This window comes from Podarcis tiliguerta (assembly GCF_965153285.1).
Source record: "Podarcis tiliguerta genome assembly, chromosome: 1".
Classification (NCBI taxonomy): Eukaryota; Metazoa; Chordata; class Lepidosauria; order Squamata; family Lacertidae; genus Podarcis; species Podarcis tiliguerta.
The window spans coordinates 130222139-130365851 of NC_139534.1; the positions used below are offsets into that span (position 1 = coordinate 130222139).

General features: G+C 47.1%; 2 protein-coding genes across 8 annotated transcripts in view; both read left to right on the top strand.

Annotated features, from left to right (window-relative positions):
* The first annotated feature begins 10910 nt into the window (after window positions 1-10910).
* On the top strand, window positions 10911-101203 carry LOC310674347 (maestro heat-like repeat-containing protein family member 2B). 6 transcript variants are annotated; one of them, XR_014509543.1, is made up of 44 exons: window positions 10911-11138; window positions 14353-14480; window positions 20299-20464; window positions 21785-21883; window positions 23380-23531; window positions 25477-25617; window positions 27980-28072; window positions 28803-28913; window positions 31438-31507; window positions 32706-32822; window positions 34541-34614; window positions 35236-35358; window positions 36027-36134; window positions 38590-38728; window positions 39287-39327; window positions 41236-41389; window positions 42782-42828; window positions 44914-45021; window positions 48387-48506; window positions 50360-50485; window positions 54058-54210; window positions 55234-55260; window positions 56331-56453; window positions 57416-57495; window positions 57833-57959; window positions 60709-60804; window positions 62442-62543; window positions 65098-65221; window positions 68548-68657; window positions 69518-69670; window positions 71459-71613; window positions 71762-71924; window positions 74431-74621; window positions 75045-75182; window positions 75876-75987; window positions 77390-77536; window positions 85900-86073; window positions 88765-88920; window positions 91058-91189; window positions 92096-92198; window positions 94556-94621; window positions 97163-97384; window positions 100288-100346; window positions 101059-101203. XR_014509543.1 is itself a non-coding variant. In XM_083433501.1 (43 exons), exons 1-42 carry the CDS (start codon window positions 11105-11107, stop codon window positions 97372-97374), a joined length of 4995 nt encoding a protein of 1664 aa, XP_083289627.1. In that variant the 5' UTR covers window positions 10911-11104; the 3' UTR covers window positions 97375-97384; window positions 101059-101203. The 6 variants fall into 6 exon arrangements, 3 of the variants coding, with proteins under 3 accessions (XP_083289627.1, XP_083289626.1, XP_083289628.1); XR_014509544.1 differs by having other exon boundaries at window positions 97163-97375; XR_014509545.1 differs by lacking the exon at window positions 62442-62543.
* A 40508-nt stretch (window positions 101204-141711) lies between these two features.
* The window catches only part of FRMD6 (FERM domain containing 6), a 148304-nt gene continuing 146302 nt past the window's right edge, over window positions 141712-143713 (top strand). For both annotated transcript variants that reach the window (XM_083436730.1, XM_083436731.1), the window contains exon 1: window positions 141712-141973. The gene's annotated coding sequence lies outside the window, so the exon portion shown is untranslated. The remainder of the gene's footprint in view (window positions 141974-143713) is intronic.

Genomic DNA, 143713 nt, shown 5'->3' on the forward strand with positions numbered 1-143713 from the left:
AAGAAGGAGACTCCACCACACTCCTTGGCAGCAAATTCCACTGTCGAACAGCTCTTACTGTCAGGAAGTTCTTCCTAATGTTTAGGTGGAATCTTCTTTCTTGTAGTTTGGATCCATTGCTCCGTGTCCGCTTCTCTGGAGCAGCAGAAAACAACCTTTCTCCCTCCTCCATATGACATCCCTTCATATATTTGAACATGGCTATCATATCACCCCTTAACCTCCTCTTCTCCAGGCTAAACATGCCCAGCTCCCTTAGCCGTTCCTCATAAGGCATCGTTTCCAGGCCTTTGACCACTTTGGTTGCCCTCCTCTGGACACGTTCCAGTTTGTCAGTGTCCTTCTTGAACTGTGGTGCCCAGAACTGGACACAGTACTCCAGGTGAGGTCTGACCAGAGCAGAATACAGTGGCACTATTACTTCCCTTGATCTAGATGCTATACTCCTATTGATGCAGCCCAGAATTGGATTGGCTTTTTTAGCTGCCGCGTCACACTTCACAATTTAACACAGTGTTTCTCAAACTCGGGTCTCCAGCTGTTTTGGGACTACAACTCCCATCATCCCTAGCTAGCAGGTCAGGGATGATAGGAATTGTAGTCCCAAAACAGCTGGATACCCAAGTCTGGGAAAACCCATGCAATTTCGATGTAATGCATCCATTCTTCCTCCTCTCCAGAGTAGACCCATTCAAATTGATGGCCAACTTAGGTCCACTAATTTCAGTGTTGATGCTTTTGAATTCTGGTGCTGGAGGAGACTCTTGAGAGTCCCATGGACTGCAAGAAGATCAAACGCATCCATTCTTAAGGAAATCAGCCCTGAGTGCTCACTGGAAGGACAGATCCTGAAGCTGAGGCTCCAAGACTTTGGCCACCTCATGAGAAGAGACAACTCCCTGGAAAAGACCCTGATGTTGGGAAAGATGGAGGGCACAAGGAGAAGGGGACGACAGAGGACAACATGGTTGGACAGTATTCTCGAAGCTACGAACATGAGTTTGACCAAACTGCAGGAGGCAGTAGAAGACAGGGGTGCCTCGCATGCTCTGGTCCATGGGGTCACAAAGAGCTGGACATGACTAAATGACTAAAAAACAACAATTTCAGTGGGTCTACCTTAAGGACAAACATAGTAGTCTGAATAAGGTAAAGGTAAAGGGACGCAGGTGGCGCTGTGGGTAAAACCGCAGCGCCTAGGACTTGCAGATCGCATGGTCGGCGGTTCGAATCCCCGCGGCGGGGTGCGCTCCCGTCATTCGGTCCCAGCGCTTGCCAACCTAGCAGTTCGAAAGCACCCCCGGGTGCAAGTAGATAAATAGGGACCGCTTACCAGCGGGAAGGTAAACGGCGTTCCGTGTGCTGTGCTGGCTCGCCAGATGCAGCTTGTCACACTGGCCACGTGACCCGGAAGTGTCTGCGGACAGCGCTGGCTCCCGGCCTATAGAGTGAGATGAGTGCACAACCCTAGAGTCTGGCAAGACTGGCCCGTACGGACAGGGGTACCTTTACCTTTACCTTTAAAGGGACCCCTGACCATTAGGTCCAGTCGTGACCGACTCTGGGGTTGCGGCGCTCATCTTGCTTTATTGCCCGAGGGAGCCGGCGTACAGCTTCTGGGTCATGTGGCCAGCATGACTAAGCTGCTTCTGGCGAACCAGAGCAGCGCACGGATACTCCGTTTACCTTCTCGCTGGAGTGGTACCTATTTATTTACTATCTACTTGCACTTTGTGCTTTCGAACTGCTAGGTTGGCAGGAGCAGGGACCAAGCAACGGGAACTGACCCTGTCGTGGGGATTCGAACCGGCAACCTTCTGATCACCACAGAGCCCTAGGCTCTTTGGTTTAACCCACAGTGCCACCCGCGTCCCTTAGTACTCTGAATACAACCCATTAAATATACATTGACATTGGCATTTTTCGTGGAGGGCACTGACTGGGACAAAATGTGTGGCTACAGAGAAAAATGGTTGTCTGATTGCTCCTCAGTGATAAACATTTGAATTTGGCCTGCAAAAGGGTGCCTTCCAATAAGTTCAAGTCTCCTGCCTCTTTTTGAAATTCTACATATTGGCATAAACCCTAAGAAATTGTCTTCTGTTTCTGATGCCTTTGCAAAAGACAATAGAATTCCTCCACTCCCCCCCCCCCCGCCCAAGAAAAGGTTTGTTATAAATCTGTTAAATAAAGAAAATAAAAGCACACAGAGGTGGGTCCCGTTCAATCAGGAATCACATGGTGACTGGTATGATGTCACAATGTGACATGCTGATGTCACAGGAGGTCAGAGAATAGAAGCGTGCGAGTCAACACAAGTGATCAGATACTGGACAGCTACACTAGTGAAGAAAAAGCGTTTTATATGAGTTATAACAATGAGACACCAGAGGGCGCTGTGGAGTTCCATCTTTTGCCAGCGGCTATTAAAGGCTTAAGGGATTAGCGGATTAGCTGCTAAAAGGCTATTAGCGGCTTAGATCAGCTGATAAGCGTCTTAGATCAGCTGCTAAGCGGCTTAGCGATCAGCTGTTAAGCGGCTTAGCGAACAGCTGTTAAGCGGCTTAGGGGCTTGGGGAAAAGTGGGGGGGGGGGGAGGAAAAAAAACCCCAGGAATCGCAAGGCAAATTCGTCCTGCGAAGCACCTCCAAAACGGAAAACCCTTTCGTCTAGCGGGTTTTCCGTCTTGCGAGGCATTCGTCTTGCGGGGCACCACTGTAATAATAATAATAATTTATTTATACCCCGCCCATCTGGCTGGGTTTCCCCAGCCACTCTGGGCGGCTTCCAACAGAATATTAAAATACAATAATCTATTAAACATTAAAAGCTTCCCTAAACAGGGCTGCCTTCAGATGTCGTCTAAAAGTCTGGTAGCTGTTTTTCTCTTTGACATCTGTAGCTTAGGGCCCCACTCTCTTGCCCCCCCCCCAAAAAATATAAAGGCGAAAAAAACCTGGATGTACATTTCCAAAATATAAGATAAAAAACAAATAAAATAAAACCTACATACAGCAACGTTTTGTGTTGTGTAGGCTCCTGTGATGTAAGTCATGGGCCCCGCCTGCTAGCCTGCTCCCTAAAATATCACTGGTTTGCTCCTTTCTATATATAGGGTGCCTACATTCTGCATGGACTGGTCTCATGGCAACATGTGCAAATGGCTTGAGATACCTATGAGGTCCATAAATTACCATATAGCATATATTCAACACAAAGAACAGTGACAATTTGTTGTTGACAGCTGGCATATAAAGGGCCCCATGACCTTCAGGAGCTTAGGGCCTCATCAAACCTAAATCTGGCCCTGGCTCTCTTCCCTCCTCGCACCCTTACTTAGCCTACGACACACCTCATGCCGCCATGACAGAGGCAGTGGCTTTGGTGGCATAGCTGTCAACTTTCAGATTTGAAAATAAGGGATCAGCAACCTCACCTGTCCCGGGGACAATCTATGGGATATCTAACAATCCGGGATAGCAGCGGGAAGCAGCGGGAAATGGCGCAGGAATAAGGGAATTTCCCACAAAAAAAGGGAAGGTTGGCACCTATGTTTGGTGGCGGCTAAGGGGGCGGCAAGAGCGTTACTCATGTCCGCTGCCCCTGCTCCAGCAGGGAAATGTCTTCCCTGCGCACAAGAGTTCCACTTTGCGCAAGCGCTGGCTTGTGCTCTTCCCGTGTCTGGTGGCAGCGGCGCTGGAGGGGGAGAACGGGACATTGCCGGATGAAATCAGAAGCTGGGGAAAGCTTGTCTCGCAGTTTGTATGTCAATTTCGCCAATTCTGCAGAGTCCAACAATTTCTCTTGCCACTGTTCTTTTGTCGGGGGTTTCCTCATTCTTCCATCCTTGTGCCATTAAGACTCTTGCCGCCATTGTTGCATACATAAATAGATTCTTTATTTTCCTTGGCAGGTCTTTTCCTATGATCCCTAACAAAAATGCTTCTGGTTTTTTTTACAAATGTTAATTTAAACATTTTCTTCAACTCATTATATATCATTTCCCCAAAATTTTTATTTCTCTACATTTCTCTACATTCCCACCATATATATATCCCTTCTTTTTCTTTACACTTCCAGCATACATGTGACCCACTTTTGTACATTCTTGCAATCTGTACTGGTGTTATATACCATCTATACATCATTTTAGACTCCCTGGAAAAGACCCTGATGCTGGGAAAGATAGAAGGCACAAGGAGAAGGGGACGACAGAGGACGAGATGGTTGGATAGTGTTATCAAAGCTACAAACATGAGTCTGACCAAACTGCGGGAGGCAGTGGAAGACAGGAGTGCCTGGCATGCTCTGGTCCATGGGGTCACGAAGAGTCCGACACGACTAAATGACTAAACAACAAATACATCATTTTCATATAATTTTCTTTTAAAAGAGAACAGTCTGTAAATTTTAAATCTATTCTCCACAATTTTCCCCAATCTTCAAATTGTATATTATGTCCTGAATTGGACTCCTTGGCAGGTTTTGAATAAACATACACCAATTTATTGATTGTTAACATAATAGGCAGATAATTTAAGGATCTTTACAATTTTACAATATGCAGAGAATAACATGTGTTGGAAAACCAGAGAGAGGAGCTGAGGGAAGTCTTGGGGGAGGGAGGGAGGGATGGTTCTTCTTGGGGAGGGGGGAGGGGAAATGGGGGGGGGATGAAGATGACAGTTTTTGATAATTTGTTATGTTGAAATTCTTAATGTTGTTGTTTAGTCGTTTAGTCGTGTCTGACTCTTCGTGACCCCATGGACCAGAGCACGCCAGGCACTCCTGTCTTCCACTGCCTCCCACAGTTTGGTCAAACTCATGCTGGTAGCTTCGAGAACACTATCCAACCATCTCGTCCTCTGTCGTCCCCTTCTCCTTGTGCCCTCCATCTTTCCCAACATCAGGGTCTTTTCCAAGGAGTCTTCTCTTCTCATGAGGTGGCCAAAGTCTTGGAGCCACAGCTTCAGGATCTGTCCTTCTAGGGAGCACTCAGGGCTGATTTCCTTCAGAATGGAGAGGTTGGATCTTCTTGCAGTCCATGGGACTCTCATTCTTAATAAAATAATTCTTAATAAAAACTATTTTTTTTAAAAAAAAGAAGAAGCCAGGGAAAGCTTCTGTAATTCCACGAATGTCCCGGGAAAACAGGGACACTTGACGGCTATGCACTGCCTCCTGGAAGAGCAAGGTGTTTTTAGGCCCTGTCAGAAAAGCTCACAGGAGTCATCCCATTAATTCCACACCCCCTCCTGGCGCTTAAGAGAACTCCCTACCCTGAAGATGCAACCAACCTCTGCGTCTTATTTGCGTCTCTCCATCTGCTTTCTCTCTCTTTGTGTGTGAGCGCACGTTCAGCGGCCCCCCCAACTGTGCTCTTGAACCTTGGCGACCGGCCAGCGCAGGCCCCCCCGCCCACTTTTTCACGTCTCGCTTCCAATTTCCATCTTATTAAAGACATGTCCTAACTTCAATGTGTGTAACATAAACAGTATCGCAAAGAGGAAGAATTAAAGCAGGCTGTCCCTGAGTGTTGCTGCGAGGGCTGGCGGAGGACGGGAGAGAGAGAGGAATTTCACCGCATGCTTATTTCATCTTGAGGGGGCGAGGGAAGGGGGGGCTGCTTGATGCTCAAGCCCAAGACGAACCCCATGTTGCTTTTTCCACAACGCATTTCGGACCCCTTGTCCTGAGCCCCTCAGGAGTTTCCGCCCGTGTTGTTCTTCTCGGTGATACTGTGATACCGTACCCCACTCCCGCCTATCTCCCGTAACCCCCTCTGTCAAGCCCGCCGCGTCCATCACGAGAGAAATTTGGAGCGCTGCTGTGGCGGACATCTGGAGAAGGTTCGTTTGCTTGAAACCGCGAGCCTCTCTCTCCTTAATGCACCCCTGAGAAAGGGCCTGACGGGCCGCATACTTCTGCAAACCGTTCCCAGAAAGACCTAATTTCCTGGCGTCCCATGTGGTGTCAATAACAGAGCCCTGAGATGGAGCAGGCACTTATGAAATATTAAATCTCCGTTCGGGCTTTGCCCAAATTCAGACCACCTGTGAGCAAGTGGCTCGCTGCAAGGAGGACTCCAAACGTCGGAAACTTGGGGCATATGTGGCCGATAAGGTATAATCAATATCTTTTGGAGAGTTTGGCACAAGGAAGGTCTTGACAGTAGTGTGTCAGGAATCTGGGGTAGGGGAGTGGCTGTGGAGCATACGAATTGGTAGGGGGAGGTTTCAGACACATTGCTCCATTATTATAAATCTTTTAAGGATTCAAACAGTATCGGGTCACAGAGATTATTAAATTTACTGTCCTTGGCTGAGAAGAGGTCTTTATTATTCATCCATCCGTCGAGGAGGGGACCAGGCATGGCTGACGTTTCGTGACATTTGAATTAGATCATGTTGGCCCACGCCAATGAAAACAGCCTCTCGGTGTTTTAATGTCATGATTTAATTCCTTCATTGATACTGGGAGGCAAAGGCGAGGAACCCAGCGGAAAGGCTTCAGTCAGGGCTGGGGGGGGTACCTTAAATCACTCAGCTCCACACCCACCCGCACCCCGTCGGAGGGCAATATTACAGGACCGTCACGTCTCAAGTAGGGGGTGTGTGTTCTATATGCAGCAATGCTTTTACGTTGCCAGATCTCCCGTTTTTCTTTCTTTCTTTTAATGAAGTACAATAAATTTGGGAGCCTGCCTAAGCAAACAGAGAAACATCTGGGATCTTTTCTGCCGGCAAATGCGGGTGGACGTTTGACCTCAGAGTGGATTCCAAGATCCGAGTGTTAATTAGCAGCGCTGTTTTACGGCTTGCCAATGTTTGGACATCTGGGGAAGGGCACGTCCTGGAAGGTGGAGGAGTTGATGCCGCAGTTGGGGAAAAGCTTAAGTACCTGAGAAACGCTACAGTAGAACTCTGCTTAGCTGCAAAGTTCACAAACGATTAAGAGACGTTGTTTCCCAGCCAGCTTTGCAACGAAAGGGATCAGGCCAAGCTCAGATTAGCGTTCTGTCTCTGCCAGCATTCCGTTGTGCCTTTCTTTTAATATGCCGTATTTTTTGCTCCATAAGAAGCACTTTTTTCCTCCTAAAAAGTAAGGGGAAATGTCTGTGCGTCTTATGGAGTGCGTGGTGAGTGCGTGGTCCCTGGAGCAAAAAGCGTCTTATTTCCCAGGGGCAAAAAGCGGATTGTGCTTTTTTCTTTTTTTTTAGAAAGAGGGAAGGGGATCAGCAAGCGATCAGGAGGGAGATAAGGGATGCTAACGATAAAGGAGGCTGCCTGGGAGGGGGGAGGTAAAGACAGCAAACTTGCAAGGAGAGGAGACTGGAATACTAAAACAAGCAATGAGGAGAGAAATTAAAAGAAAAGGAGCAAAAAAACTGCTCCAGCAAAGGAAAAGACGCTACTTTTGCAAACATGTTCCCCAACCTAATGCATTTTTCATGTTGTGTTCATGCTGTTGTTGTTTAGTCATTTAGTCGTGTCCAACTCTTCGTGACCCCCTGGACCAGAGCACGCCAGGCACTCCTGTCTTCCACTGCCTCCCACAGTTTGGTCAAACTCATGCTGGTAGCTTCGAGAACACTGTCCAACCATCTCGTCCTCTGTCGTCCCCTTCTCCTTCCGCCCTCCATCTTTCCCAACATCAGGGTCTTTTCCAGGGAGTCTTCTCTTCTCATGAGGTGGCCAAAGTATTGGAGCCTCAGCTTCAGGATCTGTCCTTCCAGTGAGCACTCAGGGCTGATTTCCTTCAGAATGGAGAGGTTGGATCTTCTTGCAGTCCATGGGACTCTCAAGAGTCTCCTCCAGCACCAGAATTCAAAAGCATCAATTCTTCGGCGATCAGTGTTCAGGCTAGTGGCGTAGCATGGGGGTGGGTACAGGGGCGGTTGTTCCGGGCACAATTTTCTTAGAGGTGCAAAATTTCAGCAGCTGGTGCTGCCTCCATACAGCTGGGTGCTTCTGTCACTGGGCTTCACTGAAAACAGCTTCTCCATGTGAACCAGAAAGTGACCTCTCTGGGCAATGGAATGGCTCTTCTTTATCTTATCTCTGCTGCTGAGATCTCCTGGGTGTTGTGGATGCCATTAGGCAGTTGAATGCTCATGTGTACTCTGTTTGTTTCCGTCCGTCCCTCTCCCCTCTGTGCAGCCCTGGGTGCTGGCAACCCACACTATGCCACTGGTTCATGCTGCAAAATTACTTTATACAGTGGTTCCCCGCAAGACGAATTTAATTCGTTCTGCGACTTTTTTCTTTCTATGAGTTTTTCGTCTTGCGAAGCACCAATGTGTATTGACGGTTTCCCACAGGAATGCATTGGCAGTTTAAAAAAAAAGGCGCAAGACGTTTTCGTCTTGCGAAGCAAGCCCATAGGGAAATTCGTCTTGCGAAGCAACTCAAAAAATGAAAAACCCTTTCGTCTAGCGAGTTTTTCGTCTTGCGAGGCATTCGTCTTGCGGGGCACCACTGTACTTGTTTTTGCACACATTTTTGGGTTGGAGGAAATATCGTTAAATCTGGGAATGATGTTCCCGCTGTCAATGTGGGGCAAATTTGCATCAAGCCCACCCTGAACCACTCCACCAACCCCACTTGAACTGGGAAGACACTCAAGGGACCCCTGCTTTTCATAATCCCAAATATTCCTGGTTTTGTTTATGCACAGCTTTGTTGCACTGTAGTGCTGGAGTTCCCCTCCAGGTGGCAGTAACATGATGGTTTTCGGGAAGAACAGCATCCCCAACATCACCATGCAGCAGAACAACATGTGTGGACTCTCCAGTAGCAATCCATCACCTGCTCACTATTACAGTGGTACCTCGGGTTACATACGCTTCAGGTTACAGACTCCACTAACCCAGAAATAGTACCTCGGGTTAAGAACTTTGCTTCAGGATGAGAACAGAAATCATGCTCCGCGGCACGGCAGCAGCGGGAGGCCCCATTAGCTAAAGTGGTGCTTCAGGTTAAGAACAGTTTCAGGTTAAGAACGGACCTCCAGAACGAATTAAGTACTTAACCCGAGGTACCACTGTATTGCAAGGACGCGGGTGGCGCTGTGGTCTAAACCACAGAGCCTAGGGCTTGCCGATCAGAAGGTCGGCGATTCGAATCCCCACGACGGGGTGAGCTCCCGTTGCTCGGTCCCAGCTCCTGCCAACCTAGCAGTTCGAAAGCACGTCAAAGTGCAAGTAGATAAATAGGTACCGCTCCAGTGGGAAGGTAAACAGCGTTTCTGTGCGCTGCTCTGGTTCGCCAGAAGCGGCTTAGTCATGCTGGCCACATGACCTGGAAGCTGTACGCCGGCTCCCTCGGCCAATAAAGCGAGATGAGCGCCGCAACCCCAAAGTCATCCGTGACTGGACCTAATGGTCAGGGTCCCTTTACCTTTACCTTTACCACTGTATTGCACTCAGTGACATGTTGCAGAAGATACCTGCAGAAAAAAACACCCATCTGAAAGCTTTTCCTATTATTCAATTAACACCATATAATTAACAAATTGTCAGCAAAACAATGACAATCTATAAAACCCTGTTAATAAGCCAGCGACAAGAAACAACAACAACCACAGACTAAACATCACAGTTGCAGCATAAGGCATGATTAACAAATCATCAATAAAACATTTATAATCTAGAAAACCTTATGAACAGAATAGCAAATGAAAAATAAGCTGAACACTGTTTTGGTGTTCATATTCTCTCTCTCTCCTCCCTTTTTGTAAAGGGAAATGTGTGGGCGTTGGTATAAGCCATGAATCAGTTTCCTTCCGGGTGCTGGTAAACTACAACTCCCACCATCCCTGACCATCGAGAATGCTAGCTGGGTCTAATGGGGTTCAAGATATGGAGTGTCAGAACTAATAAATAATAATAATAATAATAATAATAATAATAATAATAATAATTTATTATTTATACCCCGCCCATCTGGCTGGGCTTCCCCAGCCACTCTGGGCGGTTTCCAACAGAATATTAAAACACAGTAATGCATCAGTCATTAACAACTTCCCTAAACAGGGCCACCTTCAGATGTCTTCTAAAAGTCTGGTAGTTGTTGTTCTCTTTGACATCTGGTGGGAGGGCGTTCCACAGGGCAGGTACCACTACCGAGAAGGCCCTCTGCCTGGTTCCCTGTAACTTGGCTTCTCGCAGGGAGGGAGCCGCCAGAAGGCCCTCAGAGCTGGACATCAGTGTCCGAGCAGAATGATGGGGGTGGAGACGCTCCTTCAGGTATACTGGACCGAGGCCATTTAGGGCTTTAAAGGTCAGCACCAACACTTTGAATTGTGCTCGGAAACGTACTGGGAGCCAATGTAGGTCTTTCAAGACCGGTGTTATACGGTCTCGGCGGCCGCTCCCAGTCACCAGTCTGGCTGCCGCATTCTGGATTAGTTGTAGTTTCCGGGCCACCTTCTAAGGTAGCCCCACGTAGAGCGCATTGCAGTAGTCCAAGCGGGAGATAACCAGAGCATGCACCACTCTGGTGAGACAGTCCGCGGGCTGCCTGGACACGGATTTGACCTGCACCTCCATGGACAGCTGTGAGTCCAGAATGACTCCCAGGCTGCGCACGTGGTCATTCAGGGGCACAGTTGCCCCATTCAGGACCAAGGAGTCCTCCGCACCTGCCCACCTCCTTTCCCCCCAAAACAGTACTTCTGTCTTGTCAGGATTCAACCTCAATCTGTTAGCTGCCAAACTTCGCCAAAACGTTCCTGCTAGAGGCATTGGTGTGTATATCCAAGTACACAGGGCTGATGTGCAGGTCTGAGGCAATAATCTCCAGGTCTTAATGGTGTCAACAATCCCCCGTCGATTCCAGGGCCGTCATTGGTCAGGTTGCTTTAGTAAAGTATGACACCATCACCACCCATATCACAATGGAAGCCCCGGCTCTGTTTGCTTTCCACTCGGGCTGCAGTCCTGTGCACGTTTACTTGGGAGTAAGCCCCCTTCAACTCAGTGGGACTTACTTCCGAGTAAACATGCACGGGCTTGCCCTGTTACTTGGCTCCGAGTTCCTGGCAAGGCTGTGAGGCAGCCCTTTGGCCTGCGAACTGGTGTGATAGTTGACTGACGGCGTCCGTCATGGATGTATCTGGTGACTTAAAGACAATGAGAGGTAGGTGAGGCAGTCATTCTGAATTAGCCTCCCCTGAGCTGTTTTGGCCTATAATTCCCATCATTCCTACTTAGCACATCTTGATCCTTGAGGAATAACAACGTCTACTTTGACAATCAGGAATTATTTTATTTTTTTAAAAAAACACACCCATGCTTTACTTACCGTATTTTTCGCTCCATAGGGCGCACCGGACTATAGGGTGCACCTAGTTTTTAGGGGGGGAAATAAAGAAAAAAAATTATTTCTCCCCCCCCCCCCCAGCCCCAAAGAGCAAAGAAGCGAAGACAGCGAGCGGGATCCATCCCGCTGGCTGTCTTGGCTTCCTCTTTAGCCATGCGCAACCTCTCCAGCCGGGAGAGGCTGCACATGGCTTTGGCAGAAGCCAAGACAGAAGAAGAAGAAGAAGAGTTTGGACTTGATATCCCACCTTTCACTCCCCTTAAGGAGTCTAAAAGCGGCTAACAATCTCCTTTCCCTTCCTCCCCCACAACAAACACTCTGTGAGGTGAGTGGGGCTGAGAGACTTCAAAGAAGTGTGACTGGCCCAAGGTCACCCAGCAGCTGCATGTGGAGGAGCAGGGAATCGAACCCGGTTCACCAGATTACGAGTCCACTGCTCTTAACCACTACACCACACTGGCTCTCATGGATGGATCCCGCTCGCTGTCTTGGCTTTGTTTTTAGCTGCGGGGCTGGGTCAGGGGAAGCCCGAGCTTCCCCCAACCCCAGCCCCCAGAATAGGTCCAGGAGCAGCGGCAAGGTTGTGCGCAGCCTTGCCGCCGCTCTCGGAGCTTGCGGCGCTGGGGGCGCACTCCAAAGGCTTGCGGATAGCTGCCTGAAACCTGGGGAGCGCAGCGGGAGTTGGCACTGTGCTCCCCAGGCTTCAGGCTGCAGGCTGCTATCCGCAAGCCTTCAGAGTGCGGGGAGAACTCCTGTTGCACTCTGAAGGCTTGTGGATAGCTGTCTGAAGCCTGGAGAGCGAGAGGGGTCGGTGCGCACCGACGCCTCTCGCTCTCCAGGCTTCAGCAAAAGCAACGCGAAGCCTCTGGAGTGCGGAGGGAGCGCTCCCTCTGTGCTTCGGAGGCTTCCCGTTGCTATCGCTCAAGCCAAGGAGCCCGCATTCGCTCCATAGGACGCACACACATTTCCCCTTCATTTTTGGAGAGGAAAAAGTGTGTCCTATAGAGCGAAAAATACAGTGGTGCCCCGCAAGACGAATGCCTCGCAAGACGAAAAACTCGCTAGATGAAAGCGTTTTCCGTTTTTTGAGTCGTTCCGCAAGACGAATTTCCCTATGGGCTTGCTTCGCAAGATGAAACGTCTTGCGAGTTCTTGTGAGTTTGTTTCCTTTTTCTTAAAGCCGCTAAGCCGTTAATAGCCGCTAAGCCACTAAGCCGCTAATAGCTGCTAAGCCGCTAAGCCGCTAATAGCCGTGCTTCACAAGACGGAAAAACCGCAAGACGAAGAGACTCGCGGAACGGATTAATTTCGTCTTGCAAGGCACCACTGTATGGTAATTCTTGCAAGAACAAAACAAGCAAGAACTCGTTATCACTGTAGAGCTTTCACCTGCAGAATGGCCCAGATTGTTACCTACTCAGCATTTTACAAACATTCCCCGACAAGAACTTTTAAAGCTACAAGTATCTGAGAAGGAAGGAGACATGTGAGGAGAGAGGAGGAATGAGCGAAACTGTCCATTTCAATTTCACTCAGTTCCTCATTTTCTCTGTCTTCAGTTCTCTGCATTGCCGTATCAGTTTGCAATTTATAAAGTCCTTGTGAAACTGAATAGCTCAGCTGGTTAGAGTGAGGCGCTGATAATGACAAGGTTGCAAGTTTGACAGCTGCATATTCCTGCATTGCTGGTGGTTGAATGATATGATCCTGAGTGTCCCTTCAAATCCTACAATTCTATGAGTCTATGAAAGCTCATCGTTTTTTCTTGTTGTTGCAAATTTCTCCTAACATGCTCATTTTGCCTGCAATTTTGCAAAGCAATTTCCCCTCATAGAATGCAATTTTTGATGTTCTTTTAAGTCATACTTCTGCGGAGACACTTAGAATAATATTAAAATACACGTTTCTTGTTTGGAAAACTCCACTGCAGATTTCGGAGAAGTGCAAATTCTGCAGAACGGTTGTGCATTGGTTCACATACAGTTTTGAACAAGTGAAAATTCGGTAGCTTCGTCTTTAAATGCAAAATAAATAGAACATTTCCCCCACTCCCAGGAGAGGACTGAAGACTGGGTGTGCAGCGTGATGTCAAACTGCATGTTACACTTGCAAACAGCTAGGTAAAGGTAAAGGTACCCCTGCCCGTACGGGCCAGTCTTGACAGACTCTAGGGTTGTGCGCTCATCTCACTCTAGAGGCCGGGAGCCAGCGCTGTCCGCAGACACTTCCGGGTCACGTGGCCAGCATGACAAGCTGCATCTGGCGAGCCAGCGCAGCACACAGAACGCCGTTTACCTTCCCGCTAGTAAGCGGTCCCTATTTATCTACTTGCACCCAGGGGTGCTTTCGAACTGCTAGGTTGGCAGGCGCTGGGACCGAGCGACGGGAGCGCACCCCGCCGCGGGGATTCAAACCGCTGACCTTTCAATCGGCAAGTCCTAGGCGCTGAGACTTTTACCCACAGAGCCACCCGCGTCCCTTGCAAACAGCTACATATATATAAAGAAGATGAATAAATGAGCAAATTAAGTTCAAGGGGGCAGTGGTGTAGCAAGGTTAGGTGGTACCCGATGCGGAAAATTTCTTGTCGTCCCCCCCCCCCGCCCCATTGAATATTTTTATTTTTGCCTGCAAAAATGGTTTGACTTTATTTCATATTTTGGGGGAGAGCCAGAGTTGCTGAGCCTTTTTGAGCTTATTTTGCAGAGATTGCATGCCTTGCGACAAGGAGTCTGCCTGCTGCCCTACAGCTGAGGTTGAGCCGGCAGGTGGACTATTTTGGAAGCCTGCGCATTGCAACACCAAAGCGTCTCTCACAGGTGTTGAGTGCCACACAGCATTATGTCTCCCCCCTCGGAGGTGACACGTGTGGTGAACCACACCCACCGCACCCACCTTGCTCCGCCCCTGCAAAGGGGGAGGCCTGTGGCCGTTTGAGGCACTTGTTGCATTCGTGGTTCTTCAAAACCAGCAGATCAGATACGCACACCCATCAGTGACAACCAGTACAATGACCCGTGTTGCCTTTCAGAAATTTACAACTACATCTGCTGCAGTGCTGAGCAAAATGCCGACCTGGCTGCCCAAAGTCTCATCCAGTGGGCCGGACCACTGAACATTGATGCGGCCATTCATGTGTTGGTGGAGATGCTGAAGGAGGTAGGAACAGAATTGACATCATGTGGGTTCAAGTGCTTTGGGTGGTATCAAAGCCCTACTCAGAGCAGATGGGCCAAAGGGAGCAGGGCATGTCAAATTTTTAAACTTTCAAATTCCAAAAATGAGTGGTACTTATAATGTGACATTGGAATTCAAAATATATTTTGGTTACATTAATATAATTTAGTTTTGCTTGGTAAGTAAAACATGGGTAAAATTGCATAGCATCATTTAAATGATTGCCAAGTACTTGCAGATGGTTGGACAGTGTTCTCGAAGCTACCAGCATGAGTTTGACCCAACTGCGGGAGGCAGTGGAAGACAGGAGTGCCTGGCGTGCTCTGGTCCAGGGGCTCACGAAGAGTCGGACACGACTAAACGACTAAACAACAACAACTTGCAGTTATTATTGATATTATTATTTAGCATAACCTGACATTATTATTCAGCATATTATTATTTAGCATAACTTTTCAGTAGGCAAAATTAAAATTCTTTGGTTTTCCGAAAGCAGTTTTTGTGCTTCTTCATCAAACATAGACTCACCAAGCTAAATATTGTCCAGTCAAAAAAATAATAGCAGATTTGAATTCCTCACGCACACAAAATTATTTTTAAGACCCCTCACTTAAGAAATTTGCAAAAATTATGTTTTGCCGCCTTAAAGGACATGCTCTACTAAGGCAGTCAATTCCATTAATGTCAATGAGAACATTCGGAATAGGATGAATGTTGACCGTAACTCTTTAATCTGAATATCCCCACAAGAATTTTCAGGGACCTTTCTGGTTAGTTAAGAGTGACTGTTGTACAAAATCCTATTTCTTAGAGTAGGACTGCACATCTCAAAGAAGAGAGAGTTTCCCTTGAAAATGGCAGCCGTGTGTCTGACTCCCTATCCCATCTAGTTAGGGCTACATTTGAGACCTTTTAGTTTCTTCTTCTTCTTCTTTGGCGATCCCTCGTAGCCGAGTAAGATTGTCTTCCATGAACACGGTCTTAGCAGTGTGTCCGTAAGTGAATGTGGAGGCCAATTCTGGATCCGCACATCCTTCCACAGTGGGGACATTGGTTCCTGGGTGGGAGATGATCACGGTGTGGATTTGCCAGGCGTGCCTTCCTCTTACCACATTTCTCCCTTGCGTCCTGAGTTTGAGTGTCTTCAAAGCCCATGACACCTTTGGTAAAGGCTGTTCTCCAACTGGAGCACTTGCAGGCCAGTGTTTCCCAATTGTCAGTGTTTATACTACATTTTTTTAGATTTGCCATGAGAAAGTCTTTAGACCTCTATTATCTTGCTGCTTGCTGCCTGCTGCCCAGGAGGACTCTCCTGAGTGAGTGCCTGAGGGCCCTGCTCCTTTCTGCCACTTACCACCTGGCCCAGGGCGGGGCCTGACGGGCCTCACAAGGACTGTTCCTGCCACCTACTATCTGGCCCAGGGTGGGGCCTCACAAGGACAGTTGTTGCCTCTGATGCTGCTACTGCCCAGGAGGACCCGGAGGGGTCCAGAGTTCTTTTTAACATGTTTTTAAATCTCCCTTTCCTTTTAGTTTTTTTATATGGGGGTGGGATGGATGTTTGGGTGGGCTTGGGAATTTGTTACGTTTTTGACGAATCTGTAATTTTGGCAGTTTTTATTTGTATTGTTTTATTGTTTCTGGGCTGTTTTTGTTTTTTGTACTTATTGTTTTAAGGTTTTATTGTGTTAGGCTGCGGAAGAATAACATTAATTGCCATCAATGGAGGCCACTATGAGGCTTGGGATTCCTACCGTGGAGGGGCGAGGGAGGTATGGCGGTGGGGGCAGATATTATAGGCGAAGGGGATCGAGATATGGATATGCTCGTACCCCTTCCAATCTGCGCCTCATCCCGAGGGACGAGGGTAGGGTGAGCAAGGATTACTCACCTCCGTCACTGGTGTTGTGCAATGCCAGGTCTATAGGCAACAAAACCGCCACCCTGCGAGATTTCTTTATCTCGCAGGGGGTCGACCTGGCTTGTGTGACGGAGACCTGGGTGCGCGAAGGGGCAACAGTTACCTTGCGAGAGATGGCGCCCCCGGGTTTCTCTGTCCTCCACCAGTCGCGGACTGTGGGCCGGGGGGGAGGGGTGGCATTATTAATCCGGGAAGATTGTCCTTTCAGGGCTCTACCATCGCCATCGATCCCTGGCATTGAATGTGTTGGCCTAGTGTGGGGCTCCGAGGAGAGCTTGGCTGTCTGGCTGGTGTACCGGCCACCTAGCGCACCAGCAGCCACCCTGTCAGGCCTATTGGAGGCGGTGGCCGGCTGGGCCTTGGAGTTCCCTAACCTATTGGTATTGGGGGACTTCAACACCCATGCTGATGCCACTCCCTCCTCACAGGCTCCGGACCTGGTGTCTTCCATGGCGACACTAGGGCTCTCCCAGTTTGTTTCGGGCCCCACACATCAAGCAGGTCACACGCTGGATTTGATCTTTGGCGTAGGTATAGATGTGATCATGTCTCCTTCGATGAAGGTACCATGGTCTGATCACTACGCTCTGAAAGCCAGGATTGACTTTCCACCCCCACCCTGCTTAGGTGGCGAGCCAATTTGGGCTCGCCCGCAGAGGCTGATGGACCCTGATAGATTCCGCCAAGCCTTGCGGGACCTTGCCCCCCCTGGCGACTCATTGACTGAGCTTGTTGAGGGCTGGAATATCCAGCTCCTGGCAGCCATCGATGAGATCGCACCTAAGCGCCCTCTGCGACCCCGCAGAAACCGGGCTCCCTGGTTTACCGAGGAGCTCCGGAAAATGAAGCGGGACCTCAGACGGCTAGAGCGAGTATGGCGGGGTGCCCGTGACGGAGCCTCAAGAACATCTTATAGGGCTTTTATGAAAACCTACGAGATGGCGGTGAAGGCTGCTAAGAAGTCTTACTTCTCGGCCTCCATTGCATCCGCTAGCTCTCGCCCGGCGCAATTATTTAGGATAATCAGGTCTTTAACGTCCCTTGAGGGGCAGCCAAATTTAAATAACAATTTGACACATAGCTGTGAGGCATTTGCGAGCTTTTTTGCGGAGAAGGTCTTGTTGCTCCGCCATGACCTCCCTGCCAATTTGGATACAATAAAGGAACTGGAGGCCCCTCGACTGTCCTCGGGTCCAGTATTGGACCACTTCAACCGGATATCCCCAGCCGATGTGGACAGACTCCTCCGAGCTGGAAAGCCCACCACCTGTCCTCTCGACCCGTGCCCGTCTTGGCTGATTAGAGCGTGTCCAGATGAGGTGCGGGCCCTCCTGGGGGATATCATCAATTTGTCCCTTGGCACGGGGACATTCCCAGGAGAATTGAAAGAGGCAGTGGTGCGCCCGCTCTTAAAGAAAACATCATTAGATCCTTTAGATCTATCCAATTACCGCCCAGTTTCGAATCTTCCGTTCCTGGGTAAGGTGATTGAGAGAGCGGTTGCTGAACAGCTTGGTGGGTTTCTGGATGAAACATCGGCTCTCGACCCATTCCAGTCCGGCTTCCGCGCTGGTCATGGGACCGAGACGGCTCTGGTTGCCCTAACAGATGATCTTCGTAGACAGCTGGATCGAGGTGGGTCGGGGCTGCTGATTCTTCTAGATCTGTCAGCAGCTTTTGACATGGTTGACCACGAACTTCTGGACCACCGCCTTGCCGACGTGGGGATTCAGGGCACAGCCCTTCAATGGCTGCGCTCGTTTCTCTCTGGTCGGGGACAGAGGGTGGCGCTTAGGGGGGAATTGTCATCGCGCCACTCCTTGGTGTGTGGAGTACCTCAGGGTGCGATACTCTCCCCGATGCTTTTCAACATCTTTATGCGCCCCCTCGCCCAGCTTGTCCGGAGTTTTGGGCTGGGTTGCCATCAGTATGCTGATGACACCCAACTCTATCTGTTGATGGATGGCCATCCTGACTCGGCCCCAGACACACTGACCAGATGTCTGGAAGCTGTGGCTGGATGGCTACGTGGGAGCCGGTTGAAGTTAAATCCTTCGAAGACAGAGGTCCTGTGGCTGGGACGGGACGATATGGGATTGAGGGGGCAACTCCCATCTCTTGCGGGGGTGCAATTAGTGCCAGCACCGTCCGTTAAGAGTTTGGGTGTAATCTTCGACACCTCCCTTTCAATGGAGGCGCAGATTGCAGCTACAACAAAGGCGGCATTTTTCCATCTCCGCCAAGCTAAGCAGTTGGCTCCTTACCTCTCTCGCCCTGACCTAGCCACTGTGATCCACGCGACGGTCACCTCCAGACTGGATTATTGTAACTCGCTCTACGTGGGGCTGCCCTTGAGACTGACCCAGAAACTCCAGCGGGTGCAGAATGCTGCAGCGAGACTCCTTACGGGGTCTTCGCTGCGAGATCACATTCACCCGGTGCTATACCAGCTGCACTGGCTCCCGGTGGAGTACAGGATCAGGTTTAAGGTGCTGGTTTTAACCTTTAAAGCCCTATACGGCCTAGGACCCTCGTACCTACGGGACCGCCTCTCCTGGTATGCCCCACAGAGAAACTTACGGTCTTCAAATAAAAACATCTTGAAGGTCCCAGGCCACAGAGAAGTTAGGCTGGCCTCAACTAGAGCCAGGGCTTTTTCGGCCGTGGCTCCGATCTGGTGGAACACTCTGTCACAAGAGACCAGGGCCCTGCGGGACTTAACATCTTTCCGCAGGGCCTGCAAGACAGAACTGTTCCACCAGGCCTTTGGCCAGGGCACAGCCTGACTCCCTCCATTGGCAATCTTCGCAGAGCTCTGGCCCAAGGGTTGCCAGTGGCTTGAATTAATTAATTTTATAATGAATGATTTTAAAGTGTTGTTTGTGCTGTTTTACTGTTGTTAGCCGCCCTGAGCCCGGCTTCGGCTGGGGAGGGCGGGATATAAATAAAATTTATTATTATTATTATTATTATTATTATTGTCCACCAGCATTACGCGTTCCATTTTTAAGTTCGGAATAGAGTAGTTGCTTTGGAAGACGATCATCAGGCATCCGCAAAACATGACCAGTCCAACGAAGTTGATGTTGAAGAATCCTTGCTTCAGCACTGGTGATCTTTGCTTCACCCAGTACACTGGCATTAGTTCACCTGTCTTCCCAAGTGATGTGTAAAAATTTTCAGAGACACCGTTGATGGAATCTTTCGAGAAAAGGTGACTAAGGCGGGGGAGGAAAGGCCAGCCATGACTTAGTTGTAGTTCTTCCAACCTAGATCATTCTTTGGGGATGCTGAAGAAAAAAATTAAGTGGCCAGCTCAGGTCATTGTCTTACACAGAAGCTTGTCTGAGAAGTTCAACAAGCTCCCCCATTAGTGTTACGATATAGAAGCAATGCTTCTGCGAGCTGATTGCTTGAAAACGTCACATGATGTTGGGACTGTCCGTGGGAAACAGAGGGCACCGGAATTAGCTCAGAGTGTAATATGAGCTGTACAGGAAGTGTTTGCTCTCTCGACTGCTGGAGTTTGAAGAGAGCAGTCATGTTTTCTGTAACGCTGCAAAGACAGAAATAAAGGCATGTAAATACGTTTCTGTCTATCTCTTTCCCCTGCGGGGGGGGGGGGGGCAGGAAAGAGGGGGGGGGTGTTCTTCTCATGCTGAGAAGGATCGCCTATCACGACCTCTGCCTGGATCCTGCCGGGAAAGCAGACAGGGAGGTCAACAGGAGACCAAGCCGGGTGCCTGGGAGAGTTGCTCCTGATAAAGGCTTGATTTTCAACAATTAGATCCCAACCCTCACTGGGCACAGAAGGCCAAGAACTGGGCAGCATAATCCAGACTGACCGCCACAAAACCACAAGACTTTCTGCTTCCTTAGAAAGATGCGTCTGGGAGAATTGTCCAGCAAGCCAATGATGTCCTCCTATCTCTGGCAAGCTCTCTTTTCAATGACGTGATGTACAGACTTCAAAAGAATGTCAAGACTGGAATCCTCCCTCACCACATGGTCTTCAGGACCCTGGGGAACCTGGCCTCTCGCTACGGTAGGGCTCCCTCCAGTTCTTCATGTTCTCCCATTGAAGGGGAAAACGGTTTGATTTCCATCTCAGATAGGATGCAATTTACATATGGGTTGTGGGGGGGGAAACACTGAGGACTAGTAATTTTTTTTGTAATAATATGTTATTTTTCTTTCCGTATAGAAAGTTGCATTTGTTACTCAACAATTATATTCCAATTCAACAAAACTAGTGACTTCCCACCCGCCCGTCATCGCTGTTTATAACTCAAAATAAATACAATTGCATCTTAGGGTTCCGTCTTAATTTTCTCCTGCTGTTTTCTTACACTTTAAACCCTCCTGTGGTCTTTGCATATGGGAAATAACTTTTTATATAGAGAAGAAAAGTTTCCAGTCTTCTTTAAAAGATTCTAAATTTGATAATACAAAACCCAAAAAATATAATCCAGAAACAATGGAAATGTTTAAATGATTATTTATGTAGACAAAGGTTAAATGTAAGGCATTGGTTGTGCTTAGAATAGATTTATGAAAGATTTAGAAAACTTATTGATTAGAATATTTGTGTGAGATAGTATGGGGAAAATACAGAATAACAGATACAATCTTGCTTAAAATGTATATAGGAAGTCAATGAGTGAAATTTTATTATTATTTTCATATTGAGATATTTGTAGAATAAATTTGGAAGAAATTCTTCCAACTTTTCATCTTCTTTTTTCCCTCTTTATTTTTTCTTCTTTTTTCTTTTCTTCTTTTTTATCATTTGTTCTTTTGTTCTTTTATATATATGTGTGTGTGCTTATCTGAAATATGTATGTATGTATGTATGTATGTATGTATGTATTTGCAATATTTTGCTTATATTTTGTAATAATTATGTTAAATAAATCAAATAAATAAATAATAAATAAATAAATTTGTATCTTCTATCAGCGCCGTCAATTTCACCCTCTCTGCATCTTCCAAGATTTCCATCAACCATTCTTCCTTTGGAAAGAATGCTTCCCAGCACGAAGGATTTTGGCCTCTTGGGAAAAGTCACTTTAAATATTTTCTAAATTTTCTAAATTGTCAAAAAGATTTTTATTTTATTTTACTGAGGACTAGTGACTTGACAAAGCTGGCTCTGTTTAATTTCACCCAGGGCACGCTAGGGGATTTAACCTCAGGAAGGGCCACACTGCAACAGAAAATTGTGTGTTAGCATATCAAAACCATCTGAAGTTCAGTCCCATATAGAAGCATCTCCAACAGAATGGCTGCCCAGAGTTCGTGATCCTAAATTGTAATAAATCGTTACCACCCTCTAACGAGAGGCTGCTTGTGTCTCTTCACACAGCACTCAGGTGTATCCCGTTTTTGTCTCTGACATGTGTGTATTTAAGGGTGATGATTAAATGGCCCATGACTAGCCACATGAAAGAAGCAATATGTTACGGTGAGTGATTCTTTTTCTTTTTTGGGAGGCGGGAGGGGGGACTGGAATATCATAACCTTCCTTCCATTCCAGTATAGCCCCTACAACTGCTAACTGTTCCTTAAAGACCATCATCTGTGCCATTCTCTGTGCGCCCCTTCCAAGAGAGGTTTGGAAGGCAATGAGACAATGGGGCCTATTTGGTGGTGGCCCCCTGAATGTAGAATGCTCTTTACAGGGCGGTTCGCCTGGCACCATTGTGGTCCTCCTTCCAGTGCCAGACTGTGGGGAAAATTCCCCTTCGTTCAAGACAGAAGCACTGTTTTTTGGGGAAAGGAGGCGGGCCGGTGTGGAGGACTTCTTGGTCCTGAATGGGGCAACTGTGCCCCTGAAGGACCAGGTGCGCAGCCTGGGGGTCATTTTGGACTCACAGCTGTCCATGGAGGCGCAGGTCAATTCTGTGTCCAGGGCAGCTGTTTACCAGCTCCATCTGGTACGCAGGATGAGACCCTATCGGCCCACAGATTGTCTCGCCAGCGTGGTGCATGCTCTGGTTATCTCCCACTTGGACTACTACAATGCGCTCTATGTGGGGCTCCCTTTGAAGGAGACCCGGAAACTGCAATTAATCGAGAATGCGGCAGCTAGACTGGTGGCTGGCTCCCTACATTGGCTCCCAGTATGTTTCCGAGCACAATTCAAAGTGTTGGTGCTGACCTTTAAAGCCCTAAACGGTCTCGGTCCAGTATATCTGAAGGAGCGTCTCCACCCCCATCGTTCTGCCCAGACACTGAGGTCCAGTTCCAAGGGCCTTCTGGCGGTTCCCTCCCTGTGAGAAGCCAAGTTACAAGGAACCAGGCAGAGGGCCTTCTCGGTGGTGGCACCCACCCTGTGGAACGCCCTCCCACCAGATGTCAAAGAGAACAACTACCAGACTTTTGGAAGACATCTGAAGGCAGCCCTGTTTAGGGAAGCTTTTAATGTTTGCTGCATTATAGTATTTTAATATTTTCTTCTAAGCCGCCCAGAGTGACAGGGGAAACCCAGCCAGATGGGTGGGGTATGGATAATAAATTATTGTTGTCATTGTTTTGTTGTTTGCCCTTTCCCCAACCACCTTTGGCCAGCCCAGCATGTCACCATTTTTCATCCAACTACAGCCCATGAAATACAACTGACTTAACCTATTTTTCTTTTTGCTGTACATGTCAGAACCCTCCTTGAGTTGCTTTTCACTTTAACAGTCAGCCATTAGTTTCCCATTTAACTGGTTCTTGCCAATCTTGTGATCACGTCCCATTGTTGTGCCCGCGACACTGGTCTGAGTAATAACAGGTCTAACAGTATTTCCACCTCAAGACGAATATTTTTTTAACCCCCTCCTAGGAATTGGGACAGAGCGAAGGGTCAGTCTTCCATTGTGGCCAAGTGTGGACCCACAACCCCCGACCTTCGATTGCTTCAGTGCCAAGCGATTGCTTCTCAGATGCTTTCTTTCTCTTTTTCAACTCATTCAGTTATGGAACATTTCTGTGCGGCAATAAACTATTACTACAAAAACTGGAGAGCGTGTTCGTTCCCAAGAGAGACAGAAGCTCAGCTTTGCAGCCCCGTCGTTCCCATCTATCAACGGTTGGCTGGCGATTGGCTGAACGACGAGGAACCGAAGGTGAGAACCAGGAAAGTTTCATCTTATCACATCTGCTCCCAAAGCAGGGAGTAGCTCCCCTTCTGGGGCCGATGGGATTAGCTGGGGAGTGGGGGTGCTAAGTGGCTAGGGGGCAGCAGGGGGCGCTGGAGGTATAAATGAACTGTCAGACTTTGCAAAGCTGGTACAGTGGTGCCTCGCAAGACGAAAAGAATCCGTTCCGTGAGTCTCTTCGTCTAGCGGTTTTTTCGTCTTGCGAAGCAAGCCCATTAGCGGATTAGCGCTATTAGCGGTTTAGCGGCTATTAGCGGCTATTAAAGGCTTAAGGGATTAGCGGATTAGCTGCTAAAAGGCTATTAGCAGCTTAGTGCCTTTGACAAAGGGGGTGGGGAGAGGGGAAAAAATACCAGGAATCGCAAGACATTTTCGTCTTGCAAAGCAAGCCCATAGCAAATTTGTCCTGCAAAGTACCTCCAAAACGGAAAACCCTTTCGTCTAGCGGGTTTTCCGTCTTGCGAGGCATTCATCTTGCGGGGCACCACTGTACCTTCGGGTCAAGTTCATCAATTCTGTTGAATTCATTGTTTTTAATACTCAATTGGGAGCCGCCCAGAGTGGCTGGGGATACTCAGCCAGATGGGCAGAGTATAAATAATAAAAAAGGTAAAGGTAAAGGGACCCCTGACCATTAGGTCCAGTCGTGACTGACTCTCGGGTTGCGGTGCTCATCTTGCTTTATTGGCCGAGGGAGCCGGCGTACAGCTTGCAGATCATGTGGCCAGCATGACTAAGCCACTTCTGGCGAACCAGAGCAGCGCACAGAAACGTCGTTTACCTTCCTGTCGGAGCGGTACCTATTTATCTACTTGCACCTGACGTGCTTTTGAACTGCTAGGTTGGCAGGAGCTGGGACCGAGCAATGGGAGCTCACCCTGTCATGGGGATTCGAACCGCCAACCTTCTGATCGGCAAGCCCTAGGGTCTGTGGTTTAACCCACAGCGCCACCTGTGTCCCGCATAAATAATTTTTATTATTATTAATTAAACTAAATCACCGCCATTGGGTTTTGAAGAAATGTGTACATCGCCCTTCATGCATGAATCTCAGGGCGGTTCGCAACATTGCAGTACAAGACAGCTGCTCCAAACAGCCCCTGTGGTCGATGGTTATCGAAAGCCACTGAGAAGTCGAGGAGAATTAACAGGGGCCCAAATCCCATATGATATGTGTCAGGGAACTGCCATCAGTGCCGGAGGGAGAGAGCAAAATCCAGAGGGATTCCAGAGAGCGTCCCGGGATTGGGAGAGGCAGCCCATCTTCCGGGGAAGAGAATCAGCATAGCACCAGTGGAGAAGGGGGGCAGATGGGGGAAGCAGCGAGGCAGTCCCATGACTCCTTGCCAGGGACCAGTGGGGAGAGTAGGGGTCTTCCGTTGCCCATGCCCTCCTTGCGCAGAAGGCTTTCGCGCAGAGAGGGTAGGAGGAGACTAGGCGTCAAAGAGCTTCTTTGCTGGAAGAAGTTCAAGAAACGCCCACTGACGGATTCTGCCAGCTACTGAGTCAGCCACGGGCGAGTGGCATCCGGACAGATAAAGTTCACTTTGGCAACCCAGCCAGGTGTTTGCACCCAGCCAGTTGCCTGCTTGCACACAAGCAACCCCTTAGAAACCATAACAATATGGATCTAGAAAATCAGTTTCCTCCAAGAGCACCTCGATCTGGTCTGTGACCACCCACTGGAGAACCTTTGCAGTGGTTTGAAAGCAGCACTCAGCTCCACGGAAAATCTTTCCATGTGTGCAGTGGCGTAGCGTGGGGGGTGCAGGGGGGGCCGGCTGCACCGGGCGCAACATCTGGGGGTTAGGGTTAGGGGGCGCAAATCCACGGGTTAGGGGGCACAAATTACTTGCCTTGCCCCGGGTGCTGACAACCCATGCTACGTCACTGCATGTGTGTCCTTTTGCAGGTGAAGGAGGCCTTGATGAAAGCTCAGTGGCCCATGCTAGGAGCTCTGGTCCGCTGCAGAGCGAAGCAAGATGAGATCATCAGGAAGATCCCGCAAGTCCTCCGAGACAGCAAGATTCTGGATTCTTTCCTCATTGCCAAAGTAAAGGGATATTTTTTTTAAAAAAACAACAACCAATTTTATAAATTATGTGTCCTTGCTTTTCAATTTGTGTTATTTTCTGCACTGTGACTTGCTGTTATTTTTATCAATTACATAAGAGTGAATTTCTGTTTAAGTATTATTATTTGCTAATGTTTAATTTTATTGCGCACTATTGTATCCTAATGGATTATTGAGTAATACATTATTTGATATAAGTCGTTGTGTTTTTATTATGACATGTTCATATTGGATCAGATTATTATAAGGTGTGTGATCTTTTTTGTATCTTCAGCTTGTATTTTTTTTAAATAAGTTTTTTTCCCGGTTTTACATAAAGGTTGTACACAACAAACATAACAATTCCAAAAATAAATAAGGTTCCTTCGAACCTTCAGACCTCCTTCCTTCCCTCCATGGATTCCATTTCTTAAAAAAAAATAAAATCTGCATCTTATACGGTAATCTATCTATTATATAATCATAGTATCCAAAATTCATGTTAAATTACAAGTGTCCTTGTATTCCTGCCAATGATTTCAACAGTGGTCTCTCAAATATGTTAAAAAGTTATTCCAAAATACTTTTTAAATATAAAAATACTTGGTCTTCCTGGTTTCTGATCTTTCCCGTCAGTCTCGCCATTTCTGCATATTCCGTCACTGGGTCTGATTCATACTTCTTCTTTTTCCCATCTCTGGGCTAGAAGCATCCTTGCTGTTGTCATTGCATACATAAACAGTCTTTTGTTTTCTTTTGGTAGTTCAGTGCCTATAGGTAAAGGTAAAGGGACCCCTGACCATCAGGTCCAGTCGTGGCCGACTCTGGGGTTGCGGCACTCATCTCGCTTTATTGGCCGAGGGAGCCGGTGGTCATGTGGCCAGCATGACTAAGCCGCTTCTGGCGAACCAGAGCACCGCCGTTTACCTTTCCGCCGGAGCGGATCCTATTTATCTACTTGCACTTTCACGTGCTCTCGAACTCCTAGGTGGGCAGGAGCTGGGACCGAGCAATGGGAGCTCACCCCGTCGCGGGGATTCGAACTGCCGACCTTCTGATCGGCAAGTCCTAGGCTCTGTGGTTTAACCCACAGCGCCTAACAAAAAAGCGCTGTTTTTTTAAATGAAAGCTATCTTAAACATTTAATAATAATAATAATAATAATAATAATAATAATAATAATAATAATAATAATTTATTTATACCCCGCCCTCCCCGGCCACAGCCGGGCTCAGGGCAGCTAACAATAGTAAAATTACAATAAAAACATAATGGGGGGGGGGACAAATTTAGAACACAGGTTAAAATGCCATTTAAAATGCAGCCTCATTTTAATAGTAGCCCATAGATCAGAACCATAAGGGGAGGGAAACAGAAGGGTCAGACTGAGTCCAAACCAAAGGCCAGGCGGAACAGCTCTGTCTTGCAGGCCCTGCAGAAAGATGTCAAGTCCCGCTGGGCCCTGGTCTCTTGTGACAGAGCGTTCCACCAAGTCGGGGCCAGTACTCAAAAGGCCCTGGCCGTAGTTGAGATCAATCTAACCACCTTAAGACTTGCATTTTAACCTGTATTTTAAATTAGGGTTGGTTTTTTCCCTATTATGTTTTTACTGTAATTTTACTGGTGTTAGCTGCGCTGAGCCTGGCTCTAGCCCGGGAGGGGGGGGGTATAAATTATTATTATTATTATTATTATTATTATTATTATTATTATTATTTATTTTGAGAGAAAGATGGCTGCGTGACTTGGCTCTTTTATGGAGTGAGCCAGAGTCACGCCCATCTCCCTGGTCACACGCAGGGGGAGGACGCACTAGACCAGTGGAACAGGAAATTATACTGGCTGGAGTAACATCTCCCTGCCTGTGTCCAATTTAGGGAAACAAGGAATGTTGTATTTGACTGTGCCAATGGCTAGGTAAAGGTAAAGGGATCCCTGACCATTAGGTCCAGTCGTAACCGACTCTGGGGTTGCAGCGCTCATCTCGCTTTATTGGCCGAGGGAGCCGGCGTACAGGTTCCGGGTCATGTGGCCAGCATGACTAAGCCGCTTCTGGTGAACCAGAGCAGCGCACAGAAACACCGTTTACCTTCCCACCGCAGTAGTACCTATTTATCTGCTTGCACTTTGACATGCTTTCGAACTGCTAGGTTGGCAGGAGCTGGGACTGAACAACGGGAGCTCACCCTGTTGCAGGGATTCGAATCGCCAACCTTCTGATCGGCAAGTCCTAGGCTCTGTGGTTTAACCCACAGCACCACCCGCGTCCGCGCCAATGGATAACATCCCACAATTACAAATGTGGCCATGTCACAGATGTTTATAAAGCCATGAACCAATTTTTTTCTTTTTCTTTTTTTAGAGGCTTAATATTTTTTTGGATGTCTGCGAGGAATACAAACCCCCAATCCCAAAGAAGATATCCCAGGCAGTTTGTGACTTTGTATTCAAGCAGGTAAGACATCAGGGAAGCTGGTGATTTTTCTGACCCAAGGGACCTCTGTAAACTTTAGCACCACGGGCCCAAGTCAAGCGAGACGTCGTCAATCGCGTCACCTTTGGAAATGACCTGGGTGCGCTGTACACTTGTCGTTTGTGCAAAGGGCAGCTCCTGGGTGGTTTGGGCCAATTTTATCCCTACCAGAGAGACCTCAGAAGAGTCAACACGGCCTCCAGTTCCATGGTTGACAGCCCAAGAGCTGCCTCTACTGGGAACCTCTCAGCCAACATGGTAAAATTAGCACCAGAGTCCGTGCCGCAGAGGGACGCGTGTGACGCTGTGGTCTAAACCACAGAGCCTAGGACTTGCCGATTGGAAGGTCGGCGGTTCGAATCCCCACGACGGGGTGAGCTCCCGTTGCTTGGTCCCTGCTCCTGCCAACCTAGCAGTTCGAAAGCACGTCAAAGTGCAAGTAGATAAAGAGGTACCACCCCGGTGGGAAGGTAAACGGCGTTTCCATGCGCTGCTCTGGTTCGCCAGAAGTGGCTTAGTCCTGCTGGCCACATGACCCGGAAGCTGAACGCCGGCTCCCTCGGCCAGTAAAGCGAGATGAGCTCTGCAACCCCAGAGTCGGTCACGACTGGACCTAATGGTCAGGGGTCCCTTTACCTTTACCGTGCCAGCAATGCGAGCTGGGGATAGTTTCAAAGCAACCTAGGTACCGACGTTCCTTGATCTCTTCCAGGTGGTCCCACGCAGTACTTCAGGGCAACAGAAGATAATGGAAAGGTTCAAGCACCAACGGTTCACAGTGGAAAAACAGAGCCAAGAAGGAGAATCGTTCCCTTGTCATCTGGTAGCTTTCATAAGAATCTGCCTTATCCTTGAGTCAGCTCACTGGTCCATAGCTCAGTATTAGCTGATGGCAGGTCTCCAGGGTTTCAGATAGGGCTTCCCCAATTTGTCTTTACTTTCTTTGCTTTTCCCCAATTCTACTTGGAGGTGTTGAGAAGTGAAGTGGAGCTGTCCTTGAAACTGACCCACAAACTCTAGTGGGTGCAGAATGCCGCAGTGAGACTCCTTACGGGGTCCTTGCCATGGGATCAGATTCACCCAGTGCTTTACCAGCTGCCCTGGCTCCCGGTGGAGTACAGGGACAGGTTTAAGATGCTGGTTTTGACCTTTAAAGCCCAATGCGGCCTAGGACCCAGGTACCTATGGGACCGTCTCTCCTGATGTGTCCTATGGAGGACCTTATGGTCTTCAAATACAAACATCTTGGAGGTCCCAGGCCACAGGGAAGTTAGGCTGACCTCAACCAGAGCCAGGGCTTTTTCAGCTGTGGCCCCGATCTGGTGGAGCGCTCTGTCACAAGAGACTAGGGCCCTGCGGGACTTGACATCTTTCCGCAGGGCCTGCAAGACGGAGCTGTTCCCCCAGGCCTTTGGCCAGGGCACAGTCTGACCCCCTCCTTTAGTAATCCTCACAGAACTCTAGCCCAATGGTTGCCATTAATTTGACTCTGAATTGATTTTAGAATGAATTGATTTTAGACTGTATTTCAATTAATTGATTGTGATTTTATGTAAATTGTGTTATTTTTACTCTTGTTAGCCGCTCTGTGCTCGGCTTCAGCTGGGAGGGCAGGATATAAATAAAAAATTATTATTATTATTATTATTATTATTATTATTATTATTATTATTTGGGGTCCTTCCTTTGTATGCACAGGCGATGCCCTGCCACTGAATTTTGGCCCTCCCCCTATTTTGTTCCTATTTTTTTATTTTATTATTTAATGGGCTTTTAGACCTTTCTTTTCTAAAGTCATGCGTATTGAAAGGAGCTTTTTCAGGAGATACAAAAGCGATTCAACATTATAAGAACACACACAACACATTTAAATAAAACAGCAGCAACACAGTAACCAAAGGTAACAGGAACTAACGCTAGTGATCAGCTTGAATGATAAGTTTTTAGAAGCACCCCATTGTTGGTGCCTGTCTGATTTCAACATCCCACCTGGCAGGTGCCACAGCCGAGAAGGCCCTGCTCCATATCTCCACCAAACAGAGCTCTGTACAAATTCTTATTATTTTTATATTCCGCCCATCTGGATGGCTTGCCCAGCTACTCTGGGCAGCTTACAGCACATTTAAAAACATAGTAAAAGGTCAAACATTAAAAAAAACTTCCCGATACAGGGCTGCCTTCCGATGTCTTCTAGATAATGATAGTAACAATAACAACAATAGCTGCAGCTGCCAAACCAAACCTAAGGGCATGGGTAGGCAAACTAAGGCCCGGGGGCCGGATCCAGCCCAATTGCCTTCTAAATCCAGCCTGCAGATGGTCCGGGAATAAGCACATTTTTACATGAGTAGAATGTAATAATAATAATAATAATAATAATAATAATAATAATAATAATAATAATAATAATTTATTATTTACACCGTGCCCATCTGGCTGGGTTTCCTCAGCCACTCTGGGTGGCTTACAACAGAACACTAAAATACAATAACCTATTAATCATTAAAAGCTTCCCTAAACAGGGCTGTCTTCGGATGTCTTCTAAAAGTCTGGTAGTTGTTGTTCTCTTTGACATCTGGTGGGAGGGAGTTCCACAGGCTGGGCGCTACTACTGAGAAGGCCCTCTGCCTGGTTCCCTGTAACATGGCTTCTCTCAGTGAGGTAACCGCCAGAAGGCCCTCAGCGCTGGACCTCAGTGTCCGGGCAGAACGATGGGGGTGGAGACGCTCCTTCAGGTATACTGGGCCAAGGCCGTTTAGGACTTTCAAGGTCAGCACCAACACTTTGAATTGTGCTCGGAAACGTACTGGGAGCCAGTGTAGGTCTTTCAAGATCGGTGTTATATGGCCTCGCCGGCTGCTCCCACTCACCAGTCTAGCTGCCGCATTCTGGATTAGTTGTAGTTGTAGTTTCCGGGTCACCTTCAAAGGTAGCACCACATAGAGCGCATTGCAGTAGTCCAAGCGGGAGATAAGCAGAGCATGCACCACTCTGGTGAGACAGTCTGCGGGCCGGGAGGGTCTCATCCTGCATCCCAGATGGAGCTGGTAGACAGCTCCCCTGGACACAGAATGGACCTGCGACTCAATGGACAGCTGTGAGTCCAAAATGACCCCCAGGCTGCGCACCTCGTCCTTCAGGGGCACAGTTACCTCATTCAGGACCTGCGAGTCCTCCATACCCGCCCGCCCCCTGTCCCCCCAAAACAGTACTTCTATGTTGTCAGGATTCAACCTCAATCCATTAGCCGCCATCCATCCTCCAACCAAGCTAGATGGCCTTCTTCCATGACTGGCCCTTTCCTGATCTGAAAAGATGGTTTCTTCAAGCCCTCTTTCTTCTTACAGTCCTCTTCTGAACACCGGGAGCTCTGCATGGATCACCGGAATGTCCTTATGGAAGCCTTTGCACACCTGGGTAAGAGCCAGAGCAGGAATAGAGAACCTGTGCCCACCCCCCACAAATGCACCCACCAAGTGTTGCCTGACTCCAGATCCCATCATCCCTAAATATCCTTCCTTCCATCCATCCATCCACCCATCCATCCTTTCATTTGTATGCCACCATTCCACAGTTGAAGCCATGCTCAAGGAAACTTGCAGCATGAAAAAAAACAAAACATTGCAACAAAACAATAAATAAAACATTAAAAAAAATACACAACCAAACTGAGCAATTTCCACACGAAGCACACAAGGTCTAAAATAAAGATACAAAAAGACAACAACAAACCCAGGTATTCACTAGGCCATGTTGGGCTGATGGGAGTTGGAGACTTACAGCAAGAGATGGCTGCTCCATCTCCAGACCAGAGACCTGCAAATATCATTTCCTTCTTGGTTTTCCTCAGAAATGTCAGGTCTTAGGTCTTGGATGAATCTGTCAGTTGTAGTTTCTGTCAGTTTCTCATTTTCCAATCTTTATTTCTCCACATTTCCACATCAGACCTATCTATCTATCTATCTATCTATCTATCTATCTATCTATCTATCCATCCATCTATCCATCTATCCATCTATCCATCTATCCATCTATCCATCTATCCATCTATCCATCTATCCATCTATCCATCTATCCATCTATCCATCTATTCTAGTGCTCACAAAAATTCACCATTTTAGTTCAAATTTCTCCTAAAGGACACATTTTTGCATTCACAATTTGACCTAATAACACACCTTGACAAAGCTATGTCCCCAAATACATTTGTGTATCTACTTTTCATCATCATCATCATCATCATCATCATATATTTATACCCCGCCCATGTGGCTGGGTTTCCCCAGCCACTCTGGGCGGCTTCCAACAAAATATTAAAATGCACAAATGTGTGCATTTTGAAGCGTACTTCCCTGCGGTAGATGAATTTTTGTGCACACTGCTTGGCCAGAGAACTACATTGCAAAATTCAGAGAAGGGCGAAGGGCCAAAGATGGCTACGTGTTGGTATTCTCATCTTGTTTCGGAAATGGTGAATTAGGTTGGCTAGCGTTTAAACATGAGCTGAATCAAAACCACACATACACACTTGCAAAATAATGATAATGATGGTCTGTAAGATGATGGGATGATGGGAAGTCTGACTTGCCCAAATTTGCCATTCCTTTCCTTGCAGCCGGCTGCTGTCCCGTCGATGCTTTGGACTTTTTGCAGGCTCAGATGAAGGAAGACTCCGAATATATCCGTGTGGGGTTCTTAATGCATCTGAAAATGATTGTTGGCAATGATGGCCGTAAGTAGCAGCGTCCATGATCCATATAACCGGCTTAGGTGCATAGAAGAGTAACATTAGCATTTACAGAGCATTTTCAGGTAGGGTTGGTCAGGCTTCAGTTTTGCATGATTTGCTTTGTATTTTTTTAACGCCACCTACCAGGGATACTGTAAGTAGCCCATGGCCTGAACCAGGAAGAGGTTGGGTACCCCTTGAGATGCCTTCAAACTTGATGATCCAATGCTCCTAGCTCCAGTTCAGCATGCGGTTTGGGACCATTGGGATGGGCAGATAGAGCTGGCAATGGGCTGGGTGGGTTTTGCAAGGAAGGGCGCATCATTTTTTGCAAGGAAGGGCACATCTTGAAAGACCTACATTGGCTCCCAGTATGTTTCCGAGCACAATTCAAAGTGTTGGTGCTGACCTTGAAAGCCCTAAACGGCCTCGGCCCAGGATACCTGAAGGAGCATCTCCACCCCCATCGTTCTGCCCGGACACTCAGGTCCAGCGCCAAGGGCCTTCTGGAGGTTCCCTCACTGCAAGAAGCAAAGCTACAGGGAACCAGGCAGAGGGCCTTCTCGGTAGTGGCTCCTGCCCTGTTGAACACCCTCCCATCAGATGTCAAAGAGATAAACAACTATCTGACATTTAGAAGACATCTGAAGGCAGGGAAGTTTTAAATGTGTGACATTTTAATGTATTTTTAATCTTTGTTGGAAGCTGCCCCGATTGTCTGGGGAAACCCAGCCAGATGGGTGGGGTACAAATAAATTAGTTTTCAGGTAGGGTTGGTCAGGCTTCAGTTTTGCGTGATTTGCTTTGTGCTTTTTTTAACCAGAACCCCGAAAGTCCCCCTGTCAGCGCAAAAACATGGCTGAGAAAGGCACATATAGCTCATATTCATCCACAACTTAACACTTTCACTAGGCATTTTCTAGGCAGAACCCACAACCCCACCTAGCAAGTTTACTGTAAGTAGTCCATAGCCTGAACCAGGAAGAGGTCGGGTACCCCTTGAGATGCCTTCAAACTTGATGATCCAATGCTCCTAAGCTCCAGGTCAGCATGCGGCTTGGGACCATTGGGATGGGCAGATAGAGCTGGGAATGGGCTGGGCGGGTTTTGCAAGGAAGGGCGCATCATTTTTTACAACATTTTTTGCAAGGAAGGGCGCATCTTGAAAGACCTACATTGGCTCCCAGTACGTTTCCGAGCACAACTCAAAGTGTTGGTGCTGACTTTGAAAGCCATAAAGGGCCTCAAAGGTCCAGTATATCTGAAGGAGCATCTCCACCCCCATCGTTCAGCGCAGACATTGAGGTCCAGCGCAGAGGGCCTTCTGGCGGTTCCCTCACTGCGAGAAGCCAAGTTACAGGGAAGCAGGCAGAGGGCCTTCTCGGTAGTGGCACCCACCCTGTGGAACACCCTCCCACCAGATGTCAAAGAGAACAACTACCAGACTTTTAGAAGACATCTGAAGGCAGCCCTGTTTAGGGAAGCTTTTAATGTTTGCCGCATTACTATATTTTAATATTTTGTTGAAAACAAGCCAGAGTGGCTGAGGAAGCCTAGCCAGATGGGCGGGGTATAAATAATAAATAATTTATTATTATTATTATTATTATTATTATTATTATTATTATTATTATTTCACGGATGCTTGTATGAGATGCAGCTGACAAATGTCCATGTTGGAGCCCCACTGAAATCTGCTCTTCATCTCCTGCCTCTTCTAGCGTGTGAGAGCAGAAATAAGAAACAGCCAATTGTGGAAGCCGTGAAATGTCTTCTGGACGACCACCGTGAAGGGGTAAGACCAGGGAAGGGGCTTTTTTTGAGTTGTTGAAATGCTGGAATATTTGGGACAGATAAATGTTACAGCTTTCTTCTCCCTTCACTGTTTGAGGTAGAATTCAAAAGCATCAATTCTTCGGCAATCAGCCTTCTTTATGGTCCAGCTCTCACATCCATACATCACTACTGGGGAAACCAGAGCTTTAACTATACGGACCTTTGTTGGCGAGTGTTAGGGGCAGGAAGCCCGCAACACCACTGCCTCCCGAAGTCGGAAGTGGCTTTCTATTCCCTTTCCTGAATCTCCCAGCATTCCATTTCATTGCATGTCCACAAGTGTTATGAGAGGGGAAGAAAAACTTTCCTCTACCCTCATTCTCCATGCATAATCTTACAAACTTCCCTCATGTCTCCTTTTACATGCCTTTTCACTAAAACGTCCCAAACACTGCAATCTTTCGTCCCCTTGATCATTTTGGCGGCCGCTTTCTTAACCTTTTCCAACTCCTTTGGGAGCTCAGGAGACCAGAACCACACACACAGGATTCCAAATGCCATCGCGCCCGAGATTTGTAGAATGGTATTGGGGTATCACCTTTTGAAAGGTGAGATGACTTTGCCTTCTCCACTGCCACAGGTGAGAAAAGCACTCCTGCATTTCATCAAAGAGCTTCTTTGCTCTCAAAATGTCGAGGGCTGTCCCGTGTGGGAGATGGTTGTCTACATCTTCAGCCAGTTCACTGTACACATCAGCCATCAAGTAAGTCATTAAACATGCCGCTAAGATGCTCTGACAATATAGGAGACTAAGGAAGTCAGATTATCCTCCGCCAGGGCCAGGGCCTTTTCAGTGATGGCTCCAACCTGGTGGAATGCTCTGTCCCAGGAGACCAGGGTCCTGCAGGATTTAACCTCCTTCCGTCGGGCCTGTAAGACAGAGCTATTCCGCCTGGCTTTCAATTTGAACTTAACCTGATCTTTTATTCCCCTTCCTTCCCTTCCACTCCCCTTTTTATGAAGATTACCCGCTCTGGGATCCCACAGCTAATTCTCCCCTGGTTTCCTCGCTGGCCCAAGTACTTTAGCCAGCTAGCCCTGGTGATCATCTAATGTTTATTGGATGGATTTCCCTCCTAAATTGATTTTTTAATTCTGAATTTATTGTTATTCACGTTTTATACTGTATTTTATGCTGTTTTTTGTTGCATCAATAAAGTGTTTTAAATTTGTTGCTAGCCGCCCTGAGCCCGGTTTTCTGAACGGGGAAGGGCGGGGTATAATTAAAAAATTATTATGTTATTATTCCAAGGCAAAGTTCACAAACCAAAACACCTCCTTCCAGGTTTGCAGCTTTCTTAATCCAAGTTGTTCATAAACTAAGCTGTTCTTAAACCAAGGTGCCACTGTATTTGCCTCTCTTGCCCAAAGCACGGGAAAGACCCCGCAGTCGAGCAGAAGGAGAAAGAAGAACGGATTCAGGAACTCTGCATCGACGTCTTGGAGAATTTGAACACCTCTGCGGAAGGGATGAGTAAAGTGAGTGATTCGTATGAGTTTTTTATGAGAGAAGACCCCTCCTGGGTCACAGCACAGGTCTGTGAGAGCTCCTTGCCACATACCGCAGAGGAGACGTTCAGTTTGGCTTGCATGTAAATGCTAACCCATGGGTAGGCAACCTAAGGCCCGGGGGCCGGATCCGGTCCAATTGCCTTCTCAATCCAGCCCACGGACAGTCTGGGAATCAGCGTGTTTTTACATGAGTAGCATGTGTCCTTTTATTTAAAATGCATCTCTGGGTTATTTGTGGGGCCTGCCTGGTGTATTTACATGAGTAGAATGTGCGTTTTTATTTAAAATGCATCTCTGGGTTGTTTGTGGGGCATAGGAATTCGTTCATTTTTTTCTCTCCAAAATATAGTCCGGCCCCCCACAAGGTCTGGGGGACAGTGGACCAGCCCCCTGCTTTAAGAGTTTGCTGGCCCCTGGGCTAACCAATCAAATTAGCTCTTTCTGATGCCACGTGCAAACCGAAACTCACATATCCTTTGAAAACGCTCGTGTTAGGTGGAAGTTTGCCAAAGGACAGTTAGGTGTTAGTGAAAATAACATTTTAAAATGCATTGTGTTTGGGGAAATTGCTTGCAAAGATGAGCACGTTTGTCAAAACTGCATACGAAATGTATTCATTAGGAGAAATTCGCACCCAAACGCTGATGAATTTTCATGAGGTCTTTAAAAGAAATTGCAAAATGTGGAGAACTGAATTTGAGACTGGGAAAAATGACAAACCGCTTCTGTGTTTCTATTTAGATTAGCTTATTTTATCTTTGATTTATAAAAAGGTATTGGATACTTAAGATCAACCTTTGCATACTTTCTTTCAAACTTTAATAAAATCTATTGAAAAAAGAAAGGAACAATGCGAAATGGAAAAAAGCAAAATTGACAGATCCAGCCTGAGAGCCAGATTCCCTTACGAGGATCCTACTGGGGGCCGCACGTCAATGGTGGGTGGGGCCCAAGGCATAAGTGGGTGGAGCATTGCACAGAGGCGTCTACGAACCCCCAACATCTCTCCATCCTATTTCGGGGCAATCGAGAGGCGAAAATCACTCCAGGAGGCTGTGGCTTCTGGGAAGGGGTAAGATTTGAGCCCCAAGGCCTGAGCTTCTCAACCCCAACAGAAGCAGACTTTGGTATTTATTTATTTTTTAAATAATTTTTATTAACAGGCCAATCAAATCACATTAATTCCAAATTACACAGCCAAATTTTAAAATTTTTGTTGGGGGTACCCATACTTCGAGCTCCGAAAGGGATCCAAACATCTCTCTTGCTGCTGCTTTAGTATACACAGTTCTGTCCAAATAATATTCACAGTTCAATTCCATCTTCTCTTTGTTGTTTTCCTCATCTTCTTGTTTTCTTTATGATCTCTGATAGTCTCCACAAGCGGCTTGAAAACAAACGTTGTTATATCCTGTGTGAATTTTACACTCATCCAAGAGCCATATCAAAATAGACAGACATCATTTCAACACCTCCGTACAAAACGTTTCCCACAGTCTGTCCTGGTTTCCACAAGCCTGCCACTCTCATAAATTTTCTCAGGGGGCCCTGCCAGGCAATCTCACATTCCGATATAGTAACGAGCCATAGTCCTCCTCCCCCTCAATCCTCCTGCAGGCAGGCCTACCATAACAATCTCTTTTTATGATTGCGTCACAGAGAACTTTCTTTCCTTTCTCAATGTTCCCACATGCCATATAGTAATTAATTTCCACACAGTTCTTACTCCTCCTGCTTGTGATCAGTAATCACGATGATTCTTTCTTAGGGGGAAGGGTTATTGGGTACTCACATAAGACAAAAAAAGAATGGAGAGGTTGGATCTTCTTGCAGTCTATGGGACTCTCCAGAGTCTCCTCCAGCACCAGAATTCAAAAGCATCAATTCTTCGGCGATCAGCCTTCTTTATGGTCCAGCTCTCACTTCCATACATCACTACTGGGAAAACCATAGCTTGAACTGGACGGACCTTTGTTGGCAAGGTGATGTCTCTGCTTTTTAAGATGATCCCTTCATGGATCACTGCCTTGCCATGGCGAAGTGGCTTGAATAACTCAGAGAAGCTATGAGCTATGCCATGCAGGGCCACCCAAGTTGGACAGGTCGTAGTGGAGAGTTTTGACCAAACGTGATCCACCTGGAGCAGGAACCGGCAAGCCGCTCCAGTATCCCTGCCAAGAAAACTCCATGGACATAGACAACAGGCATATTATTATTATTATTATTATTATTATTATTATTATTATGTGCCTCCTCTACTTGGCACCCTGTGTAGGGGAACCACCCGAAATCTGCCGTTGACCCCAGCTGCTGAATATTGATCTCAGCCCTAGCTAAGCCTATCATCACAGTGGTTCCAGTAAAACAGAACCCAGCGCCAATCGGAGCAAAAAATCAAATTGCATCTCCCTCCTCTTTGCAGGCTCTGTGGCCACGGCTCCTATTCTTCGTTGTACCAGCTCCATACACCCCGACGCTGACCCCGCTCTGTAGATGCCTGAAAGAAATGGCCCTCGGCCGAGAGGACGACGCGACACTATTCCTTGGCTCTTGCAAAGGAGGTTTGTGGAAGGAGGTTGTCAATGTTAGGATATTTCCATTCTACCTTAAAAGGGAACAGGCTGCTGTGTGTCACATGCCTGTTTACTTCCTTCTCACTGGAAGTTTCCATTTTGTATATAGCTTTTGTTCTGGCTTCTGTTTTCCTGGACACGGAGGCAAGCAGTCATGTTTTTCCTTTGTTCTGATCTACGTTGAATAAAGCTGTAAATATGCTCTCCTGGCTGAATCTTCCGTTGTGGAAACTCCTCAGAAAGGGTGTGCACGAGTCTCGGAATGTGTCTGAGGCTCGTGTCGCTAATTGACTGATGCTGTTCTACGGGAGACTGGAGATTGTCCGGAGACGTGGAGGTCTGCCTGATGCCTCCGTCTCCCTGGCAGCATCCCAACAGTCAAAGGCTGGTCCATGTGCTTGAATGAGAGCAATGCGCTGAGACGCACCCTCCACTCTCTTCCCACCAGTGGGCCAGTGTGGGAGCTATATATGATGCCAACGGCAGAAAACCACGCCGTCCTTCCAAGCCCGGCATACTGAATTTTCTTCTTGTTTTTCTTTTTAGTAGGCCTTCCAAGCGCCCACGGATTGGTAGCGAGGCTTCTGGTAAGGAATGAGTAAAAAAAGCAAGGTTTTTTTCCCCTTGAAAAATGAAATAAGCAAGTGTGATGCATTTCAATATATCAGATCCCCTTCCCCTGTGTATTTACTGATCATCAATATAGGAACTTCAATTGAAGCGTACTGCCAAGGCCGGATTTAGGTTTGTTGAGGCCCTAAGCTACTGAAGGTAATGGGGCCCTTGATATGTCCAGCTGTCCTTTGTCAACAACAAATTGTCGCTGTTTTTTGTGTGTTGAATATATGCCATATGGTAATTGATGGACCTAATAGGTATCTAAAGCCATTTGCCCATGTTGCCCTGCAACCAGTCCATGCAGAATGTAGGCACCCTATATATTGAAAGGAGCAAATATTTGAGGGAGCAGGCGAGTATGTAGGTTTTATTTTGTTTTTTGATCTTATATTTTGGAAATGTACATTTTATATTTTGGAAATGTACAGTTAAGAAGAAGTATATTGATAGTGAAATACAATTAAAAAGAAGTATATTTTTAGGAGGCCCAAAGAAAGTGGGGCCCTAAGCTATAGCTTGTTTTGCTTGTACGTAAATCTGGCACTGTGTACTGCACAAACTTGTTAGGTCTAGTGCCGGATAGTGACATTGGAGCCCCAAACTCCTAAATTGAAGCTTCCATGAATTTTGCAACCTTAGCTGTGATTCCTGCACTGTGCAGGGTTGGTCTAGATGACTCTTGGGGTCCCATCAAACTGTACGGTTCTAGGAGTCTGTGATTCTATGAACTGTTTGCTGTGAGTCATAGATGGAGGGGCGAGTTCTCAGATCCTGGTTCCAGAGCCCTTCCTTGCGCTTCCTCTCTGTAAGATGTAAGAAGTGGCTCCGGCGTAAAACCCTTAATCCCCCTCCTTCAAATACAATCCAAACAAAATTGGCAAAGCAGCAAAGAGTTTATTGAATACAATACGTTCCTGCAAGAGCGGGTGTCCAAACTAGTTTACATTTCCTTAACCTGGCCACATTATTCCTCCCTCTTTTCTGGCTGGATACTCAGAAGTTTACAACCTATCCTGAATTATCTTACTAAGGTCCCTGCCCCTGTTAATGTTGTTCCATTAAACTTGATTTTGAGGGCCCCTGCCCCCCTTGTTTACCCTATTCCTTATTTGGTGTATGTTCCTATGCATCAACATACAGTGTTACAGACGCTTCAGGTTACAGACTCGCTAACCCAGAAATAGTACCTCGGGTTAAGAACTTTGCTTCAGGATAAGAACAGAAATCATCCTCTTGCTGCATGGAGGCAGTGGGAGGCCCCATTAGCTAAAGTGGTGCTTCAGGTTAAGAACAGTTTCAGGTTAAGAACTGACCTCCGGAACGAATTAAGTTCTTAACCCGAGGTACCACTGTACTGGTGCAAGCGACAGCCACATCATGACCACCAGTTACAGATGTAAGTGAGTTCTATACCTGCTGAAGCCTACAAATAAACCAGGGGTAGGCATCCTAAGGCCCATGGGCCACAAGCGGCTCACAGGGGTCATTTAACCGACCCATGAGCCGCCCCCGAATCAAGCCGCCCACTCAGCAAGTCCCCATGCACGCTGCGCTAAACAAGCACGGCACGGCATGGGAACTCGATTCTGCGGTGCCAGAAATCGCATCTGCACAGACGCAGATACTGGAAATTGTGGCCCACAATCCAGCCCACAGAGGGATCTCTGCTGGAGTGAACTGGCCCAGGTGAGGTAAACCTTGCCGGCCCTGAAATAAACCATATTCCAGCCCCCAGAGCTGCCTTATTTACACACATTCTAACCGCAAGCTTGTTCTAGCCAGGAGCGCAAGCAAGTCTGGGCTGCCTGGGGTTGTCTAGCAGTTGCAGCATTGTGGAGAAAACAACATCCTCATTCCTCCCGCTCTCCTGCCGACAGGTCTTGGCGTCCAATCCAAACCAAAGAGGGAGCTGGGCGCTGCAACTCTTACATGCCCTGCACTGCAACATCCACACAGCCATCACCAAGTTGTGGGCCAAACAAATCCCATTCCTTTGGGAATCCTTCCTAAGCAAGGCGATGATGCAAACAGGTAGGCCTCCTTTGCGCATGGCCACCCAGAAACACTTTCGCCTTGGCCAGATAGACAGAACCACAACCATCAGTGGTAGAGCTTCATGCTCCGGCACCGGCGGGGGCAGAGGGCAGTTGGGGGCAGTGCTGGCACATGTCCTGGGGGCGTGGGCAGGGGACCAGCCATGGCGGCACCCCACCAGGATCGCGCTGCCGGGACGGTGCGCTTCCCCTGCACTCCTCTTCCTCCGTCCGCCAGTGACAAGTACCCTTTTCTTTTTTACCTGGAAGTAAAGTTGAATATCTGGCTGTCAGGTGGCCATATTTGCCTGTCTAATGTGTTTATAGGGACGCGGGTGGCGCTGTGGTCTAAACCACTGAGCCTAGGGCTTGCCGATCAGAAGGTCGGCAGTTCAAATCCCCACGATGGGGTGAGCTCCTGTTGTTCGGTCCCAGCTCCTGCCCACCTAGCAGTTTCGAAAGCACGTCAAGTGCAAGTAGATCAATAGGTACCACTCCGGCAGGAAGGTAAACGGCGTTTCCGTGCGCTGCTCTGGTTCGCCAGAAGCGGCTTAGTCATGCTGGCCACATGACCCGGAAGCTGTACACCGGCTCCCTCGGCCAATAAAGCGAGATGAGCGCCGCAACCCCAGAGTCGGCCACGACTGGACCTAACGGTCAGGACTGGACCTTTACTTTAATGTGTTTATATACCACCTTCTTCTCAAGGTGGTGTACATGGTTCTCAGCTCCCCATTTTACCCTCTCAACAGCCCTGCGAGGCAGGTTTGGCTGAGAGGCAGTTACTGGCCCAAGGTCACTAAGTGACTTGTAAGATCAAGTCCTTACAATAGCGGAATGGGTATCATGTGGCCTTTGCAACGGATGCTGATATTAACCTTTGAAGTCTGAAATGGCCTGGAATGTTGAGACCCGAAGGACATTTTAGAAAACAAGCAGATTGCCATGTTCTTATTATGGCCTCAACTAGAGCCAGGGCTTTCTCGGCTGTGGCTCCAATCTGGTGGAACGCTCTGTCACAAGAGACTTAGGGCCCTGCGGGACTTGACATCTTTCCGCAGGGCCTGTAAGACGGAGCTGTTCCACCTGGCCTTTGGTCAGGGCGCAGCCTGACCCCCTCCTCTGGCAATCTGCACAGAATCTTGCTTAATGGTTGCCATCAATTTGATTTTAATTAATTTTTATAATGAAAGGTTTTAGAATGTTGGATTGTAGTTAGCCGCCCTGAGTCCAGCTTTGGCTGGGGAGGGCGGGGTATAAATAAATTATTATTATTATTATTATTATTATTATTATTATTATTATTATTATTATTATGTTATTTTGCTATTAATTCAGTGGTTTCATGTTTCAGCTAAAGTGGCACAATTTCCTCCCCTTTTTCTCATAGAAAGTACTGAGATCAGGAGCCAGGAATGGGAGAAACAGCTGCTGCAGGTAAGGAAGTGCTGAGATTTCACCTACAACAGGTGGGGATGTGGTAGGGCAGGTATGAAGATTTAACAGGCCTGGATACTGGCTGGTTATCCCTTCATTTAAGCCAGTGATGGCCAAACTTGGCCCTCCAGCTGTTGCTGGACTACAGTTCCCATCATCCCTGACCACTGGTCCTGTTAGCTAGGGATGATGGGAGTTGTTGTCCCAAAACAGCTGGAGCGCCAAGTTTGGCCATCACTGATTGAAGCTCTTGAGTCAAACTATTGGTCCGACCAGCTCAATTTGTTGCTTGGCTCCCAGCAGTTTGAGTAAGCAGGGCCAATGTTAGGTAATGATGGGAAGTATAGTCCTAAAGACTTGGAAGGTGTGGTAGAAATTCTGCAGAATCCATTTGCAAGGACACAGCCTTCACTACAAAACCTATATAATTTGGGTTGAGTAAATGTAACTCTCCTAAGGCTCCAAGACTGTGGCCACCTCATGAGAAGAGAAGACTCCCTGGAAAAGACCCTGATGTTGGGAAAGATGGAGGGCACAAGGAGAAGGGGACGACAGAGGACGAGATGGTGGGACAGTGTTCTCGAAGCTACGAACATGAGTTTGACCAAACTGCGGGAGGCAGTGGAAGACAGGGGTGCCTGGCGTGCTCTGGTCCACGGGGTCACGAAGAGTTGGACACGACTAAATGACTAAACAACAACAACATGTAAAGAAAAAGAGGGAACATTTTATCACATGTGGTGGGAATGTAAAAAGGTGAAATGCTTCTGGGAGATGATATATAATGAGTTGAAAAAAATGTTGAAATATACATTTATAAAGAAACCAGAAGCATTTCTATTGGGCATTGTGGGGAGTGACATAAATAGAAAGGAATGTAAGCTCTTTTTATAGGCAATAACAGCAGCAAGAATATTATTGGCCCAAAAATGGAAGCAAGAAGAGTTACCGACGATTGAAGAATGGAGGATGAAGTTAATGGACTATGCAGAATTAGATAAACTAACAGGAAGGATTCGAAACCGGCGAGACCAGAAATTCACGGAAGACTGGAGTAAATTTACGAACCATTTGAAAAGTAATTGTGAAGAACAGATGACGTTTGTAGGGTTGCAAGACGTTTTGTGAGGAGTATTATTAGAAGTATTGTAAAAATGGACAAGGGGGAGGATGATTTGTTAAGAGATGTAAAGGCAATATAAAGTTAAGAAATGATTAAGAAGTGGTTAAAACGGTGGATTATCAGAGGTGCTGGTGGAAGGCTAAAAAGATTGTATAAGTGATAAATTTTGTGGTACATTTTATAATTTATATGTTAAAATTAATAAAAAATATTATGAAGAGAGGGTCAAAAACAACAACAACTGTTTTCAAGGACTATGGTTGGAGGAAGGGAAGGTGAAGTGCTGGAGAGGCAGTCGTTCAGTCGTGTCCGACTCTTCGTGACCCCATGGACCAGAGCACGCCAGGCACTCCTGTCTTCCACTGCCACCCGCAGTTTGGTCAGATTCATGTTTGTAGCTTCGAGAACACTGTCTAGCCATCTCGTCCTCTGTCGTCCCCTTCTCCTTGTGCCCTCCATCTTTCCCAACATCAGGGTCTTTTCCAGGGAGTCTTCTCTCCTCATGAGGTGGCCAAAGGATTGGAGCCTCAGCTTCAGGATCTGTCCTTCCAGTGAGCACTCAGGGCTGATTTCCTTAAGAATGGATGCGTTTGATCTTCTTGCAGTCCACGGGACTCTCAAGAGTCTCCTCCAGCACCATAATTCAAAAGCGTCAATTCTTAATAGCCTGACTAATCTGGTATGCGCCCCCAAATATTGAACCCCCAAAGGGAATTCTCTCCCACAAGGGTTCCTCATCCCTGTTTTTCAAAAGGGCATCTGCCTTCTTTGCAAATGTAGGGTTACCATTCTGGACAGAAAGGTTGTTTCTGGAGAAATTGGATGTTTTGGAGCTATTTTTGAGTAAAATGGGCAAAAACAGAACTGCCGACATCGGTTGCCATACGTTCAGATTTCCCTGGACATTTCGGAAGTGATGATAGTCAACATATTTTGTTCCTGCTTTTGCTTTTTGTCCATAGTTCCTGAGAAGAACCCTGGAAACCATTGATGACAACACTTGGACCCAGAATCTGAGCAGAGAACTGGAAAGTCAGATGACCAGCTACACCCAGCAGTCCCTCGAAAGGGTGTGTATCTCTCCAAAGGCATTTGTTCTCGTTCCTTTGCTAATTAGTTAAGAAAAGGCATGAAGTCTGGATTGTTGTTGTTTAGTCATTTAGTCGTGTCCGCCTCTTCGTGACTCCCTGGACCAGAGCATGCCAGGCGCTTCTGTCTTCCACTGTCTCCCACAGTTTGGTCAAACTCACGCTGGTAGCTTCGAGAACACTGTCCAACCATCTCGCCCTCTGTCGCATAGCTGTCAAGTGTCCCTTATTTGAAGGGACAGTCCCTTATTCCAGCGCCATGTCCCGCTGCTGTCCCTTATTGATGGATGTCCCTTAAATGTCCCTTAAATGATGTCCCTTAAATTTCAAATGTTTGTAGCTTCAAGATGTTTGGTCAGACTCATGTTTGAAGTCTGGATTAGGGTTGGGCAATATGCGGTTTTCAGCATCATGATATATCACCAACTAAACATCATGATATATCATAACATCTGAAATATGGATGGAGTTATTTAGAGGCACTGACAGGCTTCACAATTTCCCCCTAGTTGTGACTTTTAATGGCACCTGGCTCTTGCAATTTGCTGGAGGATTGCTGAGCCAGCAGAATTAGCAGGGGCTGCAGGCATCGAGAGAAACATTGACTGGTTTCAGTGGCTTCACATCATGATTCGTGATATATTACCAGGTCAAAAATTAGGAAACCGATATCCCAATATGGACTTCCAACCGGTTTTGGAAGATAGATCGATATATCGCCCAACCTTAGGAGAGTCCTCCTTAGCCAGGACAAAGCTGCATACAGAAATATGTATTAGGAGAAATTCACACTAAAATGCTGAGAAATTTTCACGAGGATTTCTTTTTTTAAATGCAAACTGATGTGGAAATGCCAAGAGCTGAAGCTAAGATTGGAAACATGTCATCCCTTTTTTTTAAATAATAATTTATATTAAGTTTTCCATCTTAACAATCCAATCAAATCACATTAATTATTCCAAATTATACAAATACATATCATAAAGTCCAAATATTTTGCCAAATTATAAATTTTTGTTGGGGGTTCCCATGCTTCGAGTTCAGTAGGGTCCAATCATCTCATATTTCTGCTGCTTTTAGTGTTCACCAGTCCCATCTTTCAATCTTCTTGTTCTTATCCTTCTTTCTTTAATAGCCTCTGAGTTGTTTCCACAGGCGAGTTAAGGTACACAATATTACACTTCTGTGTGAACTTTGTATGACTCTCCCTTTTTTTATAGCTGGTAAGTCTTTGGAAACATGTCATCCCTAGTGGGGACGATGAGGGTTCTCAGATGGTCCTCTCTCTAGCTGCCTTAGTAGAGCATCTTTTTGCATGTAAAAGGTCCAATGTTCAATTCTCAGTTGGGAGTGAGAGAGCACCCACTCTGACACCTTGGAGAGCCTCAGCCAGTCAGTGTAGCATAGGGGCCAACTCCCCAGGGCCCTGGGTGCCTGAGCACCCACAAAATTCCCCATGAAGGGGTCGGGCACTCACAAATTTCAGGGCCAGGGCCATGCACACTGCGTGGCACCGAAGGTCCTGGGCACTCACAGTCACTGGGCCAAGTTGGCACTCCTGCAGTGCAGACAATACTAAGCTATATGGACCAATGGTATAACCCAACTTGTTTTGTTCTTCTCCCAGTGTGGTGTAGTGGTTAAGAGCGGTGGACTCGTAATCTGGTGAACCAGGTTCGATTCCCCGCTCCTCCACATGCAGCTGCTGGGTGACCTTGGGCCAGTCACACTTCTCTGAAGTCTCTCAGCCCCACTCACCTCACAGAGTGTTTGTTGTGGAGGAAGAAGGGAAAGGAGAATGTTAGCAGCTTTGAGACTCCTTCAGGTAGTGATAAAGCGAGATATCAATGGACTATATGGAATTGGCGGAAATGACCGGCAGAATCCGAGACCAGGGAGAAGAGTCAGTGGAAGAAGATTGGAAGAAATTTAAAGACCACTTACAGAAACATTGTAAAATTAATGAATGTTAGAATGATGCTGGATTGAAGTTAAGCGGGATTTTTTAGCAACAATGTTAAGGAATATGTAAAAATGGATTGTTAACGGTGATAATTTAAAGCTATAATATATTATGATAAAAGATTAAGATAAAATTAAAGAGGGAAAGGATTTGCTGAATTAACCAATTGAATTGGAATGCAAGAAGGGGAGGTGTGGGGAGGTCGGGGAAACAAGTAAATGAAAAATATGAAATGGAAAGGCTGATTTGTTTTTAAAGGTTTTTATTTTGTATTTTTTTCTCTTTTTTTACTTTTTTTATTTTTATTTTTCTTCTTTAATCTTTGTAACATATTGAAAACTTTAATAAATATCTTATATATATATATATATATATATAAAAGATAAAGCGGGATATCAAATCCAAACTCTTCTTCTCTTCTCCTGTGATGCACCTACAATGATCCGTGACATCAACATCTAGCCCAGGGGGAGGCAAGGTTTACCTCACCTGTGCAGGTTCACTCCAACAGAGATCCCTCCGTGGGCCAAATCACATGTGCTCCCATGATTTCTGGCGTCTGCACCTGTGCAGGTGCGATTTCCAGCACTGCAGAACTGAGTCCCCGCAGCATGCTGTGCTGGTTTAGCACAGTGCACAGGAACTCGCCGAGCGGGTGTGTGATGGCCTGGGATTCAGACTCGGAGGCTGAACCTGAGGGATCCCAGCCTGCACAGGATTCCCCGCCTCCAGAACCAGCTGAGCCAGGGCTGGGGCCTGAGCCTGAAGGGTCCTCACCTGTGCTGGATCCTCAGGTGCAGGCACCAGCTGAGTCTGCTCTGGCTCCTGAGGTGATGGAGGACCCATTGCCTTCAGGTACTCCACTCTCAGCCCCGTCAGAGGAAGCTGAGGTTGCTTCTGGGTCCAGTAACCCTCCAGCCTCTCCTGAGCTGCAGAGGCTCAGGGCAGAGAGGTGGAGAGAACTAAGTTCCCGCAGGAGGAGTGCTCGCCTCCAGGCCAGGAGAGGCGAGTCACCTGTGGACCGGGGCCGCCCTTTGCCTCGGGGCAGATAAAAGCCAGCCAGCCCCAGTCCCAAGTTGCGGAAGCAACATTTGTTGGTAGCCGGTTCCTGCCTGCACCCTGTCCTGCCGGAGCTCCTGACCTCATCCGACTCCCTGCCTTGGACCCAGCTTCAGCTTTGACGGACTGCCTCCATTCTGCACCCTCGACCTCGGACTGGACTCGGACCTCGCCTCATGGTTAACCCATGGGACCAGCACAGGATGGCTCAGTTGGGGGCAGCTCGTGGGCCAGTTTAACGACCCCCGTGGGCCACTTCTGGCCCATGGGCCTTAGGTTGCCGACCCCTGACCTAGCCTGTCCTTTCCTTATTCTTCCTTTTCAGAGGTTCCTCTACAAATCTCTGGGAATTGCCCTGACCTGTTGTGAAGACCCGGCCTTTGTTCAGAGTCGGATGAAGCACTTGATAGAAAACGCGAACTATATGGAACAGCTCGAGAGAGAGGTGCGGTGCTGGTGGGACCACTTCTGAACCCTTCAAATGTGATTTCTGTGCTTTGTCTCTTTGCTACATTCCCTGCTTCTCAGACTTCTATGATTCTATGATTCTATGATTCTATGATTCTATGACCAGAACAGGCTCCTCAAACCATCTGCAATTAACATCCGCACAAAAGTCCAATATCACTAGTGGCAGTTTCTTCCAACGCCCCCTCCCACCAAAAATGCAGTTGGTGGTATACAGTGGTGCCTTGCAAGACAAAATTAATTCGTTCTGCGAATTTTTTCATCTTGTGAATTTTTCATCTTGCAAAGCACCACTGTGCATTGACGGTTTCCCATAGGAATGCATTGGCGGTTTTTAAAAAAAGGCGCAAGACGTTTTCGTCTTGCGAAGCAAGCCCATAGGGAAATTCGTCTTGCGAAGCAACTCAAAAAACGAAAAACTCTATCGTCTTGCGAGGCATTCGTCTTGTGAGGCATTCGTCTTGCGAGGTACCACTGTAATACAAGATCCAGGCTATCAGTTTGCATTTCTTAGTGCAGAAAGTATTGCTCTGATATGTAGAGATCTTTCCTATTCTAATTAATTCAAGAGGGTTCTGGAAGCTTCTCTATGTGAAAGAAACAAGCAGAAGGTTCGTGATGTTTGGGTTATTTCTTACGAGAAGCTGAGTACAGCTGGCTTAAACCTTTTCTCTTATCTCTTCTTTCAAGGCCATGCTGACTATAAAAGTAAGGCCAGAAGGAGCCCGGGTTTCACTTTCTGTCTCTCTTTCTGGTGTGGTGTTCTGTATATAGTGTTAAGGTTTATAGACTTATTATAAGTTATTGTAAGTTTAAGTTAAGTCTGCTGCAACTGGATTTCTTATGGACAGCGCCAACCCTGAATGCATTGCCTTTGTGACCATTATGCTCATTTACCTTCAGTAGCCGTAGCAAACTCTGCTGGATGAAATACAATTGCCTCTGGTCTATTTTTTGGGAATCCTGCAACATGTTAACACTGAGTTGAATTTCATGACCATGAAATGGGCAACTCCCATTTTTGGCGCAACCGACATGTGCGCAATCATGCACACACGCACAGCACCAAACCAGGAAGTGATCTGGAAAAGCCATAAAGACACCACCAAAATGTTTGACTTCGACCTCATGGCATCCGTTTTGGTCTCCGGGATTAGTATGTACAGTGGTGCCCCGCAAGACGAATGCCTCGCAAGACAGAAAACCCGCTAGACGAAAGGGTTTTCCGTTTTGGAGGTGCTTCGCAAAACAAATTTCCTATGGGCTTGCTTCGCAAGACGAAAATGTCTTGCGAGTTGCTGCGATTTTTTTCCGCTCCCCACCCCCTTTTTCTAAGGCACTAAGCTGCTAATAGCCTTTTAGCAGCTAATCCCTTAAACCTTTAATAGCCGCTAATAGGTGCATGAATCTGACCAAACTGCGGGTGGCAGTGGAAGACAGGAGTGCCTGGCGTGCTCTGGTCCAGGGGGTCACGAAGAGTCGGACACGACTGAACGACTAAACAACAACAACAACAATAGCCGCTAAACCGCTAATAGCGCTAATCCGCTAATAGGGTTGCTTCGCAAGACGAAAAAACCGCTAGATGAAGAGACTCGCGGAACGGATTCTTTTCGTCTTGCGAGGCACCACTGTATTTCATTTTTTTATTTCAGATGTTTCTATATTCTATTCCTCACCCAAGCTCCTTGGCAGAATGCATAAAAATTGCAAAAAATAAAATTAAAAATTACAGTGTATAAAAATCACTTAAAACATAACTGAAGATAAAAACAAAAGGCACTGAGACCTGGCCAGCTGATTCTTTTCTATTTCTATTCCACTTTACAGAAGATCATCCAGATACTTTCTTTCTCGGCCGTGGGACATTTAGATCTGACCTTAGCCACGTTGCAGGAATTTGGAGCTGGGATGGGTCTGAAAATTAAGATGTCCTCTATCATCAGCCGCTACAAGGTAACTGAAGAGAGACTCCTCTCCTGGGTTAAACGTTGCGGGTTTAAGAACTGCCTTACAAGAAAGGAGATTCCGGTTAAACACCAGGAAGAACTTTCTGACAGTAATTGCGGTTCAGTAGGGGAACGGTCTCCCTTGGGAGCTGGTGGACTCTCCTTCCTTGGAGGTTTTTAAGCAGAGGTTGGATGGTCATCTGTCAGGGATGCTTTCACTGAGTTTCCTGCATTGCAGGGTGTTCGACTATGTTAGATCAGGCAAACTCGGCCCTCCAGATGTTTTGGGACTACAACTCCCATCATCCCTGACCACTGGTCCTGTTAGCTAGGGATAATACAGTGGTACCTTGGGTTATGTATTTAATTCGTTCCAGAGGTCTGTTCTTAACCTGAAACTGTTCTTAACCTGAAGCACCACTTTAGCTATTGGGGCCTCCCGCTGCCGCTGCGCCGCCAGAGCACGATTTCTGTTCTCACCCTGCAGAAAGTTCTTAATCTGAGGTACTATTTCTGGGTTAGAGGAGTCTGTAACCTGAAGTGTATGTAACCTGAAGTGTATGTAACCCAAGGTACTGTTACCGGAAAAATCCGAGGGCTCCCTTGGACAAAAACAAAGACACCAACCAGGATAACTTGGAGCAAAACAGCAGCCTGTAGCCTTGGCCTTTATTGAACTGTTGCAACAGGGTGTTCCCCTCACTTGCAGGAGAGAGGAAAGACACAGAAAATGGTGTGCAAGACCTTATAAAAACTTTTGAAATTCCCATCCTCTAGGTCAAGCCCACCCCCAGAAACATCATGCATACATTACAGAAAGGAGGGGTTGAGGGAGGAGTTGTGGTGGTAACCTGAGTGTCCTGTCACCTGGCTGGTTCCCTTCTCTCCCCCCCCCCCCATGAGTCATTTTCTGAAGAAAAAAGGTAGTCGCAGTTTCCTGCCCCCTGAGGGAAGATCTGGTCATTGTCCTTTGTTCCAGTCCATGCTGAATCCACTCCCATATGGAAGTTCTTTGTGATCTTGATTGTCTTCTGTCTAGGACCATCAGGGTTGGCATAGCAACTGGGCAGGGCTCCTGTGGATGTGCTGGGATGATGAAGGGATTATGGTGCCCTGTATCAAACCTTCCCCATTTTGTAGTCTTTCCTTCATGGAGTAAAATAAACGTAGAACAGTGCAAATCCGATGTATGGTTGGTTTTCTATGAATTTATAACAGAAGCGTAGTGGATGTAGTGTGTGAGTGTGAGTGTGTGTGAAGTTTGTACAAACTGAATGATGGGGGGGGGGGTCCTGCTACAGTACCACTATAATAATAAAAAAATTATTTATATCCCGCCGTCCCCAGCTGAAGCCAGGCTCAGAGCGGCTGACAACAATAAAAGTAACGCAGTTTACATAAAATCACAATCAATTGAAATGCATTCTAAAATCAATTCATTCTAAAATCAATTCAAAATCAAATTAATGGCAACCATTGGGCTAGAGTTCTGTGAGGATTACCAAAGGAGGGGGTCAGACTGTGCCTTGGCCAAAGGCCTGGCAGAACAGCTCCGTCTTGCAGGCCCTGTGGAAAGATGTCAAGTCCCGCAGGGCCCTAGTCTCTTGTGACAGAGTGTTCCACCACGTTGGGGCCAGTACTGAAAAGGCCCTGGCCCTAGTTGAGACCAATCTAACCACCTTGTGACTTTGGACCTCCAAAATGATGTCATTTGTGGACCTTAAGGTCCTCCGTAGACCGTATAGGGCTTGAAAGGTTAAAACTAGCACCTTAAACCTGACCCTGTACTCCACTGGGAGCCAGTGCGGCTGGTATAGCACTGGGTCAATGTGATCCCGCAAGACAACCCCGTAAGGAGCCTCGCTGTGACATTCTGCGCTGTGACATTCAGTCTCAAGGGCAGCCCCATGTAGTTGTAGTCCCAAAACTTCTGGAAGGCTGAATTTGCCTATGCCTGGACTTGGTGGTCCCTTCCCTTCTATGAATCTGACTCCAATCTCTCTATTTCTTGTTCCTTTACTATTATTCTAGGGTTGAGGGCTTTCCCTGCAAATCCCTTTTCTCATCTGACATTTCTTTTCGGGCTGCCCCAGAAGGCACCACCTCTTTATCTCTGTTCCCTTAAACTGCTTAATCTGCAAGCAGAGTGGGACACCTCCCAAGAATTCCTCTCTCCCCTGCTGCTTCTTTCAGCTTTCCTCTTTTTAATTCCTCCTCAAGCCGGTGGCCTCCCTGTCAGCATTTCTGCTTTATCTCTGCACAGCGCCAGGAGAGACACGAGCTCCCGCTAGCCCAGACCTAGTTTGCTGCCAGTGGAGCATCCTGTATGGACTTACAGGGCCACGGCACCATCTCTGTTTCCTCCTCACACTTCCTCTTTGAAAAACCTCCTGTGGGGTGCAACTTGGGACTTGCTGAGAGAGCGGATAAAGTTGCTGTGGTGTGTTTACAGGCTCATTGAAGGCCGTTGCATGTTTTGCAGAGATTCATGAGGTCCTTTACCCCTCCCAAATTCAGATGAGCGAGCTTGTGGAAATAATCCTTAAAATAAATTTGTGGGTTTTTTGAGAAAAGAGAAGATCGGTTATTCTGTGTGTGTGTGTGTGTGTGTGTGTGTGTGAGAGAGAGAGAGAGAGAGAGAGAGAGAGAGAGAGAGAGAGAGAGAGAGATATTGTGGAAATAATCCTTAAAATAAATTCATGTTGTTGTTTTTTAAAAAGAGGAGATCAGTTATTCTTTCTCTGTGTGTGTGTGTGTGTGTGTGTGAGAGAGAGAGAGAGAGAGAGAGAGAGAGAGAGAGAGAACAAACAGGCAATAAGCAACTAGGTAAAGGTAAAGGGACCCCTGACCATTAGGTCCAGTCGTGGACGACTCTGGGGTTGCAGTGCTCATCTCGCTTTAGTGGCCGAGGGAGCCGGCGTACAGCTTCCGGGTCATGTGGCCAGCATGACTAAGCCGCTTCTGGCGAACCAGAGCAGTGCACGGAAACGGCGTTTACCTTCCCACTGGAGCGGTACCTATTTATCTACTTGCACTTTGACGTGTTTTTGAGCTGCTAGGTTGGCAGGAGCAGGGACCGAGCCATGGGAGCTCACCCCGTCGCGGGGATTCGAACCGCCCACCTTCTGATCGGCAAATCCTAGGCTCTGTGGTTTAACCCACAGCGCCACCCGCATCCCTTTTTTTAATAAGCAATTAAAGGGTGATAAAGTGACTCTTTGTCGGTATTGCTGCTGCTGTGCCGAACAGGAAGCAATAGGATCTGTAAGGAGGAAGCTACTAATTAAAGGTCCGATAGTGCTGAAAAACCACAAAAAGCATTTGCCAGTTTGCATTGAGCAAGCTGGTGCTTCAGTTCTTTGTTGGCCGGAAAAACAATAGCCTCAAATCAGGTTGGCAAAAAAATAAAGGAGGACCAGGTTGGAAACACTGGGTAGCAAGAATCTGGCAACGGTGTGGTCTAGATTCTCTGCAGAAAGTGAAAACAAGGCTGGTGATTTCAGGTTTAAACAGCTCATGCGGAGGCTGCCAAAATGTAACAAGAAGCACCCATGCCCATTAACTTTTTCTGTTGCTCAGGACTACCAGCAGGGCAGACGGGGTCACGTCCACCAAACGCTGATGCTCACCTACGGCAAAGTGGCTCTCCAAGCCCCCAAGGAGCTCCTCCTGGCCAGGGTGGAGGCCGACATAATGAAGAATGTCCTCTGCTATTACCGGAAGAGCTGCCAGGCAAGTGCTTTAAAGGAGAGGGTGGTCTTTGCCACAGAGCTGGTTCCAGAGGGTGGCAAAGTTCAATGGGCCTTAGTCAAGGAGTATAGGAGTATAGCATCAATAGGAGTATAGCATCTAGATCAAGGGAAGTAATAGTGCCACTGTATTCTGCTCTGGTCAGACCTCACCTGGAGTACTGTGTCCAGTTCTGGGCACCACAGTTCAAGAAGGACACTGACAAACTGGAACGTGTCCAGAGGAGGGCAACCAAAATGGTCAAAGGCCTGGAAACGATGCCTTATGAGGAACGGCTAAGGGAGCTGGGCATGTTTAGCCTGGAGAAGAGGAGGTTAAGGGATGATATGATAGCCATGTGCAAATATATAAAAGGATGTCACATAGAGGAGGGAGAAAGGTTGTTTTCTGCTGCTTCAGAGAGGCGGACACGGAGCAATGGATCCAAACTACAAGAAAGAAGATTCCACCTAAACATTAGGAAGAACTTCCTGACAGTAAGAGCTGTTCGACAGTGGAATTTGCTGCCAAGGAATGTGGTGGAGTCTCCTTCTTTGGAGGTCTTTAAGCAGAGGCTTGACAACCATATGTCAGGAGTGCTCTGATGGTGTTTCCTGCTTGGCAGGGGGTTGGACTCGATGGCCCTTGTGGTCTCTTCCAACTCTATGATTCTATGATTCTATAAGGACCTATCATCCCTACCAGCGCTAAGAGGTCCTTCGAAACCTTTGTTGTAGGTCTTTGTGGAGGGCAGGATGGAAAGCTCACCCAAACACCTATTTCCTTTTAAATGTGCTTGTGAGAAGGGGTTTATTGGTTTATTTGTGTATATTATTGTTTTCGTTGTGTATTTTGGCTTCTCGTTTTGCATTTTTATGTTGTGTACTGCCCTGTGAACTTCAGGTGAAGGACGGTATACAAATTTTAATAATAGTAATAGTAACAGTAATAATAGAAGAAGATGATAATGGGCTGGCTGTTGTGCTGTGTTTGTTATTTGGCAATTTGTCCATTTCATTTGTCCAGGTTTTGGGCGTCAGCATTGAGAACAAGGTGAGCAAGGAATTATCTGACTTGGAGTCTTGAACAGGTAAAGGGCCCCTGGACAGTTAAGTTCAGTCAAAGGCAACTATGAGGTTGCGGTGCTCATCTCGCTTTCAGGCCGAGGGAGCCAGCGTTTGTCCACAGACAGCTTCCCGGGTCATGTGGCCAGCAGGACTAAACCACTTCTGGTGCAACAGGACACCGTGACGGAAACCAGAGTGCACGGAAACACCGTTTACCTTCCCCTCTGCAGCAGTACCTATTTATCTACTTGCACTGGCGTGCTTCGAACTGCTAGGTTGACAGGAACTGGGACAGAGCAATGGGAGCTCACCCCGTCGTGGGGATTCGAACCGCCGAGCTTCTGATCGGCAAGTTCTAGGCTCTGTGGTTTAGACCACAGCGCTGCCCGCGCCACCTAGCCCAACACCCCGTTCTCGCTGTGGCCAACCATCTGCCCCCAATGGAAAACTTAAAAGCAGCACTAGAGCTCTCTCCCCTTTGTGAAAATTCACCCAAATTTTATTGAAAATTCCTCCATATATAAACATTTTTGCATACTGTAATGGTTCTAGGGGTTGCTCGTGCGTAAGTTGCCGTTACTCCTGGCTAGGTTGCCTGGTTGAACCCTTTCTGTCTGGACAGCCTCAAGTTTCGTGGCTGCCTCAGTCGCTGGCAGAATCCGTCAGTGGGTGTTTCTTAAATCTCTTCCAGCATAAAAGGTGTTTGACGCCCAGTCTTCTCCCCCTTTGCCTGCGCGGAAGTTTTCTGCGCAAAGTGGGTGTGGGCAACGGAGTACCCGTGCCCTCTCCGCTGGTCTCCTGCGAAGAGTCCTGGAGCCACCTCTCCGATTCCCCCATCTGCCCCCCTTCTCCACTGGTGTTACGCTGATTTCCTTCCCCAGCGGATGGGCTACCTCTCTCCCTACTGGGACCCTCTCCACAATCGTCCTGGAGCCTCCTCTCCACCTCCAGCTCCGATGGCAGTTCCCTGACACATACTATATCCGTTTCTGCGGAGCAATGTTTCCTAATATAATAGTTTGGGGTTTTTTTGCATGTTTTCTTTTGGCAATGCAGGACTCCAATCTCAAGCTGGCCTTTGTTGAGAGCGCCACAGATATCTGCCAGGCTATATGCGAGACCCAGGACTTCCAGAACTTCGTCTTAACTTGCAAAAAGGAGCTCGTGGACATCTTGTTGGTGAGGAACCTGACATTCTGCCTGAGGCTATGGCAGCCCCGTTCACTCAGAGAGGCCTTTGCATGAAACTTTTTAACAAAAGTGCAGAACCTCTCCTAGGATTGTAAGGGGTAGGTTTCCTGATGACATCATGGGCTCCCAGGCAATCGGCACTATGCACAGCCAGCTCCTGCTTCAAATTTGCAGAACGGTGTTATTTACCCAGAGGTCAGCCCTGTAGTGCAAATGTACTTTTGTAGCTAAATGCAGTGGCGGCCGTTCAAGATCCACCTTGGTGCTCCTAAAATGTCGCCTCTGTATCCTTCCCTCATGGATTGATTGCCCCTTAGCCTTTCAGGTAAGTTACCGTATTTTTCGCTCCGTAAGACGCACTTTTTTCCTCCTAAAAAGTAAAGGGAAATGTCTGTGTCTCTTATGGAGCGAATGCGTGGTCCCTGGAGCTGAATTGTCCAGGGGCAAAAAGCAGATCGTGCAATTATTTTTTTAGAAAGAGGGAAGGGGGTGTTGAAACAAAGCAGCTGATCAGCAAGCGATCAGGAGGGAGACAAGGGACGCTAACGATAAAGGAGGCTGTCTGGGAGTGAGGAGGTAAAGACAGCAAACTTGCAAGGAGAGGAGACAGGAATACTAAAACAAGAAATGAGGAGAGAAATTAGAAGAAAAGGAGAAGAAAGGGGAGGGAGATAAGGGAATATAGCAATAAAGGAGGCTGTGGCCACAGCATGAACCACAAAAATCATACATCCACTGTTTCATTCAGAATATATTTTTTTCTTATGGTCAGGTGCATCTTATCGAGCGAAAAATACGGTAATCACTGGCTTAGCAAAGAGTGATCCTTTCTTGGTATCCTTTGGAAATCATAGAGGCCATGGCATGTCAGTGGAGGAAATCTCTCTGCCCCTCAAGGGTTTTTCCCCACCCTCAATTCCTTTTGCCCTTTGCCCATCTTGTGTTCACAGGATTTTATCAAGGAGGAACCACTGGACTCTCTGAATACTGCACTTCGTCCCCATGCCATCACTGCCCTGGCATTCCTGAGGTAGGTGTGTTTCTTAGCAGTTTCCCACATAATTTCTTTTCGCAGAATCATAAAGGGACCACAAGGGTCCTCTAGTGCAACCCCTTGCAATGCAGGAATCTTCTGCTCAGTGTGAGACTCGAACCCATGACCCACGAGATTAAAGAGTCTCACATACTATCAGTTGAGCTATTCCTCTTTGGATTCTGTCTGGGTTGTTTAAGAGACTTTGGCAACAGCCATCGCTCCCTCTTGTGGGAGCAAATGTTCCACAACCAAACTGAGGTCCAGCCTACTATTCTTCAGATATCCACAAGTCTCTCCTGTGTGACCTATCAGCCCACCTTCCTCCTGCCAGCAAACTGAAGCCATGCTTGGCCATGGAGGAAGTTCGCAGTCTCCTCGATCAGAGCATCAAGAGTTTGTTTCCTCTTCCTTCCCTGGAGCAGCTGAAAGAGACGGCAGGGGATGCTCTAAAGATCGAGGTAGGTGGCAAAAGTTTATTTCCAGATCTTCTTTTCTCATCCACATAGGGGTTTCCTGGATGCATCTGATTGGCCACTACCCGGATCATACCAAAGAGCAGGACCAGGGCCAGATTTAGGTTTGATGAGGCCCTAAGCTACTGAAGGTTATGAGGCCCTTTATATGTCCAGCTGTCCTTTGTCAACAGCAAATGGTTGGGGTTTTTTGTGTTGAATATGTGCTATATGGTCATTTATGGACCTAATAGATATCTAAAGCCATTTGCCCATGTTGCCATGCAACCAGTCCATGCAGAATGTAGGCACCCTATATATAGAAAGGAGCAAACCAGTGATATTTTAGGGAGCAGGCTAGCAGGCGGGGCCCACGACTTACATCATAGGAGCCTACACAACACCAAACACTGTTGCTGTATGTAGGTTTTTTTAAAAAATCTTATGTTTTGGAAATGTATCCAGTGGTTTTTTTCCTTTAATTTTTTTTTGGGGGGGGCCCAAGAGAGTGGGGCCCTGAGCTATAGCTTGTTTAGCTTATATGTAAATCCGGCACTGGGTGGGAGTTCGATTTAGCTCACATTTTAATACAAGCTTCCCCCAAGAGAGAGAGAGAGAGAGAGAGAGAGAGAGAGAGAGAGAGTCATTCTCACCTCTCCAAATTTCATGGTGCAGTCATTCAACCGAGAATTCGCACAAAAATTCGCATACTGTGTATACTGAATGCGGGAAAATGCATTAGTTGCTCGAAGCCACAGGACACAAAAGTCCTCTTCTGCTCGTGTCCTGCTTGCAGACTTCCAAGAGGCATCTAGCTGGCCACTATGAGAACAGAATGTTGGACTAAATCAGCTCTCTTCGGTCTGATCCAGCAGCCAGACTCTTTCCAGTTTCAATCTCTAGCACCTCCAAGTAGGAATGCAGACCTAGGCTGGATCTACACTGATTGAAAAAACGCTGTAAAAACACACACATAATAATAGCTGATAATGCAATTTCCCATTGACGACAGATTGCTGCCCTACAGCACCCTCTGTTGTCACATTTTTATAACGCATTTCTAACGTTAGAACTGACCAGTGTAGACCTACCCCTACTTGAGATCGCACAACTCTGGGACATGATGTTGATGGGCAACTGACAAGCCCTGTCCACAACAACTGAACAGACAAATATATAAAATATATAAAAGGATGTCACATAGAGGAGGGAGAAAGGTTGTTTTCTGCTGCTCCAGAGAAGTGGACACGGAGCAATGGATCCAAACTACAAGAAAGAAGATTCCACCCAAACATTAGGAAGAACTTCCTGACAGTAAGAGCTGTTTGACAGTGGAATTTGCTGCCAAGGAGTGTGGTGGAGTCTCCTTCTTTGGAGGTCTTTAAGCAGAGGCTTGACAACCATATGTCAGGAGTGCTCTGATGGTGTTTCCTGCTTGGCAGGGGGGTGGACTCGATGGCCCTTGTGGTCTCTTCCAACTCTATGATTCTATGATTCTATGAGACAAGAAAATCACTGCTTTTCAATCAACCTGGCATAATTATATTACGTATGTGGCATTGCTAGAACATGGTTATAGGCAGTGCTTTTTTCCTGGCCCACAGCACAATTTGGAGCACATGAAGCACATATTTTAAATATTATTATTTCCTCCTCCCTGCTTCTGCTTTTGTATAAACCTTGCAGACCAGCACTGCTGCATATACAATATATCTTATGAGCTGTGGACAACAGTTCAAGCAATGGAGATTGTTATGTCTTATTTTTGTGTTAAGTTTGTGATGATATAAGCATATACACTTTGATAAAGCACTGTGGAGTATTCGGAGATGATTCTTTGACTATGTGCAATCATTTTATTTTTGATAGTTTTTTAAACAAAAAATAAAAGTGTGCCACTTTCTGTACCAACTTCATGGTGAGTACTGGCAACATTTTTCCCTTTAACAAACCCAAAAAAAAACATTGGTTATAGGCCTCCAAGGACTTATGGAATGATAAAACTGAAATGACTTAGAATCATAGAATCCTAGAGTTGGAAGAGACCACAAGGGCCATCGAGTCCAACCCCCTGCCAAGCAGGAAACACCATCAGAGCACTCCTGACATATGGTTGTCAAGCCTCTGCTTAAAGACCTCCAAAGAAGGAGACTCCACCACACTCCTTAGCAGCAAATTCCACTGCCGAACAGCTCTTACTGTCAGGAAGTTCTTCCTCATGTTTAGGTGGAATCTTCTTTCTTGTAGTTTGGATCCATTGCTCCGTGTCCGCTTCTCTGGAGCAGCAGAAAACAACCTTTCTCCCTCCTCTATGTGACATCCTTTTATATATTTGAACCTGGCTATCATATCACCCCTTAATCTCCTCTTCTCCAGGCTAAACATGCCCAGCTCCCTTAGCCGTTCCTCATAAGGCATCGTTTCCATAAGGCAACGAAATTATATAGCCATTTGGCACTTCTGCTGGGGTGGGTGGGATTGTTGAAGACTGATGGTTGCTTCTTGCAGAAATAAGTGAAAACAATAAAATATTTCGGGGGAAAGAATGGCTCCTGTCTGAAACCTTGGGGAGCTGCTATTGATTGAACAATACTGAGATAAATGGACCCAGTGTCTGAGTCAGTGCAAGTTAGCGTCCTATGTCCCGACTGGAGCTCTGCAGCTGCTTATTAGAGCATTTTTAATCCAGTCATGGATCTCCAGACGTCCCATCTAGCTTGGCCCTCTGATCTCCCTACTTGCATTGTGCTTTCAGTCCCTGTACTCTTGCTCCATGGACGCCCTCAGGAAACTCGTGACAAGCATCGTAGAGGACCACCCAACACCTGAGCTGATGGTCGAGATGTTCCAGGTGAGCTGCAGGAGAAAATTTCTCTATTGGCGTTCATTGGTTTGGATTAGGCAACCAATTTAGAGACCTTTTCAGGCAGCTGGAGATGCTTAAAAGGCCTCCCTCACGACTTCCCTGCCTTCACAGGTGCCCCTGCTCTGCCAAATCCACTCAGGAATGAATTGCCTTTTTTATTTTAGCTTCCAGGCTGTCTTCCAGGGGATACTCACACAGAGAACATTGCAGTCGTCTTTCTGCTAGATTACCAACGCGTACATCTGTCAGTTTGCATTTCTTAGTGCAGAAAGTCTTGATCTGATGTGTAGAGATTTTTCCTATTCTACTTAATTCAAGAGGGTTCTGGAAGCTTCTGGAAGCTTCTCTGTGTGAAAGAAACTTCAGGATGTTTGGGTTATTTCTTCAGAGAAGCTGAGCACAGCTGGTTCAAACTGGTTTTCTTATCTCTTTCTGTCGAGGTCATGCTGACTATAAAAGTAAGGCCAGAAGGAGCCTGGGTTTCACTTTCACTTTCTATCTCTTTTCCTTCTAGTGTGGTGTTCTGTACATACTATATTTAGCGTTAAGGTTTTAGACTTACAGTGGTACCTTGTGTTACGGACGCGATCTGTTCCAGAGGCCCGTCCGTCTTGTGAAATGCCCACAACTTAAAACACTGCATCTGCGCAGGTGTGCAGTGCGATTTGGTGCTCCTGCGCATGCGGGAAGCGCAATTTAGCACTTCTGCACATGCTCGAGTGGCAAAACCCGGAAGTAACCCATTCCGGTACTTCCAGTTTGCCGCGGGACATAACGCAAATAGATGCAACATGAAGCGGACACAACATGAGATGTGACTGTATTATTAGTTATTGTAAGTTTAAGTTAAGTCTGCTGCAACTGGATTTCTTATGTACAGCACCAATCCTGAATGTATTGGACCTGTGACCATTATGCTCATTTGCCTTCAGTAGCAGTAAAGCTCTGCTGGTAAAGGTAAAGGGACCCCTGACCATTAGGTCCAGTCGTGGCCGACTCTGGGGTTGCGGCGCTCATCTCGCTTTATTGGCCGAGGGAGCCGGCGTACAGCTTCCGGGTCATGTGGCCAGCATGACTAAGCCGCTTCTGGCAAACCAGAGCAGCGCACGGAAACGCTGTTTACCTTCCCGCCAGAGCGGTACCTATTTATCTACTTACACTGGTGTGCTTTCGAACTGCTAGGTTGGCAGGAGCAGGGACCGAGCAACGGGAGCTCACCTGTCACAGGGATTCGAACCGGCGACCTTGTGATCAGCACATCCCAGGCTCTGTGGTTTAACCCACAGCACCACCCGTGTCCCAGTAGCAGTAAAGCTCTGCTGGATGAAATACAATTGCTTCTGATCTATTTTGGGGGGAACCCTACAACGTGTTTAAGTTTTTACTCTGCTAACTATATGTTGGAATCTGCTCTGGATCAATATTGAGTAGAATTCCAACGACAACATCACGGTGGCAAGGCCCTGTGTGAGAATAGCCATAGCTAATGTGGTGGACAAAATTGGCACTGTGTTTTTATATTGCAAACTGCCCTGTGATTGTCAGAAGAAGGGCAGCATAGGAATTTAACAAAAATAGATTTTCTAACATCAGTTGCATTTGCCTTCCTGCTCCGCCAACAGCTCATAGACCCCTGGTTCACCGTATCAGACTGTAGCAGGGAGAGGGCACTGCAGGCAAGCTCCCAGACCCTGGCTGCCTTCCAGGAGAACTATCAGCTCCCCGTGAGTTTCCTTCTCTTCACCTGCTTGCCAGCTGCTCAGTCTGCCCATCTCTGCCCACTATCCCAAAGACTCCAGCGGGTGCAGAATGCTGCAGCGAGGCTCCTCATGGGGTCCCTGCCATGGGAGCATATTCACCCAGTGCTTTTCAAGCTGCACTGGCTCCCGGTGGAGTACAGGGTCAGATTTAAGGTGCTGGTTTTGACCTTTAAAGCCCTTCACGGCCTAGGACCCTCGTACCTACGGGACCGCCGCTCCCGGTATGCCCCACGGAGAGCCTCAAGGTCCATATATAGCAACCCCCTAGTGGTCCTGGGCCCTAAGGAAGTCAGATTAGCCTCAACCAGAGGCAGGGCCTTTTCAGCACTGGCTCCGGCCTGGTGGAACGCTCTGCCACATGAGACCAGGGCCCTGCAGGATCTGATTTCTTTCTGCAGGGCCTGTAAGACAGAGTTGTTCCGCCTGGCCTTTGGCTTGGAGTCAATTTGATTCCCTCCCCCTCTTTCTTTTTTCTTTTTCCTTTCTCCTCCTGTGACGAGGCTGCATTTTAATATTTTAATGTTTCAATATTTTAATTGTTGTATTTTAATCTTGTTTTTATGTTGTATTCATTCAACTTGTTTTTATTATTACTTGTTAGCCGCCCTGAGCCCGGCCTTGGCTGGGGAGGGTGGGGTATAAATAAAAATTATTATTATTATTATTATTATTATCATCATCATCTGTAAGCAACACCATTAAAATGCAGTCTTAAAAATGACATAAAACAACTCATGCTCGCAGAAATGTATTGTGAACGGCTCTGAATGTTCACATTTTTGCAAGGATTTCTACCCCCTCCCCCCAAAAAATATAATACATTTTCCCTCTTACTTTCACTGATATGTCCATGTTTGTACACACTCCCCCCTAATGTTTCCACACTTGTACACGTTATTTGGGCAGATAATTTCAGTGCAAAATTCAGAGAAGTGTGACTTATGAAAGTTCACGCATTCGTTCGAGAGGGGCGAATCAGGTAGCTTCTCGTTGAAAGTCAATCAGAATCAGATTTCTCCCCAGCCCTGGTCACCATCATCCATCTCACAAGTGGCGTGGAGGGGGGACCCCCTGTCAAGAGGTCCTACACAGCACGGCAGAGACACATGCTCGACTGGAATGTTCTCTCCCACCTGGTCTGTTGGGAGCTTCAAAAGCTTTTTCCAGCCCGAACATCACAGCAACTGATACCAAGAGGCATCAACACACTTCAGGATCAGCAGAGTCTAAGCAGTCAGCGTTCAGACTCAGTAGCGCAGCTTTTCGGCTAAACTACGTTTATTTACATATACTGTATTTTTCGCTCTGTAAGATGCACTTTCCCCCTCCTAAAAAGTAAGGAGAAATGTGTGTGCATGTTATGGAGTGAATGCAGGCTTCGTGGGCTATCCCAGAAGCCAGAACAGCGAGAGGAAGCGCTGCGCAGCTCTCCCTCTCACTGTTCTAGCTTTTGGTTTAGCCGTGTGAAGCCTCCACAGGGCAGTGGAGAGCCTTCATCCCGCTGCCCTGCGGAGGCTTTGCGCAGCTATCCCTGGCTTTTGTGGGAGGTGGGGGAAGGGACTTCCCCCACCTCCCAGAAAAGCCCCCAAGAGCCGTGCTCCCTTTAAAGAGCACGCGGTTCTTGCGGGAGGTCGGGGGAAAGCCAGGAGACTTGCTTTCGCTGAAGCCAGGAGAGCAAGAGGGATCGGTGTTCACCGATCCCGCTTGCTCTCCTGGCTTCAGGGATAGCCCCGCAAAGCCTCCTGAGCGAAGAGGAAGGAGCGCTCCCTCTTCGCTCAAGAGGCTTCTTATTTCTTGTTTTCCTCCCCTAAAAACTTGGTGCGTCTTATGGTTGGGTGCGTCTTATAGAGCGAAAAATATGGTACACACTTGGAGCATCTTAGAATCATAGAATCATAGAGTTGGAATAGACCACAAGGGCCATCGAGTCCAACCCCCTGCCAAGCAGGAAACACCATCAGAGCACTCCTGACATATGGTTGTCAAGCCTCTGCTTAAAGACCTCCAAAGAAGGAGACTCCACCACACTCCTTGGCAGCAAATTCCACTGTCAAACAGCTCTTACTGTCAGGAAGTTCTTCCTAATGTTTAGGTGGAATCTTCTTTCTTGTAGTTTGGATCCATTGCTCCGCTTCTCTGGAGCAGCAGAAAACAACCTTTCTCCCTCCTCTATGTGACATCCTTTTATATATTTGAACATGGCTATCATATCACCCCTTAACCTCCTCTTCTCCTCTTCTTGACTCAGCTCCTTCCTCTTCAGCATCAGGCAGCAAAGAGGGAGAACAAAGGGACAAATGTCCTACAACCCAGTAATAAAAACATCCTGTCTCCTTCACTTCCCACAATGTGGAATGAAAACATACACCGTCATGTGATATAAACAATCCCATGACTGCAACACGGGGAAAGAATCCGAACACCCCCCACCCAAAAAAACCTCCCGCCTCTGTTGCAGGTCATAAAGATCAGGCAGGCTCAAATGAACAGATTTTTTAAAATCTTTCTTTTTCTGTAGGATGGAGAAAATTTCCAGCAGTTTGGGTCGCTGGTTGCATTCCTTGCCCCCTACACCTGTGATGGTTCTGTCAGATGCCGGCAGTGGGCTGCGCAGTGCATTAGTTGCCTTTTGCACATACAAGGTGAGGATGTTTTGAATGGGGGCTGTGTGAACCCCCAGCCTTCACTCCCCTTTCTGATTGGTTGGTTGGTTAGATTTTGGTTGGTTACTTATCAATGACTACTAGCAGTGCTTTTTTTTCTGGGGGGACGCATACCCCTAAACATTTTGTGAATCTTTGTACTTTTTTAAAAATAGTCTTTTTATTAAATTTTACAAATTTGTATTCAACAGTCATCAACAATAAACACAAAGTGTGAAAAAAATCCATTTCCCCCCTCCCCCAATGACTTCCCTCAACTCCCCCCCCCCGTTGTTTTCCCAAAAAATTTACTACTTCTATATCTTGATTTCATAGCCTTCTACATAAGTGCTCTTAGAAATTCTTAATTTTATACAATACCGTTCATCCCCTATATTATACTTGTATATTTTCATATCATTATTCCAACTTTTTTACATTCATTTTGCTTAGTTTCATTCATTTTGCTTTAGCCAAACCCTGCGAGTGAGTCTAGTTCTTTACAATATTGCTGTAAGTACAACATGAAAGGATTCCAGTCCTTTTTAAAGTCTCTGTTATTGTTATCTATTAATCTTCCTGCAAGTTTTGCCGTTTCAGTATATTCCATTGGTGAATCTTTGTACTTTTGTCCATTTACTGTTTTGATTTCCCACCCCACCCCCGATTTGAACTATAAAATGATGGTTTTCTTGAGTCAAAATGAGTAGCACTGGCTACCAGCCATGACAGCTGTGTTCTTTTTGCACAGCTAGAGGCAGCAATGCTTCTTAAGACCTGTTGCTAGAAACCAGAGGAAGGGGCCTGCTTCTGGGTTAACAACAACAACAACAACAACAACAACAACAACAACATATTATTCTTTGAAGGAGAACTACTTGAAAACGATTTACGGGTGGTATTAACTCTGAGTAGGGACGCGGGTGGCACCATGGTTTAAACCACTGAGTCTTGGGCTTGCCAATCAGAAGGTCGGTGGTTCGAATCCCTGCGACAGGGTGAGCTCTCGTTGCTCGGTCCCTGCTCCTGCCAACCTAGCAGTCCGAAAGCACATCAAAAGTGCAAGTAGATAAATGTCAGCATCGCCCCTGAGCCAGTGCCACTAACTGGACTCATCCACTTCAGCCCCGACTGGGCTAGGCGAGCTAGGTAGCACTTCCAGAGACCACCTTCTGCACAGGAACAGGTCAAAGTGCTGTGGACTCACAGCTTAGAGTTGTGAGCACTGGATTCACTTCCACAAGCAGACAGTCGTCGCACAGCAGAGTACAGCAGAGTCTAGCAGAGTATATAAACAACTCGGAGAGCAGCTCTGTAGAATATCTTCTTTATTCTATCTACAACTATTATACAACTACATACAGAGCTAAATGAGCCTAAGCATAAATGAATGCTAAACCGCACTGAGTGTCTGCAGCTGCTCTTAGCAGCAACCTTATCTAAACACACAATCTCTAACTAACACTCTCCGACACACTGACTGACTCACTCACTGACCAACTTTTTGATGTGGTGCTGGAGCAGAATAAGTAGAGAGCAGAACACGCCTCCTCCTCTCTGCAGAATCAGCAGACTCCTCAGGAGATTCTTGGATATGGGAGGGGTGAAATCTCCTCAATAAATAGGTACCGCTCCGGCGGGAAGGTAAACGGCATTTCCGTGCAATGCAGTTCAAAAGCACACCAGTGCAAGCAGATAAATAGGTACCGCTCTGGCGGGAAGGTAAACAGCGTTTCCGTGCGCTGCTCTAGTTCACCAGAAGTGGCTTAGTCATGCTGGTCACATGACCCGGAAGCTGTACGCCGGCTTCCTTAGCCTGTAAAGTGAGATGAGTGCCACAACCCCAGAGTCGGTCCCTAATAGTCAGGGGTTCCTTGACCTTTACCTTTACTAGGCTTGCTAAGATGTATAAGACTGAATCAGATAAGTGCTGGAGATGCAAAGAAGTTGAGGAAACATTCTTTCATATGTGGTGGACTTGCAAAAGGGTAAAAGAGTATTGGGAAATGATCCATAATGAATTGGGGGGGGGTGTTTAAAAGCACCAAATTTTTCGCTCTATAGGACGCACTGGAGCATAGGACGCACCTTGTTTTAGAGGGGGAGAACAAGGGAAAAAAATTCTCCCCCTCTCTGCTCAGCGCTCCTTCAGCGAAGCAGCAGGAGAAACGGAGCCCCTTCCATTTCTCCTCCCGCTTGGCTGAAGAGGCGCTGCGCAGCTCTCCCTCTCTGCTGAAGCCAGGAGAGTCTTGCTCCCCCAGCTTCAGCAAAAGGAAACCGAAGCCTCCGGAGCACAGCAGGAACTCCGAAGGCTTCAGGCGGCTATCCCTGAAGCCTGGAGAGCGAGAGGGGTCAGTGTGCACAGACCCCTCTCGCTCTTCAGGCTTCAGCGAAAGCAACATGTAGCCTCCGGAGAGCAGAGGGAGCGCTCCCTCTGCGCTTCGGAGGCTTCGCGTTGCTATTGCTGAAGCCAAAGAGCCTGCATTTGCTCCATAGGACGCACACACATTTCCCCTTAGTTTTTGGAGGGGGAAAAGTGCGTCCTATAGAGCAAAAAATATGGTACTTTGCCCAAAAAACCAGAGTCCTTTCTGTTGGGGATAATTCAGACTGAGATTCCCAGATGTCAAAAAAGGTTATTTATGTATTTCACTACTGCGGCCCGTGTCTTGTTAGCCCAAAAATGGAAAACAAGCAAGGTCCCAACCAAAGAAGAGTGGCAACTTAAGTTAGAATATGTGCAGCTTGCAGACTTAACATATAAAAGCACAAGAAGAATAAAAGAACAAGAAGAACATACATTTAGAGAAGATTGGAAAACGTTTATTGAAAATATGGGAAATAACTGTGTACAGCTAAAAACGTTGGCAGCATTAAGATAAATTCAACAGTGTAAATAGGTTTTGATGGATGCAATAATGGAATACTGAATGGTATAGTTTCTGTAAAATACGCAGGGATTTATGATATGTAAAACGAACCATGGAAAGAGAAGAAGGGAAGTCATTGATATCTTAAAGATGTAAAAATGAGTACTTTAAATTGTGAGTAACTTCCCACAACGGAAGTGGCGGACAGAGACATGTGTAAGCATTATTTACGGGCATTTATTCAGCATACCGTAGTTCAGGAACAAAGGAAAAACATGTCTGCTTCCCTTCGTGTCCAAGCACACAGCAGTATAGCAAAAGCAATATACAAACGGAAGTTCCCAGCAGACTGTGCTGGAAGTAAACAGGCATGTGACACACAACAGTCATGCCTGTTCCTTTGAAGGTGGAACGGAACTATATCCTAACACTCCCTTCTTGCCTTTTCTTTCCCAGCTCAGTCAAAAGTCACAGCAGAGGAGGAAGAAGAAATGCTGGCTGCCTGTCATGACCTGAAGGCAGAGGTCCCCAGCGCTCTATACGAAGCTTCATGCAGAATGGCCAAGGTGAATTTCCCAATCATTTGGGTAACATCTGAGGACCAGATTTCATTAAATCACAGAACTACAGAGTTGGAGGGGACCCCAAGGGCCATCTTAAGGTCCATAAATAGCAACACCCTAGAGGTCCTGGGCCCTAAGGAAGTCAGATTAGCCTCAACCAGAGCAAGGGCCTTTTCAACACTGGCTCCAGCCTGGTGGAATGCTCTGTCTCATGAGACCAGGGCTCTGCGGGATCTGATTTCTTTCCGCAGGGCCTGTAAGACAGAGTTGTTCCGCCCGGCCTTTGGCTTGGAATCAACTTGATCCCCTCCCCTTCTTTCCTTTTTTCCTTTCTCCTTCTGTGATGGAACTCCTATTTGGGGACTTCCCTGGCTTTTTTCTGGCCCATGTAGGACCAGTTTGGATAGTTAGCCTTGGTGAAGACTTGACGTTTTCATCCCCCCAAAAAGTTTTTGATTTGAGTTTCTACTGAAATTGAGGCTGCAATTTAATGTTTTAATGTTGTATTTTAATCTAGTTTTTAAGTTGTATTTCAATCAATTGGTTTTATACCTGGTGTTAGCCACCCTGAACCTGGTCTTGGCTGGGGAGGGCGGGGTATAAAATATTATTATTATTATTATTATTATTATTATTATTATTATTATTATTATTTCCAACCCTGAGAAATGCAGGAATCAGAGATGAAGAATCCGCAACAGATTTCCATCCAAGCTCTGTTTTAAAACCCACCACCTTCAAGGGAGGACATGCCACTTCCATTTCTTTGACGATTTCCCCCTCAAGGGTCAGAATGAACTGCAGTTGCATTTCAGTGCAATTGTTATTGTGATCATAGATTCACAATCCTGGCGTTTTCACAGGTGGTCAGCGTGCATTTCCCACCAGATCAAGCCCTGGATTTCATCGAGGTCATCCTGGAAGACCTGGTGTCCGGAAATGAAATGTGCGCCATTTCTGCTGGCCGCTGGCTGCTAACCATCCTTTGGGACTCCGGAGACGCTATGGGAGCGCAGGTGACCACTTGCAACAATGGGGGTGTAGCCTTATTGGAGTTCACCGACTGGGTCTGCGTTGCTCCGGGACAGGAGGAAGGAAGTCAAATGACACCAAGGTTGATTCCAAGAAGGAGTTTATTCTGCTCTCTGGATAGCAGAAGGCACTTGTGTGATCAAGTCCACAGCAAGTCCAAAGAAACGACAAGTTTCATGCAGTATATATATCCTCCAGGCACCCTCTCCCTCCTTCCCATATAAATCCAACCACGTCAGCCTATGTACGCAGGTTGACATCACATATGTTCTTGCTCTGGTATTCTTAACCATAAAAGGGAATTCCTTCCTGTACTTCTGACCATAAAAGGATCTTCCTCTTCCTACTCTTACCTTGGAGGAAGAGGTCTTCATCTCTGAGAACACGCTCTGGCACTGTTCCCAGATTAGGTCTGTGTGTCTTTTGTGGTCAGCACATAAGATAAGGCACAGACACATCATCCCTGCTCTACTGGAACTTGGCAAGGTCACTCATTGCTGCCACGGACTGATAAGGGAGAGAGCTTCAAGCTCAGCCGGGTTTTTGTTTATACATTGACTCAGAGCTCAAGTTAATGGATTTTAGCTAAGGAAAAATGGGGATTTTGGTGCAGTTTCAAACTGCCTGCACAGTCAGTTTGGGGTTTGGCAAACCCATTCCTTCAGGGGGGCTTTCATAAGCTTTGTTTGACATGTGTCGGACAAGTCTCCAAAGGCACCAATCTACAGTTGATTGTTGGAGCAGGCTTTGGCTGGTGTGGAAACTTAGCTTTAGGTTTTGAGCAGAGGCAGGGATTGTGTTTCACAGTCCTGGGGGGGGGCACATGCCAGTTGTGGGTGGGGCTGGATGGGCAAGTTGGCTGAGTGATGGATGCTACTCTCACCTTCGCACATTCTGCCCATGCAAAAGGATGCTCTTCTGACACATACCCATCACTCCAAAAGATCCAGCCAGGTAAAAGCTCTTGCAGAGGACACAGAGCAGATCCAGGGAGGGGGGTGGCCGTGTAGAAGGGGGTGTGGCCAAAGAGAACCCTGGGGGCCAGGTAGAGAGGCTTGGGGGTGCATGTGATCCCCATGTGATCCCCTCACCCTTGTTTTCGAGCATGAACATAAACCGAAATTAAATTTTGACCTAGCCAGCATAGCACAGCAGAGCCCCACTGGGTCCTGAATGAAGTACAGTCGTACCTTGGTTTCCAAACGGAATCTGTTCGACTTCGAAAACATTCAGAAACCAAAGCGTGGCTCCTGCAGCCAACTGGAAGCCATGGAAGCCACGCCAGATGTTTGTCTTCCAAAAATCGTTCAAAAACACTCACTTCCAGTTTTTGATCGTTCGGGAGCCAAAATGGATGAGTTCCAAGGCGTTAGGCAACCAAGGTACGGCTGAACTTGGTTTTACTTCTTCAAAAACAAAGCAGATACTCTTCCATTGAGCTACAGCCTTTCCCCCAAATAAGATTGCAATGTTAATCTATTCGTGGTGTGCACATTCCTTGGACCAACCCACTCCCTTGGGCTGTATAAGAGTATAGAAATATAGGGCTGGAGAAATGCCTCTCTCTGAAACCCTGGAGAGCCATTGTATGATAGAGAGCCAGCAGGCCTAGTGGCCTGGCTCAGGACAAAGCAGATTCTTATGCTCCTTTGTTCAGATAAAGCAGAGTAGCGTTAAATTTCTAAGAAGGTATTTGGAATTTCTAGAATGCAATTGACTCATATGAGTGGGAATGCTGATAGTAATGCATGCACCTGAATTGCTCCTGTCAGGTTTCAGAGATCCTGGACATTTTCTACAGCCACTTGCCCACCATCAAACAGGAAGATCTGCGGCAGGTCCTTGTGGAAGCTGTGGCTGCTGTCTCCCATTTCCACCTGGACACCGTGATCGAGAGCCTATTCTGCCGCCGCCTCCCGATGGACAGGTGCATGCCAGCATTAAGCTGAGGCTTTTGTACATTTGGGGGGAGACTGCATCTGCATTTCAGCCCACAAATTGGACCCACTGGGTTTAAGTGAGCGGTGCTTGTGGGAAAGCAAATCCTCTTCAACTTATGTGTTGTTGCATTGCAGTGAAACAGGTGAACTCTGGAGGTCCCTAGGCAAAGACCCTTCCCAGGCCTTACTGATTTTATGCAAGTTAGCGGCCAGGGTGGCAGAGCCTTCATGTCTGGAAGCCCCTTTCTCCTCAGGCAGCGATGAGAGCATGGAATTTGCAGATGAAGGACCTCTCAAGGTGAGCGAAAAGAAGTGAGGAGCAGTTGAGAAACAGGGAGGGATTCTTAGAGAGGAGAGATTTCAGCTCGCTTAATGTAGACTGAAAAACATAAGAGCATCAGGAGAGCCTGATTACTGGGGTAGCCTCACACGCACCAGAAATCTGATGGGGGTTTTTTGTTCTTGGTTGAAGAGGGAAATATAGGTATATATGAAAAAGAGAATTCCAGGATGCCTAAGATGATGATGAGCCTGGATAGCTCAGTTGGTTAGACCATGGTGCTGATAACACCAAGGTTGCAGGTTCGATCCCTGTATGGACCAGCTGCATGTTCCTGCATTACAGGGGGTTGGACTAGATGATCCTCAGGGTCCCTTCCAACTCTACAGTTCTGTGATTCTAAGATCCAGGTTTGGGGCAAGTACTCTTTGGTGAGAGAACTCCAGCAAAAAAATTTCCCTCCTAAGTTGTTTCCGAAGTCCCTCTCTTCTCTCCTAGCATAGAAAGAGACCACACATTTGGTAAGTTAAAAATGCTTTACTTACAAACCCTTCCAAGGTCACATTCATGTGCTTTTCCATACAGCACACAGAAAACCAGGTAGTCTTGAAAGTGGACTCTCCTTCATCAGAGGTTTTTCAGCAGAGGCTGGATAGCTGCCTGCCAGCAATTATTTAGCTGTGATTACTGCATTGCAAGAATTTGGACTAGATGTCAGGGACTGGGCAAGGAGGAATGGTGGAGACCGCCTCCCCGGCCTGACCCTTCCAGAGAAGAAGACGACAGTTCAGAATTACAACAGGGGTTTGAGGGAGGTTCACAGCTCAGAGGCAGATGAGGGGGGGGAGAGCTGGGAAATAAAGGGAGATGAGGAAGAGGAACCACCAGGAGGACAACAGCTGATGGACACAGTGTCCTTAGAAAGCATTCCAGACCCGACCCTCCCAGAACCCGGTGAGCCTTGAAAGTAGGAGAGCAAAGAGCTCAGAAGCAAAGGGCCCTCAGCACCACCCATAGAGATTGTTATGTACTGAGTTGAATAGGATCCAAACTGCAGCAGTCTGATTAGTCCTAGAACAATAGGATCAAAATTGCAGCAGTCTGATTGGTCCTAGAACAATAGGATTCAGAATGCAGCAGTCTGATTGGTCCTAGAACAATGCAGCAGTATGATTGGTTGGCAGGAACCAACCAATCATGCTCCAGATATAAGTGAATCCACAACCTGATTTGCTTACAGTAGAATTCCAGAATTAGCCAATCATGTGCAGCCCATTGTGTAAATAATGTATATAAAGCAGATACTTTGAGGGGACATTCATTCATTCCTCCTCACCACTATGAGCTGAATAAAGAGCATGAAATCACTTTGCGACTCTGAGTATATTTCAGAGATGATGATGAATGAGGAAGTGGGAGGAAAAGGGGGTGGAGAGTCACTCAGGGCAACGCCATTACTCCAAGAGGCTGAGTTCCAAGCCTCTCTCTGTAAATATTGAATAAAAAGCAGATGGTAAGGACTTTTCCTTGTCTTATCTGTTCCTGGCAACCTGCTATGGGGTTGTTTCCTCTGCCGCTTGATACTAGATGTTGTTATTGTTGTTGTTATTTTATTTATACCCCGTTCATCTGGCTGGGTTTCTCCAGCCACTCTGGGCGGCTTCCAACAAAACACTAAAATACAATAATCTATTAAACATTAAAAGCTTCCCTACACAGGGCTGCCTTCAGATGTCTTCTAAAAGTTTGGTAGTTATTTTTCTCTTTGACATCTGGTGGGAGAGCCTTCCACAGGGAGGGTGCCACTACCGAGAAGGCCCTCTGTAACTCGGCTTCTCACAGTGAGGGAACCACCAGAAGGCCTTAGGCACTGGATCTCAGTGTCCAGGCAGAACAATGGATGTGGAGACGCTCCTTCAGGTATACTGGGCCGAAGCCGTTTAGGGTTTTAAAGGTCAGCACCAACACTTTGAATTGTGCTCGGAAACCTACTGGGAGCCAGTGTAGGTCTTTCAAGACTGGTGTTATGTGGTCTCAGCGGCCGCTCCCAGTTACCAGTCTAGCTGCCGCATTCTGGATTAGTTGTAGTTTCTGGGTCACCTTCAAAGGTAGCCCCACGTAGAGCGCATTGCAGTAGTCCAAGCGGGAGATAACCAGAGCATGCACCACTCTGGCGAGACAGTCTGCGGGCAGGGAGGGTCTCATCCTGCATACCAGATGCAGCTGGTAGACAGCCGCCCTGGACACAGAATTGACCTGCGCCTCCATGGACAGCTGTGAGTCCAGTATGACTCCCAGTCTGCGTACCTGCCCCATTCAGGACCAGAAAGTCCTCCACACCCGCCCGTCTCCTGTCCCCCAAAAACAGTACTTCTGTCTTGTCAGGTTTCAACCTCAATCTGACCACTGGAACTCCTTCTGACCCTACAATTCCATGATTCAGTTCTATGACGGCCCTTTTACTGGAAGACGTCCTCTCACACACCCAGGTGTCCTTTCATTCTCTTGCTGTTTCTCTGTTCAGGCCACTTGCGCCATCTACGAGGTCCTGTCTGTGCTACACACCGAAGAGGGCATCCAGGAACTGTTTCCAGAGCTGTTCTGCACTCTCCTAAAGCAGGTCAGCAAAACCCTGGAGAAGAGGATGCCCTTTTATGAGGGTCGCCGGAGGCTGTTTCTGAGAGAGCAGCATTTGTCTGAAGGGAACCCTTGCAGGTCAGTCTCCCATTTGCCCACCTCTTTTCGCATGGGCCTCCTCTGGAAACATATAGATCTTGGGTCTGGGCTTTGAATTATAAAAAATGTTAAGAATCTCATTTATTAGGAAGCCAGAGGCATATCTGTTAGGCATTGCTGATTCAGATATTCCTTAAAAATTTAAAGATCTTTCTTCGTATGCAATATGGCAGTGAGAGTTCTTATAGTTATAAGGTGGAAGAGCGACAGAATTCTTTCTAGACAAGAGTGGATACAAAATTGACTGAATATGCTGAATCAGATAGTCTATAGCTGGCTCAGTGCGTTTAGGACCAGAGGTGGCAGACCATTTTCAGTTTGTATTGGTCTGTTCTGCTTCAAGCATCCGACTTTGACCTTCTTCCGATTCAGATGCCCTTTCTGTGCCCTTTTGCTCCACAGACTTTCTGTGGCAAGTCTGAAGGCTCTCGTGTTGAAGCTTACCACTGATCCCTCACTGGCAGAGTTTGGAGAGGTGAACATCTGGACTTCACTTGGTGATCCTAGAACCCACCAGGAGGGGGCCTCTCTGCTGGCCAGGTGAGGGTAAAGATAAAGGTAAAGGGAACCCTGACCATTAGGTCCAGTCGTGGCCGACTCTGGTGTTGTAGCGCTCATCTCGCTTTATAGGCCAAGGGAGCCGGTGTACAGTTCTGGCGAACCAGAGCAGCGCACGGAAACCGCGATGGGGTGAGCTCCCGTTGCTCGGTCCCTGCTCCTGCCAACCTAGCAGTTCAAAATAAATAAGTACCACTCCGGCGGGAAGGTAAACAGTGTTTCCGTGCGCTGCTCTGGTTCGCCAGAAGCGGCTTAGTCATGCTGGCCACATGACCCGGAAGCTGTACGCTGGCTCCCTCGGCCAATAAAGCGAGATGAGCGCCGCAATCCCAGAGTCGGCCACGACTGGACCTAATGGTCAGGGGTCCCTTTACCTTTTAAGGTAGTATCTATGGGAGTATATTGTATTTAATTATGGGGTATTGGAGTTTTTAGGGGGCTAACCAGGCTGGGATAGCTGGGATAGCAGGCTTGTTGGTTTCTGAATGTCTGGTGTAGATTTTCAATTTCGTTGTTCTGTATGGGACAATGACAATAAAGATTATCGTATCGTATTTGAATGAAGCTGCTCTGAACTAGGGGAGCTCGTATTTTGAATGACCCCAATTCAGACTCCCTCACTCGCCCACACAGCTGTGGAGGTGAGCATCTTCTAATGTTCCTTTTCTCGTATAGACATCTGTTTCAGAATAGACTTTTGGACCACAAGATCATTGAGAACGCCCTCCCCTGGATGACTTCAGAGTCCGAAAAGCTTCGGCTGACAGGAACCGCCTTCTTTTCAGAGGTAAGACCTGAGCATCTCAGGTGTTGCTTTCAAAAGGTGCCGTGGTATTTGAGCATAAGAATGGAGGGCTCTGGCTTGTGTCCAGTGCTAGTCCTAATCACTGTAGACCCATTGAAATTAATGAACTTAAGTTTGCAATTCCCATGAATTTCAGGGGTTCTACTCTGAGTAGGACTAGCACTGGATGTGCTCCACTGTTTCCAGGAATGGCTCTGTGTTGTCATTGCGTAGGGCAGTAGCAGAGAGAAAACAATCGCAATGAACATTTCTGGTTTGGCAAGAGGAATTGAAAGGACTTCCATAATCGAAAGTATATCTCTCTGAGAATGAGGAAATCCCAACGAAAGAACAGTGGCAAGGAAAACTATGCGGAATTGGCCAAGTTGACAAATAAACTGCATGACAAGGACAATTGTGACTTCAACGAAGAATGGGAACTTTTTACAAATTATCTAAAAAGACAACAAAATGATTTGGACTCCTTGGCAGCTTTTGAATAAACATCCACAAATTTATTAGTTGAATATATGATAGATAAGGCAATGATATTTACAATTTTAAAATATGCAGAGAACAATATGTGCAAAGAAACCAGAGAGGGGAGCTGAGGGAAGTCCTTGGGGGGGGGGATAAAAAGGGGGGGAAATGTAAATGGATATATTGATTGATGATATGTTAAAATTATTTACACACACACACACACACACACACACTGGTATCTCAGATTAAGAACTTAATTTGTTCTTGTGGTCCATTCTTAACCTGAAACCGTTCTTAACCTGAGGTACCACTTTAGCTAATCAGGCTTCCCACTGCTGCCGCCACTGCGCAATTTCTGTTCTCATCCTGAAGCAAAGTTCTTAACCCGAGGTACTATTTCTGGATTATCCAAGTCTGTAACCTGGAGCGACTGTAACCTGAAGCATCTGTAACCCAAGGTACCACTGTATGTATATATATAATAATAATAATAATAATAGGTATATAAATGCAATGAAAGAAAGAAGATTCCACCTAAACATTAGGAAGAACTTCCTGACAGTAAGAGGAGGGAGAAAGGTTGTTTTCTGCTGCTCCAGAGAAGCAGACACGGAGCAATGGATCCAAACTACAAGAAAGAAGATTCCACCTAAACATTAGGAAGAACTTCCTGACAGTAAGAGCTGTTTGACAGTGGAATTTGCTGCCAAGGAGTGTGGCGGAGTCTCCTTCTTTGGAGGTCTTTAAGCAGAGGCTTGACAACCATATGTCAGGAGTGCTCTGATGGTGTTTCCTGCTTGGCAGGGGGTTGGACTCGATGGCCCTTGTGGTCTCTTCCAACTCTATGATTCTATGATTCTATCATTCTATGATTCTATGAAATAACGTAAATAACTAAATGAAATTGTCTGTTTATTTGCAGGCGATTCGGGACCCCATGCTAGGAGAAAGGGTGCGTCTGAAATCCATTCTTCCCCTCCTGATGAAGAGGGCAGGAGACCAGCACCTGGGCACCCGCCAGATGGCAATCAAGGGCCTGGCAAATGTTCTCCTCGTGGCTGCAGACAAGGTGAGGCATTGCTTTTTAAAGGTGGCATTATTGCAGGACGCCCGTGTGTCAAAGGCATCAGCTGAGGGTGGCAACATGAGACAGGGCCTTTTCTGCAGTGGCTTCCTGCTCGTGGAATGCTTTCCCCTGGCGCCTAAAGATAGGCAACGAAGACGCCAGGTGAAAATGTTCCTCTTTAGCTAGGCATTTGGCTGATTAACATCCTATGGCTTTTTTAAATGTGCCCGTAGAAGGGGGCTATCGGTTTGCTTTTCGTTTTGCTGTGTGTTTTGTGGAATTCAACATCCTGGTCTTCTGATCGTTCTATCTGTGCAAGCTGGATAGTTCCCTTGGTTAGATTGTGGTGCTGATTTCACCAAAGTTGCAGGTTCAAGCCCCATGTGGAACATATTTCTGCATTGCAAGGGGTTGTACTAGACGAGGGATAGGCAAACTAAGGCCTGGGGGCCAGATGTGGCCCAATTGCCTTCTCAATCCAGCCCACGAACAGTCCGGGAATTGGTGTGTTTTGACATGAGTAGAATGTGTCATTTTATTTAAAATGCATCTCTGGGTTATTTGTGGGGCATAGGAATTTGTTCATTCTGTTGGGATACTGCCAGGGAGACAAAGTCCATCATGACTCCACGTCGTCTCCGGACGTCCATCGATCTCCCGTAGACACGCAGTATCAGCAATTAGCGACACGAGCTCCAGAAATAGCTTCCCACATTCCAGAGCTGATGCACACTCTTATCAGCAGATAATGCACAGCGAAAGATGCACCCAGGAGAGCATGATTTACAAGTTTATTCAGCGTTGATCAGAACAAAGAAAAACATGACTGCCTGCTTCAGAGTTCCGGCAGAGAGAGAAACGAAAGCAAAGACACAACAGAAACGGGCTTCCGGGTTGGCGCGCCTGGCAATGGCAGACCTCCTTTGTCTCGGAGGAGATTGCTCTCTGAAAAGAAGGGTCTGACCGCCTACGGCGAGGCGGAGACCCGCTAAAAACCACGGTCGGAGGAAGACCGTGGACTTGGGATCCGGCTGGTGCCAGTAGCGCCTCCCTTACTCGCGGGGAGACCCGGTTACGGGCTCCGGAGCGACGTGGGGTGAGTGGCGCGGCACTTTGGATCGATTGCTGTTTTCGGGGAGTGAAGCCGCACAGCTGCTGTCAGGAAGCGCTAACTTTTCCTGTGGACATTTGGACCAAAGAAACTCTCGTAAGTAAACGGAAATTGGATTACAAATTACTGAAATTCGGCATTAGATGGAAGGTTAAAACAGGAAGCCCACCTTCCACTTTGTAGAAAGATCAAGGCAAAAGCGTGAGAACTGGAGCCTCTAAAAAGTACTTCACAAGGAAATAAATCTGTCACCTAAGCCCTTTAAACCCCCCCTCGGAAGCAGGGAAGAGGGGGAGATTGCTTTAACAGTTTATAGTCCTGCAGAGCAGGGTACTTTGAACTTATTTTTAACCATTTCGAGCCCGGGACCGGGCGGCCAAAACAAGAAAAAGAATCTTTATAACAAGAAATAAATTACTAAGAATTATTAAGAAGAAAAGGATTAAGAGAGAACTGAATCTTTTGCTTACTGTTTGGGAAAGGAAAAAAGGAGTTAAATGACAATTGTTTTTGAAAGGTGGATGAAAAATAACTAAAGGAAACTGTAATCAGGTGGCTGTGGAAAGTTACAGAAACTCATGTTGGATTGCTACAAATGTTACACTTTTGGATAGAAACTTTCACACAGGCTGCAACTTTACAGACCAAATAAGCATCTGACCTTGACAGTAAGATAACATTGAAAGAACAGACTTGGGAACATGGAGGGAAGAATAGCAGCTCTGTTTGAGCAATTTAAAAAAAAACTGTCTATTTTGGAATTTGGCATCTCTGATTTGAAGGAAAATGTTCACAGCCTGGCCCAAGAAGGGAAAAAACTATTAAACTCGGCCCAAGGACTGGAATTAAACCAACAAGGAAGGACAACTGACAAGAATATGGATCAAACAGAACAGGTTCCGTCTTTACAAGAGGAATCTCTGGTGGAAAATACAGTTATAGAGCCTCAAGTTGATGGACAAAAAATGGACTATGAGAGTAAAGAGTTTAAAGGACAGATCTGGAAAAGGAGTGCCATGTATGGACTAAGAGATACAGGTTTGATAAGATATAGAATCATAGAATCATAGAGTTGGAAGAGACCACAAGGGTCATCGAGTCCAACCCCCTGCCAAGCAGGAAACACCATCAGAGCACTCCTGACATATGGTTGTCAAGCCTCTGCTTAAAGACCTCCAAAGAAGGAGACTCCACCACACTCCTTGGCAGCAAATTCCACTGTCGAACAGCTCTTACTGTCAGGAAGTTCTTCCTAATGTTTAGGTGGAATCTTCTTTCTTGTAGTTTGGATCCATTGCTCCGTGTCCGCTTCTCTGGAGCAGCAGAAAACAACCTTTCTCCCTCCTCTATGTGACATCCTTTTATATATTTGAACATGGCTATCATATCACCCCTTAACCTCCTCTTCTCCAGGCTAAACATGCCCAGCTCCCTTAGCCGATCCTCATAAGGCATTGTTTCCAGGCCTTTGACCATTTTGGTTGCCCTCCTCTGTACACGTTCTAGTTTGTCAGTGTCCTTCTTGAACTGTGGTGCCCAGAACTGGACACAGTACTCCAGGTGAGGTCTGACCAGAGCAGAATACAGTGGCACTATAACTTCCCTTGATCTAGATGCTATACTCCTATTGATGCAGCCCAGAATTGCATTGGCTTTTTTAGCTGCCGCGTCACACTGTTGGCTCATGTTAAGTTTGTGGTCAACCAAGACTCCTAGATCCTTTTCACATGTACTGCTCTCAAGCCAGGTGCCACCCATCTTGTATTTGTGCCTCTCATTTTTTTTGCCCAAGTGCAATACTTTACATTTCTCCCTGTTAAAATTCATCTTGTTTGTTTTGGCCCAGTTCTCTAATCTGTCAAGGTCATTTTGAAGTGTGATCCTGTCTTCTGGGGTGTTAGCCACCCCTCCCAGTTTGGTGTCATCTGCAAATTTGATCAGGATGCCCTTGAGTCCATCATCCAAGTCGTTGATAAAGATGTTGAATAAGACCGGGCCCAAGACAGAACCCTGTGGCACCCCACTAGTCACTCTTCTCCAGGATGAAGAGGAACCATTGATGAGCACCCTTTGGGTCCGGTCAGTCAGCCAGTTACAAATCCACTGAGTGGTAGCATAGTCAAGACCGCATTTTACCAGCTTCTTTACAAGAATATCATGGGGCACCTTGTCAAATGCCTTGCTGAAATCAAGGTAGACTACATCCACTGCGTTCCCTTCATCTACCAGGCTTGTAATTCTGTCAAAAAATGAGATCAGGTTAGTCTGACATGACTTATTTTTCAGAAATCCATGCTGACTATTGGTGATCACAGCATTCCTTTCTAGGTGCTCACAGATTGTTTGCTTAATGATCTGCTCCAGAATCTTCCCTGGTATTGATGTCAGACTGACTGGACGGTAATTATTTGGGTCCTCTCTTTTCCCCTTTTTGAAAATAGGGACAACATTTGCCCTCCTCCAGTCTGCCGGGACTTCGCCTGTTCTCCAGGAATTCTCAAAGATGACTGCCAGTGGTTCTGAGACCACATCTGCCAGTTCTTTTAATACTCTTGGATGCAGTTCATCTGGCCCTGGAGACTTGAATACATCTAAACTAGCCAAGTATTCTTGTACTATCTCCTTAGTTATTCTGGGCTGTGTTTCCTCTGCTGAATCATTTCCTCCAAATTCTTCAGGTCGGGCATTGTTTTCTTTATCGGAGAAGACTGAGGCAAAGAAGGCATTGAGGAGTTCTGCCCTTTCTGTGTCCCCTGTTTGCATTTCACCATCTTCTCCTCTGAGTGACCCCACTGTTTCTTTGTTCTTCCTTTTGCTACGAACATACCCATAGAAGCCTTTTTTGTTGCTTTTAACCTCTCTAGCAAGCCTGAGTTCATTCTGTGCTTTAGCTTTTCTGACTTTGTGTCTACACGTGCTGGCTATTTGTTTGAATTCCTCTTTGGTGGTTTCCCCCCTTTTCCATTTTTTGTACACATCCTTTTTTAATCTTAACTCAGTTAAAAGTTCTTTAGATAGCCACCCTGGCTTCTTTAGGCACCTTCCATGTTTCCGTCTCATTGGTATTGCCTGAAGTTGTGCTTTTACTATCTCCCCCTTAACAAACTCCCAGCCATCATGAACTCCCTTTCCTTTTAGTATTACTGTCCATGGGATCTCACCCAGCACTTCCCTAAGTTTTATGAAGTCGGCTTTCTTAAAGTCAAGAAATTGAGTCCTAGTATGCTTGGCTGCTCCTTTCCGTTGTATAGTAAACTTCAGAAGAGCATGATCACTTGCGCCTAATGATCCTTCCACTTCTACCCCATTAACCAGGTCATCGACATTGGTTAGGACCAGATCTAAAATGGCTGTTCCTCTTGTTGCTTCTCCCACTTTCTGGACAATGAAGTTGTCTGCAAGGCCAGTGAGGAATCTGTTTGACCTTATGCTCTTGGCTGAGTTTGACATCCAACAAATATCTGGGTAATTGAAGTCCCCCATTACTACTATCTCCCTTCCTTTTGCATGCTTGGCCATCTGTTCCAGGAAGGCATCATCTATGTCCTCCGTTTGGCTTGGGGATCTATAGTAAACTCCCACAATGAGGTCACTATTATTCTTCTCTCCCTTAATTTTGACCCAAATGCTCTCACTTTGGCTTTGAGGTTCTAAATCTTGGATCTCTTCACAGGTATACACATCCCTGACATATAACGCCACTCCTCCTCCTTTCTTGTCTGGTCTGTTTCTCTGAAATAGATTGTATCCCTCCATTTTTACATTCCAATCGTGGGACTTATCCCACCAGGTTTCAGTGATGCCTATTATGTCATATTTAGTTTGCTGTACCAAGAGCTCAAGCTCATCTTGTTTATTTCCCATGCTTTGTGCATTAGTGTACAGACATTGAAGTCCATTAGTCATTCCCCCGTGTCTCTTATTTAAGGATTTTTTCCTCCCACCACTAGGTCTGCTTGCTGTTTGCTCCATTTGGTCTATGACATTTGGATGATCATCTTCATCAATTAATAGACTCCTTCCTTCAGGAGCACTGTCTCCCTCCCCCACATTAGTCAGTTTAAAGCCCTCCTGATGAGGTTTCTGAGTTTTTTGGCAAAAACATTCCTCCCAACCGTTGTGAGGTGCAGCCCATCGCTTGCCAGAAGTCCATCCTCAAGAAACTGCAGTCCGTGATCTAAGAATCCAAACCGTTCCTGTTTACACCATTTGCGAAGCCAGCTGTTTACTTCCACTATTTTCCTCTCTCTCCCTGGGCCACGTCGTTCAACTGGGAGGACAGATGAGATGACGATTTGTGCATTTAATTGCTTCAATTTCCTGCCCAGAGCCTCGTAGTCTCTTTTGATCTTCTGGAGGCTATTGCTTGCAGTGTCATTGGTTCCCACATGAACCAAGAGGAAGGGGTATTTGTCAGTGGGTTTTATGATTCCTTGCAGTCGTTCAGTTACATCTTGGATCTTAGCCCCGGGGAGACAGCACACTTCCCGAGACATCTTGTCAGGCCCACAGATCACTGCTTCTGTTCCCCTCAGTAGGGAATCCCCTATCACCACTACACGCCTTCTCTTAGGTTTGGTCAGGGTTCTTCCGTGAGCGGTCCGTTCCAAGGTCGCCTGCACATTCCCTGAGGACTGACTTTGCTGCTCATCTTCATATAAGTGATCGACTGTAATGAGGGAGAGATCCTCAAATGGAGTCTGCTCTTCGTCTTCCATGCTAGGGGAGAGGACCTCAAAGCGATTGTGTATTTCTAGACAATCAGAGCGAACCCTGGGCCTCCTACTTCTTTGAGTCACGTTTCTCCACATATCGGGCTCCTGTGTTGGTGAACTAGCCTCCTTCTCAGGGGAGTCCCCTGTCTCCTCCTTGGTGGAGACGGTGTGCTCTGTTGTTTCCAAGAAGAGCTCCAGCTCTCTAATTCTTTGGAGCGTAGCTACACGTTCCTCCAGTTGCTGGATTTTGTCTTTTAGGAGGGCATATATTTTGGAAATTGGCACTCTGAGAAAGTTTGAAGAAGTGAACTTTAGCAACCTTAAAGAGAGTGTGGAGCAAACTTTGGACAATTCTTTGGTCTACAAGAGGAACTACAGAGTTCGGGCAAGCTTGTTCACAAAGGTTAAAGGAGATCTTGAGGGGAATGCGGTTTGGGACATAATTTTAAGCTCGAAAAAGACTCTCCAGACAGGCCAGAAAGATGATTTAAAGGCCTCGGACACCAGGCAACCTGGCTGATGGACTGAATTGATGGATTGGAAAGACTCTAAAAATTTGTAAAAAGGATTGGCAGCACCCGATACCGGGGGGATGAGATGGGGGGAAAAATTGGAGATCATTAAGTAAAATTTGACAAAATATGGTTTTAATAAGTATTTTGAGGGGATGACGGAAGGAAGTTAATTGGTTCCAGGAGTAAGATAAGGAAAATGAAAAACTAAGATATAAGGGTATATAATTATAGAATTTAAGATTAGAAGTTTTAAGATAAATTCTCTTTTTCTATTATTATTATTTTTTTTCTAAAAAGAGGTAAAGGTAACTAAGGGAAAAAGTATCAAAAGTTGGAGGGAATTTGCCGATTAGATTAAAATCAGGAATATAAAGAGGGAGGTGGGAGGAAGTCATGGAAACAAGTTAAAGGAAAAAAGGGAATGTGAGACTTTGTGTTGTGTGGGGTATTTTTGTGTTTTGTTTTTTTTGGGATTTTTGTGTTGGGGGATGGGGAAGAGGGTTTTTTGTTTTTTGCTTTTCTTTTCTCCTTTTTTTTTTCTTTTTCTGCTCTTTTTTCCCCCTCTGTTTTTTGTGGATATGTTTTGTTTTATGTTGTTGGAAAATCTCAATAAATATTATTTAAAAACAAAAACAAAGACACAACAGAAACATCCTGTGAAACAGGAAATGCGCAGGCTGTGACACAAACATCCTGCTCCCTTTTAAAGTGGAACGGAAATATCCTAACACATTCCCCCCCCCCAAAAAAATATAGTCTGGCCCACCACATGGTCTCCCCCTACTCCAAGCACTCTACTGGGGTTTCTCCAGACACCCCCCAAGCCAATTTGGGAGGTGCATGTGGGAAGAAGGGGGGGGAGTCCCATTGTGCAAATGGAAGTCCTTGCTGAGGGCTTCAGCTGACAATGAGGAACCCCGCCCTGCATTTCAAACTCTTTATGGAAGGACCAAATGATTCATTAGAGCAGTGGGATAATTTTATTCAATACAGTGGTACCTCGCATTAAGAACTTAATTCGTTCCGGAGGTCTGTTCTTAACCTGAAACTGTTCTCAACCTGAAGCACCACTTTAGCTAATGGGGCCTCCCGCTGCCGCCGCCACACGGATTCTGTTCTCATCCTGAAGCAAAGTTCTTAACCCAAGGTACTATTTCTGGGTTAGCAGACTCTGTAACCTGAAGCGTACGTAACCTGAAGCGTCTGAAACCTGAAGCGTCTGTAACCCGAGGTACCACTGTACTGCAGGCAAAATCACAGCCACTCTAAACTAAGCCAAGAGGCAGTTGAGGTTATTGGAGAAGCCACATATGTATTGACTTAGACTTAATTAGACTTCATTTTTCCCCCAGGCGTATTTACTAAGAATAAATGCTAAAGTGTATCTGTGTGCTTGCTGGTCGATATATTTAATTTGGCCTCGTAAATTATTTCACATAATGGATTATGGATTTTATAGTCCCACCCCCCCACCCCCGTTTTTGTTCTGTATATCATCCGTCATGAAGATAAAATGAATATTTAGAAAAAGGACTCTTGCCCATCTCCCATATCATGGGCGCTCATCATGGGAGCCCGTGTGGTGTAGTGGCTAAGAGCAGTAGTCTCGTAATCTGGGGAACCGGGTTCGCGTCTTCGCTCCTCCACATGCAGCTGCTGGGTGACCTTGGGCCAGTCACACTTCCTTGAAGTCTCTCAGCCCCACTCACCTCACAGAGTGTTTGTTGGGGGGAAGGAAGGGAAAGGAGAACACAAAATGAGAGCCAGTGTAGTGTAGTGGTTAAGAGTGGTAGTCTCGTAATCTGGTGAACTGGGTTCGCTTCCCCGCTCCTCCACATGCAGCTGCTGGGTGACCTTGGGCCAGTCACACTTCTCTGAAGTCTCTTAGCCCCACTCACCTCGCAGAGTGTTTGTTGTGGGGGAGGAAGGGAAAGGAGAATGCTAGCCGCTTTGAGACTCCTGAAGGGGAGTGATAAAGCAGGATATCAAATCCAAACTCCTCTTCTTCTTCTTCCTCCCTTCCAGGTGAAACAGCAGAAGAGGACCATTGTGGCTATTTTCCTGGGAACGTTGTACGACGCAAATGTGGTGCTGGAGGGTCTCAGAGCCCTTGCCCTGGTCTTTCCTCACCTAAAGAGGCAGGATGTGGGCTTCATGTTCAAAGACATCTCTACGAAGACCACCACCTACCTGAGTGATGTAAGCCAGTGAAAGAACCCCAACTCCACCCTTCAAATTTCCCTGAGATCTGGCTTTGTGTTTCAAGTTACCTTCCCATGATGAACATAGGAAACTGCCTTGTAATTATGAGTCAGACTATGGTTCCATCTACTTCAGTGTCGTCTGCACTGACTGGCAGCGACTCTCCGGGGCTTTCAAGCCAAAAGGCTCTCCTAGCCCTGCCTGGAGACACCAATGGGGAATGAACCTAGGACCTTTTGCTTGCGAAGCAGATGTTCTGCCAATGAGCTACAGCCTTTGCCATTCCTTGCTGCCAGCTCATCTCTGCTAGAGGGAATGGATGCTCTGCAGTGATGTTGCGCAATGGACCCTCCAGGAAGCTGTGGATTGGTCTTGGGAGGTAGTTAAGGGACGCGATTGGCGCTGTGGTCTAAACCACGGAGCCTCTTGGGCGTGCCAATCAGAAGGTTGGCGGTTCGGATCCCCACAACGGGATGAGCTCCTGTTGCTCTGCACCAGCTCCTGCCAACCTAGCAGTTTAAAAGCACACCAGTGCAAGTAGATAAACAGGTACCATTGTGGCGGGAAGGTAAACGGAGTTTCCGTGTGCTCTGGTTTCCGTCACGGTGTCCCATTGCACCAGAAGCGGTTTAGTCCTGCTAACCACATGACTCGGAAAGCTGACTGTGGACAAACGCCGGCTCCCTTGGCCTGAAAGCAAGATGAGTGCGGCAACCCCATAATCACCTTTGACTGGACTTAACTGGCCAGGGGTCCTTTACCTTTAAGCATGTGAGCAAATTCACTCAATGCTCTTAAGCCCGTGGTGGCCAAACTCAGCCCTCCAGATGTTTTGGGACCATAATTCCCATCATCCCTGGCCGCTGGTTCTGTTAGCTAGTGATGATGGGAGTTGTAGTCCCAAAACATCTGGAGGGCTGAGTTTGGCCACCACTATAGCAAACCAGTCTCTCACCCGCCTCTCTCCCACCATCTGCAATATAGGGGAAAGAATAACACTGGACTGCTTTACAAGGTTGTCGTAAAGATTACTGAGAACTTTTTAAAAGTGCTTTGAACCGTCAAAAAGTTTATTTCAGAAATACGAAGGTCTCTGGAGGATTTTTGTCTTTCTTTCCCAAACTGTCCCACTATACCACGGATAGCTAATTTTCTGCAAGCTACTGGAATTAAGAGGTTGAGGATCCTGTCTCCCAAACCATCACATTCAGATTAAGAGTTTCACATTCTTCCTACTAAGATATGGTTGCCAGTTTGCTAGGGTTACCCCCTAGTTGCCTACTCAACCACTTTGATTGGAAAAATTAGCACTGATACAGGTGACACGTAACACCTATTCCACATTTGTAAGAACTCGATAGTTTAGCACCCACACTTTGGAACTCCCCGCCTCTTGATATAAAGTAGGCATCTTCAGTACAGTTTGCAATTTTTGTTCACAAGCATGAAAATTCACCAGTGGTTTAATGTACATTTCTCCAATATGCACATTTTTGTATGCATTTCCTCCCCAGTACGTATCCCCTGCCCTTATATTCTTATAGGTACACTTTTTGGTGCCTGGCTGCTAAAAACATTATTATTTAGACAAGCCTACCCAGATGCTTGGATGCGGGTGGCGCTGTGGGTTAAACCACAGAGCCTAGGACTTGCCGATCAGAAGGTCGGCGGTTCAAATCCCCGCGACAGGGTGAGCTCCCGTTGCTCGGTCCCTGCTCCTGCCCACCTAGCAGTTCGAAAGCACACCAGTGCAAGTAGATAAATAGGTACCGCTCCGGCGGGAAGGTAAACGGCGTTTCTGTGAGCTGCTCTGGTTCGCCAGAAGCGGCTTAGTCATGCTGGCCACATGACCCAGAAGCTGTCTGCAGACAAACGGCGGCTCCCTCGGCCTATAGAGCGAGATGAGCGCGCAATCCCAGCGTCATCTGCAACTGGACCTAACAGTCAGGGGTACCTTTACCTTTACCTTTCCCCCAGATGCTTAAAAAGCTGGCATGAATTTTTAACCTGTTTCAGCAGTTTATTTTTGTCTTGATTTTATTGTTTCGTCGTTTTGTAAATTGCTTTGTTTGTTGTTGTTGTTGTTTAGTCGTGTCCAACTCATGTCGTTTAGTCGTGTCCTACTCTGTTGTCCCCTTCTCCTTGTGCCCTCCATCTTTCCCAACATCAGGGTCTTTTCCAGGGAGTCTTCTCTTGTCATGAGGTGGCCAAAGTCTTGGAGTCTCAGCTTCAGAATCTGTCCTTCCAGTGAGCACTCAGGGCTGATTTCCTTCAGAATGGATAGGTTGGATCTTCTTGCAGTCCACGGGACTCTCAAGAGTCTCCTCCAGCACCATAATTCAAAAGCATCCATTCTTCGGCGATCAGCCTTCTTTATGGTCCAGCTCTCACTTCCATACATCACTCCTGGGAAAACCATAGCTTTTACTATACGGACCTTTGTTGGCAAGGTGATGTCTCTGCTTTTTAAGATTCTGTCTAGGTTTGTCATTGCTTTTCTCCCAAGAAGCAGGCTTCTTTTAATTTTGTGGCTGCTATCACCATCTGCAGTGATCATGGAGCCCAAGAAAGTAAAATCTTTCACTTCAGTTGCTGATTTCTTTTACAATCATGCAAGTGTATACATTTTATGAAATTATAAATAAAGAATGAGCATCGGTTGCGGGTTGTTTCTTTTCCTGCCTCCAGGTTGATGCGGAGATCCGCGAGGCGTCATTCCATCTCTTTGGCATCCTGGCTGACTCGCCGAAATTCAGATACAGAACTTTTTTTGCAGAGCAAGCGAGGAAGAGTTTGGTGGCTCTTCTGATTCACCAGTGGGACCCCAATCCCAAGGTGTCTGAGGTAAGACCCAGAGCCCCGCCCATCCCATCTGGGTCGCTGAATACCAAAGGAAAGTGATAGTTCCTTAGCCGTTGCCTCCTGGCAAACTCACATTACGATGGCACAGAGTGAGGCCCAAAGCAGAGGTTCCTGCATAATTTGATCTCTGAGAGATCTCTCGTGATAACTGTCCAGACTGGCACCTCCCAGATCAGTGCAATCCTAAATGTGTCTACTCAGTAGTGAATATATCATGCCCAATGTTTATGTTATAGGAATTCTAAGGTCTCATATATATATATACATGGGACGCGGGTGGCGCTGTGGTTTAAAGCCTCAGTGCCTAGGGCTTGCCAATCGAAAGGTCGGCGGTTCGAATCCCCGCGGCGGGGTGCGCTCCTGCTGTTCGGTCCCAGCGCCTGCCAACCTAGCAGTTCGAAAGCACTCTCGGGTGCAAGTAGATAAATAGGGACTGCTTACTAGCGGGAAGGTAAACGGCGTTTCCGTGTGCGGCTCTGGCTTGCCAGAGCAGCGATGTCACGCTGGCCACGTGACCCGGAAGTGTCTTCGGACAGCGCTGGCCCCCGGCCTCTTGAGTGAGATGGGCGCACAACCCTAGAGTCTGTCAAGACGGGCAGGGGTACCTTTACCTTTACCTTAATATATATATATAAATCATATGTCCATAAATTTACAAGGCAAACACATACATAGTACAGGAGAGCAATCCTGAAACCATTTTGACTCTCCCAAATTGACCTCAAATGTTTCTCTGCAAGGAGGAAGGGAATGGGAAAAGCCTCCCCATTGTCTCTGTGCTCAGAAATCCTGCCTTAAGGGCACCTTTGGGTATGAATAGGGTGAGCCTGTGACTCGGATTCAGGAACTGAGTATTTACCATCACAAAAGAATGGCCAGGATGCCCAGGTAAAAGCAACCAGCGACCGTTATCGGGTATCCTGGCAGACAGGTTTTCTGCTGTAGACTACCCCTTCAGTGATGCATGTATGATGTTTTGGGGGGTGGTCTTGAGCTACAGGGGAGGCAATTTTTAAATGTCTATATAAAAGCTTGCACACCATTATTCTAGGTTCCTCTCCTCCCTCCCTGCATGGGGTGAGCGGGGAACCCTGTTGCAACAGTTTAATAAAGATCAGGCTTACTAGTTGCTTTGCTTCTCGATATTCTCTGGCTGGCCTCTGTTCATAGCTGTCAACCGTCCCTTATTTGGCGGGAAACTCCCTTATCCCAGCGCCATTTCCCGCTGCTGTCCCTTATTGATGATGTCCCTTAAATTTCCCAGGTTTCAAAGGAAGCAGCTCCTCTCCCTCCCTCCCTGCCGGCCAGGGAGGAGGGAGGCTCCAACTGTGTTTCTTGGCTGCGTTGCTCACCCAATAAGGAGTCTAAGAACGACTGGGGGGGGGGGAGCTTGCATGCCTTGTGCTGATCAAATTGGCCGCGTTGCCTGGGGACTCGCCTTTGCTCAGCGCTTCCCAGCGGAGAGGGGACGGTGGTTTTCCTTGCTGCATCCCCTTTGCCGGGTTGCTGTGCTGTGGGAACCACCGCTTGAGGCTTTGTTTGGCTGCTGGCTGGGCTTTCTGCCTTTGGCTCGGAGGGGCTCAGAAGCTGAACATACCTGTGCTTGGAATCAGATGGTTACGTCATCAATGTCCCACTCACCTGTGCCGGGGAAAAGGTCTGTCTGGAGCAGGGGCACATGGTGGGGGAAAGGAAAGGAGGTGGTTGAGTACAATGGCGGGCGGCGATCTCGGGGGGGGGGCTTTTCGATTTGTTTTGGAGGCTCCTTCGATTGACTGTTATGGGGAAAAGGAAAGGAGCTGGTTGACTAAAATCCCTTATTTTGGCTGCTGATCCCTTATTTTCGAGGCTGCTGGTCCCTTATTTTCAAATCTGTAAGTTGACAGCTATGCCTCTGTTATTTTTCTCCTTCCGATTGAGAACCTACTTAAGGACTCTATACAGGCTCTTAGATACCCCATAAGGGAAAGAGAGCAGTATTTTCCTTCCAACAGTTTGGTTTCTGTAAATTATTATTATTTTCCTGCAGTGCATTCACATCTTTGAAGGAGCCTACCGATAATTCTGAAACTGCACAGTTCTGCTATTCCCCCCACACCCTCTCTCTTCTTTCTTTCAGGCCTGCAGAGCTGCATTTCTGCATTCGGTGCCATTTTTGGCCAAAGGGAAGTTGAGAGTCCATCTGGAAGAACTGTACACCACCAGCAGTTTGGGGCTCCCGAATTTACGCATGCACATGTGCAAGCAGCTGGTGAGAGACAAAGAGATCCCTGAATGAGGAGGCTATCAGTCAGGCACAGGCAAACTCGGCCCTCCAGATGTTTTGGGACTACAACTCCCATCAGTGGTCAGGGATGATGGGAGTTGTAGTCCCAAAACATCTGGAGGGCCGAGTTTGCCTAGGCCTGCTATAAGTGCAGTGTCCTTGTGGCAGAGTGGCAGGAAGGCGGCAGTGAAGGAGAAATCATAGAAGAGTTGCAGAGTTGGAAGGGACCCCACGGGGTCATCTAGCTCAACCCCCCTGCGATGCATGAATCCTGCCCACAGCTGTCCCTGGGTGGGCTCGAACCCCCAACCGTATGGTTAAAAGGCTTAGCGCTGATTTGTCACAGCTTTATTCTGCAACAGAGCTGCCCACGAGGGGACATGCTTCTCTGGTCCCTAAGAGTAGAGGAGGCCTCAAGAGTTCAGAAACTGGCCACTCCACACCCAATATTACGGAGGGGTGGGGACAGGGAAAAGGTGGGAAATGCTGTTGATTTTGTTTGTATATTTCATTTCTATAACATGCACAGCACCGTGTTGGGTCATAAAACTCACAAAAGGAAAATTTGTCACAAAAGGCACTACAGCAATTAAAATTAAAATTAAAATTAAAATTAAAATTAAAATTAAAATTAAAATTAAAATTAAAATTATTTATTATTTATACCCCACCCATCTGGCTGGGCCTCCTGGGCTGCTTCCAACAAAATATTAAAATACCATCATGCATCAAACATTAAAAATTTCCCTAAACAGGAAACTAAAACTAAAACTAAAACTAAATTAAAAAAGAGAGTCATTTTGTCGTATCACTATTGCCTCTTTTTATTTTATTTATCTTTTTTTGGCAGCCAAGGAAGCTAATGAGAATGTTGTGTTTGATCAATGTCAGGTAAACAGCCACCCAGCGATGAGGAGGGAGCTCTTGAAAAAGACCAAAGCCTATTTCCAAAGCAGGTGGGAAGAGATCCAGATCAGAGCCCTTGAGTTGTCAGGTGAGAGGCCAGGCTGCCAGGGGCTGATGGGAGATGTAGTTTTCTCTGTCTGCCTGTGAACATGAGTTGTAGGTCTTTGCATGAGAACGTTGGTGTTTCATGTGAAACCATTACATGGTGTGATGTAATTATGTTTAAGTTTTTAAATGCAAATCACTTGGAGACCTTTCAGATAGCCAGCTACTAATAAGTCTAATAATTGTTTGATTGATTGATTTTGATTGATTGATTGAGTAAAACATCTGCAAGGCACCAGGTTAGATATTATTGTTCTAGTCCAGGGGTCTGCAACCTTTAAGACAAAAAGAGCCACTTGGACCCGTTTCCGAAGGAAAAAAACCTGGGAGCCGCAAAACTCGTCATTATAAAAATAACTTTTTTGTCACTTTTTTATTATTTCTTTGTCTGACCCCTCAGAATTACTCCTCATAGAAATAAACTTTAAATTAACAAGTTACCTTTTTGTGTGTGTGTGTTCTTCACTCCCCTTCAAAACAGTGACCAGCGTACATGCCCCCTTTCAATGCAGTGACCAGCGTACATGCCCCTTACAATGTAGCGGGCAGGCGGGCGGGAAGGTGACGTCGGGACGGTGCGTGACTAACGCACGCACTGCCCCCATGCGATGTCACAGCCAGTACAGCGCCCGCCACAGTGGGGAGTGTCGGGGAGCACAATGCGCCTCCTCCCCTCGCTAGTATCCGCCCCGGAGCCGCGGCAAAGGTGTAAAAGAGCCACATGTGGCTCCGGAGCCGCGGGTTGCAGACCCCTGTTCTAGTCATATTGATGTATGCACACAGAGACACACACACATGTGAGAGAGAGGAAATAAGTTTCAGCAGACATGAAATCTTCATGAAAATTGGTGGTAATTGCTAAATATTTAAAGTACTTCATTTGCACCTTCCCCCTTAGACGGAGTTTACAGGAGGGTCCTCATCAGATTTACAGTATGACAAGTCCAGGAATCTCACACTCATGTTACACTATTATACCGCATCGTGTTTTTTAAAGAATATTTTATTTATGATTTTCAGTTTTATACATTTCAATCACTTTAACAGTTCAAAACTTGATTTCCTTCCCCCTCTTTCTACAGTTCCTTAAATTTATTATTTATATTTTCTGCATATCCAAATTAAATCAATTTGCTCGTATATTCATCTCCTTTAAATACATTTATAAAATTGCAGGTTATTACAATTATGTTGCCAATGTTCTTATTCAGTCAACCATTTCCATTCTTTTATAAAAAGTTTGTTATCTTGATTTCTTATTTTTCCGGTAAGTTTCACTGTTATACCACTTTGGGCTCCCCAACCCCAAAGACTTCTGGGAAGTGTAGTTTGGGACAGGTGCCGTGAGTTGTTGGGCGACTCCTGCTCCCCATCCGGAACTACAATTCCCAGAGTTCTATGGAACGGGCTATTGACTGTTAAAGCACTCTCAATTTTACCCATGGAGTGCCATCTGTCCAGATTTTAATTTGCTCTGAACTACAGTGGTGCCCCGCAAGACGAATGCCTCGCAAGACGGAAAACCCGCAAGACGAAAGGGTTTTCCGTCTGCAGAGGCGCTTTGCAAGACGAATTTCCCTATGGGCTTGCTTCGCAAGACGAAAAATGACGAAAAAAATCAAATTTTTTTTTGCTCCAAAACCCCTTATTCTGAATCGCTAAGCTGCTAAAAGCATTTTAGCAGCAAAACCGCTAATCCCCCCCCAAAAAAGCCGTTTTTAGCCCTTTTTTAGCCAATAGCGCTAATAGCGCTACTCCGTCAATGGGCTTGCTTTGCAAGACGAAAAAACCGCAAGACGAAAAGACTCCCGGAACGGATTCTTTTCGTCTTGCGAGGCACCACTGTAATTTTAAGATGTATTTTAATTAATTGATTGCCTGTTTTCATCATCTTATGTTCTTTGTACAGTGGACGCTCAGGTTGCAAACGTGATCCGTGCAGGAGGCACGTTCGCAACCCATAGTGTCCGCAAACTGCAGCGCCGCATCTGCACACGTGCAGGTTGCGATCTGGCGCTTCTGCGCATGTGCAAAGCGCAATTTAGTGCTTCTGCGCTTTGGCGACCGCCGAAACCCAGAAGTAACCTGTTCCAGTACTTCCGAGTTTCGGCGCATCCGTAACCCAAAAACATGCAACCTGAAGCATCTGTAACCCGAGGTATGACTGTATACTGTGCTAGTTTTATGATGTTAGCCGCTGTGAGCCCGGCTGTGGTCGGGGAGGGCAGGGTACAAATAAAAATTTATTATTATTTTTATTATTATTAAACCGCTCTGGGGATTTTATAGCTAAGATGGCATCAGATACCTGACCTGTCCTTTTTGACTTCTTTCCTTCAGGAGTCATTCTGGACTGCATGCAGGTCACAGAGCTAGACGAAACTTTGCGGCTGCTGCTGCTGGCCTGTAAGTCACCCAAAAGTCACCTCCTCAGGGTTTCCAATGAGGGCAGCAGCAGCTCTGCTTGCGAGAGCTGCTCAAGGATATGTTTCTCCTGTTTTTCCCTTCCAGTGTAGGGGTTTTCTAACAATGCGAGTAGCGAATTGCACAGAAAATATGTGGGAATGTTAAGGATGGTCAGAGAGGATATATTGATTCAATATTATCCTTCCTTCCTTCATCATCATCATCATTTTTTTATTTGTATACCATCTTTCTTACAATAATATCTTACAATACCCAAGGCGGTTTACAAGCTGAAGAAACAAAAAATGTACATCTCATAACAATCTAAAAATGTGACAATAAAACAAAACTTTAAAATAAGCAACCTACATCAAATGAAGTAACATTCAACAATTATTAGAGTAGTATAAAATAATAATATCAACATAAAAAAGTTAAACAGAAATCCACTCAACAGTTACAATAAATAATTTCTAAACTATAAAACAATGGAAAGCCACAGTACATAAAATAAAAAATAAAATAAAACAATGGAAAGCCACAGTACATAAAATACAGTGGTGCCTCGCAAGACAAAATTAATTCGTTCCGCGAGTTTTTTCGTAGAGCGAGTTTTTTCGTCTTGCGAAGCACCAGGGCGGGGAGGGGTGGAGAGAAGCAGGGCAGCTGCCGCAACCAGTCCTTGGAGTCACCCACGCCTTGTGGACACCGCGCGATGCAGCTGCTGGAGGGCGGCGGGGCTCAGGAGCGCGACTCCGGGTGCAGCGCTGGCTGCTGGTGGCAACGGCTCCTGAGGGGAGCGCGCGAGGGCGGTGGGCAGCGGCGCGAGGCAGCCGGAAGGTCGGAAGGTCAGCGGGAAGGTGGGAGGGAGCCGGAGGAGCGGGGAAGGGAGCGTGCGTGCGTTCAGTGACCATCGCCATGACAGGAGAGGCAGGGCTGTTTCGTCTAGCGAAGCAAGCCCTTAGGAAAATCCATCTTGCAAAGCACCTCAGAAAACGAAAAACCCTTTCGTCTAGTGGGTTTTTCGTCTTGCGAGGCATTCGTCTTGCGGGGTACCACTGTAATACAATCAAATTGAAAAGCAGAGACTAGAGGGTGGAGCAAGGCAGGTAGAAGGAGCCTAGTGAGTCATGTAGTAGAGCACATTCCCCTCCCCCCCCTCTTTTTGGGATAACAGTTTATTAATTTTCCAAAAATAACAAAAATAAAAAACAATAATAATATTCACATCCAGAAATTTAAACCATAAATCTTAATTGACTTCCCTCCACTCCCCCTCCTGGTTCCATTATTTTACTCCTATTCATGCACGTCCTTAAAAAAACACATTCCCCTCGATACAGATGGGAGCTAGTTTGCAGATTTGTTTTAACTTCTTTAGTTAAGCAATCCAGTCTGGCTTGATCAGACTGGATTCTTGCTGGTGTCCCCTTTGATCCCTCTTAAAAGAATATAGAAGCAAGAGTCTTTCCTTAAAGGTGACAAGAAGTTTACTCGCATTCAGTTCGCAGTATGATCCCTGAAGGCAGGCTTCAGCTTGTAGTTACAGAACATGTTGTTGTTGTTGTTTAGTCATTTAGTCATGTCCGACTTTTCGTGACCCCCTGGACCAGAGCACGCCAGGCACTCCTGACTTCCACTGCCTCCCGCAGTGACGCGGGGCGCCAAGTTCTGAAGGGCACCAGGCGTGAGTTTGGGGAACACTGAACGAGTGCACTGAGTGAGCAAGGGTGCGTGCGCCACTCCTGCTGAGCGTTGGCTTGGTTTTTCACCTTTTAGCCTGCAGGTGCCGAATTCAGCAGGGCACCAGAAGGCTAAAAGGGGGGAAACCGAGCCAATGCAGCAGCAGTATATAGTAGTGGTAAAAGGTAAAGGGTAAAGATATTGATCGATATAATGCTGAGAGCCATTCGCTCTTGGAGGGGTGATGAGGTCTCTTCTCCTGCTGGGCCAAATCTGGCCCTTCTCTTGTGAGTGGCAGGGACTTTTGTCACTCCAGATGTCCTGGGAGCAGAGAGAAAGGAATATTATTGCACAGAGAGCAACGGGTTGTCGTTTTCTTAAAATCTCAAGATGACAAGCCAACTGTGTCTACAGGTTAAAGGTAAAGGGACCCCTGACCATTAGGTCCAGTCGTGGCCAACTCTGGGGTTGCGGCGCTCACCTCACTTTATTGGCCGAGGGAGCTGGCGTACAGCTTCCGGGTCATGTGGCCAGCATGACTAAGCCGCTTCTGGCGAACTAGAGCAGCGCACGGAAATGCCGTTTACCTTCCCGCCGGAGCAGTACCTATTTATCTACTTGCACTTTGACGTGCTTTTGAACTGCTAGGTTGGCAGGAGCAGGGACCGAGCAACGGGAGCTCACCCCGTCACGGGGATTCGAACCGCCGACCTTCTGATCGGCAAGTCCTAGGCTCTGTGGTTTAACCCACAGCGCCACCCGCATCCCTTATAGTAGTGGTAGTCAGGTTCTGTTGGCATATCTGCTCTTGTTACTTGTAGAGTTGGTCCTCTGACACATCTGCCCCTCCTATTTCAGCGCTCGATAAGCTTGAGGAGGTGCCCAGCCATGGCGTTCAAGTGGCAGCTTCTGAGGTGACTGCCTGCCTGCTCAAGAAGTGGGGCGGAGATCTGCTGAGGAGGAAAGTTGCCGGCCGAAGCAGGAGCAGCATCACCCAAAGGTCTGCCCCCATGTGGGTGCAACCCAGCACCATCATGGAAGTCACCTCCGTCCAAGAACTCTACGAGTGAGGTTGGTCCCGTAAGTACCTCTCGCAGCGGTTGGAGAACCACCTTTCAATTCACGCATGGGAAGTGTGCATTGGGATTCAGAATTTGCAGAGATCAAATTCCTTGAGCATCCCACTTTGAAGCAAGAAAGCAGGGGGGAGAGGGGCAATGCAATTGTTGTTTCAAGATTGGTTTGATAGTTTTAAAAATTGTCTAGAATCATCCTTTAGATACCATTAAGTTGTTGTTGTTGATGATGATGATTTATTTATACCCCACCCATCTGGCTGCGTTTCCCCAGCCGCTGTAGGGATGCGGGTGGCGCTGTGGTCTAAACCACTGAGCCTCTTGGGCTTGCAGATCAGAAGGTCGGCGGTTCAAATCCTTGCGACAAGGTGAGCTCCAGTTGCTCTGTCCCAGCTCCTGCCAACCTAGCAGTTCCAAAACACACCAGTTAAAGTAGATAAATAGGTACCAATGTAGCAGGAAGGTAAACGGTGTTTCCGTGCACTATGGCTTCCATTGTGGTGTTCTGTTGTGCCAGAAGCAGTTTAGTCCTGCTGGCCACATGACCTGGAAAGCTGTCTGTGGACCAATGCCAGCTTCCTCGGCCTCAAAAGCAATATGAGTGCCAAACCTCATAGTGGCCTTCAACTGGACTTGACCATCCAGGGGTCCTTTACCTTTTTAGAGCTGGAAATACCCAAGGATCATCTAGTCCAACCCTCTGCAATTCATTTTAGTACACCTCCTCCGCAAAACATTTCCCCTTAATCTAATGCATTCTTGGATGTCATTTTCACAAATACATGCATTTTTAAAAAATGCACACATCACCCTGATATACACATTGCTTTGTCGGAGAACCACAATGCAAAATTAAAAGAAATGTGAATTTCAGAGACTGGCTGTGTTTCAAATGTTTCAATGAGAAGCAAACCGAATTTCTCCTCTCCTGTCCTCACTCCCTGCGTAACTATCCTCTGAAGATCTGAAACAAATCGGGCGAATATGACACCCTCGTTTGTTAGACTGGTTCTGCATGATTCGCACTGGTCTGTCCCAGCTCCTGCCAACCTAGCAGTTCAAAGCATGCCAGTACAAGTACAGTGGTACCTCGGGTTACATACGCTTCAGGTTACAGACTCCGCTAACCCAGAAATAGTACCTCAGGTTAAGAACTTTGCTTCAGGATGGGAACAGAAATTGCGTGGTGGCGATGCAGCAACAGCAGCAGGAGGCCCCATTAGCTAAAGTGGTACCTCAGGTGAAGAACAGTTTCAGGTTAAGAACAGACCTCCGGAATGAATTAAGTTCTTAACCCGAGGTACCACTGTAGATAAATAGGTACTACTGTGGCGGGAAGGTAAATGGTGTTTCCGTGCGCTCTGGTTTCCGTCACGGTGTTCCGTTGCGCCAGAAGCGGCTTAGTCCTGCTGGCCACATGACCCGGACAGCTGGCTGTGGCTAACGCCAGCTCCCTCAGCTTGAATAGCGAGATGAGCCCTCAACCCTATAGTTGCCTTTGACTGGACTTAACCATCCAGGGGTCCTTTACCTCTACCCCAGCCACTCTTGATCCAGAAGGGATAGGCTATACCAGGCATAGCCATTGTGCAAGCTCTTCAACATCTCTCCAATGAAAATAGGGACGTCCTGTTGTTGTTGTTGTTGTTGTTGTTGTTGTTGTTTATACCCTGCTCATCTGGCTGAGTTTCCCCAGCCACTCTGGGTGGCTCCCAATCAAATGTTAAAAACAATACAACATCAAACATTAAAAGCTTCCCTAAACAGGGCTGCCTTCAGATGTCTTCTAAAAGTCTGGTAGTTGTTTTTCTCTTTGACATCTGGTGGGAAGGCGTTCCACAGGGTGGGTGCCACTACCAAGAAGGCCCTCTGCCTGTGTCCCTGTAACTTGGCTTCTCGCAGGGAGGGAACCGCCAGAAGGCCCTCAGCGCTGGACCTCAGCATCCAGGCAGAACGATGGGGGTGGAGATGCTCCTTCAGGTATACAGGACCGAGGCCATTTAGGGCTTTAAAGGTGAGCACCAACACTTTGAATTGTGCTCGGAAACGTACTGGGAGCCAATGTAGGTCTTTCAAGACTGGTGTTATATGGTCTCGGCGGCCACTCCCAGTCACCAGTCTAGCTGCCGCCTTAGTTGCAGTTTCCGGGTAACCTTCCAAGGTAGCCCCACGTAGAGCACATTGCAGTAGTCCAAGCGGGAGATAACCAGAGCATGCACCACTCTGGATAGACAGTCCGCGGGCAGGTAGGGTCTCAGCCTGTGTGTCAAATTAGTGAGTTCAACCGCTTCCCATAAATCTCTTCGGACAGATTTATGATCTAATGGTGCCCGGCACACTTCCACTGCGCGGGCCTCTGTAGGTCGTAAACTCTTCAGCAGAATTAGCGCAGCGGCGTGTGATAAGGGATGAGTCCAGAGACGGCAGCTTGTTTTCTCTAGCTTCTTTATTGTTCTGAAAACACACATATATACAGATTAGAATCCATCGGAGTGTAGCTGCATTTTTCCCAGTTCCTCTCTCTCTGAGCTGGACAGCTTAACTGACACTTTCGCTTTCCACAGAACACACACTGCATAGCAGGCTGTTTACGTCATGTCCTGCCTGATAAGCTCTTCCCTCAAGCTCCGAGGCACAGCAGATTAACTCCTTACTGCTCTCAACACTGTGTACCAGGTGGAGCTGGTAGGCAGCCGCCCTGGACACAGAATTGCTTTGCGTCTCCATGGACAGCTGTGAGTCCAAAATGACTCCCAGGCTGCACACCTGGTCCTTCATAAATGATAAGTTACATGTTCTTCATTTGCATTCTGTGTCAATACATGAGCTTTGTATCAAATCAAAGTGTCTCATAAACACCAAGTGTTGTTTTAAAATGCTGGTGAATGATTTTATTTATTTATTTAGGCACATAACATGCTGTTCTGCTCTAAGAAGGCCTGGGTAAAATGAAGCTGTAGACTAAAGTAAGAATGGGGAAGAAAAGTGATTTGATTCACAATATTAAGCAAATATTCCCAATTTGTACTTTCTGAAACCAGACGCGAACCAAATCTCAGCCATCTTCTGAAATTCAAACCTCCACGGATTTTGCTATGTGGTTCTCCTGCCAAGTGATGTGTACCAAAATGTTCATAGGAGATAACAGTGCGCAGGGGGGGGGGGAATGCACTTCATGCTCGCAGAAAGATTTTGAATCATAGCTTCTCTGTGGATTAGTGATGGCTAACCTGTAGATAGGTGGCGCTGTGGGTTAAACCACTGAGCCTAGGGCTTGCTGATCAGAAGGTTGGCGGTTCCAATCCCCACGACAGGATGAGCTCCTGTTGCTCTGTCCCAGCTCCTGATAACCTAGCAGTTCGAAAGCACGTCAAAGTGCAAGTAGATAAATAGGTCCCGCTCTGGCGGGAAGGTAAACGGCGTTTCCGTGCACTGCTCTGGTTCGCCAGAAGCGGCTTAGTCATGCTGGCCACATGACCTGGAAGCTGTACGCCGGCTCCCTCGGCCAGTAAAGCGAGATGAGCGCCCCAAACCCAGAGTTGGTCACGACTGGACCTAATGGTCAGGGGTCCCTTTACCTTTAACCTGTAGACACAGTTGGCTTGTTATCTTGAGATTTTAAGAAAACGACAACCCGTTGGTCTCTGTGCAATAATATTCCTTTCTCTCTGCTCCCAGGACATCTGGAGTGACAAAAGTCCCTGCCACTCACAAGAGAAGGACCAGATTTGGCCCACAGCAGGAGAAGAGACCTCATCACCCCTCCAAGAGCGAATGGCTCTCAGCATTATTTGGATCAATATATTCCTCACTGTTGTGGTTCTGTTGCCTCTCTGCCTTACTCCTTTCTCAAAACAAACAAGCCTCTTTAAGCAGAGGCTTGACAACCATATGTGAGGAGTGCTCTGATGGTGTTTCCTGCTTGGCAGGGGGTTGGACTCGACGGCCCTTGTGGTCTCTTCCAACTCTATGATTCTATGATTCTATGAAAAGTACTTCTAGAAATCTCCCACTCTGCGTGTCGGCAAATGAGCTGTGGACAGGTTCGAAGACATGAGCGTCAAGATATGCCAGTAGCAATATCTGTGGAGAGGTGAGTTTTGCTGAAGAGTCTGTTCAAAAAGTGAGTGCTGTGTTGAAAGGGCAAACCACCCTTTCAGGCCAGAAATTGCCATCCAATCTTCTTTCGGAGGCGATGGGAGATGGAGGGGCTGAAGATGATATTGTAGAGCAGACATGAGAGACCTCTTCCAGTCCACAGGCCACATGCGAGTCCCAATTTAGCCCTTGTGGCTGTTTCCCCCAAGCCACCTGCCCCGCACCTGACACCATATGTTCCCCCTTTGGCTGGGATCATATGACATCAGATGTGGTACAGGTGAAAACACAGCTACTGTAGCCTTATTGGAGTTCACCGACTGGGTCTGCATTGCTTCTGGGTGGGAGGAAGGAAGTCAAATGACACCGAGGTTGATTCAAAGAAAGAGTTTATTCTGCTCTCCGGATAGCAGAAGGCACTTGTGTGGTCAGTCCACAGCAAGTCCAAAGAAACGAGAAATTTCATGCAGTATATATATCCTCCAGGCACCCTCTCCCCCTTCCCCAGGAATCCAAGCACGTCAGCTTGTACACACAGGTTGACATCACAGATGTTCCTGCTCCGGCACTCTTAACCATAAAAGGGTTTTCCTTCCTGTACTCCTGACCATAAAAGGGTATTCCTGTTCCTATATTCTTATCTTGGAGTAAGAAGGTCTCCTGGTGCTGTTTCCGGACTAGGTCTGTGCGTCAGAGTGTGGTCAGGACGTAAGATAAGACCTAGACGTGTCATCCCTGTTCTACTGGAACAGCCAAGGTCATCCTTGCCATCACGAACTGATAAAGGAGAGGGCTCTGAGCACTTGTTTATACAGCCTGGTTTTTGTTTATACATTGACTCAGAGCTCAAGTTAATGGATTTTAGCTAAGGAAAAATAGGAATTTTGGTGCCCGTTTCAAACTGCCTGCACAGTCAGTTTTGGGTTCACTACAGAGTAAAGATTGGCAGGCGGAAAGTACATTCCTGGTTTTTCCTTGACAATCAAGGCTTGTGTTTGGTGCCTTTTAAATTTGTAGGCTCTGCCGGGACTGCATCCATTCTGGAGGTTTTCCATGTCGGATCCAGTCTCTGCAGAACGTGGGGTTTTCTGACAGGCCCTCGTTCCACACAAGCCTCCTGAGAAGAGCAAAACACCCACAAGACGTAACACGATAAGAATATTATCTGTAACACAATTTAGAATGTTATCAGCATCACACTGTGATCCCTGATTGGCCGGGAAAGAGGAAGGAGATCCGCCCAGGAAATAAAAGTGGGGCAAAAAGCTGCAGGTGAAACAATAGTTGACAGCAACACATAGCCTTGAAGAAATGTGGCTGTTAAGGGATTCCCTTCCACACACACCAAGAAATATCCCCCTCCTTCTCAAACGCTCTAATTGCTACTCTGATTAAACTAGGCAAACGTTAGTAGACTACTGCCTATTAATAGTCTTCTTCTACATGCAAAGACAGGCTCCTGTGGATTGAAGATACAAGACCAATAGAGAGTTCAATGATCAATAAGGTGGTTTCTGCATTGAAATATACTCGGAGTCGAGAGTGGATTTCATGCTCTTTATTCAGCTCATAGTGGTGAGGAGGAATGGAAGTTCCCCCAGAATGTCTGCTTTAAATACATTATTTACACAATGGGCCCCACGTGATTGGCTAATTCTGGGATTCTCCTGTAGGCCAATCAGGTTGTGGATTCACTTCCACCTGGAGCTGGGTTGGGTCGCGCCTGTGGACCAATCAGACTGCTGCATTTTGGATCCTATTGTTCTAGGACCAATCAGACTGCTGCATTCTGGATCCTATTGTTCTAGGACCAATCAGACTGCTGCATTCTGGATCCTATTGTTCTAGGACCAATCAGGCTGCTGCATTCTGGATCCTATTGTTCTAGGACCAATCAGACTGCTGCATTTTGGATCCTATTCAACTCAGTACATAACATGCATGTTTTGTAGACGGAAGTGAGGGGCAGATGGGGCTTGTCAACCTGGGAAGGGAGCCCACTTAGCAGAAGGATAACTCTTATCCTAAACCTCCGCTGCCTTGAGGGATATCTTCAGGAGAAGAAAAGGTTTTGGAGTAAACCATACCAAAATCCAGAGTGGAGTTCTAAAGACCGTGGGATGGCTCCTTGTACGCCTCCTCCCGGCAACTCCTGAAGCCCAGCTAGTGCCAAGCGTCTTGCCCTGCTTTCGTTTGGACCCCATCAGCGAGGCCGAGAGGGGGGGTCTTGTCATCTGGGCAGCCCCGAGGTTTGTGCCCCGAGGAGGTCCCTTCAGTGCTGCTAAACACAGCAGTTTGACTTCACCCCTGGAAGCAAACTCCATTGCCTCTTGTGGCAGGCGGTTGCCAGCCTATTAATGTGTCATGAGAGCCAGAAGATGGCAGCAGTGCTCTTACTATCCTGGAACAAATCCCTTGCTTGCCTTCTGTTCCCTTGAAAGGGGCCTATCTGCGCCAAGAAGTTTTCACAGAACTGCCATTTAAAGTTTCTTGCAATTAGTGAGTGGAATGTGGCCTGCACAGCTTTAGCAAAAGTTGCTAAGGGGCTAAGCACCATTAAACTCCAAAGGTCTTTGAGTAGATTGTGCACCATTGCACTGTTAGACCTTTGCCTCCAAGTAAGTCCAGGAGGGATGCAGGTGGCACTGTGGGTTAAACCACAGAGCCTAGGACTTGCCGATCAGAAGGTCAGCGGTTTGAATCCCCGCAATGGGGTGAGCTCCCGTTGCTCAGTCCCTGCTCCTGCCTTCCTAGCAGTTCGAAAGCACGTCAAAGTGCAAGTAGATAAATAGGTACCGCTCCAGCGGGAAGGTAAACGGCGTTTCCGTGCGCTGCTCTGGTTCGCCAGAAGCGGCTTTGTCATGCTGGCCACATGACCCGGAAGCTGTACGCCGGCTCCCTTGGCCAGTAAAGCAAGATGAGCGCCGCAACCCCAGAGTCGACCCCGACTGGACCTAATGGTCAGGGGTGCCTTTACCTTTAAGTCCAGGAGTGCAGGGAATCCATTATCCTAAATATGTCACTAGTCAGTTCCCTTCTCCAAGGGCTGACGCTTGTATGGTCAAAACTGCACCATTCACCTGCAAGAGAGAAATGATAGAAAACTCAGAGAAACCCAGCCATTCACAGTAGTACTGTACACAAAATATTTGGGAGCTGGGGAAATGCACCAAAGAGCAAGCAAACCCCCAACAGCCCAACCAGGAATGAGCATGCTCAGTGGCCAACGATTGCTGGAGAGACGGTCGGAAAATCACAGAGGAGAGGGAACGGAATGGAGTCGCCTGGAAATGGGTGTAGCTGAGTGGCTGGCTGGAGCCGGAGCCCTCCATTCTGTATTCATTTGAGTTCAGGTCCCACCTTCTGTCGATGAAAATGTCATTGCTTATGAAACCAAGACACCACCTCTCAGGCAGGCTATTGAAACTTCAATGTTGGTGCTTATTGACAGTTGGTTGGGGAACAAAAAACAAAGCGAGAGGGGGAATGGAAAGGAGTGTCCTGGAAGGGTAACAGGGTGCCAGCGAGCCACACAATATTGTTCCGCACTCATACAAAATTGATCTTTTACTGAGGCAGCGCCTACCCTCGGAACTCCCTGCCAATTGACACAAGGAAGGTGCCTTTGCTATTTTCTTTTCAGCACCTGCTTAAAACACTTTTGTTTAGGCAAGGCTATCCAGGCATGCAGGACGCAGGTGGCACTGTGGTCTAAACCACTGAGCCTAGGGCTTGCCGATCAGAAGGTCGGCGGTTTGAATCCCCACGACGGGGTAAGCTCCCGTTGCTCGGTCCCTGTTCCTGCCAACCTAGCAGTTCGAAAGCACGTCAAAGTGCAAGTAGATAAATAGGTACCACTCTGGTGGGAAGGTAAAATGTTTCCATGTGCTGCTCTGGTTCACCAGAAGCGGCTTAGTCATGCTGGCCACATGACCCGGAAAAACTGTCTGCAGACAAACGCCGGCTCCCTCGGGCAGTACAGCGAGATGAGCACCGCAACCCCAGAATCATCCGCAACTGGACTTAACTGTCAGGGGTCCCTTTACATCTGCATCCAGGCATGCAGATGTTGGCGTGTTTTAATCTCTCTTTATTTTTAATTGTTTTTACTTGGGTGTGTTTTTATTTATTTATTAAAGATTTCTTAGTTTACAAAGGTATGTGCAATGTCTCTTTTTCGAGTTAAATTTTCTACAGATCAGTTTCATTTGTTGAGACATTAGTGTTACATTAGGAAGAAAAGGGGGGAAGAGGTGGAGGGGGGCATGGTGGGTGGGGGTGGGGCCGGGAGGCGATGTTTCTGTTTCACTTAATGTATGTGTGGGGTTTGGTGTCAGTGTTGCTTGTGCAGGTTCTCTGCTGTTCACTTGTGTTCCTTTGGTGGTGAGAGAGGTTGGGGTTGGCCATGGGTGTGGTTGTTCATTTGTGGTTGGCTGTGGTGGTCTTTGTTTTCGTGTGTGAGTGAGGTGGGTGGGTGTTTTGGATCAGGTTAGCCATATTGATTTGTATGCTGTTGGTGGATTTTTGTCGTTGTCTTGTTGTGCTGTGTATGTGATAAAAGAGAGCCATACTGGGGTGAAGGCGTCTTCTTCTATTTGTCCCTGTGTCTATTTCAGTTTATTGGTTAATTTTTCTAGTAAGGCTGTTTCCCATACTATTTGGTACCATTGGTCCATGCTTACTCCTGACAGGTCTCTCCAGTGTCTGGCTATGATGTTTCTGGCTGCTGAGAGTAGGTGGGTTATGAGTTCTTTGTGATGTGAGTGGGCATTATTGTCTTGGAAGATGTTTAGTAGGGCCAATTCTAGGGTGATTTCTAATCCTTGGACGTTCTTAACCATTTTTATTGGCCATTGTAAATCACTTAGAGGTATGTGCATTTTGTTCAACCAACCAACCAGTACACAGGACAACTCAGCGATACAAGGTCTTGATATAGACCCACTTAAAAGAATAATAATAATCATGTTGTTGTTTAGTCGTGTCCGTCTCTTCGTGACCCCCTGGACCAGAGCACGCCAGGCACGTCTTCCACTGCCTCCCACAGTTTGGTCAAACTCATGCTGGTAGCTTCAAGAACACTATCCAACCATCTCGTCCTCTGTCGTCCCCTTCTCCTTGTGCCCTCCATCTTTCCCAACATCAGGGTCTTTTCCAGGGAGTCTTCTCTTCTCAGGAGGTGGCCAAAGTCTTGGAGCCTCAGCTTCAGGATCTGTCCTTCCAGTGAGCACTCAGGGCTAATTTCCTTTAGAATGGATAGGTTTTATCTTCTTGCAGTCCATGGGACTCTCAAGAGTCTCCTCCAGCACCAGAATTCAAAAGCATCCATTCTTCAGCGATCAGCCTTCTTTATGGTCCAGCTCTCACTTCCATACATCACGACTGGGAAAACCATAGCTTGAACTATACAGACCTTTGTTGGCAAGGTGATGCCGCTGCTTTTTTTATAATAATAATAGTAATTTATTATTTATACCCTGCCCATCTGGCTTGGTTTTCCCAGCCACTCTGGGCAACTCCCAACAGTATATTAAAACCATGATAAAACATCAAACATTAAAAACTTCCCATTAAAAACTTGAACGTAAGAGGTGGTGGCCTGGGCGAGGGTCTTCTCTGTGGTGGCTCCAAAGTCACGGAACTCCTTCCCCATAGATATGTGTCTGCCACCCTCATTGCACAGCTTTTGGAGAATGTTGAAGATGCCCCTCTTTCCCTGGCTTTTGACACTTGAGGTGGATATTTTTGGGACCCACCTTTTTAAATAAAATAAATAAAATGCTGTTTCATTTAAAATTGCATTGGAGAAGTTTAAAAAAATAGCAGCTGAATGGGAGCCCTGCTGGATCAGGCCCAGGGTCCATCTTGTCCAGAGTCCTTCCCACGGAGTGGTCAGCCAAATGTTTCAGAGAAGTTAACATGCTGGCCATGGAAGACAACAGCTCTTTTCGCTCAGAAACTAAGCGGATCCTCCGGGCTGACATTGTTCAAAATATTGCACCATCCCTATATGTAAATGGTCTTGTAATAAGTCTTGTCGAACACTGCCGTCGATGACTCGGTTAACGGAGAGGCGATATATTTCCGTTCCAGCTGGCAGTGTCTGCCGCAAGCTTCAAAACAGGCAAATGAAATACAGATTTGCAAAACGGAGAGGAAACTTTGGGGATTGTTTGGAGGGAAGAATGGAAATCTCTCCAATTCATGTATCTTATACAAGTTCATAAATTTGGGTTTCCGGTGCCAAAAGCTGATAGCTCTGCTCAAACCTACACATTTGTCTGTACAGTGGGCTTGCATTTTACATGATGGTTCAGCTCCGGGGGTCCGCGTGCAAATCGGGCAACGTCAGGAACCTCCGGGAACCCCCAGCCCACCTCGTGCCATGAGACAGAGGGCTGCTTACCAGGGTCTGGGAAGGTCAGGCTAACCAGAGATGCTTCCAAAGTCCTTGGCCCCAGTAAGTGAGTAAAAGCTCCTGAATGAGGTGAGATGGGATTTATTTATTTCCCTCCACCCCCGTATAAACTGTCTTCTCTTTGGTGATCCCTCTTAGCCGAGTAAGATTGTCTTCCATAAACACAGTCTTAAAAGTGAATCCGTAAGTGACTGTGGAGGCCAATTCTGGATCCACACGTGCTTCCACAGTGGGGACATTGGTTCCCGGGCGGGAGTTGATCACGGTGTGGATTTGCCAAGCGTGCCTTCCTCTTAGCACGTTTTTCCCTTGCTTCCTGAGTTTGAGTGTCTTCAAAGCCCATGACACCTTTGGCAAAGGCTGTTCTCCAACTGGAGCGCTCGCAGGCCAGTGTTTCCCAGTTGTCTGTGTTTATACTACATTTTTAAAGATTTGCCTTGAGATTCTTTAAACCTCTTTTGTCAACCACCAGCATTACGCTTTCCATTCTTAAGTTCAGAATAGAGTAGTTGCTTTGGAAGACGATTATCAGGCATCCGCACAACATGACCAGTCCAACGAAGTTGATGTTGAAGAATCATCGCTTCGACATGGGTGATCTTTGCTTCTTCCAGTACACTGGTATTTGTTCCCCTGTCTTCCCAAGTGATGTGTAAAAATTTTCGGAGACACTGTTAATGGAATCTTTCGAGGAGTTGGAGATGGCGTTCATAAGTGGTCCATGTTTTGCAAGCATATAGTAAGGTTGGTAGTACAATAGCTTTACAAACAAGCATTTCGGTTTCCCTGCAAATGTCCCAATCCTCAAACACTCTGCACCTCAATCAGGAGAAAGCTGCACTCACAGAGCGCAGGAGAGGCTGGATTTCGCATAAACTGTGACCAGTAAGTGAAAGTGGAAGGAGAGGGAATGTTTCATTGCACATGTAGAAGTCCTCGCGTCAATGAGATGGTTTTGTTAGCTGCAACTCAAAGGGAATTATTTTCTTTTTAGGTTTTATTTTAAAGATTTGTTTATTGGTTTTATGTAATGCAACAGACATCAACAAGACTGAGCCCCCACCTCTTCCTTTCCCCTCCTGGCAGAACCCAAACATAACTGTAATGGTTCTAGGGATTGCTCGTGCGTAAGCTTGTCCCAACCTCTGGCTGGATTGCCTGAGTGAACCTTTCCTGTCCAGGCAGCCACTCACCCGTGGCTGTCTCAATCGCTGGCAGAATCCGTCAGTGGGCGTTTCTTAAACTTCTTCCAGCAAAGAAGCTCTTTGACGCCAAGTCTCCGCCTACTCTCCCTGCATGGAAGCCTTCTGCGCAAGGAGGGCGTGGGCAGCGGAGGACCCTTCCTCTCCCCGCTGGTCCCCGGCAAGGAATCATGGGATCGCCTCGCCGATTCCCCCATATGCCCCCCTTCTCCACTGGAGCTACGCTGATTCTCTCCCCCAGAAGATGGGCTGCCCCTCCCACTCCCGGGACGCTCTCTGGGATCCCTCTGGATTTTGCTCTCTCCCTCGGACACTGATGGCAGTTCCCTGACAATAACCCATCAAAATAAATGCATGCATTAGAAAAGGAAAATCACTTCCAAATGATATTTTGTATGTCTGGAAAGAAAAATGGTGGAATGTTTGAAAAATTATTGTAAGCAGCTCAAAACATTAGCAGGATTAGAATAAATTTAGTAGTAGAATTAAAAATTGAGGGGGGAAATTGTAAAAGAAATAATAAGGAATAATTAGAATATGCAACAGTAAAAGAAAATTGAAAAGAACCATGGAAGGGGGGAATTCAGTGTTAAGTGTAGGGGTTGCTTTCTTTGATGTGTGTGAATGTTGTAAAATTGAAAATGATAAATAAAATTTATTTTTTAAAAAATTGTTCCATGCATTCCTAGGAATTATTTTTTAAAACCTCATTTCAGTCCCAGAACACAACTTAATGCCAGGCCACCTCCTGTAACCGTGATCAGAAGTGACTGGTCCCATCTGACATTTTTTCACATGTGGTGGGATTGTAAAATTATAAAGAAATATTGGGAAATGATCTATAATGAAATGCAGAAGATGTTTCAAATAACCTTTGCTTTAAAAAAACCAGAAGCTTTCCTACTAGGTATTACAAGAGTGGACTTACCAAGATCCAAAAAAGAACTTATTTATATATGCAACTATGGCCGTACGCTGTTAGCACAACATTGGAAAGAAGAAAGTGTCCCAGCTAAAGAAGATTGGCAAGTCAAATGGAACATGCTGAAAGGGCGAAATTGGCAAAGAAACTAAGAGGAAGAGACGACAATGAATTTAAGGAAGAATGGAAGATGTTTTGTGTGTATATACAGAAACATCGTACACAGGTTAACACATTAGCAAGATTTTAGGACTACTTGTAATTTTTTTATGAATAGGTAATTTAAATGGTTTTCAAACTTAACAATGGACATGCGGTATATTGATAAATAATGAAACCAAGGAAGGGGGAGGTCAATTTGTTTTGATTTTATTTTATTTTGTATTTTTGTTGTTTTTATTTTTGTCATTTTTGGAAAATTAATAAAATGTTATCAAAAAACCGAAACAGAAGTGACTGGTCCCATCAGTCCGTGCTCCCTTTATAGCCTCATCTCAACATCTTCGTGTGATCGTAGCTTTGCTCCCGGTCGCGATTATCCGTCCTTTGCTTTAATTCATCCGGGATCTATCTGAACTTGATCGACTGCCCTGTCATTTCCTTGCCGGGGCACTTTTCACATCTCCACTCCCTCCATCTGTCTGAATCGAAGCTCTTATCTCCTTGAGGAAACAATGAGAATCTGCAATGGGACTTGTCAGCAGGCGCCGAAGTACAGCTACAATTGCCATTAGCAGACCTGGGCAGAGATCCAGGGGGCTATTTGGGTACGTCCAGTGGGGTTTCCTGCTCCATCCTCTTAAATTAAGATGACGGAGATTGAACCCCATATCTCCTGCATGCAAAATGATTGCTCTATCACGGAGCTGGGCTTGGGAGAACCTCTTAGCTTCAAAACTGATTTGCCACGTAGCATAAAGAACCACCATCCGTGGAGCAACAGCTTAAAGCAGCTCTCCACTACCTGTTGCTCTCCCAGTATTTTTAAATATACAGTGGTGTCTTGGTTCTCAAACTTAATCCGTTCCGGAAGTCTGTTCCAAAACCAAAGCATTCCAAAACCAAAGGCGTGCTTTCCCATAGAAAGTTATGCAAAACGGATGAATCCATTCCAGACTTTTAAAAACAACCCCTAAAACAAAAATTTAACATGAATGCTACTATCTAACAAGGGCACCGATCCATAAAACAAAAGCAATAAACAATGTACTGCCGTCACACAATTAATCAGTAGTTGAACTGGGTTCCACACAGTCACAAAAACAAAACAAAAATGCAAATGACATAGACCGACCTCAGAGTAGCACTCAGATTGGAAGCATGGCACTCAGATTGCCAGCGTAACACTCAAATTGTCAGCGTAACACCCAAAACAGAAATGTGGCACTCAAATCGGAAGTGTAACACTCAAAACAGAGCATGTTCGGCTTCTGAAAAAAAGTTCTCAAACCGGAACACTTACTTCTGGTTTTGCAGCATTCAGGTTCCAAGTTGTTCAAGTACCAAGGCATTTGAGAACCAAGGTACCACGGTATACTACAAGTCCCATCATCCCTGACTATTGGCAATGCTGGCTGGTGCTGATGGGAGCTGTGGTTCAAAACATCTAGAAGACAACAGATTGGGCAAGACTGAGCTAAAGCGTGAAGAGTGACCACGTGTCAAATTCTACAGAGGACAGCTCTCTGTTTGGTTTAAAGATGAAGAACTCTAAGAAGGAAGATAAGTTAGGAGGGCTTGAAGTTCCCCAGAAACAGGAAATAGCTGGTCACCATTTTGGTCCGCACGGGACGTGGGTGGCGCTGTGGGTTAAACCACAGAGCCTAGGACTTGCTGATCAGAAGGTCGGCGGTTCAAATCCCCGCAACGGGTTGAGCTCCCGTTGCTCTGTCCTTGCTCCTGCCAACCTAGCAGTTCGAAAGCACGTTAAAGTGCAAGTAGATAAATAGGTACCGCTCCAGCAGGAAGGTAAACGGCGTTTCCGTGCGCTGCTCTGGTTCGCCAGAAGCGGCTTAGTCCTGCTGGCCACATGACCTGGAAGCTGTACACCGGCTCCCTCGGCCAATAAAGCAAGATGAGCGCCGCAACCCCAGAGTCGGCCACGACTGGACCTAATGGTCAGGGGTCCCTTTACCTTTACCTATGGTGAGATAAAGACCATGCCAATTTTTAAAATAATCTTTTAAGTCTTTCTGCTATGTTAACTCAATTGAACGGCCCACTAAACCCCCTGTTCTACAGATAAGCATGTGGAGAGGCTTTATTGAGAAATGAATTGACTGGCCTATTTATCTTTTTAAAAATATATGTGATAGTTAAATGCTGTATTGTATTCTCAGTTATTTCCAATTTTTCCTCCCCATTTCCCCCTCTGTTTCTGCATGCATTTGCATTGGTTATGCTTATCATTTTTGCTGTATTTTGTATGTGATACAGATATATATATCACTATTGTGGGATGCCATGTACTGCTATAAAAATTATAGCTCCCCCCCTAAAAAAAATTGTAAACTGCTTTAAGGTTTTATTACATTCAAGCAGGGCTATCGGTGGCTACTGGAGGGACGCGGGTGGCGCTGTGGTCTAAACCACTGAGCCTAGAGTTTCCCGATCGGAAGGTCGGCGGTTCGAATCCCTGCGACGGGTTGAGCTCCCATTGCTCTGTCCCTGCTGCTACCAACCTAGCAGTTCGAAAGCACATCAAAGTGCAAGTAGATAAATAGGTGCCGCTCCAGCGGGAAGATAAATGGTGTTTCTGTGTGCTGTTCTGGTTTTGCCAGAAGCAGCTTGGTTATGCTGGCCACATGATGTGGAAAAACTGTCTGCAGACAAACGCCAGCTCCCTCGGCCTTGGCCAATAAAGTGAGATGAGCGCTGCAACCCCAGAGTCGTTCGTGACTGGACTTAACAGTCAGGGGTCCTTTAATTGTAAAGGGTAAAGGAACCCCTGACCATTAGGTCCAGTCATGGCCGACTCTGGGGTTGCGGTGCTCATCTCGCTTTACTGGCCGAGGGAGCCAGCGTACAGCTTCCGGGTCATGTGGCCAGCATGACTAAGCCGCTTCTGGCGAACCAAAGCAGCGCACGGAAACGCCGTTTACCTTCCCACTGGAGTGGTACCTATTTATCTACTTGCACTTTGATGGGCTTTCAAACTGCTAGGTTGGCAGGAGCAGGGACCGAGCAACGGGAGCTCACCCCATCGCGGGGATTCGAACCGCCGACCTTCTGATTGGCAAGTCCTAGACTCTGTGGTTTAACCCACAACGCCACCTGCTACCTTTTAATTGGTGGCTACTAGCCAGAATGGTTCTGCTCTTCTTCCACAGTTGGAGGCAGTGGTGCTTCTGAATGCCAGTTCCTGGAAACCACAGAAGGAGACAGGACTCTCAGGCTCAAGTCCTTGCAGCCTTCCAACAGACATCTGGTTGGCAACACTGACAACAACATGCTGGACTATGTGGGCCACTGGGCTGCTCCAGCAAGCTCTTAGGTTCTTCAGTGTTGTATCCAAAGGGATGAGAGAAGCCGCTCTGGTCGGAAACAGCGGTTTCAGCTCTCTGCAAACTTCTGGAGAGGTTTGCAGTTCATCGCCTGCAGTCAAGACCGCCTTCATTGCAAAGGCAGGAAGAGAGCAGATCCCCATATGTTTGCCTTGATGAATTGGCATGGTAATTTGCTCGGTGTAGCAGAAAACGCCGCACTTTCCCATTCCTGTCTCCCTTTACGACTTGCACATCCTCCGAGGACGTGGCCAAGGTCAGGTGTGCAATGGTGAGAGACTGGGAAGCTTCGCACGTACTGCACCGCGCAGAAACTGGATGGGAAATAAACTGCAGTCAAGGATGCCACAGATCTTTTAGGAACACAGTGCAGAAGCTGACCTCTTAATTCAAGGACCAAGTAATTTTCAGATCAGAATATGGAACATTTAGCATTTTGGATTGCACCACACACTTCTATGGGTTCTTCATAGAATTTGAAATATACTCAGAGTCACAAAGTGATTTCATGCTCTTTATTCAGCTCATAGTTGTGAGGAGGAATGAATGGAAGTCCCCTCAAAGTATCTGCCTTATATACATTATTTACACAATGGGCTGCACATGATTGGCTAATTCCGGAATTCTACTGTAAGCCAATCAGGTTGTGGATTCACTTCTATCTGGAGCATGATTGGGTGGTTCCTGCCAACCAATCATACTGCTGCATTGTTCTAGGACCAATCAGACTGCTGCATTCTGAATCCTATTGTTCTAGGACCAATCAGACTGCTGCCTTTTGGATCCTATTGTTCTAGGACCAATCAGACTGCTGCAGTTTGGATCCTATTCAACTCAGTACATAACAGAATTGTAGAGCTGGAAGGAATGCCTAGGTGTTATTTACTCCAACCCCTTGCAATCTAATTGTGCTGGGCCTGGGGGTAACCTGTGAAACGCGGTCCAGGACCGGACCAGAGGTTCCGCTAGGAGTCAGTCCGACAGGGCCATGGCAGGACACGAGGCAGGAAACCAGGCAAGGACAGGTACAGGATCTCAGGCGGGATCTGGCATACAGCAATGTTGCTCCCACAACCTGGGGTGGGGTCCGACAGCCTTTTATCTGTGTCGGGGTAATGGCCAGTCCTGATCCCCAGACGACTCACCTCCCTGTTTCGCCCGAAGGCAAGCACTCCTCCTGCGAGTACTCAGGTCTCTCCTTCTCTCAGACCTCAGTCTCTGTAGCTCGGGAGACGTCGGTGGATTACTAGACCCAGAGGCTGCCTCAGCCTCCCCTGACCCAACCGGTAGTGGAGCAGCTGTGAGTGATGGCCCAGCTGGAGGCAATGAGGTCATCCCCGCATCTGGAGCCAGGGCAGGCTCAGGCCCCTGACTCGGCCCAGATGGTGCTTGTTGCAGGGGAACCTGTGCAGACTGGGACTCTTCAGGATCAGGCCCCAGACTTGGTTCTGGTGATGCCTGAGGCAAAGGATCGGTGCAGACTGAGACTCCTCTGGGTCCGAGCCCGAGTCCCAGGCCAACATACTAATGAATATTTGTTTAAAAACCTCCAATGAAGGAGAGTCCACCAACTTCCAATGAGGTCCATTCCACTGTCAAACAGCTTTTACCATCAGAAAGTTCTTCCTAATGTTTAGCTGGACTCTTCTTTCTTGTCATTTGAGTCCATGAGATCCTACCCTCCAGAGCAGCTGAAAACAAGCTTGCACCCACCATCCATGAGACAGTCCTTTGAATATTTGAAGGTGACCATCATAGCATCTCTCAGTCTTCTCCAGGCTCATCCCCAACTCCCTCAACCATTCCTCATAAGGCTTGGTCTCCAGACCATTTACCATCTTGGTCGCCTTCCTCTGCATACGTTCACGTTGGGATGTGAAGTCCATCTTGTGCTCTGTTGTCCCCTTCTCCTTGTGCCCTCCATCTTTCCCAACATCAGGGTCTTTTCCAGGGAATCTTCTCTTCTCATGAGGTGGCCAAAGTATTGGAGCCTCAGCTTCACAATCTGTCCTTCCAGTGAGCACTCACACATTGGTATACAGTCAAGTAAACCTACTATATCAAGGGGTTACCTCTATAGAATGCTTTGTGTGGCTTAATCCAGCCCTGAATGCCCAGGTGCGCCAAGAACGGGCGATGCTCATCTGCCTTGTTGTCAGATGGCAGGGAAATGTCTTGGGTAACCACCCCCAGAGCTCATCCTTTGTGTTTGCCAGGTGACTGGGTCAAGACAGACAGGTTTGGACTTCGCAAGAGCGCGTGAGTCATGTTGTGTCATCTTCTAACCAGGTGAATGAATGCCTCTTTTTTTAGGATCGCTAAGGCAAGACAGAACCTGCTTTCTAGCAGACAAAACTGACAGCGTGCAGGGTGGTTTTATTGCCCTGGGTAGTAAACTGGTAGGTAGTAGGTAGTAAATCCTCTCTGAGGATGCTCTTGCAATGGAACCCAACCCATGCAGTCAAGTCCTAGTTGCTATCAGCAGATGCCTCCGGTGACAGCTGTATGCTGTGGCTTTCATCAAGATGACATCTAGCCCATCATCCTGTTCTCACAGTGGCCAAGCAGATACCCCTGGAAAGCCTGCAAGTAGGACCAGGTGTCAGGGACTGGACTGAGGAGGAATGGTATTGATTTAGAACAGTGATTTGCAGAAGGGCATAGTCCAGAGGGGAAAAGCTGGGAAATACTGGGTGAGGGACAGCTAGAAAAGGAAACGGCAGTAGAGAGACAGCTGGCAGATTCAGTGTCCTTGGACAGTATTCCTGAATCCCCCCCCCCCTTCTCCGAAGACTAGACGGGCTTGGAAAGTGATAGAGCAGAAAGCACAACGGCAACAAGCTCAGATTACCCAGTGTAGGAGTGACATAGATTAATGGGGACAGAGGGGGTACACCTTTATTAGGAGCATCACCATTTTTAGAGAGAGATGCATTCCTTTATCTCTTGCCGTGATTATTAAAGAACTCATCTGGTAAGAAGGCTCCTTTTGTTTGATCTGCTTATTTACTGCCACCGGGGGAGGGATCAGATCCCCCGAAGCCTGACACCAAGTCATGCAAGGATCTTTACAGAGCTCCAAACCATATTGGATTGTGTGATGACTATCAACCTGAAGGAGAATTAGACAAATTCACAAAGATTAAGGCTCTCGGTGGCTATTGACCATGATGTCTATGCCGTGCCTCGTAGGCGTCAACTCCTAAGGGCCGAGGTTGGGGGCTGGGGGCCCGCAAAGTTGACGAACGTTGCCATTCAAATGGGGTGTTTGTGCTGCATCTTGTGGTTGATTATGCGGCTTGGGGCTTACCTGGGGCCCCCAATGATTTATTCAAGTTGGCACCCCTGCTGTACCTCCACAGTTGGAGGCAGAAATGCTTCTGAATACCACTTGCCAGAAACTGCAAGACAGGAAAGGGTTCAAATTCTGCTTGCATGCCTCCCGCAGGTATCTGGCTGGCCACTGTGAGAAGCCCTCTCCTCCTCCCAGAGGAGAGGGGTTGTGAGCGGGAGCAGCTTCTGGCAGCAGCAGGGAGGCATATTGATTGCTTCTGCTGCCATAGCCAAGCCTTTCAGCCGACCAATAGGGCCGGCTGGTGGGCGGGGCTAGCCGCAATTAAACAGCCACGGCAGTGCTCTGCTCCCAGTCTGTTCCTGTTTGCATCAGATCTCCCTCCCTCCCTTTTAGGTCAGCTTCCTCTGCATATTGACCTTGCTATGGACTTTGGTTGGTTGCCTTGGTTGCCCAAGGGGCCTGGTAGGACTTTTTTATCCATTTGGCAAATTGGCACCAGCCTCTTGGTTTTTCCTCCTACCTCGTAGCAATTCATCCCAACTTTCTGGTATTGGCGGTTAGGCATTGGAATAGGTGTGCTGTGTTGGGGGATTGGGTATGGCCATCATCCACCCCTCCTCTTTTGGGTATTCCATTAAGGAATCTGGCTGTCGTGGATCATGTCCGATGCCCTGCTGGTGGCTAGGGCCATGGCACAACCCCCGATGATATCATGGGGGGGGAGCTTCCAGTTGTATTTGTTGGGATACTGCCAGGGAGACAAAGTCCATCATGACTCCACGTCGTCTCCGGACGTCCATTGATCTCCCGTAGACACACAGTATCAGCAATTAGCGACACGAGCTCCAGAAATAGCTTGCCACATTCCAGAGCTGGTGCACGCTCTAGCAGCAGATAATGCACAGGGAAAGATGCACTCAGGAGAGCATTATTTACAAGTTTATTGCTGCGTTGATCAGAACAAAGAGAAAACATGACTGCCTGCTTCAATGTCTCCGGCAGAGAGTGAGAACGAAAGCAAAGACACAACAGAAACATCCTGTGAAAACAGGAAATGCGCAGACTCTGTGACTCAAAGCCTGCTCCCTTTTAAGGTGGAACGGAAACATCCTAACAGTATTTGCATCAACAAGCTCCTCCCATCGGTTGTTAACCCTGATATGACTCCCAGCTGTGCGGGGTGGAGTCTGGTATTGCTGTTTCATCCAGTGCCTAAGTCAATACTACTCACATGCTGTAACCAATAAAAGTTGTGGCCTAATTTTGCCCATTAACCTAAAATAATGTGTCTTTGTGTCTTATTTATAATCCTATGCAGGTGGCGGGTCCTCGACTCACAAGAGGACACTGGTCTAGATGGGTCATTGTCCTGATCCAGCAGGCGTGTCTTATGTTCTTATGCTCCCCTTGTAACCACAATGGCTATATTCAAGGCCGTATGCTTACAAATCCCAGCTGCCCAGAATTGCAAGTGAAGGGAATGCTCTTGTGCCCAGGTCCTGCTTCATAGAATCCTGGAATCATAGAGTTGGAAGAGACCACAAGGGCCATCGAGTCCAACCCCCTGCCAAGCAGGAAACACCATCAGAGCACTCCTGACATATGGTTGTCAAGCCTCTGCTTAAAGACCTCCAAAGAAGGAGACTCCACCACACTCCTTGGCAGCAAATTCCACTGTCGAACAGCTCTTACTGTCAGGAAGTTTTTCCTAATGTTTAGGTGGAATCTTCTTTCTTGTAGTTTGGATCCATTGCTACAAGAATGGATTCCAAGTTTCCCATCTGGTTGGCCCCTGTGAAATCAGGATGCTGGACTAGGTGGGTCCTTGGCCTGATTCAGCAGCCGGGGTTTCTTAAGTTCTCAAATCACCTCCTCACTCATTGCTCCACTTCAAGATAAACAGCCAAGGCAACATCCATGAGCAAACAGAAGAGCTTTCGGGCCTTGCATCAATTTCCAGGCAAACCATGTAATCTCGCAAGCAACTGCTAGTCATACCGTATATCTATCATTGGGCTCTCAATGACTGGTTGTATTTCTCAAAATTATGCTCTGGTGGAGAGTTTTCGGCTGTCAACAAACCAGCTGTGTTGACTGATTTCACCACAATGATGCCATTGCAGGTCCCACCCACCCCACCCTCAATGTTGTGATAAGGATGCCCTGCTGGGTGTTGATTTTAGGACATGTGCTCTTCAATGGGGGCAGGGAATGAGGGCTTCTCCCCCTTTGAAAAGGACTTTGGCAAACCACCTCAGCTCTCTGTCTTGGATGAGCAGTTTAGCATCCAAGCTGAGCATTTCATCATCATCATCATCATCATCATCATCATCATCATTTATTTATACCCCACCCATCTGTCTGGGCCTCCCCAGCCACTCTGGGTGGCTTCCAACAAAAATTTAAAATACAGTAATGCATCAAACATTAAAAGCTTCCCTAAACAGGGCTGCCTTCAGATGTCTTCTAGTTGTAGTTCTCTTTGACATCTGGTTGGAGGGTGTTCCACAGGGCGGGTGCCACCACCGAGAAGGCCCTCTGCCTGGTTCCCTGTAACTTGGCTTCTCACAGTGAGGGAACCACCAGAAGGCCCTCGGCACTGGACCTCAGTGTCCGGGCTGAACGATGGGGGTGGAGATGCTCCTTCACTACCTTTCCATTGCAAACCATTTCTTTCTTTCTTTTAAAAGGATTGGATTTCTGTTACGTAATGACAAAAATATAACATCCCCCAACCATCAAACCATACAAGAAGAAGAAGAAGAAGAGTTTGGACTTGATATTATTGTAAACAAAATCTGCCCTTCTTCCCTTATGGGGTATCCAAGAGCCCATATAGAGTCCTTAAGTGGGTTCTCTATCGGTAGGAGAAAATAACAGAGGCCAACCAGAGAATATTGAGAAGCAAAGCAGCTAGTAAGCCTGATCTTTGTTGATCTGTTGCAACAGGGTCCTCACTCACCACACGGAGAAAGATGGAGGAGGATCCAGAACCCAGGTGTGCCGGCCCTTATATAGACATTTTAAATTCCCTGCCCTGGAGCTCAAGACCACCCCTCCATACATCATACATACATCACAGAAGGGGTGTAACCCAAGACCACGCCCCACAAACATCATATCTACATCACAGAAAAGGCGGTCTAGTACAGAAATTTCAATGTTGTTGTTTTTCCTGTCTGCCAGGTTATCTGAGAATGCCTTATCTGATTGCCGTTCCTGGTAGTCTGGCCATTCCTTTGAGATGGTGATTACCCAATTCCTGAGAAAATGGGATGGTTCCCTCACCCTCTCCCTCCTTGCAGAGAAAACATTTGGTCAGTTTGGGAGTCAAAATGGTTTCAGGACTGTCTTCCTGTGCTGCTCCAGACATGTGGTCCACATATCTATGTACATGCTTGGTTGGTACATTTATGAACATTTATTATATATCTAAGACCTTAAAATTCTTATTACACCTCAAACCATACAAGAAAAAGTGTTTGGACTTGATATCCCGCCTTTCACTCCCTTTAAGGAGTCTCAAAGCAACTAACAATCTCCTTTCCTTTCCTCCTCCACAAAAAAACACTCTGTGAGGTGAGTGGGGCTGAGAGACTTCAGAGAAGCATGACTAGCCCAAGGTCACCCAGCAGCTGCATGTGGAGGAGCGGGGAAGCGAACCCGGTTCACCAGATTACGAGTCCACCGCTCTTAACCACTACACCATGCTACAAACTACCCAAATGCCTAGCATAGAGGTTCTTGGGGAACAGTACAAAAGTTGTTCTATCCATCACAGGCAGACATTCCCAGAGAAGAATATATAAGAAAAGCCTGCTGGATGAGGCCAATGGCCCATCTAGTCCAGGTTCCTGTTCTCACAGAGGTCTTTTCTGCCTTGGCCAGAACTCACCTGGAGTCCTGTGCCTGGTTCTGCACACCACAATTTAGGAAGGATATCAACAAGCTGGAACATCTGCAGAGGAGGGTGACCCAGATGATCAGAGTTCTGGAAACCAAACCTTATGAGGAGTGGTTGAAGGAGCTGGGTTTGCTGTATGGAAGTGAGAGCTGGACCATAAAGAAGGCTGATCGCCAAAGAATTGATGCTTTTGAGTTATGGTGTTGGAGGAGACTCTGGAGAGTCCCATGGACTGCAAGAAGATCAAACGCATCCATTCTTAAGGAAATCAGCCCTGAGTGCTCACTGGAAGGACAGATCCTGAAGCTGAGGCTCCAGTACTTTGGCCACATCATGAGAAGAGAAGTCTCCCTGGAAAAGACCCTGATGTTGGGAAAGATGCAGGGCACAAGGAGAAGGGGACGACAGAGGATGAGATGGTGGGACAGTGTTCTTGAAGCTACCAGCATGAGTTTGACCAAACCGGGAGGCAGTGGAAGACGGGAGTGCCTGGCATGCTCTGGTCCAGGGGGTCACGAAGAGTCGGACACGACTAAACGACTAAACAACAACATTTTGCCTGGACGGGTTGCTGAGGCTCCAGTACTTTGGCCACATCATGAGAAGAGAAGTCTCCCTGAAAAAGACCCTGATGTTGGGAAAGATGCAGGGCACAAGGAGAAGGGGACGACAGAGGACGAGGTGGTTGGATAGTGTTCTTGAAGCTATGAACATGAGTTTGACCAAATTGTGGGAGGCAGTGGAAGACAGGAGTGCCTGGCGTGCTTTGGTCCAGGGGGTCACCAAGAGTTGGACATGACTAAATGACTAAACAACAACAACAGAGAAGACTGTGAGGTGATAGAATCATAGAATCATAGAGTTGGAAGAGACCACAAGGGCCATCGAGTCCAACCCCCTGCCAAGCAGGAAACACCATCAGAGCACTCCTGACATATGGTTGTCATGCCTCTGCTTAAAGACCTCCAAAGAAGGAGACTCCACCACACTCCTTGGCAGCAAATTCCACTGTCGAACAGCTCTTACTGTCAGGAAGTTCTTCCTAATGTTTAGGTGGAATCTTCTTTCTTGTAGTTTGGATCCATTGCTCCGTGTCCGCTTCTCTGGAGCAGCAGAAAACAACCTTTCTCCCTCCTCTATGTGATATCCTTTTATATATTTGAACATGGCTATCATATCCCCCCTTAACCTCCTCTTCTCCAGGCTAAACATGCCCAGCTCCCTTAGCCGTTCCTCATAAGGCATCGTTTCCAGGCCTTTGACCATTTTGGTTGCCCTCCTCTGGACACGTTCCAGTTTGTCAGTGTATGATATGAGAGCCACCTTCAAATATCTGACAGTATGAGTTGTTCAGCAGGGGAATGTTGAACAAGCTGGCTTGACCCACTGTTGGCATCAGAGGCTCCACAGCCACAAATACAAGACAACACAGTACAAGCAGAGCTTCCAGCCAGGGATCACCTCCAGAAGAAGGTGCCTGGGAGAAGCAGGTGTTTTATCGGAGAGGAAATGTTCTGTCAACTCGCTTCCAATGAGGAAGAGGGCACTTCAGAAGTGTGGGTCCTTCTCTGCAACACAGGATGCTTCTCTCCTGAAATATGCAAACCAACTTAATTGTGATGGCCTGGGATTCAAACTCGGATGGTGAACCTGAGGGATCCCAGCCTGCACAGGATTCCCCACCTCCAGAAACAGCTGAGCCGGGGCTGAGGCATGAGTCTGAAGGGTCCTCACCTGTGCTGGATCCTCAGGTGCAGGCACCAGCTGAGCCTGCTCTGGCTCCTGAGGTGATGGAGGACCCATTGCCTGCAGGTGCTCCACTCTCAGCCCCGTCAGAGGAAGCGGAGGTTGCCTCTGGGTCCGGTAACCCTCCAGCCTCTCCTGAGCTGCAGAGGCTCAGGGCAGAGAGGAGGAGGGAAGTAAGTTCCCACAGGAGGAGTGCTCACCTCCAGGCCAGGAGAGGCAAGTCACCAGAGGATTGGGGCCGCCCTATGCCTCAGAGGAGATAAAAGCCGGCCAGCCCCAGTCCCAAGTTGTAGAAGCAACATTGTTGGTCGCTAGTTCTTGCCTGAACCCTGTCCTGCTTTCCTGCCTGAGCTCCTGATCCGCCCTGGCTCCCTGCTTGCAAGCCTGTTCCTTTTTTTTTTTTTTTTAATTCTCTTTATTAATTTTCTATGCTAAACAACAAACAGGGGGGAAAAAGTGAGTAAGACACACCAGTACAACGAAAAAAAGAAAAATATAAAGATAAACACAGAAAGAATATAGACATAAATCATTAAGAAAACAAACATTAGTTAACACAAATAGTGCTTGACTTCCCTCCATCTCGATTTTGGGCTATATACAATATTAATTCTGTTCTGCAGTTTCCATTTTAAATCCTCTAAACATTGCAAGATTTTTGTATCTCTAGAATTTGATTCCATGTATGTTATAAATTTAGTCCAGTCGTCAATAAACTTTGTACCCTTTTGCTGTTTAATATTCTGTGTCATTTTTGCCAAATCCATATATTCAAATAATTTAATCTGCCAATCTTTCACAGTCGGGATATTTGGGGTTTTCCAATTCTGTGCCAGCAGGATCCTAGCCGCTACAGTTGCGTATTGAAACATTGTATGATCCTCTTTCTTGATCTCATCTCCGATTATACGCAGGAGAAAAGCTTCGGGTTTTTTAACAAAGGTATATTTAAGTATTTTTTTCAGTTCATTATATATAGATTCCCAAAATTCCTTGATTCCTTCGCATTTCCACCACATGTGGAAAAACCTTCCTTCTTTAGTTCTACACTTCCAACACCTATTATCTCTGGTCTCATACATTTTACTTGCAAGCCTGTTCCTGACTTCACCCGACTCCCTGCCCTGCACCCAGCTTCAGCTACTACGGACTACCTCCACGTTGCACCTTTGACCACGGACCGGACTAGGACCTCGCCTCTCGGGTAACCCACGGGACCAGCACGTTAATACATCTGGGCACCCTTTGGAGGTCAAAATATCAGTGCTCCAGTCCTTATCACCCAGAGTGATGATTCAGGTTCTGTATCACACATACTAAAAGGTTATTCACACTCGCCTGCCATGTCTGGACTTAGCAGCAGTCAGGCATGCAAGTTCTTCTCAGGCAGATGATTGCAGACTCTTCCTCTCAAACGATCCTGTCTGCATCTGCTTTGGGACTGCAGAGCAGGATGAAAGCCCCCTCTGGGACTCCTGCTATCAGCCAGGTGGAGGGCAGAGGTTGCCATGAGGCTGAAAGCCCCTCTGCCTTCCAGAATGAATATCAAGGCAAGGGGAGACCAGCCTGGTCAGATCTATCAGCCAGAGATCTCACCAGATTCCCTCCTTGCATTGTGTTCCCAGTCTGGAATGTGTCCTTGAACTAGACACTGGAATTGCGTGGCGAGTTCCCGCCCCCCCCCATATAGAAATAATGACACATGACACAATTATTAAGGTTAATGGGCTAAAAAAAGGCCACAGCTTTATTGGTTACAGGTGATGAGCGGTATTGGCTTAGACATTTATCCTAACTGACTATATCCGACTTCAGCCCATCCGCTTGAAGTCCGGGAAGGGTTAACCACCAGTAGGGGGAGTCCTGCTGATGCACATCAACTAGGAACTCCCCCGGGGTCACCGATAGGGGGCGTGCCTTAGGCCCTCTCCTCCCCAGGCTTCGGACAGGGCCACGCCCCCCGGAATCCTTTTCCGGACTACCCTTCAATGTGTGGGGCAGATGATGATGCTTCCTCCCCTCTTCCATCTACAGAGCAATACCAATGCCTAACCACCAATACCCAGAAAGTTGTGACGATTTGCTACGAGGTAGGCAAAAACCAAGTGGCTGGTGCAAGTTTGCTAAGTGGAAAACTTCCTACCAGGCCAGTGAGAGCCAGTGTGCTGTAGTGGTTAAGGGTGGTAGACTCGTAATCTGGTGAATCGGGTTCGCTTCCCTGCTCCTCCACATTCAGCTGCTGGGTGACCTTGGGCTAGTCACACTTCTTTGAAGTCTCTCAGCCCCACTCACCTCACAGAGTGTTTGTTGTGGGGGAGGAAGGGAAAGGAGAATGTGAGCCGCTTTGAGACTCCTTAAAGGGAGTGAAAGGCAGGATATCAAATCCAAACTCTTCTTCCTCTTCTTCTTCCTCAACAGCGACCAACCAAGGTCCATGGCAAGGTCAAAGGAAGCAAATCTTTTTCCTTTTTTTTAAATAATATAATTTTTAATTTTATTTTCAATGCAAAATTGCAACAAAAATTACAAACACTGAATCCAAAATAAAACTATACAAACAAGAAAAACAAAACACAAAAAAGGAGGAAAAAAAGCACCCATCTACAAATAAAACCATATCTTCATTCTAATCTAGTCATTACATACGCACATGCGCAGACGCAGCGAATCGTGACCCGCGCACACGCAGACGTGGGTTGCGTTCTGCTCATGATGCGAACGGGGCTCCAGAACGGATCCTCTTCGCATCCAGAGGTACTACTGTATTTGCAAAGTAGGAGCTGACTAAAATTTAATCCAGAGCCCCCTAATGGCTAAACTGTGTTGATGATGTTATCCACATGCTTCTCGACAGCGGGGTAGGTGTTTGTTTTTATCTCCAACAGAGCTTTCCCCCTTTCCTTCCTTCCTTTCTTCCTTCCTTCCTTCTTTCCTTTCTTCCTTCCTTCCTTCCTTTCTTTCTTTCTTTCTTTCTTTCTTTCTTTCTTTCTTTCTTTCTTTTTGTTTTTTGCTCTGGTCATGTTCAGAAACATTTGCAAACAAGAAGGGACAAGTCGGACGAAGGGGAAATGAATTGCAACATGCTTTTATAAAGAATTTACAGCTCTGGTTTAAGAGTGGAAAAAAAGAGAGAAGCAGAATGTGGAAACTTTCGTCCCTTGAACGATTCCCCTCGTTTTCAAAAGCCACTTGTGTTTGCAAATGCTGAAAGCTTCTTATCGGCATGGAAGGTTTAAACATTAATAAGAAACACAGAGACTGCTTTACAGTTTCCTAACCTTTTGAACTTTCCCCAAAAGCCGCAGGAGCACTCGCTGGTGTGCCCAGTCATTATTTCTCTCTTAAAATGTAACATTTCTATGCTGTGGCTTTGTTGGATTTCATAGAATCGAAGAATTGTGCAAGATGTAGGAATCTTTTTTGGCCTACGTGGGAATCGAACCCACAGCCCGGAGATAAATAGTCTCATGCTCTAGTGACTAATCCATTGATCATTTTGACAAATGATTTCTGATATTTTATGACGTTTTTCTGATATTCTGAATTCTGATGACTTTATTGAATCCTGGTGAATTCATCATTTTGAGTGAATTTGCTGTTATTTGCTTTATTTATGCGCTGTTGTGTGTGATAGTTGTAGCGATTGTACTGTCTATTCTTTTTTCTAATGCTACTGCAACTGTTGTGATCCGCTTTGAGTTTGGCATTTGTCACTGGAAAAGTGGAATGCAAGCATTGAATCAAATCAAGTCCATTTCCACTGAATCAATTTCCATTGAACTGCCTCAATGGTCTGTCATGGATTACATATGTAGAACTTGGGCAGTGCCGGATTTACATATAAGCTAAACAAGCTGTACCTTAGGGCTCCACTCTCTTGGGGGGGGGGGGCAAAAAATTAAAGGAAAACAACAACCTGGATGTACATTTCCAAAATATAATATAAAAAAACAAATAAAATAAAACCTACATACAGCAACAGTGTTTTGTGTTGTGTAGGCTCCTGTGATGTAAGTCATGGATCCCGCCAGCTCGCTTGCTCCCTCAAATATCACTGGTTTGCTCCTTTCTATATATAGGGTGCCTACATTCTGCATGGACTGGTTGCAGGGCAAATGGCTTGAGATACCTATTAGGTCCATAAATTACCATATAGCATATATACCCTGCTCTCCCTGACCAGAACCAGGCTCAGGGTGGCTAACACCAGTAAAATTACAATAAGAACATAATAGGGGGGGAAACCACCAATTTAAAATACATGTTAAAAGGCAATTTAAAATGCAGCCTCATTTTAATAGTAGCCCATAGATCAAGACCATAAGGGGAGGGAAGCATAAGGGTTAGACTGAGTCCAAACCAAAGGCCAGGCGGAACAGCTCTGTCTTGCAGCCCCTGCGGAAAGATGTCAAGTCCCGCTGGGCCCTGGTCTCTTGTGGGAGAGCGTTCCACCAAGTCGGGGCCAGTACTGAAAAGGCCCTGGCCCTAGTTGAGACCAATTGAATCACCTTGCGACTTGGGACCTCCAAAATGTTGTCATTTGTGGGCCTTAAGGTCCTCCGCGGAGCATACCAGGAGAGGCGGTCCCGTAGGTATGTGGGTGATAGGCCCATGTTACCTTCAGTAGCTTAGGGCCTCATGAAACCTGTATCCGGCCCTGACATTTGGGAAGATAATAAACATCGCCTCTGAGCACTTGGAGATGATGAAGGATGGAGCCAATGGGTGGCTACTATGCACTGTCTATGCCCTACCTGAGCTGTCAGATACATTGTTTTTCCAAAACAAAGCAAAGGAAGAAAGGGAGAGGGTTGGACTCGGATGCCGCCGGTCTTTGAAATACCACTTTTCTATTTATAACAGCCACACTGCAGGCTGCGCTTGTGTGTGAGCTGATATATCTTTCTCTCAGCCTCGCCGGGGAGCCCTCTGGGAGTCTATGCCATCAAGACAAGTCTCCCGGGAACCGCAAGGAAGTCTCTTCCTCAGCTCTGTGCGTCAGTGCCTGTTGTGCCTGTTGTGAGCCTCAAATGCACTTTGGGTTCAACGTGGAAGTGCAATTTATTTCATGCGCCTGCTACTCCCGGAACGCGAGCGGCGATGCCAGCCGTGACTGCTTTTGGACCACAAGGCAATAAAGAAATTTGGATGGATCACAAAATGCTATTTCTTTTTTTATATATATAGTTTTTTATTGGTTTTACATAATTTTATACATTTTAACTTTAACCATGTCAAACATTAAAATACAAGGTTCTTTTGAACCTTCAGACCTCCTAACTTCCCTCTATGGGTTCCATATTTAAGATAAAGTTTTCTACATCTTTTACCCATCTGTTAAGGTAAAGGGACCCCTGACCATTAGGTCCAGTCGTAACCGACTCTGTGGTTGTGGCGCTCATCTTGCTTTATTGGCTGAGGGAGCCGGCGTACGGCTTCTGGGTCATGTGGCCAGCATGACTAAGCTGCTTCTGGCGAACCAGAGCAGCGCACGGAAACGCCGTTTACCTTCCCGCTGGAGGGGTACCTATTTATCTACTTGCACTTTGACGTGCTTTCGAACTGCTAGATTGTGACCGAACAACGGGACCGAACAATGGGAGCTCACCCCCTCACAGGGATTCGAACCGCCAACCTTCTGATCGGCAACTCCCATCATCCCTAGCTAACAGGACCAGTGGTCAGGGATGATGGGAATTGTAGTCCCAATTGCTTCAGGTTAAGAACAGTTTCAGGTTAAGAACAGATCTCTGGAACGAATTAAGTACTTAACCCAAGGTACCACTGTATTGGGACACGGGTGGCGCTGTGGGTAAAACCTCAGCGCCTAGGACTTGCCGATCGCATGGTCGGCGGTTCAAATCCCTGCGGCGGGGTGCGCTCCCGTCGTTCGGTCCCAGCGTCTGCCAACCTAGCAGTTTGAAAGCACCTCCGGGTGCAAGTAGATAAATAGGGACCGCTTACCGGCGGGAAGGTAAATGGCATTCTGTGTGCTGCGCTGGCTCGCCAGATGCAGCTTTGTCACGCTGGCCACGTGACCCGGAAGTGTCTCCGGACAGCGCTGGCTCCCGGCCTATAGAGTGAGATGAGCGCACAGCCCTAGAGTCTGGCAAGACTGGCCCGTACGAGCAGGGGTACCTTTACCTTTACCTTACCACTGTATTATTATTATTATTATTATTATTATTATTATTATTATTATTATATGACCCGAAAGGTGTCTATGGACAAACGCGGGCTCCCACGACCTATAAAGCAAGATGAGCACCGCAACCCCAGAGTCGTCCCCGACTGGACCTAATGGTCAGGGGTACCTTTACCTTTACCTATAGTCAGAATGGCTCGTCTTATGTTCTTAAAAAACATGCTCTGCTTGTCCTGAGTTTGGATGCTCCTTTGAGCATCCTTTCCCCCTCTCCTCTGTACAGTCTAGATTGGGAGACTTTATCTGGCTCCGCGCTGAGCCTAATGACAGGCTGGAGAGCCTGCCTTAATGGAAGCTTCCCTGGAGGGATGGCGGAGAGTAGACGGACCACTTTAAAAATGAAAGGGACTCATTCATAATGGAGGAACCAGATGGGACCCTCCCTTCCTTCTGCTCTCTATTATTCATGCGGTAATGACATCGGGCGGCAGGATCTCGGGGAGGTGATCAAAGCCGAAAGGTTCAAGTGTCTATGTTTACACTTAGGCAGACACGCGGCAAGGAATCCCCCATCAGGGTAACCCACTTCGTCCGTCCCCCATCTTAGTTCATAAGTCCATTCTGTCCCATTTCCATATGGATCTATGATTTTTTTAACCCAAAAAAATTCCCAAACAATTTGCATATTTTAATATGTATTTTGAACCTGCTTTCTCATAATAATAATAATACATTTTATTTATACCCCGCCCTCCCCGGCCAGAGCCGGGCTCAGGGCGGCTAACACCAGTAAAATTACAGTAAAAACATAAGGGGAGAACCCATTTTAAAATACAGGTTAAAATGCAATTTAAAATGCAGCCTCTTTTTAAAAGTAGCCCATAGATCAAAACCATAAGGGGAGGGACGACATAAAGGTCAGACTGAGTCCAAACCAAAGGCCAGGTGGAACAGCTCTGTCTTGCAGGCCCTGCGGAAAGATGTCAAGTCCCACAAGGCCCTGGTCTCTTGTGACAGAATGTTCCACCAAGTCGGGGCCAGTATTGAAAAGACCCTGGCCCTAGTTGAGACCAATCTAACCACCTCGCACCCCCCCCCCCCAAGTACAGGTTTCTACATGGATTACCGCCGTAAAATATGCACATTTTATATGCATTTTGGTGAAGGGTTTTTGAGCGAAAAAACTGCATCGCAAAACCACACTAGCTAGAACTCAGACTGATCATCCAATACTACTTCTAACGAAGAACTATGAATATAATGGAGATATAAAAATTTGGATTAAGGGGTGTTTAGAAGCAGCATTATGAATTCTGGTGCTGGAGGAGACTCTGGAGAGTCCCATGGACTGCAAGAAGATCAAACCTCTCCATTCTGAAAGAAATCAGCCCTGAGTGCTCACTGGAAGGACAGATCCTGAAGCTGAGGCTCCAAGACTTTGACCACCTCATGAAAAGAGAAGACTCCCTGGAAAAGACCCTGATGTTGGGAAAGATGGAGGGCACAAGGAGAAGGGGATGACAGAGGACGAGATGGTGGGACAGTGTTCTCGAAGCTACAAACATGAGTTTGATCAAATTGCGGGAGGCAGTGGAAGACAGGAGGGCCTGGCGTGCTCTGGTCCATGGAGTCACGAAGAGTCGGACACAACTAAACGACTAAACAACAACAACAGAAGCAGCATGATGTGGTCTACCAGCACCAGCAGCCTCAATAAATAACTTAGGGGGGAAATCTCCAGGTATTGTCAATCATCATCATCATCATCATCATCAATTGTATTTATACCCCGTCCTCCCTGGCCACGGCCAGGCTCAGGGCAGCTAACACCAAATATATAATACATTAAAAACACAAAATCAAACAACTGATTAAAACACAGCTCAAAATCACAGTAAAATCAAAATAAAATTAAGTGGCCAACCCACCAACTTGACGTGAGTCCACAGTGTGATTGTTATTTAAAAGCCTAATAGCTATTGGCTTCCATCCAGCTCTCAGGTTTAACTGGTTTGTGGATCAGATTGAAAAAGGCTCATTATACAGTATACAGTCTGTGAGAGCTACACAAATGCAATCAGCAAAGGAGTGCAAATCCCACGCAAACAGCACAAACAGGTGCTGTTCAAGCGAGGAGTTGTTTGGGCTGGGGAGACTCGAAAATGGTTGCCCCACATATGGGGCACTCTAAAGCTACTTCAGGGACGTGGGTGGCGCTGTGGGTTAAACCACAGAGCCTAGGACTTGCCGATCAAAGGTCGGTGGTTCGAATCCCCGCAACGGGGTGAGCTCCCGTTGCTTGGTCCCTGCTCCTGCCAACCTAGCAGTTCGAAAGTATGTCAGAGTGCAAGTAGATAAATAGGTACCACTCCGGCGGGAAGGTAAACGGCGTTTCCGTGCGCTGCTCTGGTTCGCCAGAAGTGGTTTAGTCATGCTGGCCACATGACCCGGAAGCTGTACGCCGGCTCCCTCGGCCAATAAAGCGAGATGAGCGCTGCAACCCCAGAGTCAGCCACGACTGGACCTAATGGTCAGGGGTCCCTTTACCTTTACCTTTAAGGAGTTTCAAAGGGGCTAACAATCTCCTTTCCCTTCCTCCTCCACAAAAAAACACTCTGTTAGGTGAGTGGGGCTGAGAGACTTCAGAGAAGCGTGACTAGCCCAAGGTCACCCAGCAGCTGCATGTGGAGGAGCGGGGAAGCGAACCCGGTTCTCCAGATTACGAGTCCACCGCTCTTAACCACTAGACCACACTGGCTCTCCAGTGTGAATTGAGGGGATGCTCATCAAATTTGAGGATGACACCAAACTGGGAGGTGTAGTGAATGCCGCAGAGGAAAGAATCAGGATTCAAGATGATCTTAACAGATTGCAGAACTGGGCACAATCTAACAAAATGAATTTCAATGGGGACAAATGTCAGGTTCTGCACTTAGGCAGGAAGAACCGGGTGCACAAATATAAGATGGGAGATGCCTGGCTTGACAGTAGTATATGTGGAAAGGACATAGGGGTCTTAGTGGACCACCAACTTGACCTGAGTCCACAGTGTGATCAGGGCCAGATTTAGGTTCAATGCGGCCCTAAGCTCCTGAAGGTCATGGGGCCCTTTATTTGTCCAGCTGTCCTTTGTCAGCAACAAATTGTCGCTGTTTTTTGTGTTGAATATATGCTGTATGATAATTTATGGACCTAAGAGGTATCTAAAGCCATTTGCACATAACAAAATATGTATTAAGAAATAAGTATTAAGAGATATGTATCAATTAATTAACAATTAAGAAGTATATTAATGGCGGAAATGACTGGCAGAATCCGAGACCAGGGAGAAGAGTCGATGGAAGAAGATTGGAAAAAATTTAAAGTATATTTACAAAAATATTGCAAAATTAATGAATGTTAGAAGAATACTGGAATGAAGTTATATGGTTTTAGCAGAAGTGTTATTAAGAATTATATAAAAATTGATTGTTAATGGGCTAAAGTAGAAAATTTAAAGTTAAACTGTGTTAAGATAAATTATAGAACAAAAAATGAGAGAGGGAAAGGATTTGCTGAACCAGCTAATTTGAACTAGAATACAAAAAGGGAGGCGCGAGGAAGTCAAGGAAACAAGCATATGAAAGATAAAGGAATGAAATTTGGATGTGTTTTTAAATGTTTTAGTTTTTTCTTGTTGTTTTGCTGTATTGTTTGTTCTATCTATTTTTGATGTATTATTTGTCAAATTTTTTATTGCTTTTTCTTTTCTTTTTTACCCTTTTTCTTTTTGTAACTATTAAACATTTAATAAATATTATTTTAAAAAAAAACAATTAAGAAGTATATTAATAGTGAAATACGATTAAGAAGAAGTATATTAATAGTGAAATAATCACCAGTGATATTTGAGGGAACAGGCTTGCAGGCGGGGCCCATTACTTACATCATAGGAGCCGACACAACACACAACACTGAAGAAGTGTGCATACACACGAAAGCTCATACCATTAACAAGCTTAGTTGGTCTATAAGGTGCTACTGGAAGGATTTTTTTTTATTTTGTTTCAAACACAAAACACTGTTGCTGTATGTAGGTTTTATTTTATTTGTTTTTTATCTTATATTTTGGAAATGTCCATCCATTTTTTCTTCTTCTTTAAATTTTTTGGGGGGCCCCAAGAGAGTGGGGTCCTAAGTTAGAGCTTGTTTAGCTTATACGGAAATCTGGCAGTGAGTGTGATGCAGCAGCAAAAATACACAAATGCTCTTCTAGGCTGCATCAACAGAAGTCTAGTGTCCAGGTCAAAGGAAGTAATAAAGGTAAAGGTACCCCTGCCCGTACGGGCCAGTCGTGTCCGACTTTAGGGTTGTGCGCCCATCTCGCTTAAGAGGCCGGGGACCAGCGCTGTCTGGAGACACTTCCTGGTCACGTGGCCAGTGTGATGAAGCTGCTCTGGCGAGCCAGCACCAGCACAGCACACGGAAACGCCATTTACCTTCCCGCTATAAAGCGGTACCTATTTATCTACTTGCACTTAAGAGTGCTTTCGAACTGCTAGGTGGGCAGGAGCTGGGACCAAACGACGGGAGCGCACCCTGCCGCGGGGATTTGAACCGCCGACCATACAATCGGCAAGCCCTAGGCACTGATGTTTTACCCACAGCGCCACCCGCGTCCCTGAAGGGAAGTAATAGTCCCACTCTATTCTGCCTTGGTCAGACTACACCTGGAATACTGTGCTCAGTCCTGGGTGGCACAATTAAGGAGTCTGAAAAGCTGGAACATGTGCAGAGGAGGGTGACCAAGATGATCAAGTGTCTGGAGACCAAGCCTGATGAGAAATGGGTGAATTGACCCAATATTTATTGAACTGCTCAAATAGAACAACAGAGCGTAAGATGAGCTTGCTGGATCAGGCCAATGGCCCATCTCATCCTGCATCCTATTCTCACAGGGGCCAGCCAGATGCTTGTGGGAAACCCACAAGCAGGATTTGACCCAAAGAACCCACATGTCAAGTTTGTGGTTGACCACAAACTTGACATGAGCCAACAGTGTGATGCGGCAGCTAAAAAAGCCAATGCAATTCTGGGCTGCATCAATAGGAGTATAGCATCTAGATCAAGGGAAGTAATAGTGCCACTGTATTCTGCTCTGGTCAGACCTCACCTGGAGCACTGTGTCCAGTTCTGGGCACCACAGTTTAAGAAGGACACTGACAAACTGGAACGTGTCCAGAGGAGGGCAACCAAAATGGTCAAAGGCCTGGAAACGATGCCTTATGAGGAACGGCTAAGGGAGCTGGGCATGTTTAGCCTGGAGAAGAGGAGGTTAAGGGGTGATATGATAGCCATGTTCAAATATATAAAAGGATGTCACATGGAGGAGGGAGAAAGGTTGTTTTCTGCTGCTCCAGAGAAGCGGACACGGAGCAATGGATCCAAACTACAAGAAAGAAGATTCCACCTAAACATTCGGAAGAACTTCCTGACAGTAAGAGCTGTTTGACAGTGGAATTTGCTGCCAAGGAGTGTGGTGGAGTCTCCTTCTTTGGAGGTCTTTAAGCAGAGGCTTGACAACCATATGTCAGGAGTGCTCTGATGGTGTTTCCTGCTTGGCAGGGGGTTGGACTCGATGGCCCTTGTGGTCTCTTCCAACTCTATGATTCTATGATTCTAACCCTCTCCCTTCCTGTCGCTTCCAGCAACTGGTATTCAGAAGCATCCATGGAGACAGAAGATTGCCATCATGACTGGTAGCCATCGGTAGCCATTCCCTCCCTGAATTTGTCCAATTCTCTTTTAAATCCATCTTTGTATCCTCACTAAAGCGGTTCCCCTGTTCAGTGCTACAAGTCGTGTCCGTGATTGCAAAAGTGACGAAGCGTCCCAGTTTCTCCAAAGCTGATCCCAGCCGTTCCGGGAACAAACTTCAGCTGGGATGATGGAATCGCCCAACAGCTAATGTGTTTACTTATTGCCAATTACTGTGTCATATTTGCTAATGATGCTGCAGAACTGGGGGTGGAAATATAACAGCTCGAGGGGAAATGGCACAAAATGGGACTTGGGGAAAACGTCTCAGGAACAAAACTTGATACGTCATGAGCAGTGCCCAGCAGGTTCTCTTGAAAGCAACGGCAAAGGAGTTGAAAAAGAAGAAACTGAGAGCTGCGTTTAGCTTGGCTCCTGCTACAAAGGCTGCTGGGGGTGAAGGGGCCAGAGACCTGGGAAGGTCCTGGGGCGCTGAGTGACTCCAGCCAAAAAAGATGCTGCTGTTGAAGGACCATCTCCAATGTAATGGTACATTGGCTCCCAGTACGTTTCTGAGCACAATTCAAAGTGTTGGTGCTGACCTTGAAAGCCCTAAACGGCCTCGGCCCAGTAGACCTGAAGGAGCATCTCCACCCCCATCGTTCTACCTGGACACTCAGGTCCAGCGCCGAGGGCCTTCTGTCGGTTCCCTCCCTGCTAGAAGCCAAGTTACAGAGAACCAGGCAGAGGGCCTTCTTGGTAGTGGCACCGGCCCTGTGGAGCCGCTCTGGGCAGCTTCCAACAAAATATTAAAATAATGTAATGCATCAAACATTAAAAGCTTCCCTAAACAGGGCTGCCTTCAGATGTCTTCTAAAAGTCTGGTAGTTGTTTTTCTCTTTGACATCTGGTGGGAGGGCGTTACACAGGGCGGGTGCCACTACCGAGAAGGCCCCCTGCCTGGTTCCCTGTAACCTCCCTTCTCGCAGTGAGGGAACCGCCAGAAGGCCCTCAGCGCTGGACATAGCAGTTTGCTGGCGGCACTGCTCGAGTGCCATACGGACAGTGCCAGGATCCTCTGCTCGCGGCTGTAGTGGTGACGAACGGATCGCACCGCCATCCGTACGGCGCCCGAACAGCGCCAGCAGCAAAATGCTTTGTACAGCACATATGCAGCACTGTTACATACTGCGCATGTGTGCGACACCGCACATGCCCTGTACATAGCGGTTTGCCACCGGCACCGGGTTGCCTTCTTGTCACCCCCCCCCCCCAGGCAAGGCACCCGGGGCGCACCGCCCCCCACCCCACCCCGTTGTGACGCCACTGACCACAAGTACACCAGACTGGCTCTCTTGTGGCTCACTAAAAGGTTGGTTTAAGGCACTCAGCCAGCTGAGCAGGAGAGTATCTGGGCTCTGCAAAGCAGCTCAGTAATAAACTGACCATTTTGCAAAAATCAAAAAACGTTTTGCGGATGTTTTTCCCATTTTGGAGACAGGGAAACTGAGACCAAAGACATCAACTTGCTCAATTGCACATCGGGTCCTTTTTGCCAGGAGCAGCAATTCTCCCAAATCAAAGCCCAGCGCTCCACCCATTACTTCACACTGCCTTTCCCCTGCATCTCCAGGCTTCATGCACGGCCAGGCTTTGTATTCCAGAGGCTGTTGCGTAAGTTCCTCCTCCTTGCCATAATTTAAATCCACCCCCCCCCAAACCATGGGAACAGCCTGTGTCAGCCAAACCAAGAAATGTATCCACAACCCTCTCTGTGCAACATAAAACTGTAGTTGTCTTGAAGCTGTGTGTGTTTTGGCTCAACCTCCTTGGCCTGGGCCTGAAACCAAATGGTTTGAATTACTGAGCGCAAGATGCATTGTATATGTGCCTGGATTGCAAGCGACTGGCTCTTGTTTCAAAGGACAGAGCAAAAAATGTCTTCTTTGCACGCCTGGGCTGGCCCCGCTGCAGGGCAGAATAAGCCAGCTGCTTCGGGCGGCGGGTGTTGGAGAGGTGGGCAGCAGCAGGGAGGTCCAGGAGCTGTGTGTTTTCCCTGCAACCTCCCCTTCACCCCCTAAATTAGCTGACAGCCTCCAGGTGCAGCAGAGGACACTCTGGACTCAGCTTGTTGTTGTTTAGTCGTTTAGTCATGTCCGACTCTTCGTGACCCCCTGGACCAGAGCACGCCAGGCACTCCTGTCTTCCACTGCTTCCCACAGTTTGGTCAAGCTCATGCTGGTAGCTTCGAGAACACTGTCCAACCATCTCGTCCTCTGTCGTCCCCTTCTCCTTGTGGCCTCCATCTTTCCCAACATCAGGGTCTTTTCCAGGGAGTCTTCTCTTCTCATGAGGTGGCCAAAGTATTGGAGCCTCAGCTTCAGGATCTGTCCTTCCAGTGAGCACTCAGGGCTGATTTCCTTCAGAATGGAAAGGTTTGATCTTCTTGCAGTCCATGGGACTCTCAAGAGTCTCCTCCAGCACCATAATTCAATGTCTTGCATGGCGAAGGGGCTTTAGTAACTCAGAGAAGCTGGACTCTGGTATACAGCTACAAATAAAATGTTGTGTGTTGCAAAGTGCAATATACAAATCTGACACTAGATGGCGACAGTGAGCTATGGGAAATTCAATGTATTTTTCAAAACATGTTTTTCATAAAGCATTTTCAAAGCTTTTTTTAATTTGTGTGTAGATTCCACCTGTCTTGTGCCATCCCATTGACAGAGGTGAATTAAGACCCCATCCATACCATTTATTTTAAACACATGGATCCTCCAAAGAACCCAGGCAGATGCGGTTCATTAAGCATGTTGGCAATTGTAGCTCTGGGAGAACGACTGTTTACTCTTATAAACGCCATCTCCAACTCCTTGAAAGATTCCATCAACGGTTTCTCCGAAAAAAAATACACATCACTTGGGAAGACACTAATGCCAGTATACTGGAAGAAGCAAAGATCACCAGTGTTGAAGCGATGATTTTTCAACTTCATTGGACTGGTCATGTTGTTCAGATGCTTGGTTATTGTCTTTCAAAGCAACTACTCTACTCCGAACTTTAAAATGAAAAGCGTAATGCTGGCGGTCAACAAAAGAGGTTTAAAGACTCTCTCAAGGCAAATCTTTCAAAATGTAGTACAGTAGTACCTCAGGTTACAGATTCCGCTAACCCAGAAATAGTACCTCGGGTTAAGAACTTTGCTTCAGGATGAGAACAGAAATCATGTGGCAGTGGCGGGAGACCCCATTAGCTAAAGTGGTGCTTCAGGTTAAGAACAGTTTCAGGTTAAGAACGGACCTCCAGAACGAATCAAGTTCTTAACCCAAGGTAAAAGGTAAAGGTAAAGGTACCCCTGCCCGTACGGGCCAATCTTGACAGACTCTAGGGTTGTGCGCCCATCTCACTCAAAGAGGCCGGGGGCCAGCGCTGTCCGAAGACACTTCTGGGTCACGTGGCCAGCATGACATCGCTGCTCTGGCGAGCCAGAGCTGCACACGGAAACGCCGTTTACCTTCCCGCTAGTAAGCGGTCCCTATTTATCTACTTGCACCCGAGAGTGCTTTCGAACTGCTAGGTTGGCAGGCGCTGGGACCGAACAACAGGAGCGCACCCCGCCGCGGGGATTCAAACCGCCAACCTTTTGATCGGCAAGCCCTAGGCGCTGAGGCTTTAACCCACAGCGTCATCCGCGTCCCTAGGTACCACTGTATAAACACTGACAACTGCGAAACACTGGCCTGCGAGCGCTCCAGTTGGAGAACAGCCTTGACCAAAGGTGTCATGGGTTTTGAAGACGCTCGAACTCAGAACGCAAGGGAGAAACATGCTAGGAGGAAGGCACGCTTGTCAAATCCACACCGTGATCAACTCCTTCCTGGAAACCAATGTCCCCACTGTGGAAGGATGTGTGGGTCCAGAACTGACCTCCACAATCACCTTACAATCACCATCTTACTCGGCTACGGTGGGTGGGGTATTATAATTATTTTCATCAGACAAATGATGCATGGAATGGAACCAACCCCTCCTGCCAAACAGTGGCGTGGGAAGGGGGGTGCGGGGGGTGCAGTTTGTCCTGGGTGTCATCACTGAGGGGGGTGACAAATTGGCAAAAATATGAGTTTTCAAAATAATGGGGGGGGGCCTCACGAAACGTTTTAGTTCAGTCAACAAACACAATGAAACGCGGCTGGCACTGGGTACCACACCACACGGGGGCTGCAACTTACCATGGAGCCTGCAGCGTGCCCGAGCCACGCACCTCTCCTGGGAGTGACGTGGTGGTTTGGGTGCCTGCAGGCTCCACACTGCCTGAAACGGCAGCGTGGGGCTTGCATCTGCCCACCGCCTCTCCCTCAGTCACTCTACAGGTGAGGGGGAGACAGCGGCACCCTGCCCTGGCTTGCTTCGCCCCCAGGTACAGGACGCGTGCGCCGCCCTGGGCACCCGAGGGGCTAGCTACGCCGTTGCTGCCAAGGTCTTTCCATTCAACCTTCCTAAACAGAAGGCAGGGGCCAATTGATAATAATAATAATTTATTATTTGTACCCCGCCCATCTGGCTGGGTTTCCCCAGCCACTCTGGGCGGCTTCCAACAAAGGTTAAAAATGCATTAAAATATCACACATTAAAAACCTTCCGGTGTCTTCTAAAAGTCTGGTACAGTGGTACCTTGGGTTACAGATGCTTTAGGTTACAGACGCTTCAGGTTACAGACTCCGCTAACCCAGAAATATTACCTCAGGTTAAGAACTTTGCTTCAGGACGAGAACAGAAATCGTATAGCTGCAGCGCAGTGGCAGCAGGAGGCCCCGTTAGCTAAAGTGGTGCTTCAGGTGAAGAACAGTTTCAGGTTAAGAACGGACCTCCAGAATGAATTAAGGTCTTAACCTGAGGTACCACTGTAGTTGTTTTTCTCTTTGACATCTGGTGGGAGGGCGTTCTACAGGGCGGGTGACACTACCGAGAAGGCCCTCTGCCTGGTTCCCTATAGCTTTGCTTCTCGCAATGAGGAAACCACCAGAAGGCCCTTGGAGCTGGACCTCAGTTTCCGGGCAGAACGATGGGGGTGGAGACGCTCCTTCAGGTATACTGGGCCAAGGCTGTTTAGGACTTTCAAGGTCAGCACCAACAATTAAGACCTGGGGGGGGGGGGGTTGAGGTAGAGGGTGATGGAAACAACCATTTTAGTAATGGTGCCCTTTGCCAAAACACCGGGAAGAGGCCTTGGACAGCTTTCTCCTCCAAAAGGTGAAGAAAACAGTTCGGTGGCAAGTCAGTTTTGTTTATTTGACTGTGCATAATTTTTATTGTGACACTCACCGTATCTCCCGAAGGATCAGGGCGTGGGGTGCGTTTAAAAGGCACCATCAAAACACTTGCAAACCCGTTTTTTGTTCCCTCCTCTCCCATCGTTTCCTGATCGTTCCCAGAGGCGGAATCACATCTGTGAAGCGTGAAATACTCGTAACTACTCTCAAAGTACAGCTGTACAGTGGTACTTGAACTGCTTGGCTCCCAAACAAATCGGCTCCCAAATGCCGGAAACCCGGAAGTGAGTGTTCCGGTTTGCAAATGTTTTCCGGAAGCCGAACGTCTGGCGGGGCTTCCGGTTGAGTGCAGGAAGCTCCTTTAGCCAATCGGAAGCTGCACCTTGGTTTTCGAACGGTTTCGGGAGTCGAACGGACGCCCGGAATGGATTAAGTTTAAGAACCAAGGCTCCACTGTACAGCGATTTTAAGTTTAGTGCAAGGATGGGGAAGCAGCGACCTTCAAAGCATCGTTCAACTCCAAATCCCACCAGCCCCACTCAGCCTGGCCAAGAGCCAAGGATGATGGGAGTTGTAGTACGTCAATGTCTGGGGGGGGGCACCAACACTCCTTTGGAGTGTTCAAGTCCTGTTCAGCCCAGAAAGAAAAAAACATGCAGCAGCAGAATGGGGAGGAAGCATCTTTTTTCTGATTTCTCCTCCCACACACTTCTCCAGGGTCCCAATCCCACCAAGGCAGATTTTTTTTGGAGGGAGGGAGCGTGCAGGATGCAGTGAGGGGGCGAGAAGAGATCAAAGGAGTCGTCACAAAGGAAGGACGTGCTGTTGGATACGATCCAAGGCGTTTCGTCATGTACATTATTTCGCAACAAACCTGTAAGGTAGGCCAAGGTACTTACCCCACATTTCACAGTTCGGGAGAATGAGGTTAGGAAAGCCTGACTCAGGACTGATCCTGCTCTTAAGCAAAACGCAGGATTTCCTCTCGGCGCAAGCAGAGCCTTCAAAGAAGCTATTCCCTTTTCACCCGGAGCGCAGCAGGGGAGCAAGGGGTTAAACTGCCCCTCCCTGCTCTTGCTGCATTCCTGATATTAGTTGGACACCCTCCCCCCAAGGGATGCAATTTGCATTTGGCAAAGATGCATTTAACCTCACCGTTTCGGAGGCCTTACCTCCATGGCTTTAAAAAAAAAGGAAAAACATTTCTAATTTCCAGTGCGTTTTATCGTCTTAGCTTTTGCACCTTTGAAGGGACAGTTGCTCCCATTTTACAGTAATTAGAGAGGCAAATAGTGACTAGTTCATGGGAAAGCTGTCTCCACACAGTGCACAGGTGAGGAAAAACCAGCTAGGTTTTTTTTAAAAAAAATAAGAGACTGCAACATCCTGCTATAAACTTGACATGCTTCTGCAAAACTTTTCCTTGAAACTTCCTTCCCTGCTTTTGGAAACCCTACAAGGAGGTCTCCAGAGGCAGATGTTAAGTCGGTGGCTCTGGAAATCTAATTGCTTAATGCTAGAGAAATTAGCAAGCAAATGACTGCTTAGGGTGACTTTTGCGGTTCTCGATCTCCTTGCAAGCGGGGTTCGGATTGAGCACGCGATCCCGGGGTATTAGACATGAAGGGGCTGCGATTATCCATCTGTCATCGTGCGACTCTGCCTCCGTACAGTATGAGGCTCATCAGGACCAAGCAAACCACATTCCTCCTCGGCTCCTTAATCCCAGCTGCTCCTTAACGTCTCTGGGGAAAACGAGTCGCAGCTTGATTTGAGGCCGATCTGCGCTGCGGGAAGCCAAGCCCGTAACAGGCTCCCTGCATCCCTGTGCTCATATTGGGTCAGGTACGTAGCCCATGTTAACATATTGGCTCTGTTCCCCCCTGCATCCACACACACACTCCCCATTTCACATAGGGAAGCATCCAGGCTCCCTTGTCTTGAGCGTCACCTCCAAAACCAACCAACTTCAGATTCCTCCCCAACCCCCATCTTCTATGGTTCAGAGCTGCCTCCTTCACAGCAGGTAAGGACATGTCTAGCAAGGGTTTGGAAGCCAACCAAATCAGGGTAGGTCTCTTAATAGTACAGTAATTCCCAGTGAGTAACACCCTTCCCTTTGCTAGCAGCAGAGGCTGGTGTGGGCGTCTTCTGACACCTCCATCCTCTCGGCCGTTTCTGTCCTACCAACCACCTCTCAGGCGGCCGAGTCGAGAGGACGTTGTCCCCTGAGGGACATCTGAAAAGCTTCTCTCTTGGTGGCCATGGCTCTCCATCTCGCTCGACGGACGGTCTGGGATTAAGCATGGAGCGGCAGCGAGGACCCGGCACCTAAACTGCTCTGGCGCCAGGTAGGGAACGATTTCAGGGCTTTGTTTTGGAAAGCAAGCAGGCTGGAGGTTCTCGCGCGCAGTGCCTTGTTCGCATCCCGTAAAGATGAGAGGTGCATTTCCTTCAAATCTGATGACATAAACACGAGGCAGAACTTTCTGGTGGTTAGAGCTGACAGTGGAGCAAACGCCCCTCAGAAGGTGGTTGGGTCTTCTTCTTTGGAGGCTGGGTGGCCCTCTGTCATGGATGCTTTATCTGAGATCCCTGCCTTGCAGGGGGTTGGCCTAGATGACCCTCGGGTGTCCCAACTCTACAATTCTCTGGTAATCAAGCAACTTCACTGACAGCAGGGGACAAAGCTGGCATGAAGGGTCAGTTAGGGAAATGTAAAATTTATTTCATAACTCAATTTGGTGTGCCCATTCAGATTTTTTTTGCCCTTTTAAAACTTATTCTGAATTAGTGATTACCTTAGGGGGGAAAGCAGGGTTTGCAAATCGTCCGAGGTAGTAAGGCTGCAAGCTTCCAATGAGTTGTCTGTGCAATTAATTTGATGAGTGGCCTGGCTCCTGGCTCGTTTACTGGGTTAGGAACCACAGCTGCAAACTAGACATTCACTAGGAACCAGATGCCTTTTCTTTCATATTTGCAATGCCTTGTTTGTGCAGGCAGATGTTCCGCATTGCCAGTGGCGTAGCGTGGGGGGTGCAGGGGGGGCCGGCCGCACCGGGCGCAACATCTTGGGGGGGCGCGCTCGCACTCGCAGCTCTCTGCCCCTACCTGGCTCACTCTCTCTTTCTCACTGCAGTGCTGGCTGTGCGAATCCGATCCGAGCCGCCGGGTCGCCACCCACTGTGGAGGGTGGGGGTGCCAGGCGTGCAGTGCGGTGCGGAGAGAGAGCGAGGGACTATCTGGGGGAGGGACAGTGCAGCGGGGGGGGGGGGCGCAAATTACTTGCCTTGCCCCAGGTTAGGGGGCGCAAATTACTTGCCTTGCCCTGGGAGCTGACAACCCACGCTACGCCACTGTGCATTGCTGTGTTTTCTGGGTGCTGCTGGTGCCCAGAATATGCATGTCCCCTTCTGCTTCTGACTGGTTACATCTAAGCAATATTTTCAACGGCTGCTTGAGTGGGATTGGGGCACAAAGCTCAAACTGAAGATTTAAATTTGCTCCTAAATTTGCGTTCTCATTTTGTATTTTTATGTTGTGAATCTTCGGATGAAGGGCGGAATACAAATTTAATAGGTAAATTATAATGATGATGATGACGACGTAGCGTAAGGTTCCAAGTTTCATCTCTTTGAAAGTCAATGTTGGGTATCTTCTATAGTGATGGAAGAGGTCAGATATCTTGGAAGCCCATTTTGACTCAGGTATACAGCCTGGCTAGGACTGATGAGAGTTGTAGTCCAAATATCTGGAGGACTCAAAGTTGGTTAAGGCTCTCTTTACCAGCCCGGAGGTTATAGCAGGTTAAAGAGCCAATGGTGGTTCAGTGGTTAGAGTGGTGGGCTAAAACCTGGGAGGCCAAGGTTCGAATTCCAACTCAGCCATGAAGCTCTCCCTGGGCCAGTCCCTGCCCCTCAACCGAACCTGCCTCACAGGATTGTTGGATGATTAAATAGAAACGTAGAGTTGGAAGGGACCCTGAGGGTCATCTAGTCCAACCCCCTGCAATGCAGGAATCTTTTGCCCAAGTGGGGCTCAAACACACAAACCTGAGACTAAGTGTCTCATGCTCTACCGGCTGAGCAAGA

Excerpts from the sequence above, each read along its gene's own strand:
- LOC310674347 (XM_083433501.1), top strand. The coding sequence starts at position 11,105 with ATGGATGTATCTGGTGACTTAAAGACAATGAGAG. Across the intron at positions 57,960-60,708 it reads GGGATGCTCTAAAGATCGAG|TCCCTGTACTCTTGCTCCAT; the intron begins GTAGGTGGCAAA and ends TTGTGCTTTCAG. Across the intron at positions 74,622-75,044 it reads TCTGAAGGGAACCCTTGCAG|ACTTTCTGTGGCAAGTCTGA; the intron begins GTCAGTCTCCCA and ends TTTGCTCCACAG.